The following is a 144,179-nucleotide window of genomic DNA, read 5'->3' as shown; positions in this document are numbered from 1 at the left end:
GGTTATTTCTATTACTTCATGTATCAATTATGCCTTTTCTATTTTCTTTAAACATTGAATATCTATACAGTACACGGTTTTTAAGATGTATGTTGCTAATATTTGAGGGTATGTTTATGCTTCCATTGCGAGGACAGAATCAGCGATTTCAAACATCGATTCAAAACGCTGATCGTAAACGTAGTTCTGGGAGTGCTGTTTATGCTTAACTTTTCAGAGCAAATCATGATCTCCAGCTGGCTTCGCATCGTAAAGCGAGGTCAAATTGGGCGCCCCTTTTTTCGAAAGTTTTTTTCCGATTGTTGTTATTACATGGAGATAACATGGAGCAATACGATTGTACATGTATTTGCCCGCAGATTTTCATCTCAACGGAAGCATGTAGCAAATGACGTCATTTAAACACGTTTAGGATCGTGGTTCTGTTTATACTTCCCCAGAAAGCCTGATTCTGGTCAAACGACGTTTACAAACGCACCTTTTTGTGAGTTTACGATCGGCGTTTTGAAACAGCGTTTAAATGAAAGAAAGCATTGACGCAACCGTGTTTTGGACTAATCACGTTTGGAAACGCTGATTCTGGCCTGAAAAGTGGAAGCATAAACACGGCCTGAGATAACTCAAGAGATTTAGAAAAATGTTACTTGTCAAAAAGAAGAGAGTAAGATGAAACACTAATCCAATACTGCCCATCATCTTGTTTTGTGAAGTTTGTGAAACCCATTTAAACATGCACAAATGTGTTGGTGTTTTTTCTTATGAATACTTTATATTTTTCATTTGAAATAATTGTGATACAGATGGCATTATGATATTAAAGAACATATTTTATATAAAGTATATGAATCATACTTTTCTCCTATTTTGGGGAAAATTTTGTTTGAAATTTTTTTCTGAATTTTTAAACCAAGACCAGTTGAAGACCTTCTTTTGAAAAGGACTTGAAAATGAACAATGATTGTCTTCATAGATCTCAAACAGTCACTTCCCTTTTAAAATATCATAGTTCATTTTAATATCATAACTAGGGGAAGTCCAGTGTAATATATTGGGGGTATTCATAAAAGAACAGGAAATAGTTGTGCAAAATTTCCAAGCGAATCGATAGAAAGTTGTAAGATTCAATAACTTGGTGCCATGGGAGCTTAAAGGTCAAGTCCACCTCAGAAAAATGTTTGTTTTAATCAATGAAAAAAAAGGGGGGGGGGATCAAACTAGCATAATGCTGAAAATTTCATCAAAATTGGATGTAAAATAAGAAAGTTATGACATTTTAAAGTTTCGCTTATTTTTCACAAAACGGTGAAATCCACTACTCAGTGACATCCAAAGGAGACAGTCGATGTCATTCACTCACTATTTCTTTTGTTTTTTATTGTTTGAATTATACAATGCTACATTTTTTACAGATTTGACAATGGACTAACTTGACTGAACTATTTAGTATTAAACAATGCTTATTCCACATGTTCAGGGAGGAATTAATCAATTTTTCACTTGACAATGAAGAGAAAATTTGAATATTTCATGTAATAAAATACAAAAGAAATAGTGAGTAGATGATGTCATCAGTCTCCTCATTTGCATACCGACCAAGATGTGCACATACTTTTTTTTTTAATTCAGCAAAACTTTAGAATGTCATAAATTTTAAATTTTACATCCAATTTTGATGAAATTTTCAGTGTTATGGTTGTTGGATATTTCTCTATTTATTTAAATCAACTTTTTGTTGGAGTGGACTTGTCCGTTCAAATTTCATGGAGATAATTAGGTTGAGCTGCTCCAGTGTCAATCTGCCAAAATTGACATAAGTTCTGACAGTGAGCCAGGAGATTGCCCTATTCCTTCAACGTTTTACTAATGAACAGAACCTTGCATAAAGCTCCGATTGGCCAAGCTGGCCGAGTCTAATTTCTTTTTCAATGTAACCCGAGATTTTATGTGAATATATCCTGATTAATATGGACAACATCCAGACTAATTAATTTAATTCACATCGGAATAGAAAGTGATACGAATTAATAGCGACACTTTGGCTTAAAATAAACCCGGATCAAACCATGAGGAAGGATGCTATTGCTTTAATGAAGACCATCCAAATTATCTCCAAGTTTATTGACAATAAGGATATGCAATGTTTGGCATTATTTTGATAAAAGAAATGGAATTCATGTTGCGCTTTATGTCATCATTTAGTATCATAATGCATCGTATTGCATTGCATTGCATACATATATAGGGCCATGACTAGTCTATGAGCACAGACTCAGTTTTGATATTTGACCAATTATGACATATCTGGAGAGTGACTCTTGACTATCTGCCTATGGTAGAGGTCTCTAGCCACAGTACAAAGTGAATCTAGTCTTACTGATTCAGACTCTTCATTATTGCACTTTGCGAATTGTGAAAACCTTGGGTCTGTGCCTGCAGACTATGCCATGCCTACATCATGCAATCGCGCATACATGGATACAATGAAATACAGCGTGATATTATACAGATATTGCCTACCTAGAGTTTGAATATAACATTTCCTCTCCCCGACGGAGTTATATTTTTCCCAAGGGATTATATTTTTCCTGAAGCGCGCAGCGCTGAGGGAAAATATCCGGAGGGAAAAATATAGCTTCGGAGGGGAGTTGAAATGTTATTTATTAAAACGATAGACCAGGCAATATATGTTATATTATATAGTATATGTGGATTCGCCATCAGAAATTGCATTCATCATCTGGCTCAAAACCGAAATTCTTGCTACAGCTCTGAACCATCTACGTCATAACAGATTTTTATTTTAAATACATCAAGCGCGTTCTTCATGCAATCGATGCGGTAACATTAACGCGTACATTACTAACTTGTTACGCAACTTGTATGCAGCGAGTGACGTCGCCTTAATGAATATAACGCCGCAAATGAAATTACAACGCAGTATATTTCCGATCCTCGCAGCTATAGTCACGTGATGGCGTATTGACCTATCACTGATTCGCATCTACATAACCTATGTAATATAGCAAAGTAACTAAGTTTTATACATGGAGAATTTGGAAGATTTTTAGGGGCTACTTTCCACAACTGGCTTGCTTTCCAAATCTGTAACATTGAGTAAGCTATTTACACATTGAATAGAGATTTTCCTGTTCTCTTTTTTTATTTTCTACTTCCAGGGCTCGTTTGTAGCATATTGGGGGCAAAATCACCAGAACCCCCAGAAAATGTTACCCTCATTCAGACCAAAAAATGCAATGTTAAACACCCTGCATACTTAAAAATAACTCGAATTGCTGGAGGTTATACATGCTGCACACTGAAATGCATTTATGGGACTACATGCAAACATTTGACCCAATCACTTCAGCTGATTTTTAAAGTGCTTTCAATATCGGGGAGTCTGAAAAAGAAATGTTTTACAGTGAACTTTTTGTTTCTGTAATATCCTTTGTAAATGATGTGAAAAAAATTCACGATAAATTCTTCTTGCCTTTCACATAATGGGACTCCCCATTCACTTAATTGTCTCTTTTCAGTTTCGATACTGTTGACATCGCTGGAATGGCAGCTGGAAACTCAGTCGTCATGTGTGCAATGGTACCACAGCCTGCATTTTAGAAAATGACAGAATAAAACAATGGCTCAGGTAAAACCAGATTCTTGTTTAACTTATTTATATATTATTATTTCCTATCGGTCAGTCCCAAATAGGAGTATTTTATGAAAGAACTTGACATATCTTTGATCTGACAAAGTCTTTTTTTTTATCTTGAATTTACCAAATTGATTGTCATATGGACATTTTTGCTTCTTTAACGTACAAAATCGAGGATAACTGTCAGATCTGAGCCCCTTCAACATAATGAAAAAATATCGGTGAAGCAATTGAGCGATTTATCAAGGGGATCGTTAATATGATTTATTCCAATGATGGTCTTGATCAATCGTAACATCAGCCCCAATTAAACGCTGAGATTGCATCAAGAGGGGTTCTTGCTTGTTCCATTCTGTCAGACACAGACAAGACGAGCGCCTTCAAAATCGCCAGCTCAGATAGCTATTATCATGAATAAGAGCTTCATAGCACACAAGCTCAACTTGTGATTAGCCTCCAAAAACCATCAATAAGTCGCCAGGGAATGTTCTCTATGAATAGCCAAAATAGTGATTCGGTCTCCAAAAAGCAAGTTAAAAAATTTGCTTCTCTGAAAGAAAAGTTTATTTTTGTACTGTCAAAATTTGAAGTTGCAATGTTGAATAAAGGACAAGAAACGAGGAGTTAGGTTGACACCATTTTTTTTATTGCTTAGGTTACACAATGTGCACATCTCGCGATTGAGTGAATCCTGTTTACTAATTTTTTTTTATTAAGCTCAAGTTTTATTTCTTCTGCATTCAATCAAGTATTACTTTGAGAACTTACTCCGGAAATGCCTGGTTCCGGTTGATATGAAATAATGCAGAAAACAATTATTGAGTACATTGGTGCCAGAACAAATCCTTGTAAATTGACAAGTATTTTGGTGATCAGAATTTTGGTCTGAGAACACCTACACATTCCATATATAATTAGAGGCACAATACTTTGACACCGCGGTTGGACATGGAATATTTGCTCTCGATTATTGCTAGTACAATTGCAAGAATAATGTAAAAAGTTAAGGATAAGAAAAGGATAGATAACAAATCAGCCAGCAGACATTGATGAATGTGTAAGAATTTATATTAAAGCTGGGTTCTTAGTGAGCATTACAAAGTCATTATTATAACGGATTATAAGATATAACCAAGAAGAGGCCAATTTTGATAGGGGGAATTGCCTGAATTGACCAGGCAGTGTTTCCTGAAAGAAATAGTTACTGTTATTTTTCACTGAAATTTTTTAAAAGCTACTGAAATGATCCTTCCATCCGATTGGCTCGGAACAAATTGGTCAGTGAAATCGGCAATGTCATGAATGTCTGACTCTTCATTAACTAGGTTATTACCGAACTTTGCCAACAGCCGTGTAAAACCTCCTCAGTCGCAATTATTGATATCTGTTTTTCTTCTTAGTCTTCAACCCCTGTCATCAAATTATAAACATTTACACAATTTTTGTTTTCCGAAAGGTGGCCATTGTGTTTGAGAATTATGTTCAAGAAATTGTGTTTTTTAGTTTTAACAATGCAGTGTGTGTACAGTGTATGGTTTCACAAACTCTTTCAACTCGATGATAAATCCCAGTGAACACTTGGATGAAAGTCAAGTTGTGTTAGATTTTTTTAGGTAGTAACTCTTTGTGCAACAGACCCCAGCAAGAAAAAAAAAGAAAATCTACCCTCAATACAGCCTTAGTCAAACTTATTAAATAGTAAAGGTGAGAAAATTCAGTTGTCAAATGTACAATACCAGGCAGTCAGCCCCTCAAGTCATGTGGTTAGGTCATGTGATATCCTTCATGTCAGGTGACCTATGTGGCATTGAGACACAACCCACATGGTAATCATGTGATTATATTTTCAAAAAGAAAAATGTCATCACATCACTCCTACCTGCGGAAGCTTTTAAGCGCATGAACTTGTCAAGATGGCGATGCGTCTACAGTTGTGAGCCTGGGACGTGACCCTCACTACAAATTATGCACATTCGTCTTGCCTTGCGACACAAGTCCTCATAAATTACCTGAGCCACACTTTGCCCCTGTGAAATCAACTAATTTACCAACCTTTTTACCTGGGAATATCCAAGTTTATACTTTGCTCTCACAAAGGTTACATGGCTGGTATTGCTCAGTGGGGGTAGTTTCATAAAGCTGTTCTTAAAGGTAAATGCCAGTTGTGGTAACGATATCAAAATGAGTTCGTACAGAATCCATTGAAATGACCACCAAAGTGTCTGTTTGTATAAATAAAACATTTAAGTGCCAAAGGATTCTGGAAGAAATTGTGTAATTGCTGAGAAATCAGCAGATAAGCACAGGATTCGGGTCAAGCGTCGGGCCGGACATTCAGAGCAATAATAATACACTGTCCCACGTGCGCTTATCTGTGTTGGTGATCTTCAGCGTGAACATTTTTCAGCGTAGATTTCAAGATTTCACAAAGTTCAGTTTATATAACTGTACCAGATTCTCTATGATACACTGACAATTAAGCCTGGTTTTACAGACTTTCTCATGAAATCAGTGTTTACTGCAACTACTGGCATTTCTCTTTATAAAGTTACCAATGACTTTACGCACAACTGGGCAGCGTTTCATCAATATTTTCATCCGACAAGTTGTCAGATCTGACATATTTCCTTTATTCTGATTGGCTGAGAGGCACTGTTCCTATGGTAACTGTCGGATAAACTGGTACATGTCGGATAAAATGTCCGGCAAGTCCTTTCATGAAACGCCCCCCTGGTGACCCTTTCTTGGTGGAACGTGATACATACCTACGTATTTGTAGCTGATTTGGTTCCATGATATTTGCTCCAGCGACAGTTGCTCTGCTCTTAATTCCACACATTAATGGAATGACCACCTTCAATCCTGGATTTAACACTACCTAAACCTAACATAAAACCATATTACAACCCTAACCCTATATCTTAGATGAAATTTAGCGCGGAGCAATTGTTGCAGGAGCAAATGTTGTGTCACCGTTGTCTTAACACCTAAGACAGGGCTCGACATTAGCAGTGGCCCGGGGCAACCAAAAATGAGTCGGGCCACCAAAATTTTGTAAAAGCCAACACTTGGTGGCCCGATTGGGCTACCAAAGTTTTGATAAATTGTAATGTTTTCTATTGTTTTAGGGCCACCAAAAATATGAAATTGATGATTTTGGTAGATTGTTTGGGCCACCAAGAAAAAAAGTTAGTGTGGAGCCTTGCCTAAGAACACGTTCCAGTCGTGTGTAAAGCCGTTTGTTACTTTAGAGCAGCTTTATGATATACCAAACTGATCAAGAATGCAACGATACCCAAGTATTTTTTTTATCCACAAGGTTCAAAATCCTGGATTTTCGCAAGGGCGGTGCAAGGAAGAATTTTCCTGGTAAAAATAACGTATTGCGCATTGTTTTATGACTGCTACATAACATTTCCTTTGTATGGCTTTTTTTTTACATAAAGCTTAACAGAATATCTAGTCGAAAGTTTTTTAATGTGATACATTTTGAAGTCATTGACTTTGGCTAAGATTGTCTGAGATACATGTACTTAACAATCTCTCTGATAACAGCATCTTGCACAAAAATTTAAAGCATAATTTACTACACTGCGCTATACTTACCTATACCATCTCATCAAATTGCTATTCGTTACCCTGACTCGAATAGCCACCGGTAAAAAACTCCCCGAAAGAGGCTAACTGCAATCAGATAGCCTGGGAAACCCGTCACGGGACGAGACCCATAAAACCCCCTCGCCACATATAAGCCTCCTCTTTCGTTACCGCGACGTCGTTGAGTACACTAGAAACGTTTAGCCACCGCGCAATTATTTTTTTATGAATCACGATGTCTGAAGAAATAACTGAAATAAACATTATTTTCCAACCCTAAGATCTCAATAAATAGGGGAGATCAACTCGGTCAAGATAAAGCCGAGGGCCATTATCTCGGTCAAGACAAAGCCGAGAAATAATAACAGCACGATGATAAGGCGGCCAAGATAAAGCCGAAGAATAAGAAGTCTAACACTTGTAACCCGGCCAAGACAACGCCGGCTAATGACACTACACAATCAGACACCCAGCCCCTTAGGCGGGAAGTAGACAAGGGTACGGATAAATCGGAAGAAGCTGTTTACACTCCTTCCGATCGGGGTAACTAAAACTTCTCATCAAAGAGTATAGGGCGGGCAAGAAGAAGCCTCGCGATGACCACTCGTGTTCTAATGACAATCAGGCTCGAGTTAACGACCCACTACAACCCCTATATTTTATAAGAAGCTTCGACTGGCCCGGGATTGTGACCGGTCAGTCCATTCATTGCCAGACCCCGCCGAGACGGGTCATCATCAGTTATCATTACAGTCCACCAGGTTGGTGTATCATCGTACTTGTAGAATTGTGCAGGAGTTCATTCAGTGCTGTGGAATTAAGATCTATTCTACGTACATGCGGTTTAAAATAATAATTAAGAGAAATTATTAACAATTGTAGTAGTTGGATCTTGGAAGCCTTGCAGGCGATCCTCCCCCATCGGGTGCTGCAATCGACCCATCCCGACCCCTAGCCGCCCGAGACAATGAGCTAATGAAAACTCGACTCATTCTAGACCATAATTCAATGCTCTAGACGTAGAGAGAAAGAGGCCTAGATCGCCTCATACAGATCGCGGAGTTGGGGCTAATGATAACTCGCCTCGTACTAGCCGTAGATAATAGTTTTCCATCGTGGGAGAATCTGATTCGGAATTCGATTACCACCGACCCAATTCATTAGAAGAGATTGGGGGCGATTTCCCCCAATCAAATCCTTATACACTGTAAAAAAAAAAAAAAAAAAACACCGTGATTTTACAGAAAATAAACAGAAGATTATGCAGAAAGCAATAACAGAATCATTCTGTAAATTCATTAAACAGGAACTTTTCTGCAATTCTACAGAACAGGTCTGTTTAAAAAGGGGAAAAAGGGTGTTTTATTCAAGGAAATATGTAAGTCTCCATACACCAAATACCAATTTCCTGTAAGATTACGCAATTCGCTAAGATTACAGGTGTTCTCGAGACTCTGCTGCAGGAACTTCTTTTATTTTAAGGATAAATTTTCTAACAGTGTAGCAGCTCCTTGCATTCCCTGAAAGCTGCCCAGCAAATGGGATTCGATCGAGAGATTCACCATTAGGGGTACGAGAGAGTTCTGGCTTACTCAAACGTGATACTCCGACTAGTGGGAACATGCCTTTTAAATACTGCCCTCATCTTCGGGCCGAAAACAGTATACCAGTAGCGTATACGTAGCTAGCGAATAATGAGCGAGAGAGAAGTCAATCTTCCGCCTGAACTCGTCCGTCTGCGATCAAGATGGACGTTCCGTATATAGATCCTGCTTTCGGGACGTCCGCTCCCAGATAAGCAACACTCTCGGCCTATACCCATCAGTAAAGAAGTCTCGAACTTTATCGGTTTACCGCTCAAGACTTTGAGGATTTTTTGTGCATCCCTTCGGCCCCGGACGTTGCTTTCCGTGTCGGGGATGCGGGAGCGAGGAAGACTAGATCGGGCCGTAACCCTCGCCGCGGCACTGGTTACCACTCAGCCGACTATCAGCTTACAGTTGCAGCGCTGGACGGGGCCGCCCGGAGCGGTATGGTTTTCGCGATGTACTACTAGGGGTATCTGATATCCGCTCGTAGTGAAGCTGAGCGGCTTGGACTGAGTCTCTACCAATGACAAGAACTTATTGCTAGAGTCACAAAATCGCTGATCTCCAGTATGAGCAAGCAGCAATCAACACTGCTATGCACAAGGGCAAGGAGGGCTAAAGACTAGATGCTCTCAAGATGATTGAGAAAGGGGCAGCTACTGAGCTGGACTTCTCATTCTCAATAAGCTTCCTTGCGAAGGTAAGGACTTGTTTATGGACACTTTCATGAAGTATTGCACAATTCTTTTTCAGCCAACACCACAGCTGACAAGACTTGTTATTAGCTCTCCTCGAGTAGACCTACACATGTAGTCCGCCAGGCCCTAGTCCAGGGCCAGGCCCAGACCAGAGACCTCCATACGCTAGCTCTAGCTCCATACCCTAGACCTATAATGAACTTAAAAGGTCATCCCCCTCTTCCCTTGCTCTGGTAGCGACGCCAGGAATGAAAGGGGCCGCTGGGAAAGTCATAGGAATCCTCATGGTGGGGAACGGGGCCGCCAGGCGTTCTTTCAATGCACCATATTTCAGGGCCCCCACTCATAACCGGGACTTATGACAATCTAACACTAACCCTTCCCCACAAGCAGTAGGGAGAAGACTATTTCTTTGCCTTTACTTTTCATTATTTGAAATCTGTTCCAAGTCCTCAGCAATATGTAATATTGAGGTGTTCATGTGCCAAAAAAAAAAAAAAAAAAATACCCTTTCATATCAGAAGAATGTAGAAAGGAGGAAATAGTGGTGATGGATGAGGTTGTCAAAATCATACCAGGCAAATCATACAGGCATAATGGTAAAACTTGCCAAACTTGGGTTACTTACAAAGTTGCGTTCACTTGTATAGAATGTAGACCTAGTAATATTCTTGATAATTTTGTGGCATCTGAGGTGTATATCTACACTATTTTTGGCTTACAAAGCAATGACAGAAGTAACTTGTAGATGTGGTTTATGGAGTGGTCTTTGGATGCTCAGACAGTCTTGAGATCTCAAACCAAGGCCTGAGGGTAGTGAACCCTTAAGAATTGCTGCTATTGTCCATCAGTTTCTACCACACTTGCCACAATGATATCAGCTTCTCCTTGGAAATATTTATGACATAAATCTACTGTGTGTTCCAATGATAAAGATTCCCATACAATCCCAGAGTTTTCAATCAGGGATTGTGATTAAGATAATATTTTAATGTTCGTAATAGAAATCTGAGTTAAGAAATATTCCATAATTCTCTTTACCCAATTTATTGTGAGCCCGGCAGCCACTGTGCAGCTCCAGACCGATGAGGCTCTGTACTCTAAATGTTGAACGCCGAACAGGGTGGTAGCAAATACCCCCCACACCTGTTTGTGAGAAGTACATTCTACCAACTGATCCAACTAACTGGTTCTGGAAGTGTACAAGGGGTGGTCAATTTTTTGCCTACATCAAATTGAAGGCCAATATGGTATCTCATATATTTTGCCTGCAACTTTCATCAGGAATTGGTTAATGATAATAAATCAGTTCTTGTTTAGCACATATCACATTATGTCCAATGACCTGGATATTATTACCCTGGGTTTTCGAGGAATAAAGTCCTGCCAGGTACCCATTCATCTCTCTTGGATTGAGTGCTGCGCAATGTGGATAAAAAAAAAGAAAAAAAGTTGGAAGACTAATCCACAGGGCCACAACGCTCCACATCATCTGTACGATATTCATTAATATGCAAATGTCATTGGTTTGATCATGAAATTGAAATCCATCAGTGTCGTAAATTTTTTTTCTACAGGAAATTTGCATGTCATTTGTAAACAAGAGAAGCTCATTGAAAATTTAAGGAAACAATGAATGCATGAATATACATCTTAATTAGAACACTCATGATTCTAGACTCCAGAGATACTTCAGATGGTGTGGCAGTTTACAAATTGATCCAATTTCTGCCTCGTCAGATAGCAGATTTATTTCCTTTATTATTTGATGAAGGTTTATCAGTCTCTTTTATAAGGGGTTACTGGTCAACCATAGCAGCCATTCATTCAGGCTTCTATAATAGGGAAACTACCTCAACTCAGCTGTCCTTACCAGACTAACAAGACCCTTCTTAACAGATTCCTCCCAGCCGAAGACTCTTCCCCAATTGGAACCTGCCAAGAGTCCTTCGGTGCCCTAGCCAAATTCCCCTTTAAACCCATAATTGCTCCCTTGATCTTTCCATTAAGACAGCCTTCTTGTTGACTATAGCTTCAAGTCTAAGACGTAGTTTGCTTCATACACCACGGTGAGACCGGGTCATATTCGTTGGGAGAAGGACAGAGTCCGCTTGATCCCTAGACCTGATTTCCTAGCTAAGAAATAGAAACCCCTAAATCCTGTGATGTTCTTCCAAGGGGGATATCATGGCTGAATGGATAACGCACTTGACTAGCGTCCTTGGAGTCCCAGGTTCAAGTCCTGGGGTGAACAATGTGATTTTACAGTCTCTCGTCAGTTTCCGAAGATAGGTTATTGATTGATTGATTGATTGGCCGATATGGGTCGATTGGGCGATATGGCCTTTGTTATGTTGTCCCGTACGTGCCTTAAAGTGGTACATTGATTAAAGTACATTCGCACTTCCCACCAACTGTTCATTAGTTCAATAGAACCTCACAGCCCTGTTAATCCAATTACAATTTCTCGAAGGTTAGTGCAGGGGATCAGGTCAGATGGAGAAAATGCCATTTTATCAGGATCCTTTAGAGCCCACGATTCACGGGGCATAGCAGCATCTTGGGCACTTTTCAGGGTACCTCTTTGGAGGAGATCCTCCAGGCATCCTATTGGACCTATTCAATATCTTGTATCTTATTACTTATTTGATGTAATAGCCAAGACACAGGTTTTGCCTTGGCGGTTCTTGTCTTGTCCTAATTTTTCCAAGACTATTTCCAGTTGATATATTTCATTAACGTGGTTGATGATTCTTATCCCTTTATTACAAGAGTAGCTTCTCCAGTTGGGAGACTACTCAATTTTATAGTAAATCAGTTTCTTTATCATTGTTTTGCCTACTTGTCTGGAAAGGGTCTCGTTTCTGCCCCTCCTCCAGTTTTTCCGTGCTATTCTAGCAATTTGATGAGATGGTATAGGTAAGTATAGCGCAGTGTAGTAAATCAGAATGCTCAGTAGTGAGCATATTATTTACTAACAAGCTATACTTACCTATAGCTCCCCTCCCGTCCTCCCCAGCAGACCTCGCCCCTCCTTGGCAACGAAAGAGGAGGCTTATATGTGGCGAGGGGGTTTTATGGGTCTCGTCCCGTGACGGGTTTCCCAGGCTATCTGATTGCAGTTAGCCTCTTTCGGGGAGTTTTTTACCGGTGGCTATTCGAGTCAGGGTAACGAATAGCAATTTGATGAGATGGTATAGGTAAGTATAGCTTGTTAGTAAATAATATGCTCACTACTGAGCATTCTGGTTAAATATGTTATTTTTTATACCCAAACGTTTCTTGATTATAAACAGGTTTGTTAAAGGGATGGTCCAGGCTGAAAATATTTATATCTTAATACATAGAGTGGAATTCACTGAGCTAAAATGCCAAAAATTTCATCAAAATCGGATAACAAATAATAAAGTTATTGAAGTTTAAAGTTTAGCAATATTTTGTTAAAACATTTGTCATGAATATTCATTAGGTGGGCTGATGATGTTACATCTCCACTTTCCGTTCTCTTTTTACATAAAATCATAATTTTTTCATTATTTCATACTTGTGTGAATAATATGTCTCCCTTATAATAATGAAATAAGTTACAGCAATAAATATCTAATGCACTAAATCAGTTCTCGATCCAATTTTTCTAGTTCTTGGAGGAAAAAATTTGAATAAACCTAATTTCAAATAATAAAATACAAAAGAACAAGTGAAGATGTGACATCATCAGCCCACCTAATGAATATTCATGACCACTGTTTTCACAAAATATTGCTAAATTTTAAAATTCAATAACTTTGTTATTTGTTATCCAATTTTGATGAAATTTTCGGCATTTTGCTCAGTGAATTCTACTCTATTTTTAATAAGCTGTACATACTTTCAGCCCGGACCATCTCTTTAAGGAATTGGTAATAATGAGCAATATTCATGTGCATATAAATTACGATTTAAATCCATGTTGTATTATCTTCCTCAGTCGACATGACTGTCGGGTCATCTGTTCTAGGTCAGAATTTTCAGAGCATTTCATGATAGGTGGTTTCAAACCGCCTCGATCATTAGAATCCCCGTTAAATTACAAGAACTTTTTTAGGCTAAAAAAAATACCCATTAATTATTCCTGCATTCACACCGCCCCACAACCTACCCTCAGGGATAAATTCCTGAAGTCAGGAGCATGCACAGTATGGTCTGATAAGCAGGCAAGGCGCGAGATTCAAAACCACTAGCTCAGCAGCCACCCACGGCGCCCGCGCCCAACTACACGCTGGGCTAAAAGTTCCCTTAATTTGCTTTCACATCGCCAAAAAACCTGCGACCTTGGAAAAATCCCCGCGAAAGTTCTTGTAATTTTGCCAAGGACCTACTATATAGTGGGTATTTTCTTTCGGGGATATTACACGTAATTTGCTTTCACATTGCCAATATTACCTGGTATTTTCTGATCGGGGTAAATTTCCCGATCAGAAAATACCTGGAACTGACAAACTTTGAGGCGGTCTGAAACCACCTACTGTATGATAAAGCAGTGACAATTAATGACAATATATTATGATATGAATCACAGAAATCACTCATTCTGTATTATTTTGTATTTCTCCTTGTTTACATTTTTTTTCCTTTTCATTTTGTCTCTTTCTGCAGGATGCCGATGCCAGCGTGTCAACTTGTGGACGTCTATCAGATTTGTATCAAAACTCCTTTTTAATTCCTATTTTGGTTCCTTATAATGGGAGATACTTGCGCTGCATTTTAGCAACCAAATAGATTTCATGATTCCCAGCCCCCCCATGTTTTTTTTTTTCCAGGGGCTATTTGTAACAACTTACTGCCTACATGTGCATCATTGGTAAGCTTTAAAGATCAAGTCCACCTCAGAAAAATATTAATTTGAATCAATAGAGAAAAATCAGACAAGCAAAATGCTGAAAATTTCATCAAACTCGGATGTAAAATAAGAAAGTTATGACATTTCAAAGTTTCGCTTATTTTTAACAAAATAGTTATCTGGACGAGCCAGTTACATCCAAATTAGAGAGTCGATGATGTCACTCACTCACTATTTCTTTTGTTTTTTATTGTTTGAATTATACAATATTTCAATTTTTACGAATTTGACGATTAGGACCTCCTTGCCTGAAGCACAAAATGTTGAAATAATGGAATTCCACCTGTTCAGGGAGGAATGAAACTTTATTTCACATGACAATGACGAGAAATTCAAAATAGTGAGTGACATCATCGACTCTCATTTGGATGTCACTGGCTCGTTCATATAACTATTTTGTTAAAAATAAGCGAAACTTTGAAATGTCATAACTTTCTTATTTTACATCCGATTTTGATGAAATTTTCAGTGTTATGCTTGTTGAATTTTTCTCTTTTTATTCAAATCAAGTTTTTCTCAGGGTGGACTTGTCCTTTAAGATTGCAATGAATGGAGAGTTTCCATGGCTCCTGTTTTGAGTTTCCACTGCTCTTGGGCATTTCAAGGGCCAAATCGTCCCGAGCCCCCATGTCATTTTTTCCCCCTGCCACCCCTACCTCCCCTCCACACTACGAGTTTTCCTCAAACTTTCTCTCTCTTTCCACTCAACTCTTCTGTCTTGTCCTTTCTTCACATCCATCTTTGACCTGCCATCCCAAGACCAACGATTAGTTGACCCAAATGAGTTTTGGGATGTTCATTGTGCTTGACAATTCATTTCCTAAGCTTTAAAGTTATATAAGATACGTTAAAATTGACCGACAATCAATAACCGTTACTAGTACTTGATTGAATGCAGAGGAAATTCAGCTAGAGCTTAAAAAATAAAGAGAAAACAACGTTTGAAGTTTGGGGTTCACTGAAGCATGAGATGTGCATACTATATTGCTTCTTCCCTCCCCTTCTTTCCCTCCCCTTCTTTCTCTCCCCTTGACTATCTCATCTGTACTTTCCCAGTAACCTAAAGGACAAGTCCACCCCAACCAAAAGTTGATTTGAATAAAAAGAGAAAAATCCAACAAACATCACAACACTGAAAGTTTCATCAAAATCGGATGTAAAATAAGAAAGTTATGATATTTTAAATTTTTGCTTAATTTCACAAAACAGTTACACGCACTTCCTGATCGGTATGCAAATGAGGAGACTGATGACTTCATCCACTCTATTTCTTTTGTTTTTTAATATGTGAAATATGAAATATTATTTTCTCATTGTCAAGTGAAACAACAATTAATTCCGCCCTGAACATGTGGGATTAACATTGTATGATACTATATGGTTCAGTCAAGTTGGTCCTTATTGTCGAATCTGTAAAAAATGAAATATTGTATAATTCAAACAATAAAAAACAAAAGAAATAGTGAGTAATGGACATTGACTGTCTCATTTGCATGCAACTGAGTTGTGCATATCACTGTTTTATGAAAAATAAGTGGAACTTAAAAATGTCATAACTTTCTTATTTTACATCCGATTTTGATGAAATCTTCAGCTTTATGCTAGTTAGATTTTTCTCTATTCAAATCAACATTTTTCTGGGGTGGACTTGACCTTTAAAATAGAAAACTCCAACCAAATAAGTATAATGGAAGAGTGAAGTTGCCTGAACCCGGGCATAACTTTGCCTACTTTTCTCTCCAATATTATCATGAACTTTGGATGCCCCCAGTCTCTTTCCTCCAGATCTTCCTCCTCTGCGGCTATCAGCGCTTGTGTTTTCGTCATTCCTACACACGTGCATCGGACGCGGCCCGACTCCCCGCGTCACAGACCGGGCAAGAAAACAAGAGTTACCGTGGCAACACAATTTAATCACAATCGGCTCACCTCACATAGCCTGCCCCCTTCCTTCCTCAAATTTGTCTGATTGCTTGCCAATATTTCCTGCTAGCTCTCCCTCACTTCCTCATCTTTTATCTCTTTATCTTTCTCCTTCCATCTTATTTTTCTTTTTATTTTCTTTCTTTGGCAACAGAATATCTCCCCTTTCTAGGCATCATCGCTTCTCTTAATTTCATTCTGTTTTTCTAGAATTATATTTTATTTTCCATTCTCTGTTTACTTCCTCCTGTTCCCTTTTTCAAATGATTTTATAAATTCTTATCTTTGTATTCGATACCCCCTCAATCCTTTTTTTCTTGGGGGTGGGTGGAAAATAGGGATGGCCAGTATTCTTGTCTGCCCCCCCCCCATCTGCATTTTTCAGTCTATATTTTTCTTATCTCCCTTCTTGCTCTCCCCCCCCCCCTCCCCTTTCCTTCCCCTCTCCTTCCCCTCTTCCACTCCCCTCTCCTGCTCCCCCTCACTCAATTTTCCACCTTGAATCTTCATGGGCATTCCAAGTCAGACACCTGCAAACCAATACGCAAAGCAGTACTTAACTTTTTGAAACATGATCTTAATGAAATAAACCTATATATTTGATGTTCTTAAATTGCATTATTTGCACCATAACTTGATTTGTAAGATGCATTAATATACCTTCACAATTTTTGTGAGATTGTGACCAATTCCGTTTTGCTATCCTGCCTCGATGATGTAATCAAGGGGCAAGGTTGTGACCAGGGAACTCTTTCAGTATGGCAATTTTTTTTTATTAATTTCCATTGTCACATGCAAAAACGGCCGATCCCTTTGAGGCAGGTGCTAGAGCCTTCCTGTCTCGCTGAAATTAATTGTAGACGGCCTCACCTCTCTCTCAGTGGGGCAAATGACGGAAAGAGAGAAATCAAGATATGAACGTCTCTGCTTCCTCTCGCACCTGTCTCTCGGGGGACAACAAGGGGGCCCTTGACCTTGAGCCAACCACTTTCGGTCTCGCTTGTTTGCGAATCCGATAACAAGGGCTGCGATTCCGATCAGACATCCGGGATAGATGTAATCGGCGTTGCGTTAATTAAAACCATGACCATGTCTATTCCCCCGACCAGTTTTGTGATTCATGTAACTCCTGCCTTGGAGAGAGGCCTGTCAAACCCATTGTCTGAAGAAGCAGTCGCCTCTCCCTCCAGCAACTTTGTATTAAAAAATGCTTGTTGTTTTTATGGATTTCCCCCCTTTCTGCCCCGTTGAACAATTGAACTTTTAGGCCATCCCTCCACAGTTAAAATGCTATTTCATAGTACCTCCCACCTTTTCACACATTTTGTATTTAATTGAAAATATTTTTAAGATTATACCTAACTTGTTGTGTTAATAGACAAGTCTTGATTTTCTCTCATTTGTTTATTTCAGTATTCAATTTTTATTTATTTTTATTTTATATTGTTATTTTATTATTATATTTGCATTTTTTTCGGGGGGGGGGGAGGGGTGCATGCTTATTTTGGTCTATTATGTATTTGGTAGTCTATTTTATAAAATTGTATTTGATTTGATTTGATTTGAGCTTGGTAAAATTTACACATATAAAAATCGTGCAAAGAAACTTTCAAAAGAAAATAAGAAAAACATCTAATTTTACGTAGGCTATAAGAGCCCAATTATTGATATGAATATTTTTTAGGGCTCAACATGGAAAATTATTAACCATAATTTGTCAAGAATATCACCTCATTATTTTTTTATGTTTCTTAAATATTATCTGTAAGGGGCCCACTATATTTCTATATATATGTATCCCTCTATTTCGTATTTATGATTATTAATGTAATTGATTTGTAACTTTGTGTTTCACTGTATTTGTCCATTAAAATGTTTTTTGGGTAAAATTGAGAATGATCCTTTATGTGTTGATTTTGATCAATAAATTTTGAAACTTGTTTTTGTTTTTTCTTCCCCAGGATCATCATATTCACATCACCATAATCTGATGAGATTGGTATATCATCTTAGCTCATCTCACCAGTTACTACAACTCTGACTGTATTGTGTCTACATTCTGGAAGAAGTGATCAAGACTGGTATCTGGTAACAGTGACTGGTGATCCCATCTCTACACCTGAACCTGTTAGTGGTTCCATGCGGACTGGTGAATTATGTGATCAGTTCATACTCTCTTGCTGATCAGGTGGTAGGTTATATGAAGAGTCTTGTTCGGACTAGTGGCAACAAAGTTTAGCAACGTTTTAATCCTGTTCACATGTGCCAAGAAAAATCTACTGACGTCTGTTGACATTGGCATTTCTACATCAATTACCTTATGAAAATAAATGTGCAAACTAACTCACGATGCTGTAATTACTTATGTTTTGTTATGATCTTGTGAGTTGTGTTTTTTAGATTCATCTTTTGAGAATGATTATCGGCTATGTAAAATTTGATTGGTCTAAAGAAATTTGCAGCCAGGCAACCCAAAAATTAAGAGGGCCTCCTGCCTTTCAGCATCTTTTGACCCCTCACACCACATTGACTTTGTATACTAAATGTTGCTAAGCTTTTGCTGTTACTGTCTGAACAAGTCTTGATGAAAATAAAAGATATCCACAACTGCACCTGCTACCAAATGATAGTCATTCTTGTGGCTAGTCCATGGGTGACTAGGAAAAGACTAGTTTAACTGAATGGTCCTTACGTGAGGTAGTAGGTTATATAGTTTTGGAGATACACTCAATGGCGATAGCTATACAGCCTGCTAGCTTTCCTTGGGCCATTCACTAATCTTCAGAGCGGCAAAAGTGTCTTTGACGCTTTCAGGTTGAACTGTGATCATTCACAAGTCCTTTGTGCCTTGAGCAACACATCCCCTCTCTCTTTCGTTCATTCGTTGGTTCTTTTTTTCTCTCTCCCCCTCTTCCCCTCTCTTTCTCTCTTCATTCACTCTTTCTACTTTCTGATCTTCATCAATTCCTCTCCTACTCTGTAACTTATTCTATAATCTAATATTCTCTGTTTTTAAAGGCTTGATCCACTAGTTTATCCATCTCCGGAAATTTTTTCTTGATTTCATGAGCTCTATCCTCCTTAGATCTTCCCCTATCCTGTACATCTATTGAATTTCATCCCCCACCTCTTTTATATTGGACCCCTTCCCCAGTGAAATGAGTCCAAAACCATGATAATTTGTTCCTGCTTTTTTATTGCGGTCCGTTTTGTAGATTTTTGAGGTTCTCAAAATTCTGTACCTGCTCTGGTCCCCTGCTCTACTCTCTCTTTCCAGAAAGAAATAACCCTTCATTGTATAGGTCCATCTCTCGTAAATACTCCCTCAGAGCTGCCAAGTAGTACTGATTTTCAGTATTTAGTACTGATAAATGAGAAGAATACTGATAGTTTCATGTAAAATACTGATTTCTTAAGTTTCAGCTTTACATATGGTCCTATGGTATTCTTTGGAAATACTGATTTCCTCACCAAAATACTGATTTTCAGCTTTAAAATACTGAAATGTTCTTTTTCTGGTTGGCAGCTCTGCTCCCTTTTTGTAGAAGTTCCATGGCTCATTTATTCTTTGCACTGGAAACCTTTGAAAGTTAAACACTCCTAAGTTTCTGAATCTTTTCCTTTCTTTCTACAGCTTTTCTCATCTTATTCTATCCTATATCTCTATCCCCTTCCAGATCCGCCCCACCCCCCCCCCCCTTTCGAAAAGAAAGAATAATTCTTCAAAGCACTGTATGTCTTCCCATCTTAATAAATACTCCCATTTTCTTAAATTTCTTCCTCCATTCCCCCTTCTTTCCTGTATATATCTTCATATCTCATCTTTTTTCATACCCTTCATATCCACTTCTATCCCCCTACTTGCCCCCGATACGCCCCCCTCTTTTTTCAGAAATAAATTGGACATCCACCCGAATCCCTGAGACCCTAACTTGTGATGTGCTTCTCAAATCACACAGGTTAGTTTCTCAGGAATTTGGTAGGCGTGTCAAATCAACGATATTAGTTATTTACGTAACATAATAATGTAAGTACATATTAATGAATACAAATTTTGGGGGCTTTGGGTTTGCTTGTTTTGGCATAGGTAAGACATTTTTATAAAAAGTAATGACAAAGAAATTTCAAATAAATGAAAACCTTATTCAGCAATGCGCATAAATTGTCTGTTATTCCTTGGATGTTGTATTCATGAATAATCACTGAATGACTAGAATGATATTGCTGGGCTGTTAAAATCCCATATCTTTTAATGTTAACGATTTTAGGACGACCCTGTAAAAAGCATGATTTTAGAGTTGTGACATGTGGTAGCCTTTTTTTTTGCCTGGAAAGAGTTTCTACAGGAATTCGCCCATTTTCAGACCACTTAAGGTTGCCACCAATGTCATGTTTCTATAAAAAAAACAGCTTTTTCTGAGCTGCCTCACATTTATTGAATTTGAGAAAGGAGGTTTTACCCCTCCAGTGGCCTGTCGCAGATAGAGTTGTGTTTGATCACAACTCAAAAATAAAAAGTCGCAAGTCCATAATACATGCTTTTGATTGGTTGAAAGTTGCGTTTAATTGTAATTATTTCTGTAGGAGACCCTAGTGGTGATGATTGGGTTTGAATATAAATATAGCATATTTTTGTGTCGGTGCAAGAACGCCCTTAACACCACATTTGTGCACATAGCATGCGCAAAACACTCCCTTTAGCAGCACGCATACCGGGTAAGTGAATTGCGTAGCACAAGCTTCTATTAAAGGGCGTTTCTGCACCAATGCAGTGCACAAAAAATGACTAGCTTAGCGGGCTCTTTCATCGACACAGCAACATGTGCAAATCACTTCTTAAACAAACCTGAATGTGTCTCTTACGCTTCTACATGTTCATTTCATGAGGAAATTTATCATTAATTATTACTTGTGTAGTAAATTTTTATTGAGGTGTTCCTCGAATCTCCATTTGTTTCAGTTTCAAGTATAGTGTTGTATTCATTAACTAGCTGAGGAATTTATGTTTTATTAATTGGTTTACTTGATGACAATGTCTAGCCTATGCCGATGACGTGACTTTCCCCACACACAGCTGCGAGGGCTGAAGGGTTAAGCTCATCTTCTATCGCCAGTAGCTTAGCTCCTGACTTCGAGGTAGTCTTAATTCTGGTAAAGATGTTAGAGGTTCGAAATTGGGTGTTTGCCAAGTCTCCAAATTGAAGCAAAATTCTGAAGAAAATATGAAATTTATGAGATATGAAACCCAACAATTAACCAGACTGTGGTCATAGAATAAAAACTACATTTTTTTCATGTGTCTGATCTTATGCAATGATTCTTTATCATTCAAATTAACAGTGTAATCAATGGTCGTTTTCTTTTTACTGAAGGGATCTTGTGAAATATATAACTCGAAAGAACCAGCAGAGATTATTCAAATTTTGAAAAGAAAGAAATGATGTAGAATAAACCTTACAATGTCAATGAATTCTGGATTTCAAGGAATGTTTTACACAGAAAATGAATTGAAAAAGGAAATCTATATATAAAGGATCTTCTAAAACGATATAAATGTGGGTTTCTGTCACCCTTAACTATAATTTTTTCACTGCTATTATGGCAGTTTAATTGTAAGCACTCCCTTTTTCACTCAAATAATTTGGAGAACGTTTGTTGAGAAATCTATCAGAATTGAAAGACTAGCTTGAAATGTGTGAACCTCCTGTTGCTAGCAGTGTGTGTGGATTGCCACGGTCATCTTGGCTACAGCAGAATGTGCGGGTAGACTTCGTCTTCATTTAGGCCGTATCATACAGGCAACATTGTACCACTTATTTTGGAAGCCATTTGCTAAACATTTTGAAAATGTTGTTAATGTGCATTTTATCTATTGTTGTTTGTCAGATAATTGTAAACTGTTTTTTAGGCCAAGCAACACTTTTGCTGTTTTACTGATGCCTTTATATGGAAATTATTTACTTTTTACTTGTTTTTTTTTCTGGAATGAATAAATCTGCCTGTTACATTTATAATTTCTGAGTGAAAAATTCCTTTTTTGTCATCATTGAACAAAGAAAGAACATGAAATGGAGACAGATTGTGATGGGGGAGAGAAAAAGATAGATAGGTGTGGTAGAGAAAGAGAAGGTAGAATGGGAGAATGAGAGTGACTTGAGAAAGTGAGATTAAAATATAGGGGAGAGGGGGGAGTCAGTTGAGAGATTGAGATAAAGAAAGGGGGAGAATTGAGAGAGAGATGACAAAAAATATATATGGGGAGAGAGAGAAAGGGCAGGGGAGTCAATTGAGAGAGTGAAATAAAATTATATTAGGAAGAGAGGAAGAAAAAGGAGAGGGGGAGGTGAAACACGGGGGGGGGGGGTAAGAAAGGGGGAATTAAGAGAGTGGGGGGAGGGAATTGAAAGAGAGAGAGAGAGATGTATATAGTAGGGAGAGGGGAGAGGATTAAGAGAAATTTATATAGCAGGGAGAGAGATGAAAACAATATTGGGGAAAGGGGAGTCGATTGAGAGAGTGGGATGTTAATGTAGTCCGATGAGGGGGAAAAGAAGAGGGGAGAGGGAGATGAACCATAGGAAGGGGGGGTAAGAGAAAGATAAAAATATAGTAGGGAGAAAGGGGGAAAAGAAAAAGGGGAGAGAATTAAAAGAGTGATAAAAAATATAGGGGGAGAAAAGAAAGGGAATAGAGAGATAAAAGAGGGAGAGGAGTGGTGGAATATGGGAGAGAGAAGGCTGTGATGAACATAGGGAAAGAAGGAGGAAAGAGAGGCTAATATTTAAGGACAAGTCCACCCCAACAAAAACTTGATTTGAATAAAAAGAGAAAAATTCAACAAGCATAACACTGAGAATTTCATCAAAATCGGATGTAAAATAAGAAAATTATGGCATTTTAAATTTCGCTTCATTTCACAAAACAGTTATATGCACATCTCGGTCGGTATGCAAATGAGGAACTGATGACATCACTCACTATTTCTTTCGTATTTTATTATATGAAATATTTTTATTTTCTCGTCATTGTCATGTTAAATTAAGTTTCATTCCTCCCTGAACACGTGGAATTCCATCATTTCAACATTTTGTGCTTCGGGCAAGGAGGTCCTAATCGTCAAATTTGTAAAAATTGAAATATTGTATAATTCAAACAATAAAAAACAAAAGAAATAGTGAGTTCACGAGTGACGTCATCGACTCTCTAATTTGGATGTAACTGGCTCGTTCAGATAACTATTTTGTTAAAAATAAGCAAAATTTTGAAATGTCATAACTTTCTTATTTTACATCCGAGTTTGATGAAATTTTCAGCATTGTGCTTGTCTGATTTTTCTCTATTGATTCAAATCAAAAATTTTCTGAGGTGGACTTGACCTTTAAAGACGTTAAGGAGCTTGCGTTGTCCCCTCACCCACCCATCATTATACACTGTTGAACCCCGAAAAAGGGATAATCGAATGCAAAAGAAAGTTCTGAGAGGAACCGTAGAAAATACTAATATACTAATTTATATAGCGCAGAAACTATGAATATATTCTACTGCGCTGCAATTTAGAGCTGGTGAAATGCTTGAAAAACAGAATTAGAAAAAGGGGGGTAAAAGAAATGTATGGGAGTTATTTGAACAGATAGGTTTTCAATATGTGTACTGAAATTGACCAATTGTGTGCAAAAAAGAGACTCGAGCAGATCCGAAAAAGCTCTTGCCTCTGCCTTGACGGTATCCACATGGATAATAAAATCCCCAACAATTAGGAATGGGAGATTAGACAAAAAATGACATTGGATGTAATCATTAAACTCAGATATGAATGATGAAACAGTACGGCCACCGATAGAAATATATTCTAATTTGGTGCTATTAGATATTCCTCTATGTGGACCACAAGGAGTGCAAATATATATCGACGTATCACCCCTCCCCCGAAAAAACTGGATTTTATATAGAGGAAGGGCAAAATGAAGCACCCTCACGAAAATGTCCATCATGTGCATAAACACAAGATGGCGCTAAAGCACTTCTATCACAGACCGCAAAACTCGTGTTTTCAACACGCTCTAGTGTACCGAATTTGTATATTACTTTTATTTTCCTGGTTTTTATATTTTAAGTTTGAATTTTTCATAATGACACGGTCATCCCCCTCTCTTTCTTTCTCTCTCCTTCCTTTGCTCCTCCGCCTTCCTTTTTCTTCTTCTCTTTCTTCTTCTCATTCTCCTTCTTCCTCTTCTCCTTCTTCTCCCTATCCTCCTCCGTCTTTTTATTTGCATTTATTACTCATGATAATTATTAGCACTTTAATGACTATTACAGCACATCTCTGTCCGATACAGTATTTCGGCTATAACCTCTTCCTTTTCTTTATTTATTCATGTTATTCTATTTAAAGCAACATCTTTTCATTAGTTTCTCCATTCCCCATCTAGGTTTTCCCACTTTCCATGCTTTCGCTTCGGGATTCTGTCACGTTCAATCTTTCTTCGTCTTCTCATTCTCACTCGTCTCTTTCTATGCGAATGACCTGTGAAACTCAATAATGTATTTAGTCTGGGACGCGCCAGTCATATAAACAAATTTAGAAAAGAGTAATGGAGATTTATCATCATGTTCTCTCCAATCAGAGAGAGAGATTTTAAAGAAAGGACCTCCCCCCCCCCTCCGTGATTGACACGATGACTTTCAATGTCATCAGATTTGTTTATACCAAACAATATAGGTGTCCCTGTTATACATAATTATTTAGTACGAGAAGACTGATTTTGAAAAATCATCTGATTATGAAGCAAACTCGTTATCGTTTGTCATCATGATAATAGACATTAATGCGGAAAGGTGCTCGAATACTATTGGTGTATATGTCTTTATAATCTCTATTCTGCGTTCCCGCAACAAACAGCAATGATTTCATATGAATTAGATCTCATAAACAGAAAGATCATTATTAAAATCAAATCATCTTATTGTTGCTGGGTTTTTGTTTTACTTCACATAACAACGTAATTAGGAAACATTAAATAGGGTATACTTTTCATTGATATAAATTAAATATTGGAGCGCGGTTGTCATTTTTAGGGGGCTTTGCAAATATTTTTAATTTCGATAGTAAATCACAAAATCGTGCTAAAAATAAAGGGAGGAAGAGGGGGAGAAGAAAAGACAAACAAGAGAGAGTAAGAGGGGGAAAGTAAGAGAAGAAAAAAAGGGAAGGGAAAGAAAGGAAAGGGGAACAAGAAGGGGAAGAAAAAAAATGAAAAAGAGGGGAAAACGGGGAGAAAGGGAAAAAGGAAAGAGGAAGAGAGAGAGAGAGAGAGGGAAAATAATGAATAAATGATCGCCCATTTTATGTTCGAATTAGGGGGCGCCAAATTGATGATCGAACTGGGGGGGGGGGGGGTGCCAATTGATGTCCGAACTATGGGGTGCCGAGGTGATGTTCGAACTAGGGGCGCAAAATTGATGTTCGAACTAGGGGGCGCTAAATGATGCTCAAGCTAGGGAGTGCCCAGTTGATGTTCGAACTAGAGGAGGGAGGGGGGCGCCAAATTGATGTTTGAACGAGGGGGTGCCAAAATGATGTTCGAACTAGGGGGTGCCGAAATGATGTTCGAACTAGGCGGCGCTAAATTGATGTTTGAACTAGGGGACGCCAAAATGATATTCGAACTAGGGGGAGTCGAATTGATGTTCGAACTAGAGGGCGCCAAATTGATGTTCAAGCTAGGGGGTGCTCAGTTGATGTTCGAATGGGGGGGGGGGGGTTGATGTTCGAACTAGGGACCGCCGAGTTGATGTTCGAACTAGGGGGCGCTAAATTTATGTTCGAACTAGGGGGGATGGCCTCAAAATGATGTTCGACCTATGAGTTGGGTTCCAAATTGACCTTGAATTCGGGGGAGGGAGGTGGGTGACCTTTAAAAAAATCGCCCGCTCTTTCTTCGCTCTCACCTCATTTATTTAGTGAAGATACCTATCCTTTCCATTGTTAGAAAAAGTACATAGAATATCCAATTTCGGGGTCAAAATCTGAAAGAAAACCTCAAATTTAGCTAGCGCTTCGCGTTCGGACATTTTGTTATTTAGGTATCAATCCTGTCATAAGTGGTCAGGATGTCCGCTTGTCAGGTTGTAATATGAAACAAAAATCTGGAGTTCTGGCTTTCTAAAGTCTGGCGTTTCACTCAATGTCTGGCAGTGTGGGTTTGTTTCTACTTCGCCTCATCTCTGATTTTCTCAACAGCCTGTGCCACTTTGAAGACGGTGACCTCATCGTAGTGTTGTCCTACGATCATTAGCCCGACCGGTAAGCCCCCGAGGTAGCCCGCATTGACGCTAATGGCCGGGTGACCAGTCAGATTGAAGGCCATTGTGTTGTCCAACGTTTCATAGCACTTCCTGAAGTATTCTGAAATAAAGAGAGACAATGTCAATGTATATGAAACGAAGAGTTAGTTGTGCTGAACATGCACGAGAAACATACGAATAAAAGGATAAGAAGCCTTTAAGGAAGAACCGGGATTAGAACAGTGTCCATGCTCCAAATAAGTAAATTGGCCTTTAAACCGATTGTCAACGATATGATATAAATAAACAAAATAATAATAGGGAATAAAATAGTCACCAATGAGAACATTTTACAACACAAACGATGGTGTCTGAAAATGATTGACCCCCCCCCCCCCAATCATGCCAATCGTGTGTGCCATTGTGCAATTAAAGTCATGATCCATTAACCCTAAAAAATAGATGAAATTAATTATTATATTTAACCAGTGGCGGTGAATATGTGGACTAATATTCTGGTATATTTAAGTGAACAGGCTCCTAAATTGATCAATCATTGATGTTGCCGTCACATTTCTCCCACGATGTCCGCACGGTGGGTGGAAAACAGTCGTTATACGGATACAGGAAGCTGATACAAAAATCATATTACATCTGTTTTCGACTCGTCGTAAGGTCATCGTAGGTGAAATGTGACTGCGCCGAATAAACCATACATAGTTGTTAGATAGTTTTGACAAAATACATTTGAAAGTGGTCAGTGATGCGGCCGCGGTCACATCGCGAAAAGGGAACCACCTCCAGAGCGACCGAATTTATCTCCATATGCCATCGACGCCATCGGTCAGTTTATAGTCGTATGTGTTGCTGAGCATTAACATGTAATATTCGAACTAAACATACCAGACAATAGGTCATCCTTGAAGATGAGCTTAGAAGCTGTGAATGGTATGGTCGGCATGGCGAGGACGTCCACCTTCTCGAAGATCTTGTCATAGGCCTGACGGAGCGTCAACACCAAGTTACGACCTCGACAGTAGACCTGCCCTCTGTAGTACTTCTTGAGGTATTCACCTTGGAGCATGTAGACCTGTGTGACGGAATTTTATACGATCCAGAATCTTGCTCAACGATTGGTCAAAAGTTAATCACGTGATGAAATCTTGGTAACGATTGGCCAAAAGTTAATCACGTGATGAAATCCTGGTCAACGACAGATCAAAAGTTAATTCACGTGATGAAATCTTGTTAACGATTGGTCAAAAGTTAATCACGTGGTTAAATTTTGATAAACGATTTGTCAAAAGTTAATCACGTGATAAAATCTTGGTAAACGATTGGCCAAAATTTGATACACGTGATGAAGTCTTGTTAACGATTGTTCAAACGTTAATTCACGTGATGAAATCTTGGTAACAACTGGGCGTTGTGGCGTGCGCCTGTAATCCAAGCTGTGGGGAAGTTACAAATTGATGCAGAGGTTCGAGGTTCGAGCCCTGGTCACGTCTTTCGGATGGTGACGTTAAAGGTCGGACCCAGACGTAAATAATCATATCTGATTGATACATGTCTGACAAAACTCAAATACATACATACATCAAAAGTTAATCATGCGATGAAATCTTGGTAAACAATATTAGGTCAAGATGTAATCACGTGATGAAATCTTAGTTTAAATGATTGGTCAAATTCTAATGACACAATAGAAGCAATTTGGTCCATTACGTTGCCATGGTAGAGTTTACATTTCAAAGACCCTTCCCCTAGTTCAACTTTTTTTTAGGACGAGAAGATGGAAGGGGTGGGGGGGGGGTCCGAAATAAAAGTAAGTATGAAATCTAATTTCACCTTGTATCATGGGCATGGATCTGTTTTTTTTTTACTGATGACATAAAACAAGGAACGAAGCAAATAATAATTAATTGAATAAAAGATTGAGCGATAGATAAAGTGGAAGTTCATCCTGAAGAAAAGATTGTTGTGCAAATAGCAAAAAAAAATATTGGTGAAGGTTTGAGGAAAATTCATTTAAGATTAAGAAAGTTATTAAAACTTTTAAGTTCTGGATTTGTGACGTCATAGGCGAGCAGCTGCCCCATATGTTATGTAATATAAAATTGAAAAAATCAAATTTTTAAAGGTTCGTGATGACTTTTTTTTATTTTCTTTTTAGGAACGGGTGTGAAATAATTGAGATACTGAAGGTACAATAAAAACCATTTGAAACTTTCTGAGAAAATGAAATTTATTTGACTTTTTACCGTACGATATGTAGGAAAGCTGCTCGTATATGACGTCATAAATCAAGTAATTAAGATTTTGATAACTTCCTTATTCTTTAATGGATTATTTTTCAAAATCGGCATTATTTTCTATTATTTCTTCAGCTAGTTTTACAATAACCATTTTGTCAGAGGGAACTTCCCCTTTAAACAAAAACAACGAACAAATAATTGAATCGACATAAAATGAATAAATAAGTGAAAATAAGTAAATAAGTGAAAATAAGTAAATAAGAAAATAAGAAAATAAGTGATTAAGTAAATAAATGAACAAATAATCAACAACTATACAGCAACATATAGATCAATGATCAGATAAAGCAAATAAATTTTGCAATGTTACCTTCATTGAGTTAGAAAGGTCATCTACCCTTGAAGAAAACATTTTTCCCGATGCTATTGCGAAGCTGGTCGGATAATAACCAACGTGGCCTATGCCACAGCCTATTTTGAAGTGAAATAGAATTAAAAGTCGAAAATGGAAAATTATCTTGCATTAGAATGGATAAAATAGTAGTTGTCTATCTGGATATCATTTTTTAAGTTTGATACTTCTAGCGGGAGGGACGGTTTTTAAGAATCTAATATATCGATTAAACGACAAGTCCGCCCCCAACAAACGGTATATCTGAATAAATAGAGAAAAAATCCAAAAAGCATAACACTGAAAATTTCATCAAAATCGGATGTAAAATGAGAAAGTTGTGACATTTTATAATTTGGCTTAATTTCACAAAACAGTTATATGCACATCCTGGTAAGTATGCTAATGAGGAGACTGATGACGTCATCCACTCACTATTCCTTTTAAATTATATTATATGACATATGAAATATTCAAATAATCTCCTCACTCTCAAGTGAAACAACGATTAATTCCACCCTGAATATGTGGAATTAGCATTGTTTAATACCATATAGCTCAGTCAAGGTGGTCCTTGTGGGGTGGGGGGGGGGGGGGGGGTCTCGCCCTCACCCAACCCAAACCCATCGGATCCTGGCCATGCCACCAATGTCCGTGATCTAGGCATCTGATAATCAACATTCATTATTTTGTTCTTTTATCCTACATTCAAATAGATATAAATGCTATGTGCATTCTTTGTAATTATGTGAAGCTTGTTTACCCCCCCTCCCCCAAAAAAATATTGAGAAGGGAGCGACTTAGTACGTTTGAAAGGCCTGTTTGTTTAATTGAAATTCTATGGTTCTAAGGGCATAAATGTCAAATATAGTGAAAGAGAGTGTAGTGGCCGAGTAAAAAAATATATCAAGTGCTTCTCATATTGGCTTATGAATAATAAATAATAACATAGAATTTGTATAGCGCACGTATCCACCTTGCTAGGTGTCCAAGGCGCTCCTATATCAATCCTTATCAATCCTTACTATGTAACAAAAAAGGACAAATACAGTAAACCAAGTATGAAAGCGGGATGAGTAATTGTAATGATGTGGTAGGTGAAAGGATGTTGTGTTACTTACTTCCTAGTCGGCACATATGTTCATAAGCCCCTTCTGCGATTGCTCCCCAAATATTGCTGGCTGTAAGAGATATATAAAAAAAAGAGTTTCAGAATGGTTCATTTTTATGTTAATTCTGAGTTACAAAACTATCTAAGGCGAAGGGTGAAAAAAATATCTTAAGTTTCTTTAAATACTGACAACCAAAGACAGACAGTGAAAGAGAAAGAGAAAGAGAGAGAGAGAGGGGGTGGGGGTGGGAAGGGGAGGGGAAGGGGGAGGGGAGGGGGGGGGGCTGCAAAAAGAACCATATTTTATACATTTCCCGTCAAAATTCCTTTTGACAAACACAGAAAAAAAGGTCATCACTCCATTGCCCCTTCACCCCCACGGCGTCACGGGGGGGGGGGGGGGGGTGGCATAAAGAATAACTTATCTTCTCTGTTCGTTCGTGTTTTTGAAAAAAAATGTAGTATTCTTCACTGAATTTGGGCACATTCGTTTTCAAAGATATTGAAAATGATAACAAAAAATCTGGACTAATATATCAATTAATTGAACTAACTTAAAGGAAAAGTCCACCCCAACAAAAACTTGATTTGAATAAAAAGAGAAAAATTCAACAAGCACAACACTGAAAATTTCATCAAAATCGGATGTAAAATAAGAAAGTTATGGCATTTTAAAGTTTCACTTATTTTCAACAAAATAGTTATATGAACGAGCCAGTTACATCCAAATGAGAGAGTTGATGACATCACTCACTCACTATTTCTTTTGTATTTTATTATATGAAATATGAAATATTTTGATTTTCTCGTCATTGTCATGTAAAATGAAGTTTCATTCCTCCCTGAACACGTGGAATTCCATTATTTCAACATTTTGTGCTTCAGGCAAGGAGGTCCTAATCGTCAAATTCGTAAAAATTGAAATATTGTATAATTCAAACAATAAAAAACAAAAGAAATAGTGAGTGAGTGACATCATCGACTCTCTCATTTGGATGTAACTAGCTCGTTCATATAACTATTTTGTTGAAAATAAGCGAAACTTTGAAATGTCATAACTTTCTTATTTTACATCCGATTTTGATGAAATTTTCAGCATTGTGCTTGTCTGATTTTTCTCTATTGATTCAAATCAACATTTTTCTGAGGTGGACTTGACCTTTAAAACCACTAAACAAATGAGCAACTATTGAAAATAGCTTGCAATCTCTCACTTGAATTGTCAAATTACATTTTGTATGCAAAGGAACAGATACATCTTTTACAACAGCTCCCTCTGCGGTTAGTTTGTTAAGGGTTTCCTTCACTAATTTGTTGACGGCTTCATCTGCTCCTTTCATAGAAAATCCCTCAGATAGGAGTCCTACTTTAAGTCCCTCGATGCTGGCGTTTTCCATCTTAAAAAGAGGGAAAGAAAAAAAACCTTGTACATTAAACTAAAGATAGAATGGGCAAACCAAAACTTAAGAAGGAAAACAATCTTATTGGAAAGAATTAAATTAGAGGAACAATTAAAAAAAAGATTCATCAAAATCGGTTGTGAAATAAGCAAGTAATGGATGTTTAAAAGGTCTTGTTGTCCGGGGGGGGGGGGGGCACTTACATTGACGAGTGGATACTATGCGCGACCCCCCACCAAAAAAAAAAAAAACACGTAAAAATATGTCTTTTTTCAAGATAGGGCACGTTACGTACGTAATGTGATAAGGGTGTCAAAAACACAAAAATAAAAAAAGGTAACTATTTCGCTAGGAAAGATATGTGTTTAGGGTCAGATTTGCGGGGATGATAAAACAAAATTAAAATGTTTTATAAAGGATGTCCTTTTTGCCCCAACACTACGTGTTTAGAGTCCGATAAGGTGGGGGCGTACTAAACCAAAATAATGATGTGTTAAAGGTAAAACCGACGACCGACCGTGACATAACAATAAAATATCGCTGTACTTGTTTAGGGGTTCATTTCAGGAAATATTTGCCAAGAGTATCGTTTTGTTTCCAATACTTGTTAAGGGTAGGGTTTCACACGCCAATACTTGTTAAGGTGTGCATTTTCAGAATATGGGAAATACGTGTTTAGGGTGCTTCTCGAGACCCCATGGTCGCGCATGGTATCCACTCGTCAATGGAAGTGCCCCCCCCCCGGGCTTGTTGTACTTTCTATTGGGATCCTCAAATTGGAAAACATTATTCAAAATGGCTTATTTTGTTGACAACTCTCCATTTGTTTTGTACCCAATTTTTCAGATTTTCCCCCGTTATTTTCGTCATTCAAATTGAATCTTGCCGCCTTCTGGGCATAACATATGTCTTTGAAAAAAAACACAATAATTCACACCACATAGGTCAAGAGGAAATGATGTGAAATATGTAAAATAAAGGGGAAAATCTGAAAAAATCTAGGACGAAAATCGGGTCTATGATGATAATGGGGGTTTGTTTGCGATTCGTCTAATATGCCAATTCGTCCAGTTGCCAACTCGTCTACTATCATTTGGTCTACCATCATTTCGTCCACTGTCCACATGGTCTAAGTGCCAATTCGTCCACTCACCATTTTCTCTAATAACCAGTTGCTCCATATACCACTTGGTCTAATTGGTTAATTGTGCAAAATGAATGAAAACGAAATGGATATTAGACCAACATGGTTACGGGACGAAATGGGGGGGGGGGTGCTCCCTTTTACCTCTTTTGTGTATTCAGGTACTGTTAAATGAGGGTGCTGTCTTGCGTCAAGACCACCATCATAACCTGCAATCACCTGAAACAAAATAATGAATCGTTTTAGAAAAAAATGCGACTTGACCATTTGGCTGATATTTTCGAGAGGTTTTTACCCGATTAAAAATATATGGTTCTTCACCCCCTATGGCAGGTACAGATGGGGGGGGGAAGGGGTCATTGCCTCCCCCAATTTTCATCACAAACAGAGAAAACAAAATTGAATGAAAGGAAAAAGGGTAAAACATGATATCATTTTGTTAAACTTTGTCAGAATTTATCACAAAATTAGATTTTGGTCTTTAGAAAGGTGTTTTTTCGCTTGATTTGTCCGCTAGCAGCTTTTTAGGACTATCACCCCATGTGCAGACACCTTCAATAACGTAGATAGTCTTTTTGTTCAACCCCTTCAATGAAAAAAAAACAGCCTTTGACGAAAATAGGTGATTCAAAACAGCAGTGTCGTCCTGGACTCTGGACAACCGGCATAATATTTGCATTTTTTCTCCTGTCCGAATCTTCGGACGATCTGCTGTCTTGGCACACTAACTTTCGACAAATACCTCTCAGCTCTCCATAGTGATTTGACTTTCCTTTTTAAAGGAATTGGTACGTGGCCCCAATAACACAGAACCTGAGGGGAGACTATTGAAAGACCTTTCAAAGACCAAAAATTAGCAAGGTCTTACAGAAGTCTCTTGGATCACTAAAATTTGTCATCTGTGCGGAATGGCTCAAAAAGACCCCTAAAAAAACTAATAAAAAGTGGTACTTCTTGTCTTATTTGGCTTACACTAGTCCTATGGAGAACTTTCGATAGTCTTTCAGAGATCCTTTATGCAACAAGTTATCTTGCAGAATTCTTCCCATGGACTTTGCCTGGTCTTTCAGTGATCTTTCAATGATCTCTCGTGGGTATTACAGTGATCTCCGCCAAAATCTTGAGAGACTGCCGAAAGATCATAGAAAGACTTATAAGATCTTTGAAAGTTCATTGAGAGACCACTATAACAGAATTATGAAAGACCATCAAAAGATAATTTTCCCGTAAGACCGCTTAAAGACTGCTTTGAACCGTTTCAAAAATGTTTTGTAGATCATGGAGAACACGAAGTCCACTAAAAGAGCCATCAGGAATCGTGAAAGACCTCTGAGATCTTTGAAAGAAGGAGCTTGAAAGATCAAGCAAGTTACATGGTCTTACAGCAGTCTTTCAGAGGTCTTGCTCTCTGTGGAATGGGGGGGTTGTAGTGACTGCGAAATCACCCTATATACACTACCTCAAGGAGCAGAGCACAACCGTAAACCGTCCTTGACATAGGTCCAAGGTGATCCACGGACATCTCCATACCCATCGCTCCAGTATACGGGACCAGACCGTACGTGGGCTTGAGACCGACAACCCCAGTCCATGCCGCCGGTAGACGGATCGAACCTCCTTGGTCTCCACCGATTGACATGTCAGCTTCTCCAGTCTGGACCTGTCGATGTGTGTGTGTGGGTGTGTGTGTGTGTGCGAGCGTGGGGGTGTGTGTGGGGGGGGGGGGGGGGGGGGGTGATTGAGTTTTTTTAAAAAAAGGTGTGTCAATCAGATATGAATATTTAGGTCAGGACCGAACTTGGAAACACTCTCAAATTTATATTCTCTATTGTCCCACACTATTTTTTCCTGGGTATATAACGGCACATGCTCTGTATTTCATTGCGCACGCGGAGTTCTACCAGGGAAAAATAGTGTAATTAAAATTATCTTTATCAGCAATATTATCATTCAGTTTATCGTCAATTGACCAACATTTTGTCATTTTTGTCACTTGAACCGTTCAATGCTTTGAAAAGAAAATAGCGGGGACGAAAAGGGGTACTTACAAAAATATATCAGTGTTTTACTGCTTTGTTTTTGTTGAAGGACTGTACATTCTTATTAACAATATTCTTATGCCTTTATATGACAATAATTTTAACGACCCTAATTGATGCACCGGAGTTTATTATTACCATTCAACACGGTTGGACCATATTGCCCAAGGGGGGGGTTCAACCATATTTTCCTCAATCGGAGAGCCAAAAGCCGATTTTTTTTTTTTTTGGGGGGGGGGTGTATTCCTCTAAAATTACTTTTAGTTTTGTATTTACGAAGAAGATTAGATATCTGATGAATAGATAATGCGAGCGTGAAGCTATTTCTTTTATTGATATAGTAAACTTACAACAACAGCGCTTCCTGAACTTGACCCTGCTGTGCTTCGGGTAGGATCGTGTGGGTTTTTGACGGGTCCTTTGGCTGCAGTAGAGCTACACCCAGTAAAACAGAGATCCTCGCATGTCGCCTTCCCGACAATAGTGCCCCCTGAAAAGGGCATATGAATATTTTATTCATAAATAATCATCAAACAACAGCAATGATGGCAATCGTAATCTTTAGCCTCCTCATCATGATCATCATCATCATCATAGTCATCCTCCTCCTCATCATAATCACCACCACTACCACCATCCCCACCACCACCATCATTATCATCACCGTCATCATCATTATCTCTGTCTTCATCACCATCACCATCATCCATCGATCATCATCATCTATCTGCTACACTGCAAAAACTCCGGTGTTAATTCAACACCAGCCCGGAAGCTATATGTCCTCACCAGAGAAGAATTGAAACAACACCAGTTTGGAATCAAACCGACGCTGTTTAGGACTAATTTGTGTTGTATAGACAACTATCTGGTGTTAGACCGAAACCAAGCCGGTGTTAACACTTATCTGGTGTGGACATAGATAGAATCCATGCTGGTGCTTAACGCCGGCGTTTGCAGTGCAGAAGCTAATTTTGCTGCGCATGTTATTGTATCGAGATTTGTTTTTTGGGTCCTAACCTGCATCAAGTATCCTAGTCACGACCGTTGCATCAAAGTCTGGTGTAAAACCTTCTAGGGCGTGACATCCATTCATCATGGGAATCCCTGCTACAGCGACGGTATCCTTGACAGCCACTCGTTTTCCCGCCAATTTACCATCACTGGCGCCCTTTATTTCACATTTCCAGTACCTTATGTCATGAAAAGTACGAGGCCCCAACGGTGACATGGCATGTTTTCTCCCTTAACTCGTTCCATCGACTTATAAATAACTATAAGTCAAGGGAAAGATGAGTAATTCTATAGGGACATATTGGAAAAATAATGTCATGTCGCCTATGGTGCTCTGTAGAAAAGATACATTTATGGCGATGAAATGAAAATCCATAATTCATTGTTCGAAATAGACAAGAAATGAAATACTCCGAAAATTTGCTTTGCCCAATTAATCGTGGGCCCGGCAGCCGCTGTGCAGCGCCAGATCGACGAAGCTCTATCCCTTTAATCGTTGAACGCCAAACAGGGTAGCAGCAACTCACATCTTTAAACGTCTTTTGGTCTGACGCGGCCGAGGTTTGAACCCCCGACCTTCCGATTGTGTGACGGACGCTCTACCAACTGAGCCAACACACCGGTCTCTGTGATACCATTTAATCCATGTGACATTTGACAAATATGAATAACGATTGAAAGTATCTGAAAATACCCTTTAATTAAAATACACTCAACTAAAAATCAGCTTAAGTTAAAAATATATTACAGGGTTATCATCATTATCATCACCACCACACCCACCATCATCATTATCAACACCACCACCACCACCATCATCATCATCGTCATCATCATCATCACCTCCACCACCACTACCATCATCATCGTCGTCGTCATCATGGGTTAATTTCGCCTACACTGTTAGAAAATTTATCCCTAAAATAAAAGAAGTTCCTGCAGCAGAGTCTCGAGAACACCAGTAATCTTACCAGATTGCGTAATCTTACAGGAAATTGGTATTTGGTGTATGGAATCTAACAAATTTCTTTTAATAAAACACTCTTTTCCCTTTTTAAACAGACCTGTTCTGTTAAATTGCAGAAAAATCCTGTTTTATGAATTTACAGAATGATTCTGTTATTGCTTTTTGCAAAATCTTCTTTCATTTTCTGTAAAATCAGGTTTTTTTTTAACAGTGTATTTTGGGTTTTAACGGGGTGCCATTTTCGCCTTTTTATCAAACATAAGTTGTGTTCTTATAAGCCTTCAGAAATCTGCAATCATGTTGTACATTGCCACCACCACAACCACCACAATCATCATCATAAACGTCATCATCATCATCATCCTAATCATCGTCAACACCACCACCACCACCATTATCATCATCATCATTATCATCATCACCATTATTTTCATCATCATCATCATCATTATCATCATCATTATTATCATCATCATCATCATTATTATCATCATCACCATCATCATCAGCACCCCCACCACCATCATCATCATAAACGTCGTCATCATCATCATCATCATCATCATCATCACCACCATCTCCATCATTATCATAAACATCATTATCATCATCGTTATCATCATCATCATCCTCCTCCTCATCATCATCAACACCATCACCCCCACCACCACCACCATCATCATTACCATCCATCATTCCGTTGTCACTTTTACCATTCATTATATGGGTTCTCCTCTTTCCCTGGTCTGTACCCTGGAAGTCTGGGGTACTTAGTTGGCAACCTCGGCTCCAGGATATCTTCTGTCTCGTTGATTTTCTCAATGTTTCCTTCTATCTCTGCATGAAAGTGCTACAATAATGTCATAAATCAGCACTTGTAAAGTATCATATATGATATGGACCCTGTAGACACATAACCACCCTGTCAGACAAGCCTCCCAGCCCAAATAATAATAATAATTATGATGATGATAATAATAATAATATGATAATAATAATAATGATAATTATAATAATAATAATGATAATGATAATAATAATCGTTATTATTATTACCAATAACCTGCTTGCCGATTCTCTGGAAGTTACTGACTGGCATAATATCAGAAGAAATATATCAACACCTGGACGATGAACATGATCAAGACATACTACCATGGGAACAGAAGAGATGTAGAAAAGGAAGTAGAGGAACAAAAGAACAACTATGCATTGACAAAGGAATTATGAAAGACAGCAAAAAAAGAAAAACGAACCTCCCAATGGCATGGATTGACTACAAGAAAGCATACGACATGGTTCCGCACTCTTGGATCATCGAGTCTATGGAAATGTTGGGGGTAGCAGACAATATCAGAAGGTTCCTCATTACAAGTATGGCGAGATGGAGAACTAAGTTGGAAAGTAATGGTGAAGTGCTTGGAGAGGTTGGTATCAAGAGAGGAATCTTTCAGGGAGATAGTCTATCTCCATTGCTGTTTGTGATGGCAATGACAAAATAACTAAGGTGCTCAGAAGATCCAGGCTAGGATATGAGTTCAAGAGCAAGACAAAAATCAACCATCTATTATACATGGACGATTTGAAGCTGTTTGGTAAGACACAAAGTGACTTGGAGTCTCTCATCAACACTGTGCGGATCTTCAGCGAAGACATCAGTATGCAGTTTGGGTTGGATAAATGTGCAATGATTACTCTCAAGAGAGGTTAGCCAGCCAATGACAACAGCTTCCAAATGCCGAACGGAGAAGAGATCAGATCAATCGAAGACGGTGGTAGCTATAAATATCTCGGAATACTAGAGGCAGATCAGTTGAAACATCAAGAAATGAAAAAGAAGATTGAGGCAGAGTATATAAGGAGAATTCGGAAGGTGTTCAAATCCAAACTAAATGCTGGAAGGCTGTTAACACTTGGGCAGTAGCCCTAGTGAGATATGCTGCTGGCATAGTTGAATGGAACAAGCTTGAACTCGAACACTTGGACAGGAAGACAAGGAAGTTGCTAACTATGCATGGGATGTTTCACCCAAAGTCTGATGTAGATAGACTTTATGTGTCAAGAGAGAAGGGAGGACGTGGTCTGGCTGGAATAGAGGAGACTGTAAGATATGAGGAACAAAGCCTATACTGCTATATTGAAGGCTAGATGGATACTATCATGACGGCAGCCAAAGAGTCAATGAGGAAAGGAAAGGATATGACAGCGAAACAGATGAAGGCTGATCAAAGGAAAATGAGACTGGAAGGATGGAAAGAGAAGGTGATGCACGGACAGCATTTAAGACAGACAGAGGAGTTTGCTGGACCATGGCAGTGGCTGAAACGAAATTCACAATGAGGAAGTTTAAAGAAGGAGACGGAAAGTATGCTAGTTGCTGCTCAGGACCATCCAATAAATTACCGAAGAGCCAAAGTTGAAAAGGAGCATACATCTCCCTCATGTAGAATGTGTCATGACAAAGACGAAACGGTGTCTCATCTGGTGAGTGAATGCAGCAAAATGGCACAGACTGAGTACAAAGGAAGGCACGACAGAGTAGCAGCTGCAGTTCATTGGGGTCTGGCCAAGAAGTACCATTTACCCCATGCAGAAAAATGGTACGAACATCGGGCAGAGCCTGTAGTAGAGAACGACGATGTAAAACTTTTATGGGATTTTAATATCCAGACAGACAAGGTCATTGAAGCTAGACGACCAGACATCGTTCTCTTAAAGAAGAAGGATAAGGAATGTCTCATCATAGATATTGCGATTCCGGGAGACTGCAGAGCTTGGCGTAAAGAGGAGGAAAAGATCCAGAAGTATAACGATCTGGATATGGAAGGTGAAGACGAAGGTGGTACCAATAGTCATCGGAGCCCTAGGAACAGTGACAACAAGACACAGAAGCTTTCTGGCTGTTCTAGGAGTCGAGGTGTCCTTTGAAACGATACAGAAGGCAAGCTTGCTTGGAACAGCTCATATCCTACGGAAGGTCTTGAATTAGAAAGAGAAGTGAACAATGAGAAGAGGACCCATTTGATATAGAACAATAACCCTAGATTTCTGGAAGAAGTCCGGTTGCTGTTTGATATACCAACAGAACATCAAGTTGTGGACAATGGAAATAGTAATAATGATAATAATAATAATATTATTAATAATAATGATAAAGGATACATTATGAATAGAGTAAATAACAGAAAGTGGTGGGATTAACAATAGGCCTCAAGACCTTTCAAAGGTCAATCCTATAACAAAAATTATCTACCAAAACGAAACCAAGGGAATGGGGAGGAAGGAACGGACAAGGCAAATTAATATGAGTTCAGAAGAAAATTTCTGAATGTTCGTTTAAAAGTCGAAAGACTTTGGCAAGTCTCTTGTTCATATGAATAATACAGCTGTATAATATCATCAAGGTTATATTCCTGCATGTTGCTATCAGACTCGTTCAAATCAAATCAAATAAAATAAGATCCTGATGAATGTTAATGTTATGTTGGGATCGGTAATTATTGAAGGGAAGCGTAATAAGGAAACTTTGGAGAAAGTTATACAGTTCAAATCACAAAGTATTTAATCATCAATATTCAGCTACAGTTCGAAGTACATGAAGATTCAGAGTATATCAGGAGACGATGAATATAAAATAATTTAGAAGTATCAGATTGAGATTCGAAGTGAAGTTAAATTAATACTGGATGGACGTCTAAGTCTTGAAGTCAGTCAGTCAGGATCAGTGTGGGTCTAGTATTCTATCGTTGGTATACTCTATTCTCTAATAATCAAGAAGTCTTATTTTCGTTATTTATATCATTTGTTTTGGGGGTGTAACTATTTAAGGTGGGAGTGATCTAAACTTGATCTGATTGGTCTACAGGTAACTGTCTATCAAACTTTCTCTGGTATAAGGGGTGTGGTGATGCTCTGTGCAAGTGACTGGGGCTGGAGGTGTGAGTCATACTTCTTCCATGAAGTTAGCTGACGTCACTGAGGGTTGGTCATTTTATGGTCAAGGCTTAGCAGTTAAATGGTATTGGGGGTTTAGGAATTCTTAGATGACATTATTACTGGGAGAGTTTGTAAACAAGTGAGGGTGAATGACTGAAAGGATAACAGGAAGTTGAATACATATACATAACATACTACATAACATTAGATCAAGTTTTGTCTATTTCTCCTAATTAATTAAAATATATTTTTTTCAAATGATTTGAATACAAACTGAGATATGAATATTCAGCCAAATACATTGTTCTGTATACACCCTGTAATTATTGACTAAACTTGCAATGAAGTCAATATTCCATAGTTTGAATATTTACCTAAGTCAAACCATTATTAGACCAGATTTTGCAAAACATGTATTTCATATTTCTTCTAAAATTCCTCTCAAATCTTAACCCTATCTAGGCCGGGGGGGGGGGCCTCGGAGGCCCCCCCCCTCAACAAATCGCGCGATATTTTCGCCGTGCGAAATTTTTTGACCGCGCCGCTCGCTGAGTTTTTACTTTCAAGTCTTGCGGAACTTTTGAGACCAATTTTGCGTCACCCGGGTACGTAGTTCCGAAATTACGCAACATTATGTAAGTGCATGTCAGACCGAAAATTGCTCAAAAACGTGATTTCGTGTACAAAGTCAATGCAAATTGTGTTTTCAACCAAAATTCATAAATGTATGATTATTTTTAGTTTTGCTGGTCTAAATGTATTCATTTTATGATTTTTATGATCACAGAAGAGTCCTCAACAAATTTCATTGAAAAAACAATGAAAAACAAAAGGTCAAAAAAAACAAAGAAATATATAAGAAATTGCAAAAAACAATATAATACATAAGAAAATGATTTGATATCACAATTTTTTTCATGTACTCTTGCTAAGGACACCACCAAGAGTTTCTATACCAAAAATTAGTACATTTGGAGCTTTATTTAGGGAGTTAGAGGAAAAAGTATGATTTCGCATACTAATTACGCATAAATTAGCATAATCACTTAATAGCGATTCGCATGAAATAAATTACTACACAATCTTGTAGATTATGTCCCAGACAACCCGCGCGCCAATTTTCGGCGCGATCGCGCGGTCGACGGCCGAGATCTTGGGGGGGGGGGGCTGGGAGGCCCCCCCCCCCGGCCATAGGAACTCCCAAAATACTCCGGCCTAGATAGGGTTAAACTGTATTGTGGTCCCAACTACGAGATTCGAATTTGGTAAATTTCCTATTTAATCCTGCAAAAACTAATAGATACAATTAAATAAATGAATAATATAGGATTCGTATAGCGCACGTATCCACCTTGCTAGGTGATCAAGGCGCTCCTATATTACCCCGGCTGAGCTGGTCTACCGATTCTGGTGTGCACAGCTTTTTGAAGAATTACTTCCTGTCGGTACCCATTTCCTCACCTGGGTTGAGTGCAGCACAATATGAGTAAATTTCTTGCTGAAGGAAAACACGCCATGGCTTGGAATCGAACCCAACGTCCTTCAGATTTAAAGACAAGAGCGTTGTGGCCCAGTGGATTAGTCTTCGGACTTTGAAACAGAGGGTCGTGGGTTCGAATCCCAGCCATGGCGTAATTTCCTTCAGCAAGAAACTGATCCACAATGTGCTGCTCTCAACCCAGGTGAGGTAAATGGGTACCGGTAGGAATTAATTCCTTAAGAAGCTGTGTGCGCTATGAACGCCTAGCTTAGCCGGGTAATATAGGAGCGCCTTGAGCACCTAACAAGGTGGATATGTGCGCAATATAAATATCCTATATTATTATTATTATTAATCACTAGAACACGACGCCCCCAATTAATACCTTAGTCGTCAAGCTATGACGCAATTGTTGTTCCATTCCACAGTGCTCTCATCTACCAATGGCGGTAAAAACAATTACTTACCTTAAGTTCATCATCTTCCAGATGAAGGCCCATATCTCGAGCAATATCGGATAGTTGAACACGGGTTGGGCATCTTACCATAGGACTAGAATATAATTCTGTTTGTGAGGTTACACATAGATAAAGAAACGGGGGGGGGGGGGGGATACATAATTAGTGAAGACGGAATCGCACGCATGGTTGGTATTTTCATGAATAAAATGTAACAATTGTGCCTATAAAAACATTGCACAACTGATGATAACTACACAAATAATAAAAAATAAATATATATTTTTTTAAATTAGTATTAGGTGAGGATGTTTGAAATCGCAATTTTGTTTTCAAACTAAAAAAGAAGATACAAATGACCACGGGTCCGTGACGAAGAGCGGTGTTGATTGTCGCCTTCATTATGAGGTTGAGAAAAATGAATTGCCCAGCCGGGGGTAAAAATTATTTCTATCATGATATATCGATCATTATATTCTAGTCACATATGACTCCAACACATAGTCATTATTGACTAGACACTAAATTATTACGAGACATATCAGTTGCAACCTGAGCCCGGTGACTAAGTTAATCAAGCCATTAAATAAAGTTGTTTATTAGGACTATATTGAGGAGGCGGATGAATCGGGGGGGGGGGGGGGGGGGGGGGGGGCTGTTCCAAGCCTTCGTAGTGTACGTGTCCCAATATTCATTTAGGTACATGTATGTTATCGGGGCTATAACTTACTGTTCGTGCCCATATGTATTTATAGTTATAATCTAGTTAATAAGATAGATATAATAGCTCAGGTAGCTTACTCTTTGAATCTGGTATATGACTGTACCTCTCTGCTCCCGTACTATCTGCCATGATTGTAGATATATTATATATATATAATTCTTGCTAACGGGTTGTTGTTTTCTTGTTGGTGCTGCTAGCTGTTAGAAGCTTTCAAATGATTCCTAGATCGTGTAGCTTTCAAGAATCCTGAATATCATTGGCAATGAACGTCATGCTGTGCTTTATCTATTATAAATGTTTGATGTTACAAGGGACAACGTTCTTCTGCCTTGAACTTTTACCCTTTTACATTATTAATGACAATCATGGACTTTGATCCTCTTTGGACATGCATGCTCAGGATTTATTTCATATTGTGTTTGCACATTGAGTATTGTGAGCTAGAGTAACATTCCGGATACCCAGGGGAGTTGATCCTTGATTCGGATGGGGGGGGGGGGGTGTCAAAAGGGAGAAAAAAATATCAAAAACTTTCGCCCTGCTCACCAAAGTTTCATACAGAATTTTGCGAAGTTGCGCGCGAAGGAAAATGAACATTTTTTCATATCTATGCATGTTAAATGACATCTTAAGCTTTCACATGCCTTTTAAAACATATATTCCTGTTTGCATTGCTATTATCATAAAGCTTTAAGTTGTCAAAATATTACGTGGGGGCGGGGGACGGGGAGCAAATGGATGTTTGCCCCGATATTTTTATGGGGGTGATCGTCCTCACCCCCCCCCCCCCAGAATTGACACCTGAGCCTCCAATGAAACGAATAAACAGAATAAAAGGAAAGAGGAATAAAAGAGAGGGCGTGCATATAACCTTTAATATGACTAATCTTTCAATTCAATAATTTAGTTATTTGTTAGTAGATTTTGATGAAATTTGCAGAATTTTACTCTGTAAATGTTAATCTATGTATTAAGAATAACTTTCAGCCCGGAGTACCCCTTTAATAGAAATGAGGATGAAAGTAATTTATTTGTTTTAAGTCCATATATAGGGCATACCGTCTTTATCAAGGGAATGAAGATTTTTATGAAATTTTCAGTGTTATGCTTATGATTTTCTTATTTTATTCAAATCAACCGTTTTGGGGTTGACTTTTCCTTTAATAAGCCATTTCACAATTGTAATTGCGCATGAGCGGTAAAAAGTCATTTGATAAAACCATCAAGGTGGTTTTCAAATATATACAGTGCGTCCCAGAAAAACAGAAACCGAGATTTAGCGATGATTTGTATAACTTAATCACAAATACAGTAGACAAATGACCTACCAATGTAAAGCTTAGAATCTCTTCTTTCATCATATATTACTTAAATTATTCTTCATTCACGCATGAATGGGCAAAAACAATTTGAAAGAAGGATACCAAAAAATAAATTTGGCGGGGGGTATCTGAATTTTAAAAAGAAAATCACATGCCTAAAAAGTTCAATATCTGCTCTTTTATTTGATACCTGAATCACAAAAATGGTCAAGAAGTAAAAAAGTTATGTTCACTCGAAACAATGCTTGTATTTCCATAATTTCATTAAATAAATGTGTTTTCACCGGTTTCTCACAGAAGCTATCTCATGGTTAACAAAATACTTAATGCATGGCTGATCGTCAACAAAGTGGAGTGTCAAGTGAGTTTGAACGCTAGCCTGTAGAACCTCTTCATTTCATAAAATTATTGAAGTTTAAGCCTTATTTCAAATAACCAGAACTTTATTTCTTGACAATTTTCTGTAATTGAGGTAACAAATATCAAGCAGATATTGATCTTTTTAGAAATGTGGTTTTCTTTTTGAAACGCAGATACAGCCCGCCAAATGACTTTTTGGTATCCCTCTTTAAATTGTTTTTGCTCACTCATGCGTGAATGAGAAATGATCAAAGTAATTTCAGATGAAAGAGGAGATTCTAAGCTTTACAATGGTAGGTCATTTGTCTATTGTATTTGTGATTAAGTTATGATAAATCATTGGTAAATCTCGATTTCGTTTTTTGTGGGACGCACTGTATATTAGATTCCTTTCGAATCATCCACCAAACAAAGGGGGAATCATATAATCCAACTCATTATGTTGATTTCATTCTTTGTATTTCACAACATCAACTAACAAAGTACAAAAGAGCAGCCCATTTTATTGTTTTCATAATATATATATATTTCAAGAAAGTTTGAAACTGCATCAAACAATTGCAAAGGAATTAACAATAAATATTTTATCATTTTGAGCATTCAAATTACCATGACATTTCTAAGAAATCAAAAACACTTATTGAGATAGGTCAATGCAAGCTAGGTGGCAGATATAAAAAATTTACGATCCACAGAACAATTATTTCCAAGGCAATTACGATTATACAGAGGTCACATGTTGGTTCAATTTACTTAAAAAAAAAATCTTTATTGTCTCAATTGGAGAGATTCGGTCATCAATTTTAGATTTCTAGAAAAGATTAATATGATCAAAATAACTGAAAAAAACTCCAAGAAAAATTAAATCACAGGAAAAACGCCAGCACAATGAATTGCACCATGTTTAGATAGAACAAAATAATTTTATTCTCCATAAATTTTTTCCTCACATTTTTTGTGCTTTGGTGGCCCTTGGGGTCCAAGGCTAACATACCTCCCCCCTACACTGTTAAAGATAAATACTAGTTGTGATAATGATCTCAAAATGAGTTCGAACAAAATCCAATGGAATTACCACCAAAGTGTTTATATGTATAAATAGAAAATATGTGCCAAATTGCTGTTAAAGAAAATGCGTAATTGCTGAGAAATTGGCAAAATAAGCAAGGAATTCCCAGGGAATTCCATCAAATGTCAGGTATTTTTCAAATATTAATACACTGTCCAACATATGCTTTTCTGTGTTAGTGATCATCAGAATTATCGATTTTGAGCGAAGTTTTCATGATTTCTACAAAGATAAGTTCACATTAATGTTCCAGATCTAGATGTATGCTAATATTTTGACATTAACCTTGATTTAAAAGACTTTCTCATGAAATAATTGTTTGCTGCAACTACTTTCTTTTGCCTTTAAATACTTCAAAGGAAAAAAAAAATTATATTAGAGTCACTATGCATCTTTCAAAAATATTTAATGTGAAACAAAGAGAGGATTTTTCACTGATTACCTTCCTCTCAGCCAATCAGATCCAAGGATTTTCAGTAGCATATAACAATAATCAGAGACTATTGGACACCGTTCTCATTATACTTTCTAAAAGTGGTTTACTGCAAACCGGTTCAGGAAACCAGTTTGTAAGATCACTTTGCTAGCGGTCCCATTTTGAAACCACTTCACGTAAAGCAGTCTTGTTGCTATGGGAACACTCTCAGTGGAGGGTGACATGTTACGTGCGAAATTTGAAACCACAACGTAGGCATTCTACATAGTAGAAGCGCTCGAAATGTGCGAAGATCGCTTTAAGAAGAACGATTGTGTTCTCACTTGCACTAAAACCAGTTTATTGAGGCAAAGCGATCTTGAAAATTACATCACAAGGTGGTTTTTTGAACCGGTTTGGAAGATCGCTTCCAACACCGCTTCGACCATTCTCATTGCACATTAAACTGTTTCCACTAAACTAGTTTTCAGGGCAGTAATGAGAATGGTGTCTTGTTATCATGCAATGCTCCTTAGATCAAAATGGAATTCAACTATAACTTCTCAAAGAAATATTGCCAATTTATAATACATATTTACACATTCTACTTAACCAAAGTTAAGTATACATATACAGTTGTCTATGCATTTACATGTATTGTGCTTATAAATTAAAAATACAAAGCAACACTATGGCCCATATTCTGAAGGCGGGTTTAATTCAAACTCTGGTTTAAAATTAAATGCTAGTTTTGGTAACGATATCAAAATGAGTTCGTACAGAATCCGATGAAATGACCACCAAAGTGTCTGTTTGTATAAATAAAACGTATGTGCCAAAGGATTCTAGAAGAAATTGTGTAATTGCTGAGAAATCAGCAAATAAGTACAGGATTCGGGTAGAGCGTCGGGCCCTACATTCAAAGCAATAATTATACACTGTCCCACGTGCGCTTATCTGTGTTGGGGATCTTCGGTGTGAACATTTTTCAGCGTAGATTTCAAGATTTCACAAAGTTCAGTTTATGTAACTGTACCAGATCTAGATCCTCGATGATATACTGACATTTAAGCCTTGTTTTACAGACTTTCTCATGAATTCAGTGTTTACTGCAACGACTGGAATTTCTCTTTAAAGTTGTGGTTTTACCAGTGATGGCCAATTTGCATATAAATCCCTAACAGTAGAGGTTCAAGGTATCAGTTCATTGACACCAAGATCATTCTTAAGTGACTAAGAAAGAAAAATGAGATAGTTGTCTTCACAATTGAAGAATTAGGAAAGAGAACAGTGAAATTGGTAAACTAGCTTAGCCGGAGTAGTATAGGAATGCCTTGAGCACCTACCAAGGTGGATACGTGTGCTATACAAATCCTATATCATTTATATATTATTACAATGTAAACAAAATTTTGACATATTTAGCTTAGTATAATTTTAGCACAGAGTTGACCATAATCTAAGTTAAGCCTGACTTCAGAATATTGGCCAGAGAGTTTACCAAGGTTTGAAATATTATTCTTGCCATAACTTAAGCATAGACTTAACTCTAAAAAGACTGGGCTATTTCAACACCTAAGAAGACTGGGGGGGGGGGGTCTGATTCAGCCCCTGTATGATCTCAGACGTCAATTGTGACGAAAATTGGTACGCGTGTTGCCAATGGCATAATCTACAAAAATCTAATCTCTAATTAATTATGCTAACTTTGCGTAAAATCAAAAGTTTGCTATAATGAACTAAATGAGACCCCTAAAATGCTATTTTTTTTGTTCACAGACTCTTTATAGGATTCTGATCAATTGTACTTAAAAAACACCCTCAAAATCATGATTCTTTTTTCATATTTATTGTATTCATTATGTATTTCTTTGTTTTGTTACTGTTTTTTTAAAATGGAAATCGTCTGGGACTTTCTTCTGACCATTAAAAAGATAAAATTAATTAAGTTCAATCAGCAAAAGGAGAAATAATAATAAATTTATGAATTTTTGCTAAAAATAGTAATTGGATTTGTACACAAATTCATATTTTTGAGCAATTTTTGGTCTGCATGCACTTACAAAATGTTGCATAATTTCGGGACCGTGTATCCGGGGGTCGCAATTGTGGTCTCAATAGTTGCGTGAGAGATATGCGATAAGTGACACAGTAAAAAAAAATCTGCACGGGGGATTCAACGCAAAAAAAATGTTGGGGGGGGGGGGCTGAATCAGCCTCCCAGTCTTATTAGAATTAAAAAGACCATGGCTTCCAGTAAAACCAGAGTGGTTTGTATCCATTTGGTCTATTAGCAGCTAGTCTAATTTTCAGATTGTCTTACAACAACACGGCTAAACCCACTTGGTCTACTAGCAGATGGTCTAATTATCAGATCATCTAACACCATCATGACTAAACCCACTTGGTCTACTAGCAGTTGGTCCACCAATTCTCAGTCTAACAGCATCATGGGTAATCCCCCTCAGTCTACTATTTGGTCTAATTACTTCTTGGTCAAACCACCACTCGGTCTATCTGCCACTTAGACTACTAATCATTTTGCACTTTGACACATTGGTTCATCTTATCCTATAGACCTGGACAGAAACAGAGATGCCAAGTTCAAAGACCAGCTATGCGTGAGATTTTCTGTGAATCTGAGTGAGATCACAGACATTGTGTACAATGTATATGGGGATAGGCTGTGATAGTTGCGTGAGACAGAGATTTGAGGGGATGAACAAGAGTCCAAAATGCTTGAGACTCACGCATAATGCGTGAGACTTGGAAGCTCTGCAGAAATTGGACAAAAACATTAATAGGCCGAATGGCAATCAGACCAAATGTTTAGTAGACAAACTGGTGGTAAACAAACAATAGACCATGTAGGAGGATTAGGCCAAATGAATGTAGATGTAGGGTGTAGACCAAATGAATATTTAACATGTAAGTCCCAACTTTATAAAAAACAAGGTCCTACAAGTAGTTAAACCCAAACAACCGCTTTGGCAAAACAGGCTAGGCCAGGAAGAGGTCCACATCATCTAGATCACTCCTATCGTGAGGGCATCATTGTTTATCGTCATGTTCCTCCGACGCTCTTCTCCGGCGCTTGTTTGTGAGCGAGGTAGAGGAAGGCAATACTAGAGAGGGCGCTAATCAAGAACATGTTGTCGAACCAGCGATGGTAGAAGTTGAATTGGAGGTCACCGAGGACTTCTGTGATGATCATTCGGTACTGGGGTGGCACGTTCATACGCATCAACAGAACTGATGATACAAAGTACATACCCTGAAAAGGAAAAAGGATATATATAAAAAAAGAAGTTAATAATAATAATACTATCATATTGTATACAGAGCTGCCAACCTGAACAAGAACATTTCAGTATTTTCAAGGCTGAAAATCAGTTTTTTGGTGAGGAAATTAGTATTTTCACAGGAATACCATAGGACAACACATAAACTGAAACTTAAGAAATCGGTATTTTGCATGAAACCATCAGTATTCTTCTCTATTTTCAGTACAAATCAGTACTACTTGGCAGCTCGGTTATATAGCACAGGTATGATAATCGCATACACTCTACTGTGCTTGACACTTGGCATCATATCATTAACCCGGCTGTAGCTGAACCGCTGTAGTATAGGCGGCAAAGCGTTCAAGGAATAAATCCTACCGGGTACCCACTCACCTAACCCGGGTCGAGTGCTGCACTATGTGGGTAAATTTTGGGGTTGGGATTTGAATCCACGCCCCTCTGACTGAATGATGTATGCATTTTGAATCAATCATTACTTCAAACAAAATTCATCAGCATACATGTACTGCCTGTGTTATGAAACTAAAGCAAAATTAGCAAATTTCCATAACATTTTGATTTCCACATCTGATTTTAATGAAAGTTTCAGCGTTACGCTTGTGAGATTTTGTCCATTCTTTTCTTCAAAAGCATGAACTTGAGGGGAAGGGTGTGGCATTCAATTTTAAGTAAAGACACAAGTTAATCGTTCTCACCATAATCTGTGCAAGCCCGAGGACAATGATGTTGGAAGATTTGCTACTAGCCATTGTGTAGAAAAACTGAAGAAAAAGAAATACAATAATGAATAATTAATACATATGACAAAGCATATAAGAAAATAATTATCTCTCTTTCTCCATCTATTGCTTTTCCCCTTCTCTCCCTCTTATCCTATTCTTCCTTGTTTTCTTCTTCTCTTGTTCACCCTTTCCAATTGTATTTATTCTTTTTCTCCATCTTCCCTCATTCTTTCATCCTTTTTTTTGTTCCTGTTAATCTTTATTCTCATCTTAATCTTCCAGGGGGCCGTTCCATAAAGCTGTTCGTAAGTTAAAGAGCGACATTAAGAACGACTGGTGATCCTTTCTTACACGCTAAACCATCGCTAATGAATATACCATTTGCCTTAAGAAAGGATCATCAGTCGTTCTTAAAGTCGCTCTTAACTTACGAGAAGCTTTATGAAACATCCACCAGGAAGTATAAGCTATTGGGCCATTGAATATAAGAGCAGGAGCAAGAACACACGCGTACAGGAGGAGGAAGAAAGGTGGAGGAAAAAGAGCAGGAGGCAGAAGCGAAAAGGAAGAAGTCATCCTCCTCTAATATTCAATGCACCAATCAATATTCATTAATTGCTCCTTAAGGATATCCTTGACAAACATATATAGCCATGATGATAAAAGTAAGAATATATTACCTTTGTAAGTTTTATAAGTAAGCCTCTTATTTGAGTGACAATGATGATTCCAACAACAATGAATGAGATCTGTTGTGACCAGAACTTCACCTTCACGATAAAAAGGAAGAAGAGGAAAGAAGCAACAATGGAATCAGTATTGGAACATCATAATGTTGTTCTTACCTTCAATAACTGTAATTCATCATTCATATTCATTTTCAACTTTTGTTTTTACTTACATATCATATTTATCTTTCTGTATGTCTGTCTGTCTATTCATCAATCTTTCTTATAAATTTACACGAGCACAAATTCATTTCATTGTTTTGTCTCTACTTTACTATAACCTGTTTGCCTATGGAGGATCTCTGTAAAAGGCCTATGGAAATTACCAAATTCAGTATTCAGCAGTATAACAACATTTCTATTCAGCTAATAACATCAATATCACACACATATTTTAACCCATGGCATCATATAGAAAGTTTTTGTCATTGAAAACAAGAAAAAGATGTCGGTTGTCAATGAAATCACAAACAATATAGGAAATTAAAATAAATTCAAAGGAATTGAACTTAATGAAATATCAATTTCTCCAAATTTATTAAAAGTTTTTCTTTGCATTGGAATATTTACATAGCAAAATCAGGCCATTTTCTGCACATTCTTCCATAAAAAAAAACTATGTGACGCATCAAAAAAAAAAGGCCCAGCTTTCTAACTTACTTGAACAAACGTAAATTACTTTATGGTTCAGGTACCCCAAACAGAAAAATATGCAATAATTTTTTGAGATCGGGCCAGAACCTGAGTCTCAAGAGATCAGGACCATGCATTTAATACTTCTGGCACCCGTTTCATAAAGGACTTGCAACTTTGGTAACTTAGTCATAGTGGCAACTACCATGGTTACAGGGCTCAGCAGCCAATCAGAATCAAGGTCTCCATGGTAGTTGGCATAATGGCAAAGTTACCACAGTTGCAAGTCCTTTATGAAACGGGCCCCCCGTTCATGTTATTTTGTTTTAGTTTCGATGAGGCACAGTTCTTTCGAAGAAGGGCTCTTCCTGGATCCACTTACATCAAAGTCAAATCCCAACCAATTGATGCATATTTCAAAGAACTTTGAGATGGGATCCGTCTTGCCGACCCTGTCGAAGATGATGTTGATGGTACAGATGGTGATCTTCCAGAGACAATAGAGGGAGAAGAAATACCCTGAGAGATTGAAGAATTGACCCTTCAGTGTCTTCGTGTATTCAATCCTTTCCTGTAAGAAATATTCCAAAAATATTGATAACATTAAAGGTCAAGTCCAAACCAGATAAATGTTGGTTTTGATAAATAGAGAAAAATCAAATGAATATAATGCTGAAAATTTGATCAAAATCGGATATAAAATAAGAAATATATGAAATTTTAAAGTTTCGCTTATTTTTCACATAATAGTTATATGCACAACTCAGTGACATGCAAATGAGAGCGTCGATGATGGCTATCACTCACTTTTTTCTTTTGTTTCTTATTGTTTGAATTATACAATATTTCATTTTTTACCAATTTGACATTAATGACCAACTTAACTGAACCATATTATGTTATAATAATGGTAATGCCACATGTTTAGGAGGAATAAAACTTTATTTCCCTGGACAATGTGGAGAAAATTAGAATATTTCATATTTCATATATCAAAATACAAAAGAAATAGTGAGTGATTCCGTCTTGGATGTGCATGCAACTTTTTTTTTAATTAAGCGAAACTTAAAAATGTCATAACTTTCTTATTTTACATCTGATTTTGATGAAATTGTCAGCGTTGTGCTTGTTAGATATTTCTCTTTTTATTAAAATCAACTTTTTCTTGGGGTGGACTTGTCCTATAATGATAAATAACCAAGCATGTTATCATCTCCTACCATACATGTAAGTGTATTTAGGTGAATCTATCTGCTTTATGGCATTCTAAATATACATTGTGTCCCACAAAAAAGAAAATCAAGATTTGCAGTTATTTTCAACTTAGCCAAACATTTTATGGTCTTTTCTTTACAACACCATAAAATTAAACTTTTCTGCTTCATTTTATTACCAAATCCAATATGAATACATGTAGTTTACACATAGATGAGCAAGAATAATTCAAAAATGTAAAAAAAAAACAAAACAAGTTGCATACAAAAATAGGTAGAGATTCATTCTTACTTGGGAAAGTGATGGCTCATTAGCATACCTTTTGTTTTCTTTGTTGAACTTCTTTCGCTATTTGCTAAATGAGAGTGGGTGCAGCTTCACAAGTAAGAGTCAGCCCAAACCGTTTCTTGCATGCCTTATAAATTATTTTACTCGACAATGTGTGAACAAGTCAGTAAGAATTTGGTCTCGAATCCAAGAAGAGATTCAATCCTTACTTGTTAGTTTTATGATCGAAACATGTTTAATTAGTGACTTATCTTTCTCGACAGACAGGTTTTCTTTTTTGTGGGACACAGTGTAGAGAAGGGGTGTGCATCCCTTGCACACATGTCTTTATCTGCAAGTGCTTTATGACATCACAATTTGCTGGGATAAATCTTAAAAGTTGAAAACTCACCATGGTACTGTTGAGGTCAACAAGCTCGATGTACAGTTGCCGTGACAACTCTTCATAACCTTTGATTTCCTGCTGAAGCTGACTAACATCTGATCATACCACGTCAAGGAAAACAAGTTATTTTATCAGTAGATTGTTGACTGGTCAACAACTGCTTCATCTACTTTCCTTTAGGCCACATCCCAATGGTTGCATTCTACAAACAGTTAGTGTACTAAGCAGTTAGAGTATTTACCATTTGTGTAATTTCAATTGTCATAGCTGTTTGTTAACCTCCGGGGGGGGGGGGGGGGCGAGGCAGGGTCACTGCCACTGAAGAGTGGACAACATCCGCAACAACAAAATACCCCAAAACGCGGAAATAGGGGTGTTTTTCACAGGTAGACGGTGAACATGAGAACTGCGAATAGAGGGTCTAAATTGCCAAAAAAAGTATCTAAAATCACGATGGCCTAGAAAACGAATAGAGAATGCAATCTGCACCTATTGCCAGCGGGCAAGCCAATCTACAGATTCGAATACCCAATACAATCTGTACCATACATGAGACAAAATCAAAACAAAGCGCATGTACACTGTATGTACACTTTTCTTTCCAGCAGTTGCCCCAGTTGCCTCTCCCAAGTCCAGATATTGAATGAGAGTGAGACCTCTGTGCACACATGAAAATGTTCATTAAGAGTATTATAAAGCCTGAGTGCTCGCATGAACATTCTGAACCTGCGTGGACTGTGCTTTTGGCAGGTACTCTGGTGTGGAACGCATAGAGAGTGAAAAAAAAAATGGCAACATCAATGAAATCCTTGTTTAGAGAGCACAAATCTGGGACATATGCACAACATCCAGGTTTAGAGAGTCCAAGAGGTCTGCCCTTGAACCATCGTTTAAGGTGCTTCCCCCTCCCCCCTCCCAGGTTGTTAATCCAAGACTTTTGTTGGTAAATTGCCAATTCCTCTACTGCCAACTCATCCACTCATCTAATGCCATTTCGTCCATCAACATTTCATCTAACAACCATTTGGTCTAATCATCACTTCGTCTAATCACCATTTCGTCTACGACCATTTCGTCTCATAACCAGTTGGTCTAATATCCATTTAATTTTCCTTCATTTTGCACAATCTAACACTTAGTCCAATTAGACCAAATGGAATATGGACTAAATGGCTATTGGACCAACTGGTTATTAGATATAATGGCATTAGACTAAATGAGAGTAGACCATTTGGTGAGTGGACGTACTGATGGTAGACCAAATGATAGTAGATGAGTTGGCAACTGGACAAATTGGCATAACACATAATTGGAAATAAACCTGTTTGTTACAAACCCCATACTTTAACTTTTCGATTCTCATGGGCAAACGTTCAACGTACATTACAAGGCACTTTTTTGATATCTTATCCACCAATCTTTGGCATTGCCCATCCACTTTATGAATCTTTCCTTATCAATGACAAGATTTTTTTCTTTATGACATCTATAAAAAGCTTAAAGGATACTGGCATTGTTGGAAGTATTAGTGACACTCTTGAGCATGCCCCAGATCCCACTAGGTCTCGGAGCTGTCGACGCCCTCTGTAGTTGGTCTCTCTCAGCCATTGCTAATCTAACATCATGCAAGAAAACAAAGAGAACATGGTTGAAATTATTGAAAAATAAATGCTCATTCAGGGGTAATTTCCACTCCTCTCTCATATTTTGCTCCTGCTTCCTAAATCTTTAAAAAACTCCTAACTTCCCTCTTTTCTTTCTGCATTTGAATTAAACTGTTACTTATCTGCTTCATGGACTTATTCCACTCTATATAATGCTTAACCCTAAATCTCCCGGTATATTTGTATGCACTTTCTCCACCTCCTGAGGAGAATTTCCACAAGAGTTCCAAGACAATTGCTAGGCATACTATACGTCTAGGCTTTTGAATCCTACCAGGTACCCATTTAACACCAGGGTGAAGAAGAGCACCCCTTTTATTTTAAAACCCTATTCACCTTTTTTTCTTTGTTAGAATCATATCCATAACTTGCATGAACTTCCTTTCATGAGTGTGAACATCTGCTTCAGTTACAGGCCTGGAAGATGGGAAGATTGAAAGAAAATACATGTTAGTCACATCTTTATCTTCCAGATAAGAAACTGTGAAAGTAGCAACGTGCAGTCTTACGGGCCGCTGCAAGAACTTCGATTGCAAATCGAGCTTTAAAATCTAGGGTAATCTCTGTGATTAAACAGAAATTTATAGTTGATCTGAGTTTGAGTGCAACTCCAATTTCTTGCAACACTCCTTCATGCTTGATGTGCGATTAAAGCAATTACCTACAAGTACCTTACAGAAGACATTATGTTTTCTCCATTATTACCAACACACTGATCATCACTTTCAATATCCCTTTCCTACTCATTATCATTGTTATTATAATCACCATGTCAATCATCATTATCACAACGATCAACATCATCATCATCATCATCATCCTCATCATCATCATCATCATCATCATCATCATCATCATCATCATCATCATCATCATCATCATCATCATCATCATCATCATCATCATCATCATCATCATCATCTTCATCATCATCATCGATCATCATCATCGATCATCATCATCATCATTAACCACTATCATCGTCACCAGGATCATCATCCAACCTACCTGGTAAAGTAAGCCATATAAGTATAGGGACAGTTGACGGCTCCAAATCCAGATAGTATAGCCGCTAGGGTCACCCCGATCACTCCAACTCGGCTTATGACTTGTTCAATAGACAGAATACCTACAAAGTAAACAAGTAATTTACAGAGTAAATGTTAAAGTTAGGTGAGTGTCATGGGGGAGTGGATTATTATTTGCTAATCCTAGACTTTGCGAAAAAGCCTTGGAAATATGTGTAACAGAGACATCTTTAAGGGTAAGCAAAGTATATGGTGTACCAGCAAGAAATTCTTTGGCCAAGCCCAATAATCATCAAGCAACTGTCAGGCCAGGGAAAGAGAGAAAACGTCTGCTAGTCATAAATCTCGTTCTAGCATGTGTGATATTTAACCGAATGGTGTTGAAATCCAACTGAAAACATTTGACCTCTTTTAATAGATGCTAGAGAAATGTAGGAAAGTTTAAATCCCATCTAAAAAGCTTTGGTATTGGACAATGATGAGAACTATTCTAAAGTATTATCAGAGCTGCCAACCTGAAAAAGAACATTTCAGTATTTTCAAAGCTGAAAATAAGTATTTTGATGATGACATCAGTATTTTAAATGAAATACCATAAGACAACACATAAAACGGAAACTTCAGAAATCAGTATTTTGCATGAAACCATCAGTATTCTTCTTGTTTTTCAGTACTAAATACTGAAAACCAGTACTACTTGGTAGCTCTGTATTATCTACCATGTTAATCTTACAAGAATGTCACATATTTTCTTATTTCAACCATTTTTGGGCTAAACTTCCAGCAGAAGCATTGGAAAGCTAAGTTCAATAATTCTTGATTATTTTCATCATATTTTACAAAGTAGGAATATTTTGTATCATTTGAAAGGGTAATTAATTTAGTATACCTTTGTGACAACATATCATTCAGTGAGCTACTGTAAAAAGCTGTTGGATTTTGAAAAGTAAGCACAGTTCAGGTTTTGATAGGATTTTGAACCAGGAAACCTCTTGGTACCGAGAGAGTTAATAACCTACCATGTTTTGGACTGAGAATAGGAAAAGGATCTCCAAGCTTCCAAAAGAAATAGATGAAGATAAGCCAAGCCCCTGCCGTCAAGATTATGGTCATGTGACGCTGAACAACTGCGAAAGAAAAAAAGTGAGCGAAGCATTGTTGATCATTTTCTGATATTTTGAAAGTAAGAAGGTACAAAGCGATCTTAGCTCTCTCATGTATATTATGCCTTCGAACATACCACAACAATCTTTGTTCAAATAAAAAATGCTCAAATTTAATGAATTGTAAGCATTATAACAACAATGACCATCGCACCGGCAACAATGCATCATTCAGCTGTGTTAATGTGCATGTCATGGGCGCTGTAGATGTACACTCAACTGAGTCAGCTCACTTATTATGTGCGTCTACTGGTAAGTCATGTAAGTAGGTCAACCTTGTTTTGCGATATATTCCTACAATCAAGGAATCTTGATTGTGCGAGCCATTTGATCATTTACTCAGGTGAATTGAATGGTAAATAGGGTATTCATCCCACACGTACTTAAACCCAATATAAAAACACTTTTATCAAAAAAGGAAAACAAAAATGAATGTACCTACCAAAAGGAACATTGCTGACAAGGAAGTATGCTATATAGAAAGGAAGGACAACGATGAGGATGAAAAGGATGGCGTACAAGTCTATTCGCCAGTGGAAGAACCTTGAACTGTAAGTAATTGAAAAGAAAGTATTGGAGAGAGTTTGATTAAACCAATCATGTTAGCATTCTGAATAGTTCCTTTTTGATGTTCTCTCCCCTAATACAGCCCTGTCACATTCATTTCATGCAAGCAAGGCGTGCGACTAGCGGCCTACTATTTTTGATACTTGCAGGTCCCCTGCATTGAAAGTACCTCGCACATACTGTATCTCTAACGCACTTTGTAAAATAATAATATGTCCATTTATATAGCGCAGTTACTATGTGCACATATTCAACTGCGCTTTGATACTTGGTATCATATTATTACCCTGGCTGTAGCTAAGCCGCCATATCAATAGGCGCTAAAGCGTTCAAGGAATAAATCCTACCGGGTACCCATTCACCTCACCTGGGTCGAGTGCAGCACAATGTGGATAAATTTCTTGCTGAAGGAAATTACGCCATGGCTGGGATTCGAACCCACGACCCTCTGTTTCAAAGTCAGAAGACTAATCCACTGGGCCACAAGGAGCACAGTCAGCACACACAAGTCTGATTTGCCCACAGAAAAACTTGTCTGTGAGTGAGTTTTGGGTGATTGCCCTCAACTCACCCATGAGGATTGCATGGAACGATGTGACTGGGCACTTAATATCATTACATTTCCATTTAGCCTATAACATTTATCTATACATCAAGTACCTACATGTTACACAGAAGGATACGGATCGTATTGAGGCTTTTGATCAACAAGTTTTCTTGAAAGAATATAAAATGCAAACTTGATCTGAAGCTGGTTGGTCAACTATGTGCAACTTACAGGGAGCGTTGTGGCCCCAGTGGATTAGTCTTCGGACTTTGAAACAGAGGGTCGTGGGTTCAAATCCCAGCCATGGCGTAATTTCCTTCAGCAAGAAACTGATCCACAATGTGCTGCACTCAACCCAGGTGAGGTAAATGGGTACCGATAGGAAGTAATTCCTTAAGAAGCTGTGTGCGCTATGAACGCACCTAGCTTAGCCGGGTAGCCTTGAGCACCTAACAAGGTGGATATGTGTGCAATATAAATATCCTATATTATTGTTATTATTATTACATAGATGGGCTATCCTCACTCACTCAAACCTACTCCTTTCAGGCCAAGTTTCAATTGGTCTATCTGACCCTTGGTCTAACTCTTTTGTTAAAGCATTGCACTGCTTACCTGTCGACAAAAGAATATCTTAAAAAGTTACACCGTTAGTTTTTAAGTGTATGCATAAAATGGCACCCGAATACCTCTATAGTTTACATAGATCCCCCCACCGGCCACATTATAGACAGCGTTCTAGTGAAGACACTACAATTTTACACATTCCTAGAGTTGTTTCAAAGGGGGGAAGCTAGTTTTTACTTTTGCGGTCCGAAATTATGGAATAGTGTACCAATTCACCTTCGATCATTTACTTCTGTTGAATCTTTTAAAAGAAATTTGAAAACATATTTATTTTTGTTTAGTGTGACTGTAATATTGGAAAGCAATTGGTACAAAGCGCATAGAGCAATTTCAATTGATTATGCGCTATATAGGTACCAATTTATTATTATTATTAATATGTGTCATGACCGTGTGGGTTAATCATCCATTCCTTGGTGTAAAATCTCTTTGGGCTAATTAGCATCCGTCAGTGAGCATAAAAAGTACATTACACCAAATGTCCATGGGATTAACAAAATAAAATTAGATGAAGTAGTTCAGGCCAAAAAATTAATTTGAAATTTTTTGGGGCTACTTTTCACATCTTACTTCTTACTGCCTAAATCTTCAACATTGGATAAGCTTTGATATTACAACGAATGGAGATTTCCCCTGGGGCCGATTGCACGAAAGGGTCTTTGCAAGGACCGTCTTTCGTATCGCCCATCTTTTATGATGCGTCATGAGAAACGCATTTTAAATACATCATCTGCAAACATATTTCATTCGTCCATTAAAATAAACAAAATATTTCTTTATAAAATGATATGATATATCATGAAATTGTATAAAATTTGATTTAAAAGCAAGCTAACAAATCTGATTATTTATCATAAATTTCAGAAACAGCCCGCTTATAGCGTATCATAATAGATGGGCGACACGAAAGACGGTCCTTGGAAAGACCCTTTCGTGCAATTGGCCCCAGGGCTCAATTTTTTTATAGTTTTCCCGGCTGTGTGCGGATTTCGGTGGCTACATGTATATTGTCCCCAGCCCCTGTATATTTTTTTCCCCTGAACGGGTTATTTGCTAAAGTTTAAACAATTCAAGATGGTCAGTTGAAAAAGTTACTCGCAGAAAAAAATTAGAAATAAGCCTTACAGTAGATAAGCCCTAGTGGTTCTGCCAAAGGAGTGTACCAAAAACAATATACTCACTCTGAGTGCAGCACGCCAAGAATCTCAAAGATGATGAGTTCAAATAATGTACATGAAAGGGCAAAGGTCACAGAAAAGGTCAACTGAACACTCCCATGATGCACCTTGCAAGTACATGTAAGAATTAAAAAAAATGTAGGTCTGAGTTGGAATAATTAGAGTTAATAAGCAAGGAGACACTGTAATGATAATGCTGAAGTAAAAACCAAAAGATCTGTGAGAGAATCCTGAAAGGTCAAGTCCACCTCAGAAAAATGTTGATTTAAATCAATAGAGAAAAATCAGACAAACACAATGCTGAAAATGTCATCAACATCGGATGTAAAATAAGAAAGTTATGACATTTCAAAGTTTCGCTTATTTTCAACAAAATAGTTATATGAACGAGTCAGTTACATCCAAATGAGAGAGTCGATGATGTCACTCACTCACTCACTATTTCTTTTGTTTTTTATTTTTTGAATTATCCAATATTTCAATTTTTACGAATTTGACAATATTAGGACTTCCTTGCCTGCAGCACAAAATGTTAAAATAATGGAATTCCACGTGTTTAGGGAGGAATGAAACTTCATTTTACATGACAATGACGAAAAAATCAAAATATTTTGTATTTCATGTAATAAAATACAAAAGAAATTGTGAGTGAGTGATGTCATCAACTCTCTCATTTGGATGTAACTGGCTCGTTCATATAACTATTTTGTTGAAAATAAGCGAAACTTTAAAATGCCATAACTTTCTTATTTTACATCCGATTTTGATGAAATTTTCAGTGTTGTGCTTGTTGAAATTTTCTCTTTTTATTCAAATCAAGTTTTTGCTGGGGTGGACTTGTCCTTTAATTATTATTCCATACTTGATGTCAAGGAGTGTGATGTTGGCTTTATACAGAGCAAATAAATAGATTTGGCTTCATAAATTATACTGCAGCTGATTGGTCAGTGCTTTAGTTTACCTGTCAAGTTAGACTGAATCATCAAGAGAAATGGCAGCTGACATCGAGGCACAAACTGGACCCTCAAAAAAAGGAAAAGTTCTGTCTCATTTGTTCTCCTTCTTTCAAAATTGAAAACAAAATGGCCGATCGATAGATATCGAGAACGAACGCAAGAGGTCTAACTTTTCCTTTTTTTGAGTGTCCAGTTTGTGCCTCGATGTCAGGATTCTGTGTCACGATAGACCTTCATCCATATACTCGAGGTAGGTGCATAATTTATTTTTTCCCCTTTTATTTGGAGTGCTATTACGACCCCATTCTACCCCATTATGGAGAGTACCCATGTCTGCCTAATATTACACGGACTAGTCCTGGGCTCCGGCCTGCTTTGCGACTGGAGGTCTCTGGGTTAAAGGAAGCCAAAACCCAAGCAGAGAAGCAATCTTATTTGAAAGAGTAAAATGAGAGGGACAATTTAAAAAAAGTTTCATCAAAATCGGTTATGAAATAAGCAAGTTATGGATGTTTAAAAAGTCTTGTTAGTACTTTCCATGAAGATCCTCAAATTGGCAAACGTGCTTCAAAATGGCTGATTTTGTGGACAACTCTCCATTTGTTTTGTACACAAATTTTCAGATTTTCCCCTTTATTTTACATATTTCACATTATCTTCTCCTGACCTTGACATATGTGGTGTGGATTATATTTTCCCATGACATATGTTGTGCTCAGAAGGAGGCAAGATGCATTTTGAAAGATAATGAGGAAAATCTGAAAATTTGTGTACAAAACAAATGGAGAGTTGTCCACAAAATCAGCCATTTTGAAGCACGTTTGCCAATTTGAGGATCTCCATGGAAAGTACAAGACGACTTTTCAAACTCCCATAACTTGCTTATTTCATAACCGATTTTGATGAAACTTTACTAAATTGTTCCTTTCATTTTACTCTTTCCAACAAGATTGCTTCTCTTCTTGGGTTTAGGTTTCCTTTAAGCTATGAGATGCATATAGAGGGAGACAGCCCTCTAAATGTGTCTTGGGTTGGTAATTAGACCAATTGAAAATAAACTTGTAGAGATTCCCTTACCTCATAGTTTTTAAACAGCTTTCTCATGAAGAAAATCCAACCTCCCAAGAAAAACAATATCTGCATTATAAAAAAAACAAGAAAATTATCAGCATGTCATATAAATCAATTCGAAATAAATAATTCATGTTTTGTTAGTGAGATATAGATCTATAGGAGTGGAAACTTGCTTATGTTTACTTGGCAATCTTGTTCTCTTTGTATTTTAGTAGCTAAGGCTAAGCAACGAGATGCATATAGAGGGCGACAGATTTCTGCTGCGCTCTCTCTCGTAGCTTAGCTACTAACGAAGAGAACAACTTCAACAAGATGGTCACGCGAACATCAGTAAGTTTTTTCCCGTCTTCTCTTAATATATTTTTGCTGGGTTTTTTTAAACTAAAGAATATTTGTTTAAAAAATGAAATTGATATTGTATAAACAGTAGAGGTGCATAGCCAATATGGGAGACTCTCTCCACTATGGGAGACAATCCCCCATTTATTGGAGACTTGCTTTGCAAAAGATCAAAAGAAACATCACCAACAAAAACATATTTTTTTTCATGAGGAATCTGATTATCATATTTTTATTTGCTGCCAAGCTAATCCTTTTTGCAGCAAATGTAAACAAAGGAAATTGGTCTCCCAAACTGGAGACTGTCTCATAGTTATATTCATAAATTGGATACCAATATTCTTTCCAAAACTCAAAGTTAAAAGTCTCTGAATATTGGAGATAATCTCTCTCAAACAACATGTCAAAAGACAGTCTCCAATAATATTGGCCGTGCGCCTCTACTGATGAATCAAATGTCAGAACTGAAGTTCTAATGTTAGCCAATTTCCTACATGATTTTGGGCCACTCAAGCAAGGCTTCATTGCATGCCGCTGCGTAGACCAAAAGCTTCAGTCTCTGTATTTTGGTTGTTCCGCTGAACTACGTTGGCTCCACTCACCAATACATCAGACTGAAGAGCTTGGAGGCCCGTACGTACAGCCAACATATCAGTGAACTAAAGTTTTATAGGTCGCGATTAAAACCTGTTTTTTTAAGCGAAATATACAGTTTCATGGTTTCCATTATCAGGAAAATATAAGTACCTTGGACCGGAGTTATTGATAAAAATCCTCTGGATGATCAAGAAATCTTTCATCTAAGACATTTTCACCTGAGCTGAAGTTTTTTCTTGCAAGTTGCCATCTTGAATGACGTCATTATCATTATTAACCTTTTAATGTCTCGGTATATCGAATGTCGTCTGCTACCTGTGATCGTAGCGGTTTAGCTCGCATGTGGAGCAGATCGCATAATAATTAATATCAAAAGCAATATCGATATCACATTCGTAAATTGTTGATGCACTCTCTGTTCGTTTGTAATTTTGGCTGCTATTTTGGGAGTGATTCTGGTGTCCAAGTCGCAAGTAAACATCGGTAAAGTACAATTTTCATACCTTTTGATTAATTTTTTTTAACATTTATTCATTGATTATAAATTTTAAATTGATATCTTGTAGTTGATAAATCCTTAGAGTGTAAAAAGAAGAAAGAAATCCGCTCCAAAGCTTCGCATATTTTTCGATACACCGTTCTGGTCGCATTGATCTGCTTCAATTTTGGTGAAAAGCGGCCGCCGAGCGCTGTCCGACCATCGTCTCTGGGCGAGCGCACCAGGCAGAGGCCGCGCTACATGTAGCTGCATCATGCACGCATACCGTTCCATAGCCATAGGGGTGCATACGCACGTACTCACACGCTGGCGATCCGTTCCAAGGACCTCCCTTTTTCACAAAATTGTAGTTCCGAAGACCGTTCCGAGGACCCTCCTTTTTACAGTAAGCCCGCACCAATGCCCCCGTTTTTTGTCTCGCCCGCGGCACACCCCTACTACTTTTTTGGTCGAGTGCCGCCCCCCCCCGGGAATGTATCAACCATCATCTATGCGTCGCCGTCGCGAGCTCAGTCAGTCACACTAACATAACACTACATCACACTACAGCGGCGTCGGTGAATGGGGATGATTGATAGTAAAATGTCAGAAATTGTTAAATAAATCCTCAGAAACGACGGTTATTCCTGTCTAGCCGCTGCGCACATATATAATTCAAGCCAAGGCAAGAGAGTTGTGTGTCGTGGACGCCACGACACACTATCGCAGGGGCGCGGGCCGAGGCAGGATGGGGCCCGCGCCCGATCGCATGATCGAGCGGCCGCGGCAATTGTCGGATACCGTCACCGACCACGTCACACGCAATATATTTCACAATTCTAACTTACTTACTGGCACTTACTCATATTACATGGATACGAAATAACAGTATGATTACCTGAGTACTGAACATGACAAAGGAATCAAGAAAAAAAGCCATTTTCACAGATCTTAGACAGGTCCAGACAACGATTGAAATTTACAAATTTGCACAGGGCGCTGACATCTTGTTTCGACTAGCCTATCACAACAGCATTTGCTTTTGGAAACTGACATCATGACTAAAATTTGTAAGATCATTTGGAATTATCAATCGTGGGATCGAAATATTGAATTTAATTTGAAAATGAATGCAGAAAATTTCTTAAATATTCATCAAAAACTCTGAAAATAAATCCTAAATCTAAACTTTATTCACTTTATCGAAGACTATTGGTAATAATGCCCGCTGTTCTTATTTGTGGTAGCTCCCAAAATGGGCTTAAAATTAGGAAGAAATATATACATATTTTTAACAATATCATGGTAAACCATGAGCAATTGACACTTTAAAATGTATGAAAATCAATTTCGACGAGTTTTATTTCCTTTGAGAATGACACCAAATGTATTATAGGGTAAATATCACTTCTTATTTCTTCTCTTGAAAAGGGGGTGTGTTTCATACCAGACATGGTATTTCAGAAATTTCGCCTTTACATGTGTAGGAATGCAAATTTGTTGTCGTTGGTTTTCCTAATTTCAGGGGAATTTTCCCTTCATTTTTGACGCGTGAAACTGAATGGGACACGAGGCAAGATGACCATCGAACAAAATGCAATTCGAAATCAGCAACTTATAAAGGTAAGATACTTACTTTAAGTCCTACATGACAAATTCTAGGCCCTATTTCATTTGCATGCAGTAAGTGCAGTCCCATATATTGGTATTCATGTCACTTTTGTTTGTTCATTTCAGCAGTTCAGCCTCAAACGTGTGAGAAAGAAGAAAATGAAAATGTTATTGTCAATGTTGATGTGCTAAGGAAAAAAAAAGATTGGAAAGAGCAGCATGATGAAAGAAAAGGAGAAAGACATAATTCACAGGTGAATTGGTGAAAATAAAAAGCAATGGGCTGAGACTGAGTCTCGTCTGAGTGAGTGAGAGAGAGGAAGATCAAATAAATAAAAAAAGGAGTAAAAACAGAAGAATAGAGCCTGATGAAAGGATCAAAAGAGTTAAGACAAGGACACTCATTCAATGAACAAGGTTATGAGATCAGACAGAAGAGTGTAATGAAATCACAAAAAATAAGATGAAATGAAGGATAGAAGTTAGAACAAGATCTGAGGCTGAGCGAGTCTTTGTGAATGAGAAAAAAAACAGAAATAGGGAAATGAGAACTGTCTAAAGAGGCATATAAAAAAGGAAATACATGTAGTTATTATGGGGGAGGATGAAAAGAAAAGAAGGAGAAGGAATCATACCTAGAAGGATACACTCATTCAATGAACAAGGTTATGATATAACCCACTCACACAACATGCGAGGTTAGTAATACTAACCTCGCACAACGCATGTGGTTTCATAGTGGACTTTGACGTTTTCATTCATCACACGAATGTGAGGGAATAAAAAACGCCAAACGTTTCAGTATTTCTCCACTAATGATTTCTTTTTAATAGTTTTAGTTTTTAAAAAAAAAATGAATTGGAAATTATTTATAAAACTGTTTTTATCGCTTACCTCCAAGTCTCAACCAGGATACTCCGTTCGATCCGTCCTTAATACTGCGGTGGAAAGTACGCAAACAACAATCGAAAAGCAATTTTTCGTATCGAACATTCTCAATTCAAGTCGTCAGCGCGTAATAGGAAATTGTACCAAAAATCAACAGGTTGCATCTCATGTATATACTTATTGGTAAAGTACGCCATCTTTTGACAAGATGATGATGAAAGTGGATTGAACGAGCAAGAAAATAATGCTGATCGCCTAGAATGCAGCTAGCTTGCAACACCGTAAACAAAGGTACGGTAGGCACTTAAGAACCAAGTTTGAAAGGACACTCGTAAAATTATGTCACTCTCGCGATGAATATTCATTAGATCCTGGTCGTGCGTGTTCAATACAAACTCTCTGCAGCTGTATGCATGCACTCGGTGTGTATTGAACACGCACGACCACGATCTAATGAATATTCATCGGCGAGAGTGACATAATTTTACGAGTATCCTTTCAAACTTGGTTCTTAAGTGCCTACCGGCTTGGTGAATAATATCGCGCGCCCTCTTTAGGCAAAAGTTGATATCAACGCTGATCAAGAGGCATCTACGTGAAGATCACGAAAAATGCTCTTATTTTATTAAAACAAACAACAAAGAGAATTCAACAAACGATCCATATGGTTTGGTAAGTGTTATAGAAAAATTATAATTCATAGCTATGATGTAAAGTCATAGTTATTTTAGTAAAAATGGTGTGAAAGATTCGCGTGCACCAGGTGCATATGAATCCTTCACACACGAGACGATTTGAAACCATGAGTGGATATAACCTTGCATTGCATAAGAATGCATTTGAGTATTTTTTTTTTGTAATATATTAAGTATACTTTTCATATTTCACGACATTTATTTATGCTTACCTATAATAATTTGTATTGTATGATAATTGTTTGTTTTGTATAATATTATTGTTGACGGGCAAGTCCAAGAAAAGGTCACCCTGGAAGGCAAAATTTCATCTTTAATTTAAGAAGTTATCTTTGGTGGGGTAAGAAAGCCCAAATGTTGAATTTTAAAATTTCATTAAAATTTTTTTGATAATATGCATATTTATGCTAATTTGGGGCACCTAATTTGCATAATCAGTAAAATGGGCGTTACGTATGGGACAATTATAAAAACTCATAGAAAATGAAAACAAAACTTCTGAGATTTAGTCATAGGTGGGACATGGACCCCCTAACATGTTATTACTTTTGGCAGAAAAAAGTGGTGTCATCTAATTAATTATGCAAATTAGGTCTTGTCCAAGGATGGAATGTCCCATACGTAACATTTTGAGGATGTTTTTTTAAGTTATTTCTCATAATACAATACTTGTATTGTTGCATCTCTGGGAAGTTCTAATTTATTAAGTATGAAAATGTTATACCACAAAAAGTTTCAAAAATGGAGTTTACTTTTTAATTAAAAGTTAATTAAAAAATTGTTACGTATGGGACAACATGTTACGTATGGGACATTTACACACAATGTCAATGGGGAGATTTGTGTACAAAGTGAATGGAGAAAAACAAATTTCAAGAGTGCTCTAAGAAGTAGTTATTTACCTATTCTTTAGTTTTTAAACACTGATTTGTTATGAATACTGATTAATGAATACAATCAAAGCAAAAAAAATGTGAACATGGAAAAATATAAAAAAATAAAAACAATAGAAATACATAAGAAATTCATAAAACCATGAAAAACAAGGAATAAAAAGGTTGAAATGGTTAATTTCCCCTTCAGTCATATCAAATATGTCTCAGTAGAACATTTAAAAAGAAAGAAACTCTTTTGTTATTTCCATATTTTAATTTATTTCAATTTTTTGAATTATGGGGAAAATTGTGTACGTTCTCTATGGGGACAAAATGTCCCATACGTAACTGTCCCATACGTAACATGTCATTAATTTGTTTAATTAGAGTCTGTAATTAGAGGGATTTGGCTTATGACATGAAATTTGCCATGAATATATAATAGTATTTAGACTTCTATCACACTAAGTTTCAAGTTGTCAAGTGAAATACTTTCAGAGAATTCTCAACTTGAAAAAAATGTATTAAAAATTGTCTTTTCTCTGCGTCCCATACGTAACAGCGCATCTTTTCACTCTAAAAGGTCAAGATCAAGGTCATATGTCACAACTTTTTGCATGATTATTCTTCTCCTAGATGTCTACCATCTTGAGGGTATTCAATCTAATCAAAGTCATTTAACACTATTTTTCAGGTCATTAAAGCCTCTGAAATGTCCCATACGTAACGCGCGCGAATTCTTGGACTTGCCCTGACACTGTTGAAAGTGTGGTATGCTTGATATGAATAAAAACCTTGAACCTTGAACCTTGTTCTCACTTATATCTCCATGTGTGGCAAAATAAGGGTGGCAATGTTTGGCTTATTTTCTCTTTTTGTTTGGGGCAAATGCCTGATTTTTTTTACACTGACGGCTTCCAGTACACCTATTATTCATACAACTTGACTCTTATTTAAATTTGATTCTTTAAATCATTTTTTTCTTAATTAAAAATAGAGATAAAAAAATGAAAATTTTCTTGCCATATTACTTTCCACCAATAGAGGGCGTACACAAATATATGCCCAAAATTCAAGTTTTTGATCGCTCTGGTGAATGAAAAAATTATTCCCAACTTACTAATGAAAAATATATTGCAACTGTATGGAAATTAGTAATTTTGGTCACAAAAGTGATATTTTAACGATTTTTTAAAGTGTGTGCTCTGTACAACATTGGCATACCATAGTCCTACCTAAAGATTCCCCACAGGCAGGGTGGTAGCAGTGAACAAGTGGAAGGATATAGCACTTAGACAAGATCCTGTGTCTGTTCTGATTTTTATATCAAACTTTGGCCTATGCACCTACTGACTGAAAAAAAGTGACTATTAAAGGTCAGATGAATGCGAGGATTGGGAGCTAGTCACATGGCCTTTACCACTCATTCAATGAACAAGGTTATGATATAACCTTGTTCTCACTTATATCTCCATGTGTGTCAAAATAAGGGTGGCAATGTTTGGCTTATTTTCTCTTTTTCTTTAGGACAAATGCTTGATTTTTTACACTGACAGTTCCATTGCACCTTTTCATCATACAACTTGGCTCTTAAGTAAATTTGATTCTTTATTTTATTTTTTTCTTTGTTAAAAATAGAGATCAAAAAATGAAAATTTTCTTGACATATTACTTTCCACCAATAGAGGGCGTACACAAAAATATGCCCAAAATTCAAGTTTTTGAGTGCTCTGTGAATACAATAATTTTTCCCAAGTTACTAATGAAAAATAAATTGCAACTGTATGGAAATAAGTAATTTTGGTCACAAAAGTGATATTTTAATGATTTTTTAAAGTATGTGCTCAATACAGCATTGGCATGCCAGGCATAGTCCTACCTGTAGTTTCTCCACAGGCAGAATTGTAGCAGTGAACAAGTGGGCCTATGCGCCTACTGACTGAAAAAAAGTGACTATTAAAGGTCAGATGAATGCGAGGATTGGGAGCTAGTCACGTGGCCTTTACCACTCATTCAATGAACAAGGTTATGATATAACCTTGTTCTCAGTTATATCTCCATGTGTGGCAAAATAAGGGTGGCAATGTTTGGCTTATTTTCTCTTTTTCTTTAGGACAAATGCTTGATTTTTTTTACACTGACAGTTTCCATTACACCTTTTCATCATACAACTTGGCTCTTAAGTAAATTTTATTCTTTATTTCATTTTTTTCTTAGTTAAAAATAGAGATCAAAAAATGAAAATTTTCTTGCCATATTACTTTCCACCAATAGAGGGCGTACACAAAAATATGCCCAAAATTCAAGTTTTTGAGCGCTCTGTGAATACAATAATTTTTCCCAAGTTACTAATGAAAAATAAATTGCAACTGTATGGAAATAAGTAATTTTGGTCACAAAAGTGATATTTTATTAATGATTTTTTAAAGTGTGTATGTGCTCAATACAGCATTGGCATGCCATAGTCCTACCTGTAGTTTCTCCACAGGCAGAATTGTAGCAGTGAACAAGTGGGCCTATGCGCCTACTGACTGAAAAAAAGTGACTATTAAAGGTCAGATGAATGCGAGGATTGGGAGCTAGTCACGTGGCCTTTACCACTCATTCAATGAACAAGGTTATGATATAACCTTGTTCTCAGTTATATCTCCATGTGTGGCAAAATAAGGGTGGCAATGTTTGGCTTATTTTCTCTTTTTCTTTAGGACAAATGCTTGATTTTTTTTACACTGACAGTTCCATTACACCTTTTCATCATACAACTTGGCTCTTAAGTAAATTTGATTCTTTATTTCATTTTTTTCTTAATTAAAAATAGAGATCAAAAAATGAAAATTTTCTTGCCATATTACTTTCCACCAATAGAGGGCGTACACAAAAATATGCCCAAAATTCAAGTTTTTGAGCGCTCTGTGAATACAATAATTTTTCCCAAGTTACTAATGAAAAATAAATTGCAACTGTATGGAAATAAGTAATTTTGGTCACAAAAGTGATATTTTATTAATGATTTTTTAAAGTGTGTATGTGCTCAATACAGCATTGGCATGCCATAGTCCTACCTGTAGTTTCTCCACAGGCAGAATTGTAGCAGTGAACAAGTGGGCCTATGCGCCTACTGACTGAAAAAAGGTGACTATTAAAGGTCAGATGAATGCGAGGATTGGGAGCTAGTCACATGGCCTTACGGAACCTAATCATTGTTTCCGACACTACATGTACCTCAACCTGAGACCGAGAGGAACATTGTAGCATCCAATCAGGGAGCATATGTATCTCAATCCCCTTCTGACCCCCTACCACATACGCGAATTGCGAACATACTTGGTCACATGACGTCATCTGCATACATGGTACGGATAGATGCATGAGCATGCTCATGAATGATTCATAGCTATCAGTGGATGCTGGATTCTTAGCCTAGCAACTGATTCTTCCATGATCCCATTTACAAGGTCTTGCCAACTCTTCGTCGACTGCTAGTCTCGTCTCGGCCACTAACTGATGAGGAATGTATAGTCACAAGACCTTGTCAAAAGGCTAGAGATGGAATGGAACCCAAAAATAAGAAGAAAGAAAAATAAGGGAGAAATGAAGAAAAAAAATATGAAAGAAACTAAAGATATTAAAAATAAAATCTTTGGGGCAATTCCATAAAATATGTACATCCAACCCCCTATAAGTGGGACCTTCATGAAATTTTCTGTCTCTGATTTTTTGAAAATTCTTTAACGATCTGTAATGTTCTCAAAAGATCATTCATGACTTGGTCAGTTTATGAAGTGAAGTATTTGAGAAAAATGGGGGTCGGACGTACAAAAAGGTTGATCAATTTATAGAATTGCCTTTTGGCAAAATTAGACACTCTGACTGGTTGCCACTATAAAGTGGAAGTACATGTAAGAAGAAGAAAAAGTACACTATGCCTACCAGTCTCTACACCCGGGTATTGAATATGTAGGAAAAGAAGTAGAGAAGGAACTAAGAGGAAGACAAAGGGATGGGGGGGGGGCGGGTGAGACTAGGGAGGGATTGAGGGAGAAAAAAAAGGAATTGAATAAGAATTAAGGTCAAGGATGATGAAGGAGATGATAAGAAAAATAAAGAAGGGGAAGAAGAGGAGAAGGAGGAGAAAAGTTGTCTTTTATTTCTTCCTTGAATTGTAATTTGCTGTCAGATTTAATATTGTGGCAATTCATTGTAATTGTCAATTGTTTTCACAAATGTCCTTTTTTTATTAAACATATTTGCATGTGGCTATTGAACTGAATTGAATGAATCAAATTATGTTTTATAATGCATGCAGGTGTTTGCTTCAATTTAAAGGTCAAATCCACCTGGGAAAAATGTTGATTATCAATAGAGAAAAATCAAACAAACATAATGCTGAAAATTTTATCAAAATCGGATGGAAAATTCAAGAAAGTTATGACATTTAAAGTTTCGCTTATTTTTCACAAAACAATTTGGTCACATGCAAATGAGAGAATCCATGATGTCCCTCACTCTATTTCTTTTGTCTTTTTATCATTTGAATTATACAATATTTCATTTTTTTCAGATTTGACAATAAGGACCATTTGGACTGAACCATAAAATATTACACAATGGTAATTCCACATGTTCAGGGAGAAATATAACTTTGTTTCACATGACGATGAGGATAAAATTATAATATTTTATATTTCATGTAATAAAATACAAAAGAAGTAGTGAGTGATGTCATCAGTTCCCTCATTTGCATACCGACCGGAACGTGCATATAACTGTTTTGTGAAATTAATCAAAGTTAAAAAATGTCATAACTTTCTTATTTTGCATCCAATTTTGATAAAATTTTCAGTTTTATGCCTGTTGGATTTTTCTCTTTTTATTCAAATCAACTTTTTGTTGGGATGGACTTGTTCGTTGACATATAAAGAATCCCATTTTATGTATTAGTTTAATATTGAATTTCATATTGGTATGAAAATGTACATGTATACAAGAAAGAAAAAAAATTGCAGTGAATAATTACATGTATATGGGGCTGATTTGAACACTTTCATGATAATTCTCATTAGATACTGAGTAAAATTGATTTGAAATATAATTTTGTGATTCCAAAGCCCAGACTCACAACATTATGATTATTTTTCAGTCACTTTTTAAAGAGACCATTCAGTGCTCTCAGAATTAAATTTTCTGGATAAAATCATGACTTCATGTGACCATTAAAATATAAAGATGAAATAAGAAGAAAATGCAAAGAAGCAGGAAAATATGTATGAACAAAATTCAACAGACTATGAGGTAGTTATGAATTTTAAAAAAGCTTGTAGACTTCCTATTTTATATCCATTTTGATGACTTCAAATTGGCCACAAATATGTCATTGTGAATGTGATGTAGGGTATTTAACAACGCTCAACTTGCTTCAGTTGAGTAGTGTATGTATTTGATTTTTTTCCAAAACTCATGCTAAAAAAAAATGTATTAATTTTTTCATTACGACATACGTACAACAGTATGTTGTACATGTACAGTATGTCATAAATAAAAAGAGGAAGGGGCTTCCACTTGCCAAAATCTACATGTAAACTCCAAATTGCCAATTGGAAATTCATGGGGATATAGTTATTCAAATAAACATTAATTTTTTATTCCTTCAAGTACATTTTCTATGAAAAAATTATCTTTTCCTTATTCTATTTCTGGCTTCCAAAGTTTCCAAACATTACCCTTGGAAGCTGTGAATTTGAATACATGTATTAGTGAGAAAACTGTCTAAATGGATCAGGGGCTGCGGAACTGTTTAAGTTGGGGAGGGGGGCTGACCATGCAAAAAATTACAATCAGACGGTAATTTTTACGCTTTTGTACACAGTTTTTGAAAAGAAGGGGGGGGGGCTGAAGCTCACCCCCCCCTTTCTGGGGCCCCTGTAGATTGAGAAATGCTCTTCACAAGAGGAGCTGTGTTTGCTGCTAATTATGATGTTTCCAGCACTATGGGTTCATTATGCAGGGTAGCCATTCACTTCACCTGGGTTGAGTGCAGCAAAATGTTGATGAATTTCTGACTGAAGTTATTATTATTGTTTATTAATAATGTTATTAGTATTATCATTATTAAATTGTTATTGTTATTTTAATACTAATCCACTCTCAAATCCTGTTTTTTTATAACTTTATTTCATTGTCTATTGTTGTTTGTATTGTCATACTATTATTTATCATTTATTATTTTTATTATTATTGTTATTATCATTTATAAAATTATTTTTATTGTTATTGTTATCTTTAATACCAGTCCACGCTCAAATCCTGTGTATTTTACATTACTTTAAATTGTAATTATCTTTTATGGTCATTCCTTTTTGCTAAAACTGAATTTCTCCATGACTCTGTGTATGTATGTTATTTTTATTGAGTGAAATGAATGAATCGAATTGAATCATTATTATCATACCTTATGTTAAATGTTAAGGGGAAATCTGTGTTCTTCTCAGCTTGTTTAAAGATAAATGAAAGTGGTTGCAGTAAATATTGATTTCACGAGAAAGTCAGTAAAACCAGGCTTAATTGTCACAATATCATTGAGGATCTAGATCTGGTACAGTTACATAAACTGACCTTTGAGAAATCTTGAAATCTACGCTGAAAAATGTTCACACTGAAGATCACCAACATAGATAAGCCCACGTGGGCCAGTGTATTATTATTGCTTTGAATATCTGCACGACGCTTGACCCAAATCTCGTGCTTATTTGCTAATTTCTCAGCAATTACACAATTTCTTCCAGAATCCTTTGGCACATATTTCTTATTTACACAAAAAGACACTTTGGTGGTCATTTCATTGGATTCTGTACGAACTCATTTTGAAATCGTCATCACATCTGGCATTTATCTTTAAGGTCCCCTCCCAACACTGGTTTGGTTCCCCTGTACCTGGCCCATTGTTGATGATGTACATGTACATGTAGTTATTCCAAGGGTTATCCTTGATATTGATTCCATGTGTTACTACATGCAGCTTTAATGCTGATTATTGTAATTGATGATGATAATAATTTAGTAATGATAGACATTTATATAGCGCCATCTATAAATATTATATTCCGCGGCGCGTTATTATTATTACCCCGGTTTTAGCTCGAGCTGCCTTTCAGCGCTCATACATTCAAATCCTGCTGGGTACCCATTCACCTCACCTGGGTTGAGTGCAGCACAATGTGGATATATTTCTTGCTGAAGGAAATTACGCCATGGCTGGGATTCGAACCCATGACCCTCTTCCAAAGTCATAAGATTAATCCACTGGGCCACAACGCTTCACATAATAAATAAAATTGCCTATTGCACATTCATGGAAACTCAAATTATTAGTTTTTGCAATGAAGGGGACTGGTAAGGAATCAAACCAACAAGTTAGAAGAATCTCTCAATTTTCATTTTGGAGAGTCAAAAGGGGCCTAAGCTTTCGATCCTTGTGTAGTCCAGTCAATCTAGCCAGAATAGGGGGGTGACCCGCCACTAATTGCAACACTTGATTTTCCACTGCAATGCTTTCCAGGAAGGTCCCCTTAACAACATACTAAAAGTCCCAAAAAATCCAAGCAGTGGAAATTTATGAAATTTGCATATTATGCAAATTAGCCATAAAAAGTTAGAAAAATAAGGAAAACAGTCCAAAAATTACAAATTAAGTGTTCAAAACAATTTAATTTGAGCGAAAAGTAATGATAAATAACTGTATTCAATGTTTTTATTCAAAAGCGCCAGCGAATCTACCTAATTTGCATAATATGCAAATAAGCATCCTTATATGGAAAAAATGTCAAGATATTGTGATTATTCTCATATAGACTGCTTGAAAACATTTCATTTATGTAGACATTTTTGGTACTATCACTAAGCATGAGAATTCATCACAATGCCTGAAAATTAATTTGCATATTATGCAAATTAGCCATTAAAAATAGAAAATAAGGAAAATAACCCAAAGATTATGAATTAAATGTCAAAAGCAAGTAATTTGAACAAAATTTCATGATGAATAAATAAGTACAATGTTTTTATTTTAAAAAGCTAGCCAATCTGGCTCATTTGCATATTATGCAAATAATTATCCATATATGGAAAATGTCAAGAAATTTTGATTTTCTCACATTGACTGATGTTAAAATCAATATGCTGCTATCACTAAGCATGTATATTTATCCTAATATAATTTGTATTTAAGGTAAAATACTGGAAATGTGTTCTTCACGTTCTTAAGTCATGTTACTCTGACAAGATGATGGGATTGGCAAGAACAAAGTACAGTATTTCAAATTGGTGAGTAGTTTGTTAGAACTGACATCCCTTTCTTATATGGATGGGAACGACGGAAGGAAGGCCAAGAAAAGCAAACTTATGGCAGGTGAGATCTGACGAGTAGTCTCATTAAGAAGTGTAGCAGAGATTCCATCTGGCCTAGTAGCTTCATGCAGGTTGTTTTCTTTAACAATTTCTTCAGTAGTTTGGCTACACCCGCTTGACTAAAAAATATGTTTTCTGGCCATGTCTGGGTCAAAACAGGGTTCCATAACTTGCAGAGCAGCGTCATCATCACCATGATCAGTGGTAAATACTAAGACTAAAAATCAGTTGTCTTCCAATGTAGTCATAGCGCATGATATTAAGGGCTTCCAACATGCTAGTTGTTACAGCCTGGATCATTGCCAATCCGGTCAACAAATTGTATATTATAGGCTTGTCTACAAACCATTCTATGGTCCTAGTGTAGCAAATCTGAGCTTCAGCTAACTGATGCTTTAGGAGCTCAACATGCGCAAGCCTTCCTATAGAACTTTTCTTCCAACACAACTTATGTCAAGTGTCTAATAATATTGAGGCATCTTGTGTCGGAGGAAGACATGGGTAATGGTTTGTTTCTTGTCAAAGTACTGTTGATTGACATTCAATCTCCTATGCTCGACTTGTCGGATTTCAGTACAGGGAGTTGTATGATTATCCAAAGTACATCTGCATAACACTATGAATGTCAGCGTTCCTCCAGACTAACATCCTTAGTCGTACCATAATTTTCTGAAAGGTTTATTCCTCTGAATACCCTCACAGTATACCAATGAGTAACACAAAGTGGCAAACAAATCCTGGAATGGGTACACACTGTTTAATCAATGTTGGATGGTATTTGATGGTGATGTTAAAGGTGTTCCTTTATGTTGTGTCCTCTTGTTGGAAAGGCAATAATCTCGCTTAGTCCTTCATCTGTTAACGTCTACTAGGTTCATTGTCTCACTGAGGAATTTCCATTTGCCATAGGTATCAGGAAATTGATATTATTTGCATATGATTTGCTTAGAAACTATAGCTACAATATTTGGAGATAGTTGCCATCCTTAGGAGATTCATCAAAGAGGAAAGAACAGAAAATGGATGCTTCATCCTGAAGCAGCAACTGGATTCAGCAAGAACGTCTAATCATGATTCCTGTATCTGGGAAAGATGTCTATATACACATTAAGCCTTTATAATGACTTTATGAATGGCTTTCATGTCGCTCGTATGGGCAAATGCCTTAGCAAATGCTTATTGGTACTCTTATAAACCATGCCCAGAGATCTCGTGATTTAAGCAAGTACTCATATTCACCACCAAGACAAGTGGTGTGCTACAAGGACCAAATATTCGAAGCTAACGAGCTTTTATTTGTACTGGGTGTGACATCTTGTGCTGATCACTTGACAAGCGTGGACTATACTAGCAAGAAACGCAAAGAACTCTGAAAGACACCTATCCTATAGAGATCTTTCAATGATCTTTCAAAGATGTTTATGCAACAAGTGATCTTTCAAAATTCTTTCCATAGACTTTGCCTGGTCTATCAATCATTTGATGATCTTTCAATGATCTCTCATGAGTCTTACAGTAATCTCCGAAAAATCTTGAGAGACTGCCGAAAGATCATAGAAAGTTCATTGAAAGACCACTGAAAAATCATCAAAAAACAATTTTCCTGTAAGACCACTAAAAGACTGTTTTGAACCATTTCAAAAAGTTTTGGGACTCACGCTGAACATGAAGACCATTAAAAGATCCATCAGGAATCGTAAAAGACATCGGAGATCTTTGAAAGTTCGTTGAAAGACCCTTGAAAGATCAAGCAAGTTTTATGGTCTTACAGCAGTCTTTCAGAGGTCTTGCTCTCTGTTGAATGGGGGTTTAACTGTTTGTGTGAGAAAAATCAAAATTTCTGGGGGTTTTTTCATACAAGGATGCTCATAATTATATATGCAAATGATGTAGATTTACTTACAATTTTTTTATTTGAAGAATTATCAAATTTGTAAAGATTACCATGAGCTTCCGTTCAGTTTATATTGTTTTCCGCACTTGATTTCCAAATTTTTGATTATTTTCCTCATTTGTAAATTATTATGGCTAATTTGCATAAAATGCAAATTTTGTGATTTTCCTATGCTTGTCTGTTTAATGACTATTAATATGGTGTTATCTTCCTGTAAGGCATTGCCATATTCCAATTTCAATAGATAATCTACTTGCAATTTTTGAGGAATGTATCACCAGTGTGTTTTCTTGAATATTTATTACATGTTGGATACTTATTTGCATAATATGCAAATGACACTACAGACATAAAGCTTAATATAAATGTATTCAACGTCCTTAGTGATAGCAGCATAGTAATTTCAACATTATTGAAATTTTCAAGCAGTCAATGAGAGAAAAATCACAATATCTTGACATTTTTTTCCATATAAGGATGCTTATTTGCATATTATGCAAATGAGGTAGATTTGTTTGCATTTTTATTAAAAACATTGATTAAAGTTATTTATCATGAATTTTCGCTCAAGTATAATTGTTTTGGACACTTAATTTGTAATTTTTGGACTATTTTCCTTATTTTTCTTAATTTTTATGGCTAATGTGCATAATATGCAAATTTCATAAATTTCCACAGCTTGGATTTTTTGGGACTTTTAGTATGTTGTTCAGGGGACCTTCCTTGAAAGCATTGCAGTGTAATATCTTGTGTTGCAATTAGTGGCAGGTCAAACCCTATATTGACTGGACTAGTAGCAGAATCTTCGTTGGAGGCAAAATGATAAACATATAAAGTGAAAATTTTCATTTTCTGCGATTGTTTCTCGTCATCTGCTAGCTAAATTATTCTCAAGAATGTGCATAAATCATGGTCCAGGTTCAGCACCAATATGTGTTGTACAACAAAACTCTGAGATCTATATTTTTTGTCTCACAAGGGCCGTCTGCTCCATCCAGAGTTTTCAAATTAGAGCGCTATTTTCTGATCCGGGAAGTTATCCCGATCTGTACAATCTCAAGATTATTTGCAATGGAGACCCAATTATCGGGCTAGTTCGTAGGAATCGCCCGGGGGGGCCACTTACATTGACGAGTGGATACCATGCGCGACCAAAAAAACACGTAAAAAGGATGTCTTTTTCACGATAGGGCACGTTACGTACGTAACGTGATAAGGGTGTCAAAAACACAAAAATAATGAAAAAAGGGTATTTATTTCGCTAAGAAAATTACGTGTTTAGGGTCGAATTTGCGGGGACGATAAAACAAAATTAAAATGTTTTATAAAGGATGTCCTTTTTGCCCCAACACTTCGTGTTTAGAGTCCGATTTGCGCGAGGTGTAGAGGGGGGGGGGGGGGTCGTACCAAAAAAGGGTAAAGCCGACGACCGAAAGGACCAACAATAACACATTCCTGTACTTGTTTAGGGGTTCATTTCAAGGAATATTTTCCAAGAGTATCGTTTTGTTTCCAATACTTGTTAAGGGTAGGGTTTCACACGCCAATACTTGTTAAGGGGTGCATTTTCAGAATATGGAAATTACGTAATTAGGGTGCTTTTCGAGACCCCATGGTCGCGCATGGTATCCACTTGTGAATGGAAGTGGCCCCCCCGGGAGGAATCGCTCTTCTTGCGATGGTGGAGACGGGGGTTTCTTGAATCTCGAGATTAGTCGCGAAGAGGGCTGATCGGGCTAAAATCTCGAAATTAGGCAAACTCGGGATGATGCAGCACCGCTTACAGAGTCACATTAAAGATTGCTAGTCTTATCTACAGTGTAAAGTATCTATTTAAAGATATCATTCTTTGAGAGTGATCTGCCATGATCATTCAGAACATCAGATGTGATGTCTAGTCTGATATTCTAGACCCTAGTTTATAAAGCCTTCCTGAAACAATGCACTTTGAATATAGTTCAGGGCCTTCTCCCATTTAAATACTCATCTGGTCATCATGAATCTCTCCTTAAACGTTCTTTCTTTCTTTGTTTCTTGTTCCCTGTATATCTTTCTCCTTGTCTTATAAATTATCTTTTCCTTCATTTGCATTCCTCTTCTTATTTTCATGGTATGTCTTTTTAATAACAGGGTAGATGTACATGTATGTACATGTAGATACAATTCTTTTTTCATGCCTGACTTCAATACATGTTATTTTCTCCCATTCTCTCTCTGTAGTACATATCTTTTCCTATTTTCTTTGAACTTGAGAGTCAGTGTGAATACAGATCTACAAGTATATACCCAGCTTTTTTTAATCCATCCTAACGCAGTGTGTAGACTAATTGTTTGCTCGCATCAGAAGATCAGAGGGGCTGCACCCTGAGACTACACCTTGCCCTGTGAGATCTGTACATGTGTTGGCCTATTGAGATTCCTGAAATATTTCACTCCATACATCTCTGTGCTATCATCTCTTCTCCTGCAGCAAATGCTCCAGAGAGGGATGTGACATGTCGCTTAAAATACTGTCCTCCAGTTTCTCAAACAATTTTTGTGACTTTTGATACCGGTAATAATTAACGTTTCACATTTTTAATTGACATGACTTGCCCCTACATGTATAAGTACACTGTATGACTGATTGGAAGTGAATTGAAACGGTACCTAGGTAATTCAGTCTTTTTTTTTACGTGGGTAAATTACATGACTGACCCATAAAAAAAGGCATTCACAGTTTTCATCATTCAAATATGCATGCAATAATGCATCCTTCCTTCAACGTAATGGAAAGTGGAAACGAATCCTGCATTAATAGGCATATACTTGTTGATCAATGTCATGCTATGGATAATTAACTGCAGCACTATGAAAGACTTTAAAATATAGGTGAGGATATATTCTCAATGTTTGTTTCAATTTGGAATACACTGTGCTTGCCATTTCACGGAGGACACATTTTCCTCGTGGACTGCAATCCCTGTGACTCCACCACTGTATAATCTTGCTCTCACATCCCAATGAGATACATATACAGCTCTTCATCCATTACTCATTGGATCTAAACCCCTTCTACATACAAACAGGATGATAGCAAGCGTTTCCACGTGGGAGGGAGGAGATGACTTCTGACCGCATCCTTTAAGACCGGTCCTGCCCCGCCTCTTTGGTTTTAAGAAAGAACTTTGCACTGGTGCCAGAGATCAAGTTCCTTTTCAATTGGAGAGACAGGCCTTCATGTATTTTGGATTCATGATTATTTAATTTGTTAAAATTTTATCCAGGATGTTATTGGTGTAGAATGGGATGATGGCAAGATGGAATAATGACTGCATCATTTGAGGCTGGTCCTGCTCCAACTCTTTTAGTTTGAAGATGGAATTGTCTATTATTTCACAGAGCAAGTTTTTTTTTGAAGAGATGAATATGTGGATTGATGATATGTATTTTGTTGTGGAAGTTATCCATGATGATATTGTTTTTGGTAATTGCAAGAGATTAATATGGATTCATGACCTCTTTTTATTTTTATGGAGAGCAACTAGAATTATATTGCTTTAATATGGGATGATTACGAGATGGGATTACGACTTCATCATTTAGACCAGTCCTGGCCTACTTCTTTTATTTGAAGATAGAAACAACCTAGGAATCATAATTATGATTCCAAGGTTTTTTTGTTTTTGTTTTTCAAGGCTTACCAGGATATTTTAATCTGAGATGATCGCAAAACATAATTTTTGACTGCATCATTCTATAGCGGACCTGCTCCATCTCATTGAACAATTGTTTTATGGCACACTTTTTTATAGCTTGCTTGGATCTTCTATGGCTTCTCTCTCCAAGATGATCTTTTCTTGTAAAATGCAATGTTGTATGAACACCTACATGTAGAAGCTTCAGTCTCTCTTTTGCTGTCTTTTTTTCTGAGTTGGTAAAGAATGAAAAGTTTTGTACATGTACTGAGGGTATTAGCCCAAGTTTTTTGAGGAATTTTTTTGGGGAAAGTCTTTTAAAATCTCCAGTTCTGTAATAATTCAGACTGTCAACACCTACCCAGCTACTTCCCAGTAATACAAAACTATATGTCTTTGTTATGGGTGTGTAGAGTCTACAGTATATTGTTATTTCAAATTCCTAATTTATGAGATTATTGAAGGAATTAATGGTCTATTTCTTTTGATGAATCATTTTCTAAGAATGCTTCTTGAATCTTAAGGTTGGGTACTTAATGAATCAAACTGTATTCTACATTATAATACAGAGACATGGTTACCTTGCCTCCAGCCGTTCTGTACTCCAATAAAGATCAATTTCTGAAGGAATTGTTTAGTTTCATGAACAAATAGATTTATTTGATGCAGTGGATTGATTTTCTATTGTACTTCAAGGTAAGGTTTTTACTATTTTTCTGCTTCTTGCTGAGTTTTCTAAAGTGGCTCACTGTATTGGCCTTCCTTATTATTTCTAAACTATCTGTTTGAATGTTCGGTGCACAGATTGTTGATACTTGGTGATAGACGTAAGCTACATGTACATTGGTACAAGTCCATTTTTTATTGCATGCCTTTTTTCATGAAATCTGCTATCAGTGTACATATACAGTACCTCATCTCGTTTGTTCTTTCTTCTTTGTCCTTAGTTTGTTGATTATCATTGTGTTCATCAGGAGAATGAAAGGGATTAACTTCAAGCCAATAGAAGCCATACATGTACAGTCAATTTTGAACTAGTTTCTATAAAGAAGTTGTAGTCCTTTGATGGCTTCATTTATTTGCCACTCTTCAAGGAATCAGAAAAGTTTTATTCCATGATGGAGTCGAATTGGAAAAGTTAAAGATTTTTCTCTTTGCTTTTCGGGAATGTTCATCTGTTAACATCAATGGTTTAAAGCTGCTTGTTTCTTCGAGAAGAAAAATCAAGGAGGATTATCTGTGACATGTTTTTTTAGTTTCATAGACTGACTTCAACATTATGGAAGTGGGACAATTTTCCCCTCACTGAGTACATACAAGTGTAGGATGTTCAGTCTTTATGAGCATACATACATGCACACGTAAGTTTCTGATTCACTTGGATTTTGCTTCTTTCAAGGAGAAACTGTTAGTTTTCTTTTGATTGCTCTGAATTTGGCATCAAGTATTTGGCAAGATTTCCCAGTCATCGAGCGGGATGTCGGCCATTCCATTGGAAAACCTACTCTCTCAAATCCTTCAGGCAGACAGCCCAGAAGACCAGGGGGAGCATTTCATGAAACATATAGTCCATGATTTCACTGAACTTTGTTATAAGCTACTAAAATCCTTGCATCTGATTGGCTCAGAGCATATTCGTCAGTGAAAATCAATGATTGCTTGTTTCATGAAAAAACTTCCCAGTCAGATGTCTACAGTATATTATTTATTGTGAAGCTGTATGTACATGCACTTGTTGCTCACTTCCTGTGTGGTATTAAGATGTCAAGATTATAAACATTACTGATGACATTTGTAGAAGAGCAGTTTTATTTTAATTGCAATATTTTTATTTTCAAACATTCTTGAACCCCCAGAGTTTTAGTGCTATAGCAATAAGGATTTACACATCATCTACATTGGACAGTAAACATTCAGCTGTCAATGTTCAACATCAAAGTGAACATTTTCTTTATTGCCACTGGCATCTTTTGAAAAGTTGTTCAGGTTTTAAGACATGAATATATCATCATCTACATGTATGCCATACAGTGATAGGCTCTTGAATGTACATTTTACTGGATCACTTGCTGTGACCTGCGACCTATAAACTGTTGAACTCATTGGATATTGAACTATTGGATCACTTGCTGTGACCTTTGACCTATGACCTGTTGAACTCATTGGATATTGAACTATTGGATCACTTGCTGTGACCTGTGACCTATGAACTGTTGAACTCATCGGATATTGAACTATTGGATCACTTGCTGTGACCTGTGACCTATGACCTGTTGAACTCATTGGATATTGAACTATTGGATCACTTGCTGTGACCTGCGACCTATGACCTGTTGAGCTCTTTGGATATTGAACTATTTGATCACTTGCTGTGACCTGCGACCTATGACCTGTTGAACTCAACGGATATTGAACTACATGTATTGGATCACTTTGACCTGCGACCTATGACCTGTTGAAATCATTGGATATTTAACTATTAGATCACTTAATACTGTAACCTATGACATATGACCTTTTGAAGGATCTTGAACTACATGTACAGTATTGAATCAGTTGCTGTTAGGACTTGCTGTGACCTACATGTACGACCTATGACCCGTTGAAATCATTTTGAAATCAACATGACTGTTCGTGAGCTCCTCCTTGATAAAAATGGAGGTGCTGCAGGAGATGAGCACTCGAGCCTTGCTCTAAGGAGAAAGTTTCGCTCAATGCATGTGGTACGTAACACGCATCCACACAAAGCCAAGATAATTCCTTCTCGCCTAATGAAAAAGAAAAAATATGTACCCATAAGGATTTTCTGTTCATTAATTGATTGATCATTTACTCTATTCTCACGAGAAATATTTATACAATTATTTCAGCAGATAATCCTTGTGTGTATACCCTCTTTGTTTTCTCTAGAACTAAGAGACTGTCAGAGTGTCCTCAACCAATTAGAAAAAGATCACAGGAGTCCATGATTAGGCAGTTGTCATGGAATGCTCTCCTTGTGGGTTAAAATTTGGGTCTGGTAGGGCAGGAGAAGTGCCTTGAATGCTTGTGGACGTTAGTGCAGTCTTGGTTTACACCAGGTTCATGATCATTGCGTGATATTCCTCAATTTTTTTTTCTCCAGAACCAAGAGACTGCCCTCAACCAACTGAAAGAGATAACAGGAGTCCATGACCCAGCGGCTCTGAGGCATGCCTATGAAGCCAGCGATGGGGACATCACCCAGGCCATCACCTTCTTGACTGAAGGCCATGACAACACTGCTGCAGGTGGCTCAGCAGGAACGGCAACAGCAGCAGCTCCAGGTCACCAGGGGAATCCCAGGCATCAAGTTGCCCATCAGCCAGTGGCTGTTGCAACTGCTGCAGCCACAGCAGCAGCACCGGTGACTCAGCCAGCCAATGCTCCTGCCAATGTGTATGGCCCTAGGAACAGGCCCCAAGGTATGGGAATCAATGCGAGACTGTGACCTTGACAAAGAAATGAGAGGCCATTGGTCATTGTAATTCAGCATGGTACTAATTTTGCACTTACTGCATTATTGCTTCTTGCCACATGGTACTTGGTAGTGTTTCAGAAATTTTCTCGTCACTGATTTGTCCAACGATAATAAGCTTCTGAAATCCTTATATCTAAATTGGGTGATGCAAGACTGTATTAGAAATTCACCAAGATGCTTCATGACTGCCTACTATGACTTTTCAAGTAATGACAAAAAAAGAGGAAAAAATGAATTAAAGAAAATTATAACAAAGAGTGGCCATATACTATTATTGTGTATTAACTTGAAGACTGAATAGATTGAGAAAAAAAATTGTCATCTCATAATTGGATCATGGTGCCCCCTTCCTCTATCACAAACTTTGTGGCTACGCCCCCATCAATGGTTATGTATTCCGTGGCTTAAAGTGTGCATCTACTGTCATTATCAATTTTTAGATTTTTCATTCCATACTTCTTACAATCTGTAATAGATTATTGGCAAAAAATAAATTTCTTTAATTTCATGTCTTCAACTTCATCAGGCCCCCGTCTTACAAAGAGTTACGATTGATCCGATCAACCTCAGTTGTATGGAAATCCATCAGTGTCATAATTTTTCTACAGGATATTTGCACTTGCCCTTTGTAAACAAGGAGAAGCATACTAAATTTTCAAGAAAATAATGAATATACAGCATATCTAGAAAATATTTTGAACAAACATGCATTTTAGATGTTGAAGTTGCTGGCCTTCTATAGTTGTAGTTGATCCGATCAATTGCAACTCTTTGTAAGATGGGACCCGGGGTTAAAGTGATTGGTTAACATTGGTTTGACTTTTGAAAAATCTGAGCTAGAAGGTCACACTTGTCACCTGTGTCTGTGATATGTTACAAAAATGAAGCCCAGAAAAAATTGCGTTCGAAAATAATTATTTAGTGCTTCAAAAATTGAAATATAAAGTGACCGGAAACACCATCTTAATTTCATCCCATACACTTATGTGTACTATTTAGGTGTCTGTAAGACGCCTATTTACAAAATCAGGGTTTGCCTTGTAGTTTTAGCTTTTCATTCTCAATAATTGTTGTTTTCAGGGTTTATTAGTTCTAATACATGCACTTGTACACATGTTTCATCTTGGTTTGAGAATTTCTTAAATCGGCTGCTCACAAAGTTAAACAATACCTTTAATGCTTTTCATTGATTTCCTTTTTATCAGGAGAGGGTGGTAAGTCATCTGATGTGATTGATCTCACCCAGGATAGAGACGAGAAGGAAGATCTTCAAAGAGCCATTGCTCTCAGTCTACAGGAAACAACTCAATCAAGCATCGGTGTGTCCGCAGAAGAACAAGATATCAGCAGGTAATAAACTTGTAGAGTGTTTCCAACAACTTCAACTCGAAGAAGCACTCGAAGAAGTCAGGGATGCCACGTTGCAGGTCCAAGTCCGAATTCAGGTCCAGGAAACTCATTTTCTTGTGTACAGAATTCTTATTCTAGATGAATTTCAGGGTTCCATTTAAGTGTATTTGGCATCTCTAGTTGATACTGGAGATAGTGGCTGATCTCTGGTGTTGTAGCTGTACAGACCTGTGTTGTGGCTCAGTGGATAAGTCTTCCGATGTTGAACCACAAGGTCCGGGGTTCAAATCCCACTGCAGCACTCATGTCCTTTGGCAAGGCATTTATCTGCATGTGCCGCTCTCCACCCAGGTGTAGTAAATGGGTACCCTGAAGGAATTCCTTGAATGCTTGATTCGTCCGATCAGGGTAGCCGTGGTAAAGCCTGGGTAAATAAATGCAGCGCTTAAAAACATATGTATAATGCGCTATATAAATGTTGCTTATTAAAGATGACTGAATCAGAGAGGAATGTGCTGTTTTCCGACACTGCGGGTGCAAGAGGTACATTAATGTGCTGACGGTTTAGTCACATCTTTGGTGGACTTCTAAGTTTAAGTTTTGCAAAAGATAGCTGGAGAGAGAGGGTGAAAGAGAGAATGAATCTAGATATATATAGAGAATAGAGAACTGGTGTGTTGGCTGTACCACTAGCAACGATTGATGCATACAAATTTTCATATCATACCCGTACCATTCGTATCTGGAACCGCCTACCGGCTAAAGCAGTTACTGCCCCATCAGTTGCTGTCTTCCGAGGGGGGCTGCCCTTCCTGTCATCAGAGGGTTAAAGCCTCCTGTAGGTTCCAGAATGCTGTAAGCACTAGGAGCATTATTTTTACTTGCACTTCACCAATTTTATTGTAAATAGAATTCCAACAAAATTGTCTACACCATCACCTTCTGTCACAGCACATCCCATCCCAGTTTAGCTTGGAAGAGCTGCTTAAGGGATTATTCCTTCAAGGTTCAAGGTTCAAGGTTCAAGGCTCAGTTGGTAGAGCATCCATCTCACGATAATGGGAGGGCGGGAGTTCGAACCCCGGCCGCATCAGACAAAAAACCCCGTTAAAGAGTGGTTGATGCTGCTACCCTGTTTGGCGTTCAACAATTCAAAGGCTAGAGCTATTGTACATTGATCTGGCACTGCACAATGGCTGCTGGGCCACGATTAATTTTCAGAGTATTTCTACCTCAGATTTCATTTCGAAGAATAAAATATTGATAGATGGATGGGTGGGACATGTGTTGCATGATTCATCAGGGTGCTACATAACTTTTAAAAAGCATTTGCCTGGTCGGGCAAGTAAATTTTTAAAAAGTGGAAATATACTTACCCCAAAATCTATTTCACTTGCCCCCAAAATCCTTGAAAAAATAGTTATATCTCTTTAAGTTTTGCAGTTTTATAAACCATTGATATTTTCTCTCTTTTTCCAAAGTGACTTTATCTTTCCTGCCATGATCAAAATTAGGGTCAATATCATATCGACCCTAATTTTTGTCATTCTACTGTGAGAATTTTGCTTGCCCAATTCGGGCAAGTAGTTTTTGTCTTTACTTGAAAACACTTGCCCGACTCTAACTTTTACTTGCCCCGGGCAATCGGGCAAGTGCTTATGTTGCACCGTGATTCATGAAACTGGTGGAACATTGGCTTAGAAGGATACCCCGGAAAAAAAATTTGGCAAGGAGTGTTGTCTGGCTCCACTGTTCTGAATGGTAGTCTACATGGTTGGTGTAGGGTAACAAAGGAATCCTGACTTGTTGACCTCAAGTAGTCCGCCTAAAGTCAGATCGTTTCCAGTTTGTCTCGCTTCCAGACACAGTCTCTCTTTCAATTTTTATTTGGGATACACTGTATACAAGGGTGCTAGTCCTGAGGCTTTTGCATGATTTCAAACCCTGGCACACCTTCCCATATCAGGCCTTTTCAGGCTTGATATTGTGCATCACATACAGGATCTCTGTTTGTTCTGGCTTCATTTCAGTCCTAGTGAGTTTTGAAAACTGACAGGCATCCCTGTGGATGTTGTCTGGCACATAAAATTAATGTACGTAATAATGTCCAAACTTTATCCTTTTTTTACCGAAAGAGAGTTGTCTTTGTTGTCCATGGATCTTTATATGATATTCTGTGAAATTCATGGGAAATCATTTTGGTATGTGGGAGAAGAATATCTTTGTGCCTTTGAGGAAGACTATGTAGGTTCTAAGGTGTCTTTTGAAAAATGTTGGTTAGTTCGTGACCAGGTTAAGGTATGCCTTTGGTGAAAGTCGTTGTCGTCGCCCCTGTAGTCCTTGTCTGTTGTGACCTATGGATCTCCATGAGTTGAAATGCTGCATTCAATTGGTCCGCTTGTACTAGAGGGAGAGAGCCGTCATTATGCAATCTTGTGTTGTGAAATGTAGGATGGCAGTAGCAGTGTATTACAGTGCTCTAGTATTTATTCCTAGTACATGTATCTGCGAAACATGACGCAAATTGATGAAGCCGACCAGCAAACAGCGGAGAGGTATTTATCGTAAAATATATGAAATATGATTATCAGAATTTCATTTGAAGTATTTGCACTTAGATCTATTTCCTTCATTCCTGATGTTTTCCTTCTATAATAATCAAGATTGACCAAAGCATTTTAAGACCCCCCCCGAGTTACACACAATAATCAACTGCTTATTCTTGTGTTTTATAGCGTCTTTGATTGCTCTTGAGTATTTTTTTTTATTATCTGAGATCATGAATTGTGAACAGAAAATGAAATTATTTTATTGTTTCATTTGTGATTCTTCCCTTTGCAGAGCATCTTTCATACAGATTAGGACAGAAATAGTATTTCATGACAGTCTTAGACCAGATTTTCACTTTAACGTAATACAACAGAGGAATTGAATAAAAAACTGGAAATATTCAACTCACCAATGCAGCGTTTCGCAAAATCTTCGGCATCTTCGGCTTCTTCAGGCGAATGATGATCTTGGCGAAGGGAATGCCCGTATAATGTAGGAGATTCGAAGATTTTAAGCTGTCTTTCGTGTGCTGGACATAGAATCTGCACAATCTCACACATTAAAGGACCTCCCCTTTATAGCGATCATCATTCACCCGTAGGAGCCAAATGGTAATTGGCAAAATTTTGCAACAGTGAGTTGTTATTTACAATTTTTTTTATGTCATGTTTTACAGGACTGGATGAATGAGAAGAATTTACATCAGTCTATCGTATTAACGTTTCATTCATTGTTTATTCTTCTGCCACTGGTAGAATCCTCGAACAGAGCATGTCATAAATAATACACTCTTAGACCACGTTATCATTTCATTCATCATACGAAGCGTTGTGGCCCATTGGATTAGTCTCCAGACCTTCAAACAGAGGGTTGTGGATTCAAATCCCAGCGATGGTGTAATTTCCTTCAGCAAGAAATTGATCCACACTGTGCTGCACTCAACCCAGGTGAGCGGAATCGGTACCTGGTAGGCTTGATTCCTTGCATAGACTGAGCACTGCTGATTAAGTGGTAGCTGGAGGTAAAGTTGAGGAATAATAGTTACGCTCTGCAAAAAATGCATAAATTCAGCTATTATTATCATCATTATGTTACAATGTTTAATTCATTGTTTTCTTTCCCCACTTGTAGAGTTCTTGAACAGAGCATACGTGATGCAGGTCAAGGTAGAAGCAATACATGGTTCGTCGACCCTCTCAATCCTCATGATAGGCAGAGGGAAAGCGGCTGGCCGGTAGGACTAAAGAATGTAGGCAACACATGCTGGTTCTCTGCTGTTATACAGGTAAAAATAAATATTGGTCCCATGCCATCTTATCTGTGTCGGTTAAAGAACAATAGAATAACACCATTACAAACATCATCTAAGCGTAAAAGATGCATTTGCCTATTCCTGTGGCAATTTTAATTCAGTTAATCAAGAACCATTACCTTGTTATGCTATCCAAGACATTTCAATATTTCATTTTTGGGCCAAATTATCAAATCAAATCAAAACAATTGTTTGTAGATGTTTGTTAGAAATGTCAGAATTAATATTTAAAAAGTTGGCATTCTACTAGTTTAATATCTAAAGTGAATGAAATGTAAATAAAAAAAAAAAAAACACACACACATTTTCTCTTCTATTAACGTTTGTTGGATACATGTACATTTATTTCATTAAGTAGTCCTAGGGCTTTGCTTTAGAAGTCAATTTTAAGTATGGACATGCAAAAGATAATTGATATGGCAGGGATTTAATGTAGTTTCAGGTTATACTTGGATATAAAGATGTCCATGTCTGACAGAAAAGGTGACATTTTGGTATACATAGCCACTCTGTGTAATGTTTCCTCCCTTTCATTATTTTTTTGTCTCACCTGAACAAAGTTCAGCAGAGACCTAGTGATCACTTTTCCTGTTGGTCTGTTGTTCTGTTACAAAAATGGTTAAAGTTTCTGTTCAACTTGCTCTCATTTCTTCATTTCTTGATCAATTATGTTCATACTTGGTACAAATGATTCTTGGGTAGTACCACATGTGAGGTTATGAGAAAGGTGAGGTCAAAGATCATCAAGGAGTCGAAAGGCTGAATTATATGAGGTCATGTCCATCCTATGTTCATTCATATTGCATAGTTTAGTGATCGTGAAATCAAGCAAATCAAGACTTGTAATTCGGGAACTAATTTGTCTTCATTGCTGTTTTTTTCTTTCTCAATCCCTTCAGTCACTATTTCATCTTCCTGCCTTCCGTCAACTGGTGCTCAACTTCAGCCCTCAACCTGCCAAAAACACAGGGACGGGAGATGCCAACAGTCATGTAAGTAGATTTTTTTCTTCTATTTATCCTCATTTGAGGTACTTTATTGTCCATAAAAATATCAAAAGATACAAGTCTTTACATAAACAAAATTCATATCATATTACACAACAATATTTTACAAAAAATACAACAAATGCAATAAAATATGCTTCTTACACTAACAGTCACAATTCCTCGGCCCGCTGTCATCCGTCGAGAACCAGAGAACAATAGATTCAGTGGACTGAATCCATTGCTCTCCGGCTCCAACAGGCCAGCCAACAGTAGACCCAAAAACCGTGACTGGTAGTGTATTCACTCAAAGTAAAAAAATGCATCTTCTGCAACTCAGTTTCATTAAATCTTTTCTGATTGTACTTCAAACTTATGTGAAATTTTATTTATGCTTTCAAATATTTCAATAGATAGTTTCCATGTAACACGTGTGTCTTTTTTTCATTACATTCTTTGACATATGGTGGCATCGTGGTCTAGTGGTTTTGACTCTTGTCTTTCAATCAGAGGGACGTGGGTCCGAATCCCAGTCATGGCGTGTTTTCCTTGTGCTGCACTCAACCCAGGTTAGGTGAATGGATATACCTGCTAGGATTAACTCCTTGAATGACCTTGAAAGGCAGCTCGAGCTGAAGCTGGGGAAATAATAGAAATAACAGCGTGTCTCGGAATAGATTATATCTATGTGTATGGTAACTGGTAGTGATTATTTACCTGATTGGTAAAGCATGAATGCTTGTAAGCAAGCAACCAACCAGAGGATCGACAGCGTAATGTCTTCTCCGAGGGACCTGGTAATGAGAATTTAAATGCCTTACCAAAGGCACTAGCGCACCAAGTGGGTATGGAACCCAAGTCACAGGAATACGAAACCTTTTGTGCCTCCTAAATGGCACCAAATAAATGCCTATTTTTTATGTTATTATTAGATGAACATTAGTACTTCACTACACTTGAGCTGTATACATTATACTGTAGGGCTGGATTTACTTATTCAGAAATGTAACAATTCTTTATGGAAACTAATATAAAATGTGGCATCTCATCTGAATATGATGTTCGATCATGGCCAGCAGTGAAAACCATGATACGTTGACGTATATCAGCCTCAAAAACAATTATCAAGTTTTGTCAAGGAATATATTCCACTGTCTTGTTCATTTTTTTTTCATGATTGAGAAATGATCACATATTGACAAGCCACAGCCCAGCCAATGCACTGATTAGTCCATCTTACCCACGTAATATGATTTTGATTTATACAGAATCACAGAAATCTTTTATTCATGTCGGAGCTCAGATCTCTGTTTGCCCTGATGCTTGGTACCAATAGAAAGTATGTGGACCCTTCCAAGTCTGTCCAGATCCTCAAAGCAGCTTTCAGTGGTGGAGGTGCAGATAACCAACAGGTAGGCCATCATTGGTGTCAATATAGGGGTTCTACTTGGAGGGGGGATGGGGAGGGGGGGAACCACTGTGATCCTCAAAGCAGCTTTCAGTGGTGGAGGTGCAGACAACCAACAGGTAGGCCATCAATGGTGTCAATATAGGGGGTTCTACTTGGAGGGGGGATGGATAGGGGGGGAACCACTTTGATCCTCAAAGCAGCTTTCAGTGGTGGAGGTGCAGACAACCAACAGGTAGGCCATCATTGGTGTCAATATAGGGGGTTCTACTTGGAGGGGGATGGGGAGGGGGGAACCACTGTAATCCTCAAAGTAGCTTTCGGTTGTGGAGGTACAGATAACCAACAGGTAGGCCATCAGTTGTGTCAGTTATCAATAGAACTACACGTTCAGAAGGGGTAGGGGGAGACGGCCGGGGGGTGGGGGGGGACAACCACTGTAATCCTCAACTTAGCTTTCGGTTGTGGAGGTACAGATAACTAACATGTGAGCCGTTAGTGGTTTCAGTTATCAATAAAACTATAGGAAAGGGTAGGGGGATCCACTTGGAGGGAGAGGAACCACTTTGATCCTTAAAGTAGCTTTCAGTGATGGAGGTGCTGATAATTAAAAGGTAAGCTCTTATTGATGTCAGTTATAATAAACAACAAAAAGGTAAATGACTGTGTCTAAAGCACAAATAATCAGAATTTTAGAGGAAAATATTACTTAATTTATGATGATTAACCTGAAGTTGTGACATAAATTTTATGAAAAACAATTGTGACTAAAATATTAAAAAATGGTTTTGTACTTTTAGTAACTGATGTTAACTTTGAGCTAGTATTATATATCCCTTTGAGTGTTCTTATACAAGTAGCCTATACTTATAAATGCTGATTAAAACTATCAATTCATAGCTCATTGTCATCAAAGATATTGATTACTTTAATCTTTTAAAAATGCTATGTCATGTTTTTTTTCTATAGGATGTTAGTGAGTTTACTCATAAACTCTTGGAATGGTTAGAAGAGGCCTTCAAATTAGACACATCAGGACATCCCTCACAGAATGAAGGGTAAGTCACCCCCATTCTCCTGAATGGTATGTTCCTCTTCCATTTTATTAACCCACATGTGCAACCCCAATCAGTTGCATGTACATTGCGAGGCAAGGGTCCTGGTGGGTGTTACATATAGCTGTTCGTAAGTTTAACTTTAAGAACGACTGGTGATCCTTTCTTGTGGTAAATGATGTTCACCCTTACATGTTGGTGATTATTTAGCGCGTAAGAAAGGATCACCAGTCATTCTTAAAGTTGCTCTTAACTTACGAACAGCTTTAGGGTGTTTCATAAAGCTGTTCGTAAGATACGAATGACTTTACGCACGACTGGTGATCCTTTCTTGTGCTATGTGATATCCCTATGTAATTGAGTTATGACCGAAGAAAATGTTCCCATCATCCGTAAAGTCGTTCGTAAGTTAAGTGCGACTTTAAGGACGACTGGTGATCCTTTCTTCTGGTAAATGGTATATTCATTGGAGATGGTTTAGCGCGTAAGAAACGTTCTGAAAGCCGCTCTTGACTTACGAACAGCTTTATAAAACGGCCCCCTGGTGTTTTTTTGCCTCAAAGGTACAGTTTTGATGCCAAACAAATAATGATAATGAGAATAATGATTACAATGAAGATGGTGATGGTAATGGTGATGCTGCTGAATGGTAATGATGATGATGATAATCATAATAATCCTGTTGCAGAGCTGAAGGAGGTGAGAGTACCAACAAGAACCCTATGCTAGACCTCTTCTACGGTCAGTACAAGGCCGAAGGTATCAACGAGGGCAAGGTCTTCAGTAACCTTGAGACTTTCGGACAGTGCCCTCTACAGATCAACGGTTATAATGACCTTCACCAGAGCCTGGAGGCATCCATGTCCAAGGCGGAAATCGAAACGGTCAATGGAGATGCAACCTACAGATCAGCACAGGAGGTAAGAAGCCGAGTTGATTTGGTGAAATGTGGGCACTGTTTAAAGAGAAATTCCAGTAGTTGCAGTAAACACTGATTTCATGAGAAAGTCTGTAAAACAAGGCTTAATTGCCAGTATATCATCGAGGATCTAGATCTGGTACAGTTACATAAACTGAACTTCGTGAAATCTTGAAATCTACGCTGAAAAATGTTCAGACTAAAGATTTCCAACACAGATAAGCACACGTGGGACAGTGTATAATTGTTGCTTTGAATGTCGGGCCCGACGCTCTACCTGAATCTTGTGCTTATTTGCTGATTTCTCACAATTTCTTCCAGAATCATTTGGCACATATGTTATATTTATACAAACAGACACTTTGGTGGTCATTTCATTGGATTCTGTACGAACTCATTTTGATATCGTTACCAAAACTAGCATTTACCTTTAAGTAAAGACACCATTATGGTAACTTTGCTATGCAATGGTAACTTCCATGGAATCATTGATTTTGATTGGATGGTGAGCATCGTTGCCATGGTAGTTACCATTGGATGGCAAAGTTACTATAATAGTAACTTTTGTGCAGTGGGGCCCTGGTAATGGAATTAATTCAGTGAATTCTTGAAGATCCTGAATTTTGTGAGTCCCCTTGTGATTCCCAGGTGATCATAACAGTCTAAGCAGAAAGAACTTACCGATTGGCATAAGAGGTTTTGCGCAGAGATAATTCAGGGATTTCTGGAAAGTCATGAAAATTGTGAAAACCCTTCTGTTTCTCAGAAGATAGCAATAGTCTGCCTACAGAGAGGTTAGAAGATCAGTTAAATTAGAGAGCTTGTTTGGTCCAGGGAATTATTGTAGTGTGGGCTTTTGTAAATACCACTCTTTTAAGAGCTTGAATTCAGGGAAAGTGAGCTAATGTATAAATAACCCCCATATTTTTTTAATAATGAGCAATATTCTTATTTCATATATGTGTTTTGCTACACCTAGATTGATTTTGATAGGAGGTGCTATAGCTCAGTCGGTAGAGTGGGGGTTCGGGATTCTGATGACCCGGGTTCGCTTCCCACTTGGTGTGCTAGTGACCTTTGGTAAGGCATTAATCCGCATTACCAGGTCTCTCAGAGAGGATCTTAAGCTGTCCATCCACTGGTTGCTTGCTTACGAGCATTCATGCATTCTTAGCAATCAGGTAGAAAAAAATCACCACCCTTTATCATATGATATTTTCCTTGACTATTATTTTTGTCTATTTTGTTCTTTTTTTTTATTCTAGCACTGGTTCACAAGGTTACCCCATGTTTTAATCTTCGAGCTTTCAAGATTTCAATTCAACCAAGAGCTTGGCCGGCCAGAGAAAATACACAACCAATTTAAATTCCCTTCACTACTTTACATGGATAGGTATGGTCATATTATTTTTTCCCCATAGTCCCACATGTGAATATATGTGTTTCATAATAATGTAAAAAGCGTGTTCAGAACAATATACAGAGCTGTTAAATGTTACTTTTTTGTGCTGAAAAATGAGAAGAATACTGATGTTTTCATGCAAAATAATGATGTCTATATTTGCAGTGTTTATGCATTATCCTATGGTGTTTCTTTGAAAATGCTGATTTCCATACCAAAATACTGATTTTTCAGTTTTTAAAATACTGAAATGTCGGTGGTCAGGTTGGCAAATCTGAATATATGTTCCGTTGGAGGATAAAAAAGATCCAGTTTGGGGTAAATCTAAAACAATCATGAGTTCTTAATTTTGATTTGTTCCGGTAGGATTGCTTGTGACATCACATGGGAACACTATTATTATTGTTTCAAGTGATAATAGGATTGGCGAAAAGTTGATGTAGGTAGGTTCACCTCACAAAGTGTGATTACATCATTTTGCTATTTTCGTGTAACTCGTCATTGTTATGTTACGTCGAAGTTGAATGAATTATTCTATACTTTTCAACAATTACTTAAAGGACAAGTCCACCCCAACAAAAACTTGATTTGAATAAAAAGAGAAAAATTCAACAAGCATAACACTAAAAATTTCATCAAAATCGGATGTAAAATAAGAAAGTTATAACATTTTAAAGTTTCGCTTATTTTCAACAAAATAGTTATATGAACGAGCCAGTTACATCCAAATGAGAGAGTTGATGACATCACTCACTCACTATTTCTTTTGTATTTTAATATATGAAATATTTTTATTTTCTCGTCATTGTCATGTGAAATGAAGTTTCATTCCTCCCTGAGCACGTGGAATTCCATTATTTTAACATTTTGTGCTTAAGGCAATGAGGTCCTAATCATCAAATTCGTTAAAATTGAAATATTGTATAATTCAAACAATAAAAAACAAAAGAAATAGTGAGTGAGTGACGTCATCGACTCTCTCATTTGGATGTAACTGGCTCGTTCATATAACTATTTTGTTGAAAATAAGCGAAACTTTGAAATGTCTTAACTTTCTTATTTTACATCCGATTTTGATGAAATTTTCAGCATTGTGCTTCTCTGATTTTTCTCTATTGATTTAAATCAACATTTTTCTGAGGTGGACTTGACCTTTAATATCTTTTTGGTTGTATGCAGATATATGGATGCTAACAGGGAAGTTGTTAGAAAAAAGCGGGAAGAAGTTGCCATCCTTCGCCTACAGTATAGTGAACTGCAGTCTAGATTAGAAAGGTAGGAACTGATCGATGCATTGGTGAAATGATAATGAAGATATATGAGATGCATAATTTGATTTGATTCGATTTTATTGTTTACTTCTGCAATTACATCATTCGTATATAATACATTTTCCATAACATAACAAACATAGTATATTGAGAACTTTTTTGGCATGAATCATAACTAAATGTACTAAAATTATCATTACTGAAAACAAAACTGATCTCATACCAAATTAGTTAACATTTACAATTTGCAGGAGAAGGATTGTCATCATAAGCAGATTGCTTGAAAAAATGACAACCCCAGGTTAAAACTCATTGATTAATATAATACATTAATACAGCAGAATCGATATACAGTACATTTCATGAAAAACAGCAGTAATGTAATTTGAGCAATGAAGATGGAGATGATAAGGATGAAGATGATGGTGAAATGGTGAAGATGAAGGCGATGGAGAGGATGATTATGCACACATATCCACCTTGTCATGTACTAAAGGTCAGGGTTCCCAGCCCATCAGGGAAAATTATTTTACTTTTTTCCAGTCAGGGAAAATATCAGGGAATTTGATAAGAATTACCTCAAATCAGGGAAAAATGCCTGAAATGAGGGAAAAAACTGGGGAATTTTGATCGGCCCAAAAGTCGAAAGCACGGTAGTCAGTCACACTCTGGTATATTTTGTTGCATTTCAAAACAACATCCATTGAATGACTGGTTATGGTGGTTTTTTAGGTTTTTTTTTAAATGTAATTCACGTCAACAAATTTGAAAACATGTGAAACTAAGAATGGGTTTAAATAATTATCAGGGAATTTTAAATTTCATAGGGGGAAAAATCAGGGAATTTAGCTTTCTTGAAAAGCTGGGAACCCTGAAGGGCTCCTATGTATTCCAGCCTAAGCTGAGCTATCAATGTCAGTTGTCACATCAGATCTTTTTGAGATATTCCTTCCTGCTTGTACCCGTTTACATCACCTGGGTCAAGTGCAGGGTGATGTAAATGAATATCTTGCTGAAGGAAATTACACCTTGACTGGGAATTGAACCCAAGTTGAAATAAATGCATGCTTTGTTTGTTTTCAATCTCTGCCACTACTTTCTTCATCTTTCCGGCCCAATCCTCTCTCCGTACTTTCTACCTAAATCTCCTTTTAATGAACTTTTCCACTTACCCACCTTTCTCTGTCTGTCTCCCTATGCCGTCTTGATCCTTTCCCATCTTTTCTTTTCTAAGTACCTTTCCTTCATGCATGTACAATGTGCCTCATTGTGGTGGTTATAATTTGCGTATTTAATATTTATAATGTTCAATACAATGTATGATTTTATTTACTTTCAACAATTTATTTCCTTGTATTATAATAAGAACTACAAGTGATTTTATTTAATTTTTCATGTCATGTTTGTACTTGAGTATTATTTTGTTATTGTAAAATTGTACATATGTTTGTATTCAGCCTTTGGCTGCAACGCATGTTTTTGATAAACCTTTATTGAACTGAATTGAAAAAGACTCTCTGATTGCAAGGCGAGAGTAAGAACCAGTATATTGCTATGCTTCCGTAAGGTTTCTGCCTATATGAAATGTAGAATGAAATACATGTAGAGAATGAATATACAGAATTGTTTAGTTGTAGAAAAAAAAATGTGTTCTGTGCATGTTTGCTTGGTTAAAGCCAGGGTAATATCTGTATTATGCCTTGAGACATTAGACTTTGATGTGATATGCACTATAAAACTATGGGATATTGTTATCTACCATCATTATTATTATAGGTGAAAATAAAACAGAATTCAAGTAGCTCCTCGTTCTCCTTCTGATATCCTGTCATCCTACCAAATTACTTTTTCTGGTTATTTGCTCTGAAATAGATTTTTATGCTATGGAAGCGGTGCTAAGCGAATGCCTTTATACGATGTCCTTCAATACACGTTAGAATATGCAAACAGCGGATGCCCGGAACAACGGCATCTGGATGGGATGGGAAGCCCTCGGACTAGCTGCAATAATAACTCTGCCAATGAAGATGTGGAGATGGCCTCGCCATGTGGGTCAGCAAAGAATAGCCCAAGACCAGGGTAAGAGGGATAGATGGGTGGGTAGATGGATGGATGGTTGGATAGATTGATGGATGGATAGGTGGATGGATGGATGGATGGGTGGGTGGATGGATGGATGGGTGGATGGATGGATAGATGGAAGGATGGGTGGATAGATGGATGGATGGAGGGAGGGATGGGTTGATGGATGGGAGATTGATGGGTAGATGGATGGATTGATGGATGGATGGGTGGATGGATGGAGGGATGGTTGGTTGGATGGATGGATGGGTGGATGGGTTGATGGATGGATGGTTGGATAGATTGATGGATGGATAGGTGGATGGATAGATGGATGGATGGATGTGTGGGTGGATGGATGGGTGGATGGATGGAGGGATGGTTGGGTTGATGGATGTGTGGGTGGATGGATGGATGGGTGGATGGATGGAGGGATGGTTGGGTTGATGGATGGATGGAGGGAGGGAGGGGCGGATGGATAGATGGGTGGATGGATGGATGAATGGATGGGTGGATAGATGGATGGAGGGAGGGATGGGTTGATGGATGGGAGATGGATGGTTGGATGGATGGATTGATGGATGGATGGGTGGATGGATGAATGGATGGATGGATGGAGGGAGGGAGGGAGGGGTGGATGGATGGATGGAGGGAGGGAGGGAGGGGTGGATGAATGGATGGGTGGATAGATGGATGGATAGATGGAGGGAGGGAGGGGTGGATGGATGGATGGATGAAAGGAAGGATGGATGGATGGAAGGAAGGATGGATAGATGGATGGATAGATGGGTGGGTGGATGGATGGATAGATTGGTGGAGGGAGAGAGGGGGAGGGAGGGAGGAGGGAGGGAGGGGCTGGCGGGCGGATGCATGGAAAAATGGATGGAGGGAGGGATTTATTGGAAATTTTACCTTTTTATTTTTAAAAAATTATTCAAGGTAGAGCCACCCACAAAATTTGATTGAAAATAATAAAGGATAATAGAAAATTCTCTCTAATCAATCTATCCCTCTGTATTTTTTCCTCTCTGTCATCTCTCGCTCTCTTCTCTGTCTGTATGTATCTATTTCAGATCCTCACCAAACCTTCAGCCCATGCAGCTTCCCTTCTCCCCACCCAGCCCCACCTCTCTCTCCAGCTCACCAACAGTGTCTTCCAAAGTCCCAAGGTACCAGAAGCCACCACCGTTGAACCTTCTAGACAAGCCCTCATTACACCACTCCACCGCTGGTTCCCCCGGCCACACCTCTGGGGGCCCCAGCGGTACCAGCCCAGGACCGTCAATGAAGCATGAGCTGCCTTCGCCTAAGCCTGGCCACATTACCGATTCTGAGCTAGATATCTTACAAGGGTGCCTGAAGAGATGGAGAACGGAGGTCATGAGTGAGGTCAAAGGTCAGTTCTCATTTCTTGTCTGTTCCAATAAAACCTTTTAAAGTAATTTTAGTTCATACTGGGTCCTGTTGTACAATGAGTTACAATTGATCCGATCAATCGCAACTATGGACGGCCAGCAACGTCAACATCTATTATGCATGTTTGTTCAAAATATTTTCTCGATGTGATGTATATTCATGTATTCATTGTTTTCTTGAAAATTCATTGCACTTCTCTTTGCATAAAAAGGACATTGTGCAAATTTTTGGAAGAAAAAATTGTGACACTGATGGATTTCCATAGTTACTTGATCGGATCAATTGTAAGTCTTTGTACAACATGGTCCTGGAGACCTATTGACCAAGGTCCCATTACAAAAAACTTGGGGGGGGGGGGTTGTTTCACAAAATTGGCATGAAAAGACTAGTGATGCCCTTTATACGGCATGCCACTGGCATTGAGTGCGACTCTAAGTCACACTTTACATGTACATCTTTGTGAAACACCCCCTCTTATGATACACAAATTCTATAACAAATCTACTATCATCCAAGCAAATCAAATGATTTCAGGATACCTGAACTGCTATTTCAAATTTGTTATTATATAACAGTTATAATAAAAACAAGTCCTAGATATATCTCATCCTGTTAATGATTCAACTACAATACTTGGAATGCAGTTTGTATATATTTCTTGTTGCTGTGACTGACAAGCCTCTGTAATTTTTACAATTAAAATCAGCATTTGTAATGATGAATTTTTGCAATAGAAAAGATAACCAATTGCTATAATGCTATAATTACCAGTATTGATGGGGCAATAAGAAAAGAAAAATTCAGAGAAAATATCAAAAGAAAGTCGACACTAGTTGTTGTCTCTCTGAGCTTTTAGCCCCATTTAGTCCTATTTGAACTGGGCTATTTCAGACCAAGATATACAGGGGGGGGGTTCAATTTGAACCCCCCCCCCTCAGATCTTGTTGATTGCACGATCACAACACGGAATCTTATTTTTGAGCAATTTTAGGACTGACAGGCACTTATAAAATGGCATGTAAATTTGAAACTGCGTATCCGAGCGTCGCAAGTTTTGCCTCAAAAGATGCGTAAGACTTGAAAGTAAAAAGTGAGTGAGCAGCGCAGTTAAAATAATCTGCGCAGTGGCGTAGTGACAAAAAATTTGTCGAGGGGGGTCCCCCCAGTTTAATAAGGGTTAAAGGTGCCATGAGGTAGTATTCGGTCCTTGATAACTACTTTGATCCGTGCTTAACACAAGTCAGTTTCCAATATTCCTTATTTTTCACCATTTTTCTTGATATCCAGACTTGCACCATGAGATTGCCAAAGTGGAAGAGAAGATTCATACAACATATGAGGAAGCTGAGCTCAAATATGTGAGTTTCCTTATCTTAAATCTAAAAGGGATCAGGGTTCTGTAACACAAAGGTTAGCGATTGATCGTATGCTTAATTTTTTATGATTGATTGTACATTGTAGTCTATGGAATCGATTGTAGAAAAATGTTCTACGATCATGGGTGAGTTTTGTGTTACGGGACCCGGGTGGGTGTTTCATGAAAGTTGTCAGCACTGACTAAATTGTCGGTGCTGACAATTTCAGTGAAATCTTTGTATTTGTATTCAGCGCTATGTAAATGTTACATATTATTATTAGGTCATATCCATCCTTTAAAAAAATTTATTCAACTTGCTCTCATTTCTTTATTTCTTCATAAATATTTGTCACACTTGGCTCAAATGATTCTTATTACTTCTTTTCTTTCTTTATTCAGAGGGCCTCTTTTGAAAGCTTGGATTATTTTTAACATTATGGGGCATTTCGCCCTTCACAATATTTTCTTAGAAGTTACATTGCTCATATCATTAACATCTTTATTATCCTCGTTATCCATCGTAGCAAAAGTACCGCCTCCATGCTGTCCTAGTTCACGAAGGTCAAGCCCTAGCCGGTCACTACTGGGCCTACATTCTAAACCACAAAAGGAACGTGTGGATCAAATTCAATGACATCGCCGTTACCGAGGTAACATGGGAGGAGCTAGAGAGGGTGTCATTAGGAGGAGACGGTAACGCTAGTGCCTATTGTGTCATGTATGTTGAGTCTGGTAACCGAGCGCTATTTGAAGGTAAGCTACATGTAAGATCTCATTTTGCGGGGATGTGTTATGTTCTGTATGTGGTTTTCTTATAGGTTTTTGCAGATCTGTATCATATCAATTTGAATGCTTTGATAATCCTGGCTCATCCATTCAGGATTTTGATTAAGGACATTATATGCTTTACTTTTACATAAGATTCATGATATATAATATAATAATAATATTCCGCATTTATATAGCGCTTAATACATCGGAACGACGTCTCTAAGCGCTTTACAGACATATTATTATTATTGATCGTCTTGACTAATGTTGGAACATGTTTCGACAAATGAAATTAAAGTGAAGCATTTTCTCCATCAAATTTGTACAGGGGTTTGGGATGTTCACAAGATTCAGTATTCAATTTCAAATATTGAGAATTATGTATCAAATAAAAGGATATAATTAGATCATTCAGAAATTGGACTTGTCAAGTCATGACCCCCAAATATTTACAGATTTTGCTTCAGTGATCACAAAAAGGTAGGAAGGTATGTTCTATCAGCAATGTCTGTTCAGCAGTTTACTTTTTCTCTGAAATTCACAAAGCTAATGCAAAATTTCAAGACCATTTTTTGATGACTTCTTGCACAATGGAGACATGATGCTGTACTTTAATACTAGTCTGCAGGCGCAGACCCTGATTGGAACTTTGATCAACGAGTGTGCCTCCACGCAAAGACTAGCACATACAAAACTTGCTGTTCCAATACGGCCTTCAGTACACAAGGCATGAGTAGGCTGCACATTCAGACCCTTAACTCGATTGAAGGGTTTGCCCAGCAGACTACTTCAATACCTTCACTAAGTCCAGCCCTTTTATGGTTCAATTTTATTGTTTCTTTACAGAGGTCCATGCAGAAACTGGTCTGATCAACTTGGATGACCTGGCCAACGACCTCCGACAACTCATCGTCGACGACAACCAGAAATTTGAAGAGGAGCTGAAGCAGTGGGACGAGCAAGTGCAGCTACGCCGACAACAACAGTTGCAGCTTCAGCTTCAACAGGTAATGATGATGGTGGTGGTGATGATGATGATGATAATGATGATGATGATGATGTTAATGATGGTGAAGATGTTGCTATTGGTGATGATGATGATGATTATGATGATAATGATGGTGAAGATGTTGCTATTGGTGATGATGGTGAAGACGATGATGATGATGATGGTGAAGATGTTGCTGTTGATGATGATGAAATTGGGGCTGTTGCTGGGGATGTTACCGATGATTGCGATAATAATGATAGTTGTGATTGCGATGGTGGTTATGGTGATGATACATTGATGTTGGTGCCAAAGGATTCTGGAAAAATTGGTGTACTTGCTGAGAAATAAGCACGGCGTTCCAGCCGAATGTCTAATTTTTTTTTTCCAAGTATTATCTGTGTCGTTGATATACTGCAATCGTAAGTCAGCTTAGATTTCAGAATTTTAAAAATATCAGCTAATATACCACTACCAGATCTAGATCTACATGTACAATGATATAGTGACATTTATTAACCTTGGTTTTGCAGACTTTCTCTTGAAATCAGTGTTTACTGCTACTTTTTTCATTTACCTAAAAAACCATTCTCTTAGCAGGGAGAGAGAGGACAAGCCGACGGTGGGACCAGGGAGAAGATTACATCAAGAGGAGCAAACACTACTAACAATGATGTTGTCCCTCTTGATGATGTCCCTATGAGGGACGAGGATGATGCCATGTCACCGAGGAGAGGACCGCCCCTTACCAATCAGGACAGCATGGAGACAAGTCGTAAGTTATATTTGTTACCCCAATAATAAGTCACAAGGCAAGGAGGCTATTTGGTAATAGTCAATAAAATAATTTAGTTCTCCAAAAGTAGACTTTAAAAAGTTGGCTTATCCTGGGATCTTAGTGTGGAGCGTTGTGGCCCAGTGGATTAGTCTTTTGACTTCGAAACAGAGGGTCGTGGGTTCGAATCCCAACCATGGCGTAATTTCCTTCAGCAAGAAATTTATCCACATTTTACTGCACTCGACCTACATGTAGGTTAGGTAAATGGGTACCTGGCAGGAATTTATTCCTTGATATGCTACTGCGCTTTACATTAAATGGCTGTGGGGCAAATGCCAGGGTAATAATATCCAATTAAAGGAGAATGAAACCATTGAAACAAGATAGCTTTTGTGAAAACAGAAAAATCAAAGAAACAGATCAACAAAAGTTTGAGAAAAATCGGACAAATAATGAGAAAGTTATGAGCATTTGAATATTGTGATCACTAATGCTATGGAGATAGCAAATTGGCAATGCGACAAAGATGTGTGATGTCACTTGTGAACAACTCTCCCATTACTTTAGTATATATTTCACTTGAATTGCCTCTTTTATCACATCTATCCATAGATCATGTGTTCTTTCTACATGAGGGCATGTAATACATATTTTTTAAGAATACATCATGGATAAAGAGTTTGTATCATCATAAGAAAAAGCAAAAAGAGACATTTTGAGGGTATTTTATAGTCCACCAAAGGGAAAGTTGTTCATCACTGACATCACACATCCTTGTCGCATTGCCAATGGGAGGATCTCCATAGCATTAGTGATTGCAATATTCAAATGCTCATAACTTTCTAATTTGTCTGATTTTTCTCAAACTTTCTTTATTCTTATTCTTAGATTTTCTGTTTCTACACAGCCTATTTGTTCCAAAGGTTTCATTTCCCTTTAAGCGCAAAGGGATGCATTTGGCAGTGATATGCACTATACATGTATAAGCATGATGGTATTATTATTTAGTCTTTCTTGGTCACCATTTCTTTTTCCTATCAGCTTAGTACTTTCACTGAGATTGCACAGTGTGCGCGTCTCATATTTGTGTGAATCTTTACAGTGCAGTTCCTCCTGAAAGACGAAGCTTAGACTCTTAGGCCCGTATTCTGAAATCGTATTAAACTCAAACTCAGGTTTTTGTGGTTTAAGTATGGATAGCCAATTGTTACATAAGTCACTAACAGTAGAGATATCATATTTCAGCTCATTTGGCCCTCAAATCATTCATAATTGTTAAGGAAGTATAAATATATGATTGTCTTCACCATTGAAGAATCAGGAAAGAGTACAGTAAATGTAAAAAAACATATGACTTATGAAAAATGTTGACACTTTTGGCTTCCCATAATTTTAGACCATGTTCTAAATTTTAGACCAAGTTAAACCTGACTTCAGAATACAGGCCTTAATGTATTTTGTTCACCTTACCTGATTAAAGTTCTATGTAGATTGCGATAACTGTGGAGCATTTCCATCTACTCTATTCCTATTCAGATCCAGAGACCAGGCCCAAGACCCCTAAGAGTCCTAGAACACCAAAGAGTCCTGTCACCACTGCTCCTTTCTTTGGAGAAGGTGGCCCAGAGGCAGCAGTGCAGCAGGTTAGTGTACAATTTTGCACCCAACAGAGACAAATTTATTTTTTTATATTTTATTTTCTTTCTCTTTAAAAATCAATAAGTTTACAATCACAATTCATATAAATCAAGATTTTATACATGTATACGATGCAAATAAGTATATCAGTATCAATGAGATTACAAGTTTTAAGAATTATTACAATGAAGTTAACTGCCCAATAATATATCTCTTCCATAACAATGTGAATACAGAGGGGAAAAAAACATATCAATCGACAAATGTGTAAAAGATGACTTTTTCCCTGAACAGGATAGAAATAATCTCTTTTGCACATAATTGTACAAGAAAAAAAAAAGATAAAAGATTTTAAAGGTTAAAGCTAAATTCCAGTTGTAACAATTTCAAAATGAGTTCGTACAGAATCCAATGAAATGACCACCAAAGTGTCTTTGTATAAATGAAAAATATGTGCCAAAGGATTCTGGAAGAAATTATGTGATTGCTGAGAAATTAGCAAATAAGCACGGGATTTGGCTCAAGTGTCGGGCCGACATTCAAAGCAATAATAATACACTGTCCCACGTGTGCTTATCTGTGTTGGTGATCTTCAGTGTGAACATTTTTCAGCACAAAGTTCAGTTTATGTAACTGTACCAGATCTAGATCCTCAATGATATACTGACAATTAAGCTTGGTTTCACACACTTTCTCGTGTAATCAGTGTTTACTGCAACTACTTTCATTTATCTTTGACTAGAGGATGGTATTTATGCTAATTCAATGCTGCCCTCTGTGAGCACATAATGTACATTCTTCTTGTGTCTTCATGGAGTTGATAAAAAGTAGTTAAATTTTGAAGAAATGACAATGTTTGCATTAATAGATGCATACAGGTAACTCTCACAATGTCAGTGCTATCATTATAATATAGTATTGTGATACAGCACAGAGTAAGCTCGTTCCACACCTGTCTCAGTCATGCCATTATTTTTCACAGCATATACAGTTGTCCTCAAAATTATTCATACCCCATTGAAAATAACAGTCTTTGTTAGATTCTTCCTTTGTAAAAGCTATGATGTTGGTACTTCCTGTGTATCTTTTGTCTACTTGTTGCTATGCACAAATCCACATATGAGTTGGCTAAACTTCATTTGCATAATAATAGATAAGTCCAAAAGTTATTTTTCCCTCATGTTCAGAATTATTCATACCCCTGACAATACCTCAACAAAAATGTTCTTTCTTCATAGTATCCATTGTTTTCCTTTCCTGAGAATGTGTTAATCTTTGTCCTATAGTTATTTCAAGATGTTCCAATGGATTAAATACTTTTTTTGTTGACCAAATGTTAAACTATTGTCAAACACATAGCATCTTTCCATAAGACTATAAATAGAGGAAACGTGTTCTGGTCATTCTCAGTTTCTGATCATCATGGCCAAGAAGAAGGAGCTCAGTGAGGACCTACGGCAACGTCTTGTGCGTGCCCACATTGAAGGAAAGGGTTATAAGGCCATTTCGAAGCAATATGATGTCCCTGTGGCAACCGTGCAGAGCATTATCAACAAGCACAAGAAGTTCAATACTGTTAAAAACCTCTGTGGGCGTGGCAGGAAGAGAAAGGTGTCCCCCAAACTTGCCAGGAAAATCTGCCGAGAGGTCAACAACAACCCCCGGACCACAACCAAGGCCCTACTTTGAACGCTTGACCAGGCAGGGACGAAGGTGTCACGGTCCACTATTGAGCGAGTCTTGCACAGAGGAGGTCTCCATGGACGTAGGCCTCGGAAGACCCCGCTGCTCAGGAAGAAGCATCTGGAGGCTCGCCTAGCCTTTGCTAAAGGTCATCTAAAGCAAGATTCCAGCTTTTGGTCAACCATCCTGTGGTCTGATGAGACAAAGTTGGAGTTATTTGGCCATATGGATGTTGAATACGTCTGGAGGAAAAAAGGAGAAGCATACACTCCAAAGAACACTGTGCCCACCGTCAAGCATGGTGGTGGAAACATAATGCTATGGGGATGCTTCTCTTCCAGTGGCACAGGCAACCTTGTCAAGGTCCAAGGAATCATGAGAAAGGAGGATTACATCACGATCCTTGATGAAAACGTGAAGGAATCCGCTGAGAAACTCCAGCTTGGCCCTAATTGGAAGTACCAGCAGGACAATGATCCAAAACATACCGCCAAGGTAGTGAAGAAATGGTTCAAGGACAATGATGTCAACGTCCTCGAATGGCCAAGTCAGAGTCCTGACCTGAATCCAATTGAGAACTTGTGGCGAGACTTGAAGACCAGAGTGTTGGCTAGGAAACCGACCAACCTGTCCCAGCTTGAGGCTTTTGCCAAGGAAGAGTGGGCCAACATCCCCCAGAAGACATGCAGGAAGCTTGTGGACACGTACAAGAACCGTCTAGAAGCAGTCATAAGAAACAAAGGCTATGCTATTGACTATTAAAGAAAGACATTGGACTCAGTAAACCTAGGGTATGAATAATTTTGAACATGGCATTTTTTGAAAATCCATGAATAAAATACCCCTGAAATGATGAATTTCTTGAATTGTGTATTGTTGTTATTCTTTCACATGTTGGTCACATATAACTGATATACACACTTGACAAAATGCATTCATTTCATCACAAAAATAAAAAATCATAAAAATTAACAAGGGTATGAATAATTTTGAGGACAACTGTAGCTGTATTCTTCATCAGCATCTTTTGCTATGACATGTAATCCCTGTAGACAAAACAAAACTGAATCGAATGATGTTTGAAGGCTAGTATGGTGGTATGAACAATCGCGGAAGTAGTTTGATTTGGTGTTGATTTTTTACCTGATTGCTAAGAAAGCATGAATGCTTGTAAGCAAGCAACCAGAGGACTGACGGCTTAAGGTCCTCTCCGGAGGACCTGGTACTGAGGATTAATGCCTTACCAAAGGGCACTAGCGCACCAAGTGGGAATCGAACCCGGGTCACCGGAATACGAATCCCCCTCTCTACCGACTGAGCTATCGCGTCTCCCCGGGCAGATTAATAGTCATGTGTAGACTCATGCATAAGCTTTGAATAGCTTTATCAAACAGCCTCCGATAAAGCCTCTATAGATTGCATCATTTGTGGGTGTGTCTTGGTCTAGTGGTTAAGAGTTATCTTTCAATCTGAAGGACGTGGGTTCGAATCCCAGCCATGGCGTGATTTCCTTCAACAAGAAATTTACCCACATTCTGCTGCACTCAATCCAGGTGAGGGAAATGGGTACTGGCAGGAAGCAATTCCTCAAAAAGCTGTGAGCACCGGAATCGGTGGACTAGCTTAGCCGGGGTGATATAGGAGTGCCTAGAGCACCTAACTTAGTGGATACGTGCACTATACAAATCCTATATCATTATTTTGTCATGCAGCATGCTGATGTCCTCATTTAAATGCCATGTTAAATTTACCATTGGTCTTTTAGATGTATGCACGTGAACTGAAGAGATGTCAGGAGCTTGCCTTGTCTGAGGACCCCCCTGATTCTGATGCAAGGTTAGAATCGTTTGCTGTCTATCTCCTGAGAAACAACGCTGCTAATGGCCTCATGCAACAGAGTATACTAATACAACTCAAAGACTTAGGATTAGCGTCAGATGATCTGAGGTAAGTTAGTTATTGGATTCGTGTAAAATGGTCCAGAATTTGTTTTTGCAGGCTATTAATCCCAGTGGGTGCACTTTCCTTGAAAAGCACGATGCCCTATTCTGAAGTCTAGATCAACTGTATCTTCGGGTTATAACTATGGGAAGCCAAACATTTCAAAATTGCATCTACTTATATTTCCCTTATTTACTTGGTTATTCTGTCTTCCTTCTCTCTTATTCTCATTCAGGTACTTAAAAAACATAGGTCAACATTGATTTGACTTTGACAAATCTGAGCTGCAAGGTCCTACTTGTGACCTGTGTCTGTGATGTGTTATAAAAATGAAGCGCAGGAAAAGATTGTGCCTGAAAAATAATAAGTTGTTTTTAAAAAATGTGAAATATGCAGTGACCTGACACACTATCTTATACCCCTTTCATAAACCCAATTATGCGGATAATAGCAGCATAATTTGGTCGTAAAATCGGAGGAGGACCAGAGTTATCCGCATTATTTTGAAGCTGCAATTATCCGCATAATAGCAGGTTCGGGACCAATGTCACCCTTTTGCAACGCAACCCCATCGGAGGGGGCGTGTGCAGTTGCCATGACAATTATCCGCCTTTTTCAGGTCGGGCGCTCGTAAAAAATTAGTGCGGATTATTTTCAGAGTTTGTGAATGCAATTTTCATTGAAATTATCCGCATTACTCTTAGGCGGTTAATTGGAGGATGGGTTTATGAAAGGGGTATAAATTTCATCCCATCCACCAGCATGTGTTATATCAGTCTCCTCAGGAGATGTAGTAAATGATAATGTTTTCAGTGAAAGTGAAATTTTTTCTGTGAAAGTTCACTGAATGAGTCTGCATGAATTAGATCGTGTTTTCCTGGATGCGTTTTCAACCATATGAACAACACTCAGGGAATAATTTTCCTGGTATCGCATCGCACTTTGCTCCACATTTTTGAAAGACTGCTATGCATAAAGTCTTTTGTATAGCATATTTTTACACAGGACTGTACATTACTTAATTGAGAACTTTCCTCTCATGACCAAAAATGCTATTCATATTTGCAAAGCAAAATTGTTCCCTGACACTAAGTACAACATGAATCAAAAGTTCAGTATTTCTTTTTTGATAAAAGACCTTTGCAATGCTAGCCTATGCCTTTAAGTTTTTTTCTTCTTTCTCCACCTCATTCTTCAGGAGTCAAGCGATAGGTAAGATTGCCCAGCGTAAGCTTGAGAGTGACCAAGACTACCGGAATGTCCACTCTCAGTTGAAGCAATGGCAGTCAGATTACAGCACCTTCGTCAGGACGGCTTCATTCTTCAATCACGGCATCTCGTTGTGCCTCAGACAAGGAATGTAAGTAATGCCACATGATGACGATGATAGTGGTGGTGGTGATGATGATGATAGCGATGATGATGATTATGGTGATGATTAATGGTGATAATGATTATGATGTGATGATTATAATTATGATAATGATGATTATAATGATGATAGCGATGATGGTGATAGTGATGATGATGATTATGGTGATGATTTTGGTGATGGTGATGATGATAGTGATGATGCTGATGATGATAATGATGATGATGATTGATGAGGATGATGACTATGATGATGATGATGATTATGGTGATGATGATAATGATGATGATTACAATGATGATGATGATGATGATGATGATATTGATTATTATGATTATGGTGGTGATTGATGATGATAGTGATGATGATGATAATGATGAAAGTGATGATGATTGATGGTGATGATTATGATGATGATGATGATGATAATGATGATGATTATAATGATGATTATGATGATGATAATGATGATTATGATGATTATGGTGATGATTGTGGTGGTGGTGATGATGATGACGATGATAATGATGATGATTATGGTGATGATTCACGGTGATGATGATGGTGATATTGGTGATGATGATGATGATTATGGTGATGATTGACAGTGATGATGATGATGATCGTGATGATGATAATGGTGATGATATTGGTGATGATGATGATGATTATGGTGATGATGATGATGATGGTGGTGGTAATAATAGTAATAATAATAGCGGTATATTTGCCCAGGGTAGCCACTTCAGTTCTGAAAACTGTTCTCCCAGCGGGCCCTGCTATTATTACCCCGGCTTTAGCTGGGCTGCCTAGGTGCTCAAGCATTTAAGGACTTAATCCTACCGGGTACCCATTCACCTCAACTGGGTTGAGTGCAGCACATTGTGGATAAATTTCTTGCTGAAGGAAAACACGCCATGGCTAGAATTCGAACCCACGACACTATGTTTGAAATGCAAGAGTCAGAACCACTAGACCATGACGCGCCCATGCGGTGGTGATGATGATTGATGATGATAGTGATGATGATGATAATGATGATTATGATGGTGATGATGATGATGATGATGATTATAATGATGATTATAATGATGATGATAATGATGGTGATAATGATGATAATGATGATTATAATGATGATTATAATGATGATTATAATGATGATGATGATGATAATGATTATTATAATGATGATTATAATGATGATGATGATAATGATTATTATAATGATGATTATAATGATGATTATAATGATGATGATGATGATAATGATTATTATAATGATTATTATAATGATGATTATAATGATGATTATGATGATGATTATAATGATAATGATTATTATAATGATGATTATAATGATGATTATAATGATGATGATGATGATGGTGATGATGATGATGACAACAATGTCAAGCACTGTCATCTCATTTAAATAATGAAAATCCATTCCGCCAGGGAGTGTAGCAAAGGAGCAAGATTGCGTTAATTTCTTGAATTCAAATGTTCATGCACAATACGCTAGCCCGTCTTTACAGAGATTTCTGTTAAAAAAATGACAATACTCATCCTTTTTTAATGTCACTGTAGCATCACTTTAAGCATCATTCTAATTTCTAAAGTCATTGCCTCTTAGTGTTTTTGAGTAATCATGCTACATGTAGGCGGGGTAAGTTGAGCATAGGGGCAAGTTGAGCCACCAGCCCCAGGCCAATAATGAATGAGTCAGACATTGTGGTGATGCCATGTATTGATGACCCATAGCATAACCCCTAACCCCACCTCATTGTTTCCAACTTTGAAACAAAAAGTAGTTTTTTAGAGGGAAAAATATGAATTTCAGCCAAAAAGTAAAAAAGAGTGTGAAATAGATAAGTGCTTTATAAACACACACGTCTTTAAATATAATAAAGACATGATAACAACATTATTAGTCCAGGTATGGATCTTCATTCTTGTCATAGTCTTTTATATGATGGATGCATAATAAATGTGTGGATACAAAATTATCGCACTAAGTTGGGACTGGGGTAAGTTGAGCCAAACAGCATGGGGCAAGTTGAGCCATGGTAATTCCTATGGTAATGTATCTTAAAAAACAAACCATAAAAATCGATTGAAATGCAGGCTGAAAGGAGCAAATTTACATGACTGCTCTTTTCCTTTTACAGGATGTTAGTATTTATAGAGAATTAGCAAATGAAAAGACTTTAAACAAAAAATTGACATGCTGGTTCTCCCCCATACATTTTGTACATAGTTTTTGTGGCTCAACTTACCCCATATATGGGGCAAGTTGAGCCATTTGACATCATTTTTTTCAAAGGTCACGATGAATTTCAGTGTGGGGATAGAAAGTTATATATAGGTGGAAAATATTTCAGAAGAATTAAATTTCAAGGCAAGGTACTTATTTCGACAAGATTATTAATCATATCAATTCTAACATGCAAAAAGTAAAAACTGTCACAACTTACCCCGCCTTCCCCTATGTGTATTTCATCTTGACTTTGAGATTTTATCACATTATATGCTGTTTATGTTTCCCTCGATATTTTTTTTTGTCATTGTAGGTATCAAGATGCAATGCCATATTTTATACATGCCTGTAAACTCAACGAAACCTTCGATCCATCCCAAACAAACAAGAGAATGGATAACAAACTACTAGAATACTACAGGAGACATTGTTTGATAGTAAGTCAGGGCTTAAATTCCGTTCTGTTTCTTTTTCTGTTCATGGTAACTCCCGTAGGAACTCGACAGGACAGCTTTTGCTGGTAAACCCCAAGCTGGTATATAACCAGTTACCGAGGAAACATTTTACATCTAGGTTCAGTCATAGTGGCTGACGTTATAGACGACAGATATCACTCTCTGGTCTTTTTTCTATCAAAGTGGAGACAATCGCAGAGTGGGGATTCAAACTCACAACCTTGCGGTTATGAGTCCAATGCTCTAACCACTGGACCACACGACCCGTGTTCCAGCTGGTTCATGTTCTATTCACTGGCTGAACCCCATTCTCATTGGACCCTCTATGGATTTTTTTCCTCTTTTTGTAGGAAATAGGCTTTTAAGATCAACTTTTACAATAATAACAATAACCCGCTTTTATTTAACAGAATTACATGGGGTGTATGGGACTTCAATCTTAGTCCCATCTTGTAAAGATCTTGGGTGTGAAAATCAAATCAGTGGAAACTTTGCACAGAAATGAAGATGCATTTTGTCTCTTGACAGATTTTATTGAACTTACTATCGAAAGATATTTCAAGATTTGAATAAAAATGGTGTGTTTTGTGACATTGGGCTGCTATATTGGGCAATCATTAGTTTTATGCAGGCCTTGGGGTTGGGGGATTGCAAGGGAGGGGAATGGGTGAATTTACCCCCCCCCCACCAGTGCCGGCTGCACATAAATGTTGTTAGCCTAACAGAGAGCTTACAGTAAGCCCAGTCACATCTTTCGGATGGTGAAATGAAAACATTTATTTCAATTCGTAAGTAATGCATTATTGTAACATTAGGCATCGCTGCCACATTACCGGTTGTAACAGGGCCTCTGTTAGCGCATTGTTAGCGGTAACGTTTCTGTGCGGTCATTACAGGTGGTTTAGAAGATGACATACTAATAATTGCAGAGTACTTGTAAATATCTGTGGTCTTGTAAAGCTTTTCACAGAACTTCGCCAGTTATTATGCACTTGATGACTTTCCTCTATCATTACAGTCAACTTTGCATAAGTTCTCGTTTTCAAAGTTGAACATTACGCGAGTTGAAGCAATTTTTTGAGAGCAGTTTACGCAGGATGTAGCAATCATCATCTGTAAGTCAGATTTTTCAGCAGACCAACAGGGATCCGTGGTCTCCAGAGATTCAACCAAGGCAGAGTTACATGGATTATTATCTTGCCTTATGTTCTCTGAAAACTCGCTTGATTATTCAACTCACTTCAATCAAACCTTATGATCCATTTCAGCAACTCAACGAGCAGTGTGCCACGACTTTTGATGCGGGAGAAGAGGCGGATGCCAGCGCAAGTCTGCAGATCATGAGTGAGCTGGTCGTGCCTTGTACAAGCCTTCTTAGTTCCAACCCAGGAGAAGATGCGCAGGCCGTGGAAGAGATCAGGTCTAGGTGGTGCTCCTATCTTGGGCATGACCTCCCAGGTGAGTGTATCGAGCATGGGTTTATACTTGACCAGATGGAAGAGTGAAGGCCAGAGAAGGGAAGGGAAGGGCGTGGTTCTTTTGAACACTGGGTAGTTGTTGCATGATGATTGCGGTCACAACAGAAGGGTACTCTGGTGTGGGGGTTGCTGTGTGGAGGAGCCAGTCGTACGTCTTTGACACCTGTTTGCCTGTTTTGGCCAGAGAGCATTAGATAATGTATCGTTCCCTGGTAGGATGTGTACACGGGTGTTAGAGATGTGTGACTGGTAATGTGCAAGTAGGTTGCACAATTGCACTGTCCTATTTCTCTCTGACTTCTCTTCTTTTCTTAACTTCTATTTTTTGTCATCTGTCCTCTATGATCTCATTCTCCCCCTTTCCTTCTCTCTCTTTTCTTCTCGTTCAGTTGTGCAATACAAATTTTATCAGTCATGATTATTTGTCAAATGTATTGTTTATACAATTGTTTATTGTATTCATGTTTGTAACTTTATGCCCAAAAGCAAATTTTGTGTATTCTTATGCATGACAATCAATTATCTTGAATCTTGAGCTGGAGGGCTGGATGGGGGGGGGGTACTTTCTTCTCATCCAAGTTCAGGCTAGGAAAGGGATCCATTCATGATGGTGCTACTATCTTGGACATGATCTCACTTGTATTTTTTTTTTTGCATTTGAAGAAAAGGGATAATGAATTGGGGTGGGGTAGAACTGGGGGGCCATTTCATAAAGCTGTTCGTAAGTTAAGAGCGACTGGTGATTCTTTCTTACGCGCAAAACCATCGCTAATGAATATACCATTTGCCATAAGAAAGGATCACCAGTCGTTCTGAAAGTCGCTCTTAACTTACAAACAGCTTTATGAAACACCCACCTGGACCAAGCAAAGGGGAGAGGTGGGGTTGGGGGATGCTTGCTTATCTAATCCATGTTGAGGCTTTAAAAGAGATCGATCTCAGTGGTCTTCTACTCAGACCTGATGTTACTGGTGTGTTGAAAATGGTGTAACTTAATGAGATAAAAGCAAGGAAAGGTGGTAGACCTGGGGGAGGGAATGGGTTCCAAAAGAAACTTATCAATCTTTACAGAGGTAAGATTTTGACAAGGATATAGACTGAATTTTTGATTGAGATATTCAAAGTGTAATTTAATTCACTTGTTTTCATTTTCATTCAGTTAGTAATTCATTGAATGACAGATACTGTAAGGTGAACAAGACCATGTTCTCACAAGTATTATTATGAAGGTTTTTTTTTTCTTTCTCTGTGTTCCAGGTAAACTGCAGGACAAACTGCAAGATCTCTTATCCCGGCTCCTTGATGGCGGATCTGACGGTCAGACCGTCAAGACCCCTCGTCCCGTCCGCTCCCAACGGTCAGTCAACCACGGCCAGCAGTTCAGGTCGACCATGCAACTCATCAGAGAATTTGAACATGCAAATCGGGAAGAGGATTCTTCATCATAGCACTGAGCCATCAAGTTCAGGAGTCTGCCAAGGAATCCTTGATAAAGCTGTTGATTCATGCAGAACTCTTTGTTTAACCAAAGGCACAAGAATTCGGACCTACTGCCTTTTTGCCAGGTGCTCAGAATTTTAAATGGAGAATGGTGATGGCATTTGTTATGCCGGGCTCTTTGGGGATCAGTTCATAAGAGCTGGCATGGCTACCCGGGGTAAACGAGACATTTTTATAACTATTCTTTTTATTATTTATAGTGTTTTACATTGTAGGAGATACCACAACAGTAAACCCACTGAGGATATGTTGATGGACTTGTTGATCGCTTTTGATGAATAGTTAGGATGTCGGAAATTTCAACATGCCGACTGGGAAGAGCATCATTCATCATAGCATAGAGCCAACAAATCTATGTCAGGAATCTGACAAGGAAATCTTAACCCCAGGTTATCTTTCAAGCCTCGAGGTTGTTATTAACAGATTGTTTTATTTTAGAAGGAATAAAAATTGGTATTCATAATTTGTTACTGAAATGAATTTAAAACAGAGTTTAAATTTGTTTCTAGATTGTTATTCTGATATTGTTATTTGCGCCAAGAGTGCAGTTACTCTTCCTACAAAACCTGGTTATAGATTCTTATCCTTAGTCCCATATTGTCCTAGAGATATTGAATAGTAGCAACAGTACTGCAGTAACTATCCATTCAAAACCTAGTTATCATTAGTTTCTAGAATTTTGTTCTGAGATTGTTGTATTCCAGAGAAATATATATTTGCATCAACATCGCAGTTGCGAGGGATACCATTAATTTTTAAATTTGTTATTTTTATGGGATGTTGCAAGAAAATATTTATGGCCTCTTGCATAAAATATGTTCGACACATTGTAAAGAAAAAGTTGCATGAAATCATGCTTGATTTCAAGCTGTTGGACGGATCATTGAAAAACAAGCATTTCCAAATAAGCGGCAGACAGTGGGCTACTATTTTGAAAATAAAGAATCCTGAAGAAAAAATGGGCTACTGGTTTATGCATGGTGAGTGTGATTGGCTTGAATGTTATGTTTGAATTCTTTTTGTAAAACTTGTAAACAAGATTATATGAAATGATAAGACAGGGCAGGGGTGAGGTAACATTGAATGGGGGAGGGGTGACCTGCTTCAAGAAAAACAAGAAAATGGCTTGCTCTCCTTCAATTGTAGAAAGTGATGTCCCCCTTTTCTGCTGCGCCCCGTCCCCTTCAAACATATTCTCCACCCCTGTGAAATGTAGCGACGATTAAAATGACTGAGAGACATTTGATATAAAACTCATCAACATTATTAATATTGTAATATTGAAATCTCAAAGCCATAGACTCCAGTCATCAACATAAAGGGTTTCCTTCCCTGGGCTGAACAGCGTTCGCTGTTCGTGCTGTTAACCTACTGTGAACCTATCTGCTGCTTTGTTAGAGAAAACGATGCTTGTTTTTCAGCGATCCGTCGAATAGGTAGAAATCAAGAATGTTTTCATGCAACTTAGTCTCGACCATGCTCCATTCCTATTCTACGCATAAGGTCTCATATGAACGAAGAAAAGATTGATATTCAAAAGCCAGCAAAACTCACTCAAAATCATAATTTGCTCGTGCAAATGAAAATTTGGTACCTCCACTTTTCATTGTTAGAACTCAGTTGTGTGTGCATTATGAACGTTGAGATGGGTCTCAAATGAAAGAAGAGAAGTATATCTTTTAATTCATGTGCAAATTTATGGTCATGATAGGAAACATTTACTCTGAATAATGGTTTCCTTTTTACTGGGAAGCACTGTATAAGAACTACCTAAAAGGGTCAAGGTACTGATCCATAAAACTTGTAATAACACATTTATACAATAACAGTATTTCCTGGCAGCTTATATCGAGAGATGGTGTTGAAGTATTACAGCTTGTGTTGATGATCTATGGGTAATTTCCCTAATCACCAACAGCAACCCCCAGGGACTGGGAAAAATCATGATTTCCTGTTCGCTGTTGGTGTCGGCGGTCCCAAGCTCACAAACGGGATGAACATCATCGTAAAATTTGCCTTTTACAGAGTATAAATCTTTAGAGCTTGATACATTTTTATGAGCAATAATGTTTACTATTTCAGATCTTTGAAGTGATTTTAGGCTTTGCAATCTGTATGATGACATTTTACTGCGACGTCTCCCTGATCTAACTTTCATCGTCAAGATTTCTCTCAAAGTTCAGACGATTGGCATCCTAGCAGCAGAGGCATGACATGACTTTTTACACTCAACACCAACACCCGACTTGAAATCACCCAATGGGAAAATAATCTATGTGTCCAATTTGAAGTTTCCATAGGTACAGTGATTATTGTTTTTTTATTACTTTAAAGGAAAAGTCCACCCCAACAAAAAGTTGATTTGTATAAAAAGAGAAAAATCTAATGAGCAAAACACTGAAAATTTCATCAAAATCGGATGTAAAATAAGAAAGTTATGACTTTCTAAATTTTCACTTAATTTCCCTTAACAGTTATATGCACATCCTGGTTGATATGCAAATGAGGGGACTGATGATGTCACCCACTCACTATTTCTTTTGTATTTTATTATATGAAATATGAAATATTCTGATATTCTCCCCCTTTTCATGTGAAGTTGAGTTTTATTCCTTCCCGAACATGTGTAATTAACATTGTTGAACATTATGTGGTTCAGTTAATTTGGTCCTAAATGTTAAATTGGTAAAAATTGAAATATTGTATAATTTAAACAATAAAAACAAAAGAAATAGTAAGTGATGGACATCATCGACTCTCTCATTTGCATGTTACTGAGTTGTGCATATAACTGTTTTGTGAAAACTAAGTGAAACTTAAAAATGTCATCGCTTTAATATTGAACACCCGATTTTGATGAGGTTTTCAGCATTGTGCTTGTTGGATTTTTCTTTATTGATTCAAATCAACATTTCTATGGGGTGGACTTGACCTTTAACGACTCAAAATTTGTTACTGATCGTCCAATTTTGTTCAATTTAACCTGCCTGCTTTTCAGAGTTATTTATTTTATATTTTTCACTCGGATTTGGATTCTCCTTTAATGGGGTGAAGTCTGGGTATAATAAATTTCTTAAACTGATTTGTCATAATATGAGGCAGTTGTGTTGTCTTTGATATTGAAACGCCCTTGATTTATTGTAAGAGGTAATGTATTGTATACCTAATGTTATTTATTGAGAGGATTTTTACCATCATGATATAATGCAGCAGGCTACTTTAGAATTTCATGAAGGGTACTCAGCACAAAGTTAGAAACTATATTAGCAAGGTAAAATCAAATGAACAAAACACTGAAGATTTCATCAAAAATTGGACAGGGAATAATAAAGCTATGACGTGTTAAAGTGTAACATTATTTGGGTCAAATATTCTAGCATGCCTTCATGAATACATAATGAGCAAGCCGATGATGGTATCTCCTAATTTGTTCTTTTATATGACATTCTATTCATTCCATTGTTGTCCTCCGGCATGTAGAAATAGTTTTGCTTTGACGCATAAATAATTATCGCTGAAACTTATTTTATTACAAGGGAGACACATATGCAAGGATGTGTAGATAGTCATGATTTCTTACATCAAAATGAGAAAAGATTAAAGTGAACACCAAGTCAGAAGCTCATCTGATGAATATTTATGATGGCATGCATACTTAAACAAAAATATAGCTATACATTTAAATTCAATAACTTTGCTATTTTTTATCAGATTTTGATGGACTTTTCAGTGTTTTGCCCATTTGATTTTACTCTATTTATTCAGATGATATTATTCTCAAACAGGAGTACCGTTAACGTTAAATGAAAGAACGAATGTGCTTTTCTCGACTGGACAGTTTTGTACTTAACCACATGGTGAACAAAGAGGCTTATTATATTTGATGCTTTTATACAGACAGTGTAGATACGTAAAACAAGTACATGTATTCTTATTTCATGAAATTGGCACCCTACATGTGGATATTTTGTCTGTAAAGAATAAAATTCAAACAGATGTATGAATGCATTTAATTTTTGGAAGATAGTGGAGGATATGTCCTTCTTGTTTCTTTTTTTTGGAATAAAAGAAATATCAATTTTATTTCTAAGTCTGACATTTTTATTCAATAATTTGTGTGAGTGGTCAAGTTAAAGGAGAATGAAACCTTTGGAACAAGATAGCTTGTGTGAAAACAGAAAAATCAAAGAAACAGATCAACAAAAGTTTGACAAAAATCGGACAAATAATGAGAAAGTTATGAGCATTTGAATATTGCGATCTCTAATGCTATGGAGATAGCGAATTGGCAATGCGACAAATATGTGTGATGTCACTTGTGAACAACTCTCCCCATTACTTTAGTATATATTTCTCTAGAATTGCCTCTTTTATCACATCTATCCATAAATCATGTGTTCTGTCTACATGAGGGCACGTAATACATATTTTTTAAGAATAAATCATGGATAAAGAGTTTGTATCAACATAACAAAAAGCAAAAAGAGACATTTTGAGGGTATTTTATAGTCCACCAAAGGGAAAGTTGTTCATCAGTGACATCACACATCCTTGTCGCATTGCCAATGTGAGGATCTCCATCGCATTAGTGATTGCAATATTCAAATGCTAATAACTTTTTATTTGTCCGATTTTTCTCAACCTTTCTTCATTATTCTTTGATTTTTCTGTTTCTACACAAGCCTATTTGTTACAAAGGTTTCATTCCCCTTTAACGAGTTGTTTGAGTCATTGAGAAGATCAGTGATATGATGGTCTTAATCAGTCTGAAATAGGATGATTTATTCCAGGGGCTACGGTTGTAAAAAAAAGAAGTAATATTAAAGAGAAATGCCAGTAGTTGCAGTAAACACTGATTTCATGAGAAAGTCTGTAAACCAAGGCTTAATTGTCAGTATATCATCGAGGATCTAGATCTGGTACAGTTGCATAAACTGAACTTTGTGAAATCTTGAAATATCCGCTGAAAAATGTTCACACCAAAGATCACCAACACGGATAAGCGCACGTCGTGGAACAGTGTATAATCCAGGCCCCCGAAGCTACCGCCATTTTGTTTAATCCATTAGAAACTAAAATAAGCCCCATTAATATTAATTTCGTACGATGCTCCCTCGTCAACTGTGGTTTTGTACGTGTATTAGACAATACGCACATCAGCGCAATGACAAAGGTCAACTTGGAAAATTCATTAATGTATTCATTTTGTTACGCGCTCGTGACGCGAAGGATTCAGCGAATCAAGCAAGCGCAAATCTGAGACGATACGTTGCGCTTTATAAAGTATCGATATCACAAGCGATATCACTTAAAAACAAAACAATGTTTTTATTGCGTCTTATAGGCCTATGATAATTCTAAAAGGGAAGATGAAAAGAGTAGATCAAGTCGCGATTAGGTAAAAAGGTGGGGGTGGGGGCAAATAATGGTTATTACAATGATTGTATTCATTATCACTGGTTGAGTATGAATACTGAAAAAAAATAACTTTTACCACTAAAAGAGCCATTTCTTGTTACAATTTTCGAGAAGTGAAAAAAAAATCTTCATGGATCCCCGTGCCTGCTTTCTTCTGGCGTCCGTTTCATAATGAATTACACTGAGCTATTTAAACATCGCTATTATTGTGATAACCGTGGGAACCTTGATTATGATTGGTATTCGTAGTTACCATACTTGTAACTCATGATGAAACGGGCCCCAGTTTATCATGTTCAATATGTTTCCTGTCTCCTTTATTCTCCAGCATTTCTTACTCTGTTTTTTTTTTTCATTAAATCATTTTAACATGTTGTTTTGTGCCGCCTTTCTCCTACATATGAAGAGCTTACTTTTAAAAGGGGTTAGGTCCATTATTAATCAAATTTGATTTTTATGTCTTAATTGATTTTAGTAGCTCTATAAGATGATACCATAGAAAAGTTGAAATTCCCATAAAAAAGTGAACTAAAAAAAAGAAAATTCACTTTTTTCAAAAGGGGTTAGGTCCATTCATAATTTTTCTGGAAAATAATATCTTTAAAAAATATGAAGATAAGTAGATTTCTTTTATACCCAATTTTGAATTTCTAATGGTAGGGTATCATGAAAATTCATTTTCGCATAAGAATATTGCAATATGGGAGAATAAAAAAAATGATTTTCTTGGAGTGGCCCTAGCCCCTTTTGCAACTTAACTTTTCATATATTTCCTTCTTATTTTCCCACTTGTTATCTGTCTCCTGGTTTCCAAAAATCTCGTCTTATTTCTCTTCCACCCCTTTTGTTCCTACTTCCAACACCAGCTCTCTCACCACCCCCTCTAAATTATCTCTTCATAATTATGTGCCCCTCCATTTCTTTCTCATCTCTTTTCAACCCACTTCTCATCACTCTTTCCCTCTCTCGATCTCCGTCTCACTTTGAATTTTGCCAATTCCAAATCCCTTTCATTTTAGCTCGGTACAAATACTATATGAACACAAATGAAAGACATGAAGGAATTTTCTGGTTAGTGGTGAATTTTATTAATTATCCAGAAAAAAAAATCACATTATCAGAGGATTAAGCTTTACCTTTTTCTTAAGCGTATGTTAATAGTTTGAACCAAAATAAATATGTTTTTGTATGCTGGGGGGGGGCACAATTCCCCCTACTTTTTGAAGCACTGAAAAGTGCCTTTTTATGCAAGAAAATGCCCCCTCACGAACGTGTACTGTGTCCCTTTCACCTGATGAGAACCTGTTTTAGGTAATACCAATTAGTGCTCTTCCTTATATGCAATTTTTCACCCAAAAATGCCCCCCACGTGTTGTGTCCTTCCATCTGAGAGCCCGTTTCATGTAATACAAAGTGCCCCTCGCCTTCTTGAAAGTGCCCTTTCTTGAATCACTGCCCCCTTTTACCCAAGGAGAGCGCTTCTAAAGAATTTGTTCTGTGCCCCTTTCACTTGCGAAGGATCTGTTTTATGGTCACCATGACGAGTGCCCTTTGAAACAAGAAAACAATATTTTCATTTCTATAATATACCTCTGAAGGAAATCCTGTGTGCATTAAGTTTAATAATTCATGTGAGTGGGGTATATAAGCAGGTTCGTACAGATGGAGGGGGGGGGGGGCTTGAAGGACTCTTGCCCATAGGCGGTGGGGGACCTGTCCCCCCTAAATTTGAGGTGGGGGACAGTCCCCCCTCCTAAATTTTTTGAGAATCTTTTTTTTTGCTCGTCAATTTTTTTTCCTGCGTCCCCCCTAAATTCAGGTAGACCCCCCCCTTAAAATTGTTGTGCCCCCCAACCTTTTTTTTTGCTGGAAATTTTTGTGGTCCCTTCTAAGATTTAGGTGGATAAATTCAGGTGGACCCCCCTAAATTTTTTGCCTTCCGCCAAAAAATTTTGATATTTGTTTTTAAAATGTCAACATTTTGCTTGCTCGCAACTTTTTAAAAATTTCACATAAAACAGCATTTTCCCTGTGCCCCCCACTTTCAAGCAACTTCAATCCGCTGCTCCTATTTGTATGTTTATAGCTTCTCTTTTTGCAACCAATTTTAATACGTCATGAATTTGGGTTGTGATAATAATTTTTTTTTTTTCAATTGGACTTGGAAAAAAAAACCTTTTCCATCTTCATCACGTGGTTCTTAAGTCTTCAATGTTGAATAGTTGGATTTCTTGAATGAAAACATCTGTTACACCAGTCCTGCAGATTGAAAAAAATAGAGAAAGAAAATCATTTAAATTGTCATGATTTATAAAACAAATGTTTTAAGAAAAGTGAGACTATGCATAGGTATATATATGTTTCTTCAACACATACCATAGGAAATCTTACTTCTAATTATAAAGTTGTACTTCTATAAAGCATATCACTTAAACATGTTCTCTGCAGTTTACATACCACTCTCCATTCTAACTACATGTACTCTTCGAAAAAATGACAGAGATTTCTTGTAAATAACATATGTAAATTATATGAATAGTCAGAATTAAAGTTGATATGTTTTGTTGCACAGAATATTTTGATCTGTAATTAAAAACGACACTAACTATAATCTAGAAACAAAATTGAAATGGGTTTTTCAAAGGCAGGTCTATTTGTTGCCAAAAAAATGTGAACAACCTCCATTATCAAAAATAATCACCAACTAACTCACTCACTCATATAACTGCTGTAGTTTGTATTTCTCTCTGTGGTCCAGGCACTGTTCTATTAGGCCTACTTCACCAATTATTTATCATCAATCACCTCCATGGAAATTGTCAAATTGCATCATCCTATTAGACAAAATGTAAAACCAAAAAAAAATCGTAAATTTACAAATATGAAATATGAATATCACACTAAAGAATGAATAAAATGAATTTTATAAAATATAACTCATGAAAAATAAATATTGCTTTGTTTATAAACAAATAGGAAATAAAAAGGCAATTTAATTACTAGTAGATCAAGGACATGTCATAATTTTATAAATTTGCCCAAAGTACATAACTTTTGACATTGGTTCTATTTTAGACTCGAGAGCCTGTATATTTAAGAAGTGTATGTTCCGTACAGATCCTACCTCTTTGTGGCTCAGGTTATTTTTATTTAATGTAAACATGGTTAACATTCAATGCATGTAATGTATCTGTAATTTTGAATGGGTTAGTTTAACTTTTATACCTGGATGAGAATCTGCAAAATGATGCATGCACTTATGATCATCATCTTGAACCATATAGGTAGACCTCTATACTGTTTTTCTTGTCCTTCAAACTCAACCTGTTTTTCTTTTTCTTCAAACTCAACCTGTTTGTGAAAGAAAAGAGAGTACAAAAATAAGAAGTGATATTTTTCATGGCCGTATGTATAGGGGAGGGATTTGGGTAAGAGATGAAATGTGAAAGCCTTCATCAAAAAAAGAATTGCATGACATCCTTCAATTTTATTTTAGAAAATGCACAAAACGGCCATAGGTAATATTGGTTACTTCTGGCCCTCGCTTTCTGAATTTTACATGTAGGTTTCTCTAAATTTTTTCAAATGTCTGCCCTCCCCCCAAAAAGAAACATCTGCATCTTTTTATTTCCGAATCTTATTTTATTTGACTTTAACATAATTTCATCTCATGCACTAGGTCTAGATCTATTTGTAAGAAAGTATAGATCTAGTCCAAGACTCAGAGCTGTGCAACAGCATTCGCGTATCTAAATTACTCGTAGGTCTAGATCTAGATAGAACCGATGGACTCTCGATCTATCTAGACCTAGAAAGTAAAGCTTTGGTTCTAAACTGAGATCTAGGCCTATATGGATTTGATGTCTTTTATTCCTGGCTAAAAGTTTAAACTTCATTGCCATTATTGACCAAGATTAGATCTAGTCCTTGGTCCTGTAGTAGCGACGTATTTCCCTACCCCACCCCCAATCTATAATTGTGACGTCACCTGCCATGCTGCGGCGGATTTGACTGATATGGCTGACTGGCAGAACTTGAACTAGGACAACGCTCCTCAGATGTCATATTTTGCCTGGTGAGTTTGTCGATCCCACCCCCATTTTTATTAATTATTATAATCATCGAGCAGTGGTGTTCATTTACTGACCCCAGCTGCTTTATTGGCGTCATGGACAATTCGTAATTTTTGCAATTATTTTCGGGGACCCACATTGGGTTTTGAGTGCTTCACTGCATCACCGCAAGTAGGCCGGAGACAGGGAGGATTGCGCCGTGCGGTAGGGATCCGCGCGGGCCGTTCAACCGAGGGCATCCGGACTTGCCGGCATTGGAGACCTCTCGGGGCGGTGTTTAGAGTAAGTTTTGAAGTTTTTATTTTTAGATTCTTTTCTGGTGATTTCGATTATTGTTTTTATAATTTTACAGTTTAGAATTTAGATTTCACAGAGCCTTTGTTTTTAGTGCAATCTGATTGAGGATTGAAGTGATTTTGGTGGATTTTGTGGTGATTGTTTTGTGAGTGGGTGTGATTGTTTTTGACTGCGGATTATCTCCTGTCAATTTAGGAGAGGGGAGGGGGTGACTATCGTCATCAACTTAAACATTTTGAAATATAATTTTGGAAATTAATACAGCTTTTTAGAATTTTAGGTCATATTGCGGTGTCTCGAATTCACTTGGGTTAGACCGATATCGGAATCGGTGACCAAGATTTTCGGGCTTAGTCTTCACCGCAGACCTTGATCAATTATTAATTGGGATTCAAATATTAAATTCTGGTACTTTTTAGGGGTTTTACAGACTATTATTGGGTAACTTAAATTAATCGAAGTGTGTTTGCGGAGTGATTGGACTAGTGCATTTGTGTAGTCTTGGTTTTAGACTTTATTAATCATTTAATACAATTTAGGTTATTTAGATTTAGATCTGGTTAAACCGGGGAATTATTTATAGAATATTGACATTGCCTTTTTCGGAAGGAATTATCGGTGTTTTTTGCATGACTGTGTAGCCTGGCAGTGGTTTGAATTACTTCCGATGGGTTGGGACCCAGAAGTAGTTTAGACTGGACTGAGGCCAGCATAGTTATCGTTGTTTCACTGATTATTTGTCGGTGGCTAAAGTTTTAGGTTGTGTTCCCGTCGGACGGTGTGGCCAGGAGCAACCTACTGCTGAAGCGGTTAAACTTTGTCGATATTTTGACAATTGTTCTTTGGAATAATTAGATCTGGGCCTAGTTAATTTCTAATTTAGGGTGTTAGTTTTATTTATAGGCTTTTCTATTATTTTGCGGTGTGTTTTATTAAAGGTGATTGTGTGTATGCTTGGGTGAAACTAACTCGCGGAAGTTGCGCGTCGGCTTTGTGCAAAGCTGCGCCGTGCAATCGTCGCAAATAATAGTCTGATCAGAATAATCACGTTAATACCTACGTGTTTAACAGCATTTAAATCAACTGGCAAGCTGACATTAAATCAGGCCAGTGTTAGCCTTGATAAAGGCTTGATGATTTATTAACAATTGTTTTATTGATTGAATTATTACTAATAGTGTTCAACCAACACATAGCAACATTGTTGCAATTAACTGGCAAACCAAACGGTATAATCAGGCCAGTGTTAGCCTTGATTTAGGCTTGGGGATTTATAATCGGGACAATTATCAATCCGGTTTAAAATAATTATTGTTTTATCAATTATCGATTGGGATATTACTTTAATTACTTGTACAAAATATTTACAGGGCTGAACTAGTGCCTTTTGGGTATTAATATTTCACATTACAATTTGCTAGTTTAGGCCCAAGACTTTTGGAATATTTACTGGACATTTTTTGAGTAATAATTTTGGGAATTCAATTATAAGTTTTTTGTATAACAGAGGGATAACTCAATCACGGTTTGAGCCCTCAGTTTACAGCCGGACAATCGGTAATTTATTGTCGGGTATTCGAACCCGAATAACTTGCCTAAGTTTGGAATTTTATAGATAGCAAATTTAAACCTGCATAATTATCTCATTGTTTTAATAAATGAATGATAATCTTAACCAACAGTTTCTGATTGAAGTACAGGGCAGGTTAAGGATATTAAGGATTCTGTTACGAGCATACCGTGCTAGAGTTCTTAATAGGCAGGAGGTAATTCAAGCATTGGTGTACCTTCTACTCCAACAATAGTGGTTGCTGTTAATTGATTTTCTTTGGGTAAATTCGGTTGAGTTTGCAGTGATCACTGTTAATTGATTTTCTTTGGGTAAATTCGGTGGGCTTTGCAGTAGCCCACAACATGGCTGAATCGGACCATATACCGATTAATTCGTGCTCTCTTTTGGAGATAGCGACCGTGCCCGGTATGACTACAGCGGGTCTCGCGGTCATTGCGGAAACCCGGACGCATGATGGGGTAATTACCCCAGATCTATTTGCGTCTGTGCCAAGCCTGGGAAGTGTCCAGGTGGAAAGGTTTGATTTTTCCATTCCGGCTGTGCCGACCACAGCTACAAGCGGAGACACTCCGCCTCAACCAGCTGAAAGTTCAGCAGGGTTTCTAACTATCCCGGAACCTAATCCGGTGGTAGCTAATACTCCTAGTGGATCCTCCAATCAGCATGCACTTCCACTTGACTTACACTCACCTCCTGAACATACCAGAGGTGGTAGGTTATCAAGTTTCAACAGTGCCATAGCTGCTGATGTATTACAGGCCAGCGTTAGGCAGAGCTCCTTCCTGAGACGGGACAATCCCTTTTCAGGTGACAACTTCGGATCCATGCAGAGTTCGTCAGTACCTCAGAATGAGAGGCCTGATCTTCCTCCGGTGGAAGATTTCCCCCACTATGCTAATTCGGGGCATTCACCGCCTTATCTGGATGTTCAAGCGGTGCCTTCAAGTGCCCCAGTCTTCGGGCGTATGCCCCAACCAGCAAGTGCTAGACTTCGCTCACGGGCAGGCATATTCTTTCAAGAATTGCCAAAAGGCCTTTCTTTTGACGGCAATACAAAATGGGACCCATTCTTTCGGAAGTTCACACTTCTAGCAGCAGATCAAGAATGGGATGGCCAGGAAAGCTTGGCCTATCTCTGTTGGTGCCTTGAGGGCAAAGCTCTTGCTTACTATGATAGATTGGCCGCACAGAATCCAGCTATGGATTTCACTGTTGCCATCCGGAAGATGGCTGCTCGGTTCAACTTTTCAGAACTACCTGAGTCCTCCCAATTAAAATTTATGGCTGCCAAACAGGAGGCCAGTGAGTCTTTGGAGGAGTGGGTGGATCGCCTTCAAGATCTTGCAGTTCGCGCATTCCCGGGTAGTCCGGAGAGTTTTCTCCAGCAGCAGCTTGTACTTCGCATGTGCCAAGGTGCATATGATCATAATGCGGGGTACCAAGCCCTGAATCACCGACCCAAGTCGGTGGAGTCGGCAGCTGAGGCAATCCGTTGGGCCCAGCATTCTCATAACGCTGTGTTTGGCCGATCAAAGCCTGCAAGAGTGGCCGCAACTCGTGCAGGTAATCCCTGTAAGCGGATGGTAAATCAGGTCCATCCAATTCCTAGCTATCCGCAGAGCAATACAGGGAATGCCCTTCCAAAATCTACATGTACTGGTACAAGAACTAACCAGTTCAACCCCATTGGCATGGGGAATCTGGTCGAACGACTGGATGGGTATGAAGGCCGACTGGATGTGATCTCCAGTAGTGTGGCCAAGCTCTGCGAATCCATCAAGGCAATGAAGACGTGTCTTTCCGGAGACCATTCACTGAGGAATAAAACGCCCTCGGTTTCTTTCCTTGACCTTGAGGGAAACGATGTGGGGTCGGGAATGATGGCCGAATCTCGACCCAGGAACAGATCGGCCAATCTGGGTCAAGAATAGATCCGGCTACACCAGCAAGCGACGAACAGGGTATTGATGCTGTGGCTGAAGTATCACTATGGTGCACAAGCCCCGGCAATCCTGAAGAACATACGCTTGCCGGCGACTTAATTGATCTCGAGACAGATCTGGGAGATCCCATAGACTTTGAGACAGATCCTGGAGACCTCATAGATCTCCAAACAGATCTGAACGATCTCATAGATCTCAATACAGATCTTGGTGATCTAATAGATCTCTCAACAGTTCTCGAATCAGTCCCACTGGTTACTCTGAACCAGAGTATACAAGCCGGTGAATCTTCGGCGAATCCGTCAGAGAATGAACTGGAGGCGGATCCAGAGGACGTAATTGTCTGCCGCCTTAGTACCAGTTCCATGGCCTCTATACCTATGTCATCAGGAGGCCATTCCGGAGACTCCGGAAGTGAAGACTTGGAGGAATTTCCTCTAAGCCTGCCTAATATTGTAGGGCAGGAACAAAGCTGTATGCTTAGCCCAGAAACTCCTGGGTCCGCCCCACAAAACCTGGATGCGGTTTCCCAGGATAGGCCGCTCATTAAGCATAAGAACATGGCTTTGGAGCTGTTAGGTCAAGCTGACCCATTGATACAGCTAGTATTCTGTAATCCAGGATCAGCCCATACTGCTATAGCCAATATGCATTCGTCCTGCATTTCAGCAGGAGTCCCTTCTTGGAAGGGGCAGCCAGAGGCACTGCCTGACACCCGGCAGAGGAGGCTATGGGATCCTGGAATTAGCAGATTTCCCGAGACGAAATCCTTGGGAAACCCTGACATGGATCGGGGATTGCTTCGGAGATAGATTATCTCTGAGGAAAATACCCGGAGATTGTCCGGGAGACTCGGAGCAACGCTATCGGGCGTTGTGATCTGGTCATTAGGGCAACCGCCTAGATAAAGTTAGGTTTTTGGTTTTTGGCGGTCGATTAAATATTGCCCATTAGAGAATTCTCCCTTCTTTGAAGGAATGTTTAGGCGAAAATAATATTCATTCGCCAAATTCCCAATGTGTTTTGGCCATTTTTGGATACTAAATTGGTGTTGTTTTGGTGTTCAAATTTAATGTTATATGGCCTATTGGATCGTTTTGATCCACATTTGTTTTAAGTTTTTGGACCCTGTGTTCTTGGGGAAGGTTTTTTTTTAAAAAAAAAAATTTTTTTTTTAGTGCTCTCCAGTGGAAATTAATGGAGGGTACAACGGGAAATAGTCGCTCCAAATTGGGTTTGAATTTTGTCCACATTTTTAATTATTTGGAAAATATGACCAAAATTTTTCAAAACGGGGGGGGGGCCTGTAGTAGCGACGTATTTCCCTACCCCACCCCCAATCTATAATTGTGACGTCACCTGCCATGCTGCGGCGGATTTGACTGATATGGCTGACTGGCAGAACTTGAACTAGGACAACGCTCCTCAGATGTCATATTTTGCCTGGTGAGTTTGTCGATCCCACCCCCATTTTTATTAATTATTATAATCATCGAGCAGTGGTGTTCATTTACTGACCCCAGCTGCTTTAGTCCACTGACACTGACAGGCATACTCGTACATGTAAATGGAGTCGTTTAGGCCCAGACCTAGAGGCCTAAATTACAGACCTAGATCATAAGCCCTGGGCCTGGGGTAAGTGTCGCGGGTTGGGAAAGTATAATTTAGATGACTCGATTTGAATTAGGTTGGCCTAGAATTAGAAACCATCGATGAATAAAAGTGAAGTACCGCAGGCCTAGATCTAAGTCTAAAATAATATTAATAAGAAGCAACAGTAACACTAGGCCTAGATCCTCTGTTAACCAAGTTAGAAATTAGATCTAACGTTAGGCCTATCTAGATCTAGCCTATTGATAATAAGACAAACATGCATGCAGAGCAGCATATTATTTCGTATACAGGAATAACCGTCGTTTCTGGGGATTTATTCAACAATTTCTGACATTTTTTTTACTATTCGTGAGTGAGCCAACGGCCAACACAGTTCAGCGGAACAACCAAAATAGAGAGACTGAAGCTTTTGGTCTAGGAGTCTAACTATAGACCCTATTTATAAATAACAATAAGTTAAAATGGGTGGGGGCTAAATGAAGAAGCCTGAAGTTATGCAAAATAAATTTGATATCTGAAACTGAAAGTGAGGATTGACACAATGACAGGCAATATATCTTCATCCACACTCCACTTCACAGTTTATTCCTGACTGGGTTTCGATCTACTGAAGATAGATGCAGATCTCCCTCTAGATCTAACGTTACAGTGTACAAAAAGAAGCTTCATTCTTCTTGCTTTAATCAATCGTGGGTTGGTCCTTGTTAATTGGTGAAAAGGTGAACCAAACCGGCCCGAAATTCTCTCGATGCCCAATCGGCTAGGAGCCCGTACAAAATACATGTGGTTAACACAGCGGCATAACCGCAACACTGCAAGCAACATACAGGCTGCACTGGGCGACGATGACAATCTAACTTCAATTTCAAAGACCAAATTCTGCTTTCCTTTAACAGAAGAATGATAGTAAACTCTATAATTTGGTAGAGTAATAACCTAAGATCACAAAATACAGTGTGAAATTTGTAAATAGTCCACTGAATTCATGTGGTTATATCAATTTATACGTACTCACCGGAGTGTTCGTAGGTCCATTTTTGTGTGGAAAGAAAAGTTTCAGAATGAATAAATTAGATGACGTAATGAGGTCAAATGAATAATTACTTCTGTAACACGATACCACTAGTATCGATGACAAAGAATCGGGGAAATCGCGTATTAATGACGCTCTTAGCCAATGACAAGGCCGGAATATGAATATATTTACGCTCATGAATGTCAATGGGGGCTTATTTTTGTCTTCAAATGATCGCGGTAGGCGGAGTCTAATCTGATTTGTTTTGTGCTGAACGCGCGCGCAGCTTTCGGTCTAGTAATATATTATAAGGTCTTTGGTATAATCATTGCTTTGTATGTCGGGCCCGACGCTTGACCCGAATCCTGTGCTTATTTCTCAGCAATTACACAATTTCTTCTAGAATCCTTTGGCAGTTTTTATTGGCACATATGTTTTATTTATACAAACAGACACTTTGGTAGTCATCTCATTTTGATATCGTTACTAAAACTGGCATTTACCTTTAACATAACATCTTATTTCATTTTGTATACAATTTATGGGAAAAGGTTGTTTGAGTCGTTACCATGGTGTTTTATTGTCCACTCTGCAGATAGTCTATATGGCCACAAAGAAAGGGGCATTTTCTTTTTTTTTCTTCATAAATTCGGTTGTGATACTTAGAAAGCCATTGGATAATTAGCAAAGTTTTCTCTGGAGTGAAGTTGGTTTCACCACGGTGGAAAACAAAATGAACATACTGGTAAGCATTTGGCAATAATCCAGTCAACATATTTTACAATTTTGGTTTTGTGGTGTCATTCAAACAGTTCCACGATTGGTCATGTGATATGAATTTAATAAGAATTCATTTTCTCAGAAAGATGACATTGAATTTACTTGTGCATTCATTATACAGTGCGTCCCACAAAAAACGAAACCAAGATTTATCGATGATTCATCATAACCTAATCACAAATACAATAGACAAATGACCTACCATTGTAAAGCTTAGAATCTCCTCTTTCGTCTGAAATTACGTAGATTATTTTTCATTCACGCATGAGTGAGCAAAGACGATTTGAAGAGGGGATACCAAAAACTCATTTGGCGGGCTCTATCTGGGTTTCAAAAAGAAAACCACATTTTTAAAAATTTCAATATCAGCTCTTTAATATGACACCTCAATTACAGAAAATGGTCAAGAAATAACAGAGTTATGGTTATTTGAAATAAGGCTTGAATTTCAATAATTTTATAAAATTAACAGGTTCTACAGGCTAGCGTTCAAACTCACTTGACACTCCGTTTTGTTGACGATCAGCCACGCATATAGTCTTTTGTTAACCATGCGATAGCTTCTGTGGGAAACCGATGAAAACACGTTTATTTAATGAAATTATGGAAATACAAGCGTTGTTTCGAGGGAACATAACTTTTTTACTTCTTGACCATTCTTTGTGATTAAGGTATCAAATAAAAGAGCAGATATTGAACTTTTTAGGCATGTGATTATTTTTTTGAAATTCAGATACCCCCCGTCAATTGAGTATTTGGTATCCTTTCTTCAAATTATTTTTGCTCACTCATGCGTGAATGAGGAATAATCTAAGTAATACTAGATGAAAGAGGAGATGTGGAGCGTTGAGGCCCAGTGGATTAGTCTTCTGACTTTGAAACAGAGGGTCATGAGTTCGAATCCCAGCCATGGCGTAATTCCCTTCAGCAAGAAATTTATCCACATTGTGCTTCACTCAACCCAGGTGAGGTGAATGGGTACCCGGCAGGATTAATTCCTTGAATGCATGAGCGCTGAAAGGCAGCTCGAGCTAAAGCCGGGGTAATGATGATATGATAACATCGCGCCTCGGAATAGAATATTTCTAGATAGATGTCGCTATATAAATGCCTATTATTATTTTTATTCTAAGCTTTACATTGGTAGGCCTAGGTCATTTATCTGTTGTATTTGTGATTTATTTATGATAAATCATCGCTTAATCTTGGTTTTGTTTTTTTGGGACGCACTGTATTATAAGACACATCAAATTCGTGCCTGCTTCTATATGAAATATGTTCAGTTATGAACCAATAAAATGACCAATACCTTCTAGCCATTTTATGGTTAAGAGAGAACAATAAAAAAAAGGAAAATGAAGAAGGGGGAAAAGGGAAGTCTGATTCTTGTAACTGTGTTACCGCTGTTATACAGTTGAGAATTAAGAAAAATTACGTCACAATTAGATTGTCTGATCTTGCCCCTTTATCCTTAAGCTTGCACCGTACCCCCTTTTAGAAAAAAAAACACACGCACCCCCCCCCCCACACACAAGGATAATTTACATGGGACCAAAGGCCACAGGACAATGTATCATAAAACCTTAGTGGCAAGTAATGATCTACTAACATTGAGAGTTTGATTTGTGTAATTTGTCTAGTATATCAGGGATTTGATTCTAAGCCAGTGAAATAGAAACCACTCTTCCTGTCATTACCACCATCATGTGCTCCAAGTAAGTCCTTGACTTTTTGAAGGCAAGTAAATATTTAATTTCGCTCCTTTCGATGGCGAATTATAATTGCTCTTTTGTTTCCTGTAATATTGCTGTTAAATTTTTATTATAAATACCCTGGCCTTGTTGTGAACATGACATTTTTTTTCAACTAGTGATACTTAAAGGATAAGTCCACCCCAACAAAAAATTGATTTGAATAAAAAGAGAAAAATGTAACAAGCATAACACTGAAAATTTCATCAAAATCGTATGAAAAATCAGAAAGTTAAACATTTTAAAGTTTTGCTTAATTTCACGAAACAGTTATATGCACATCCAGGTGGGTATGCAAATGAGTCTTCTGACGTCATCTTCCCACTGTTTCTTTTGTATTTTATTATATGAAATAGGGAATATTCTATTTTTTCTCCTCATTGTCAAGTGAAACTACGATTAATTCCTCCCTGAACATGTGTGATGAGCATTGTTAATACTTTGTGTGATTCAGTCAAGTTGGTCCTTAACTGTCAAATATATATTTAAAAAAAATGAAATATTGTATACTTAAAAAAACAACAAAACTAATAATGAGTGAGGGACATCAACTGTCTCATTTGAGTTACACATATAACTGTTTTGTGAAAAATAAACCAAACTTAAAAATGTCATAAATTTGTTATTTTACATCCGAATTTGACTTATTAGATTTTCAGCGTTATGCTAGTTTGATTTTTCTCTTTTTATTCAAATCAACATTTTTCTGAGGTGTATTAGACCTTTAAAATCGCATTTACATCGTATTCTGTCATGTCATACCCACACGAGTTGGTTTCTATTTTCTAATTGGAAATGATACTACTAATTCATATTGTGGCCATTTGTTTGTTTTCTGTTTTTCCCCTTTGGAAAGATATACATTCTGACATAATTATGTACACTCTAATAAATGAAATGTAAAAAATCAACAATAAAGTTGGAGGAGTGATAACCTTTTCTAAATCTTGCATTCGCCACTTCAAATGGTTCAACCCAACACTTACATTGTTGGATTCAAGCTTCATGCAAGGTTGAATATATCATTTGGAATAGGTTGTCACCTATCACTCTTCCAACCTTTCAATTGCTGATTCAACATTTCATTTTTTCCATGATGACATCGACTTGAAATACATAGTAAATGGTAACGTTAACTAGATATCTGAAACACTTTTGTATATTTCAAAACAAATTATGATGAATGTCTTCCAATGAATGACCAACAAAACAATAATCCTTGGATAACAAGGGAATATACACACACTTTACCTCACGTTGAGTAGCGTACTGTTCTTTTTGGGGACCATGCGCAAACCAAGACAGGTCAAAAGAGATTATTTTTTCTAATATGATTAATAATACCGTTCGAAATAACATATCGACATGCATGAATTAATTCTTGAATCCAAACAAATAACAGAATAAAGAAGATTCTCTCAAGTTCGGGATGAAATTAACAGAGCTTTGTCATTTCGTTAATGAATTTCTTTATTTTTATTAGGATAACATTGGTCTTTCAAAATATAAATTCTGCTAAAAAATATCTCCTTCAAGAGATATCGTGAAACGCATAATAATCAATCCATTTTCCATGCCTATAAAAAATTGTTGGATTATTTACACTATTTCCAGCATAAAATGGTATTGAAGTTGTAAAAAGCAAGTTAGGATATCAGTGGATTATCTTTGATTTTCAATTGTTGTATTAGTAGCCTAATTATGTCTTGGCCAACAAAAATGAAAGTTGCATATTTCACCTACTCATGAAAACAGGAAATAAAATCAACAATTCCCGGCCATTGACCGTATTGCCATTTCTATACTAAAAATCTATTAAAAACACATATAAATAGAGATGATTTTTTTAAAGAAACATTATATTTACTTGAAAATCATGTTGGATTTAGGCACGGTCACTCAATAGATGTATCAATGATTAATCTCATTCATAAAACTAATAAAGCCATAACAGTACTGCATTAACTATTAGACCTAACTAAAGCATTTGCTGTGAACGATTATTAAATTTCACTAAAATGATTGGACAATCATAAGACAAGTGGCACTCTTGAAACTCTTTACTAGCTATCTCACTATCTTAAATACTTCAATGTTTTTCATCACAAAACAGTGCGGCGTACCGCAAGGCTTCATTCTCGGCCATCTTCTCTTTTTATTATCAACGATTTACCACATCCATTCAAAGTTTACACAACATGTTATTCAATTATACACACGAAAATCAACTTGTGAATATTAGTAATTGGATAGAAGCGAATACGCTGTTCTAAACATAAACAAAGCATAATTACTTGGCACTCTATCCACCACCACCAATTATTCAAGTAGAGAATATAGGAATATAGAAATAGGAAAAAACTACTTTACCAATTTTTTTACGTATTTTCATAAATGACGAACTTTCCTGGAACAACCTATTTATATGTAAAACAGTGCCATAAATATTCACACTTAGTATTGATTTCAGTTTCTTCCCCCAAATCTTAAAACTGTTATACCATTCCTCGTATTATTTCCTGTCATCTATTCTGTCACTGTTTGCTATTTCACAGACATATATTGTATGGATTCCAGAAACGAGGTGTCCGGTTGAAAATTAAATATTGAAAGTTACTTTTTACAAATATTAAGCAACAGCTGTAAAGTTCATAGAGTAAACAGCGTTCTATAAAAAAAATCAAACAACGTTTGTCCATGTGTAGATGTCTGTCCATGTCTTATAACGTTGTAGCCCTTGTTATATGGGGATCTAATGAATATGATCAAAATGGCTATTTATCAAAATAGAACCGCTTTACACTGCCACTACTTCGCATACCATTCTGCGCTCAGTATTGTATTCCAATCACCGACATTTCATCATGTTCTTAGCCGCATTCCTTAAAGGCGCATTGGTGATGACGTAAACAATGATATTCCACCAACATGCGCATATATCTACTCCTAACGCGAAGGAATAAAATTCACGCGAGACGCGTGCAGACCCACCGGTAGATTGGAGGATAAAATAGGTAGTTATCGGCACCCAAGATGCGTAGAACGCTATTGTCATGGCAACAATCGTGCGTAAGGATTTAAGTTGAGCGGAATGGCGAGACAACATGGCTGCGAAATTGGTTTTAGCGTTGTCACGTTGTTGGACAGTAGTACTGCTGCCGGTTGTTGTGGCTGTATCGGAGCGACATCTATGAGGAGCATCAAGTCGTGCGGAGATCGTGGATATCCCGTCCGGAGTCTGCTGCGATGATCTGATATCAACAGTGACGTCAGAACGAGAACTCTGTAAGTTGCTTATGCCCAACGTTTTAGCATTGGTGTCAACCATGTCAACGGTCAGATGCGAAATCGGCATAGTATGTGTAATGCGAATAATAGAATCTTCCAACCTACTCCCCCATGGAGACCTTGCATCAGCGTGAGCTTCTGTCGTGTGTACTGCCGGATTTTCTTGCACTTCTCGATGAAACATCAGCCTGTTACATGATATGTTTAAACAAGAACTTCTTTGGTCAGACCGGCATGGACCCAATGTAGGGGCTTCCGCATGGGGGATTGAAGGAGTTTGAGGTGACCGGTCGAGGTTTAGATTACGGCTAGGCAAAATGTTTCCGGAGCAAGAGATGCCGATACTGCTTCCAAGTGTTGGACAATTCATCATGTCCACCGGTATCTCCAATCTTTCTAGATGTTGGCCAACAGACTCGACGTTGGCTTCCGGTAAATCAGGCCTCCGTTGAATGGGTCCGGGAGAATGTTGAATGCTGCTTTGGTAAGATGCTGTAGTATTTGAACGAGGACGGAATGGACTTGATGGAACTGCGTCACTTGCGCCATTGTGACTCTTGGGAATGACGCGGTGGCGTTGTCGGATGGCTGCGCGCATCATGCATACGTTTGCTGCCGTTGAAATCAGCAGAGGGACTGCTATGAAGACAAGTAAAACACCAACCCAGGCCAGGTCGGAGCCGTGGATCTGAAACGGATTCCCCGCGCACCTGGCGGTATTCGACTGGAAGAGGGGGAACCCTTCGATCGGTAAGATGGGTATCATTGGTAGGAAAGACAAGAAGAGCAACGAACCCAATCCGATCCTTGCTCTTCGAGGCGTCACAATGGTCGGGTATCGCAGAGGCCAATTGATCATAAGACATCGGTCTACGCTGATGCTGCAAAGAACCCAAGCTGACTGATAGAGGAATAGAAAGTGTCCGCGCAGGAGGAGAGCGCAGGAGATCTGATCAAGAGGCCACATATCCCTCGGGCCCATGATGATCCCGTAAACCGCACCACAAACCCCTGCACACATATTCACCAAAGCAAGAGCCTGGTAGAAGAACACGGTTGTGGTGTCGAACAGATCTTTGTTTCTCTTGAGCAGTATTAGAATGAAGGTATTACACGAGACAACAAGAATAGCCAAAATGGCATATGCCAAATATTGGACAACTTGGCGAGACAAGGACGCATTGGTTATAGGAACACCAGTCGGATCCAAAGTTAGCATGGTCATTGTTTCGTTGCCAAATTTATATTCTTCCATCATTGAATAGACCCACCTAACCTACCGTTCTTTCTGGTCTACAGATATCAATTTTAAGGATGTTAGATTTGCAGATTCCTCATGAGCTAAAAGTGGCCCGTGAAGTAGCCAAGGTTTAAAGTTCAAAACCATCCCGGGGATAGAAGACCATTTCAATTTTTCTACCGTAGTATCGCAGCGTTGAAATCCTTTTTGATGAAAGAGGAAATCAGTTATATTCCACGTTTAAAATAAAGTAATGCTAAAAAAACAGTCTTAGTAAAGGCACCCGTCCTATTGCCAACTTAGTTTCCAGACCCGTATATGTTCCGTGATATCCTCTGACCTGTAAAAAGTTAGACAATACTCCACAACTTGTAGCAAAGTTATCTCAGTCATTCAAAGCTAAGTTAACATTAATCATAAACAAAGTATGTGTTGCTAAGGGGACATTAATGCCTTATACTTCAGGTACTATTTCGTAGTAATAATCACGAATGGACTGTTCGACTTGCAGTATATAGTGTATAACACATGAAGTCTGAAGAAGTGAAGTATTGTAAAGCTCCACAGTTCTGAACTAAAAGGATTGTCCATGTTTAATGTCGAGAAGATCAACAATAACTAAAATTCATTTCCTCTCACATGTCTAAGATCAAATTCTCTAGAAGAAGGCACTGTTAATATCAGCCATACAAACTCTACGTATGAAGATGAAGTCGAATTCGTCCTTAATACCATGACAAAGATCACCAATGAAAACAGGGCTCATGTGTCTCATCTAAATTGCCTTGATTAAGATGCTGGTAGAAAACAAACAAAGCAATCTTCCATGCATTTGCTCTAGCTCTGGCATCACTAATCAATCCATTAACACCCAGCTGGCCTTGTAGGTTAACGCAAAGAAGGTAATCGATTGTACAAACTCTCCATCTTCATTATTGGTGATGACCGGTGACATTGATTTAGGCGAAGAAATTAAAATAAAGTCTTGACGGGACGCTTTATGTGCTAGCTGGAAAACATATATATGTTTGTTTACTGTCAGATGCGAGATCAAACACCGAATGCAGATTCGTTTTATTCTAGCTGATGATGTTATTTATCTTTATAATTGTCTTTGTAATTCTACCAATTGATTAAGACGACGAAATGGGAAAAAATGAGAGGGAGGGGACGTTTTACGTGGCTAGCTGGAAAACACCATCTTTATTGTCAGATGGAAGTATCATTGAAATCACAAAGCAATGACACGTAATACAGATTGACATTCGTATTGATTGTTAATATTGTCATCATTGATATTCCCTTCAAACTTCAAATTCAAATCTTTATTTCCAGTTTCAACCAGATATACATTTGGATTAAAAATAAAGATATTACAAGACTTAAACAATATTGACATTCTACATTAATGTAGAATGTAAATATCAATATATATATATATATATATATATATATATATATATATAGGTACATGTATACATGCGTGCAATACAAAGATGAACGAAGTATTTGAAAATAAAGAGCATAAAAACTGGAAAATTATTAGCAAGACTAAAGCCATCGTCATGTGAGTCTTGAGGGTTTCATGCCAACATTATCGTCACTATTATCATTATTATTACTATTATGATTATTATCATCATCATCATTATCATCATCATCATCATATTCATCATCATCATCACCACCATCATCATCATCATTATCATCATCATCATCATCACCACCATCATCATCATCATCATCATCATCATCATCATCATCATCATCATCACCATCATCATCATCACCACCACCATCATCATCATCATCATCACCATCATCATCATCATCATCATCATCATCATCATCACCACCATCATCATCATCATCATCATCACCACCACCACCACCATCATCATCATCACCACCACCACCACCACCATCATCATCATCATCATCACCACCACCATCATCATCATCATCATCATCATCATCAGCACCATCATCATCATCATCATAATCATCATCATCATCATCATTATTTGAATCACGATGCATTGATTGTTTTTATCATTATCCTATAGTTTACAGGTCGTGGTGTGTGTTACAAATCATTCATTACCTCAGATTATGATAGAGAAGATAAACATATATTTCGCGTCCAGTTTATTTTCTTTTACACATACTCTCAAATGGTCACGTTCGTCCTATATTTCCTCTCTATTTTCTTTACTTGAAATAAGTTGTTTTTGTTCAGTGCAGTTACATTCGAACGTGTCTAGGGAAGAAGACAATCTTGTTTTTAACCTGAGGAAGTTGGTAACTATATATACCATGTCTATGTATGCTGTCTGAACATGATTTGTCAAAATAACCAATCGGTTGTATGCATAGGCGGATCCATGGGGGGGGGGGCGAAGGCCCCCCCCCCTCTAAAAAGGGGGAAAGCAAGAATAAAAAATAAAAAGAAGGAAAAAAGAGAGAAGAAAAAAAGGGGAAACATAAGAGGAGGAAGACAAGTGAATAAAATAAGAAAATAAGATGAGGGGAAGACTTGGAAAATAAGATTTTTTTTTATATCGCTATATGAAATTTTCACTCGCGCTTCGCACTCGCAATGCCTTTAAGGTGATTTACATAATTAAAATATCAAATTTTGAAGTCAACATGCAAAACATATTTCAGCTCCGAATTCGAACTTTCATTATTTTGATGATTTTTAAAAAGTGCTCTGTAAAAATTTACGTTAAATGGTCTGAATATTAACTTTTTCTGCTCGCGCTGCGACCTCGCAAATGCTCGCAAAATTTAATTTGTCAAATCCCTATCATTTTCCTGTTTTCATGAAGTTCTCAAAATATCTCTATTCAGGTCAGATTGTCAAAATGTATCAGTTTGATCGGTAATTTATGTAGGCCTATATCTCAATATCAATTCTATAGCAAACTGCTCAAAGTCCCCATTTCATGACAGTTAATAAAAAAATTCGGCTCGCAATTTGCGCTCGTATTGATTGTTGAAAATATATTAACTCATGCATCTTATTCATAATTACGAAAGTGCTTTAAATGTCCAGTATTCAGGCCGTAGTATTAACAGATTTCACGCTCTCATTAGGCTTATTAGATTAATAGATCGGATATCAATTTTATAATCAGATTGGCCCTTTTTTCATAATGGAATATCGACAAGCGATATGGCAAGGAATATGATTTTCATATGATGACATATGTCCCGGTCCTATGTCAAAACTAAAAGCAATAATGAAACATATCAGCTCTTTTTTTAACTAAGATCCATTTACACCTTACAATTTTCCTACAAAGTGCTTGAAATACGGCTTAAATTGACCCTTGTACAGGTCGGAGTATAGAATATTTCAAGCTCGCGCTTCGCGCTCGCTTTATTGATTTTTGTAATAAAATAGGTATTTAGAATGCCAAGATTCTAAGTAGAAATGCGCGCGCGTGTTTATTCAGATATGCAGCTTGTACTCTATTTAAATCAT

The 144,179-nt window shown here is 37.6% G+C and overlaps 4 protein-coding genes across 6 annotated transcripts; 2 read left to right on the top strand and 2 right to left on the bottom strand.

The window, feature by feature from the left end:
- Positions 1-26,279: 26,279 nt before the first annotated feature.
- On the bottom strand, positions 26,280-42,922 carry LOC121420704 (amidase-like). The gene is made up of 11 exons (XM_041615363.1): positions 42,830-42,922; positions 37,660-37,796; positions 35,986-36,158; positions 35,316-35,455; positions 34,386-34,586; positions 33,071-33,145; positions 31,614-31,779; positions 30,393-30,452; positions 29,251-29,351; positions 27,529-27,715; positions 26,280-26,746 (listed from the first exon to the last, which is right to left on the bottom strand). The coding sequence occupies exons 1-11, from the start codon at positions 42,908-42,910 to the stop codon at positions 26,550-26,552; spliced, it is 1,518 nt and encodes a 505-aa protein (XP_041471297.1). The 5' UTR covers positions 42,911-42,922; the 3' UTR covers positions 26,280-26,549.
- A 6,525-nt stretch (positions 42,923-49,447) lies between these two features.
- Positions 49,448-65,311, bottom strand: LOC121419809 (Golgi pH regulator-like). The gene is made up of 13 exons (XM_041614272.1): positions 65,103-65,311; positions 62,794-62,853; positions 60,764-60,867; positions 58,284-58,390; positions 57,698-57,805; positions 56,659-56,779; positions 55,987-56,067; positions 55,495-55,601; positions 53,993-54,081; positions 52,481-52,669; positions 51,418-51,507; positions 50,711-50,776; positions 49,448-49,984 (listed from the first exon to the last, which is right to left on the bottom strand). The coding sequence occupies exons 1-13, from the start codon at positions 65,142-65,144 to the stop codon at positions 49,775-49,777; spliced, it is 1,374 nt and encodes a 457-aa protein (XP_041470206.1). The 5' UTR covers positions 65,145-65,311; the 3' UTR covers positions 49,448-49,774.
- Positions 65,312-65,456: 145 nt separating this feature from the next.
- On the top strand, positions 65,457-118,634 carry LOC121419808 (ubiquitin carboxyl-terminal hydrolase 25-like). Of its 3 annotated transcripts, none has more exons than XM_041614271.1 (22): positions 65,457-65,827; positions 85,372-85,690; positions 86,952-87,096; positions 90,778-90,931; positions 91,858-91,950; positions 93,213-93,356; positions 94,322-94,410; positions 95,096-95,327; positions 96,592-96,719; positions 97,908-98,003; positions 99,872-100,078; positions 101,134-101,456; positions 102,764-102,834; positions 103,358-103,586; positions 104,451-104,611; positions 105,190-105,367; positions 106,907-107,013; positions 110,457-110,638; positions 111,831-111,992; positions 114,578-114,701; positions 115,988-116,177; positions 117,455-118,634. In XM_041614271.1, the coding sequence occupies exons 1-22, from the start codon at positions 65,783-65,785 to the stop codon at positions 117,643-117,645; spliced, it is 3,570 nt and encodes a 1,189-aa protein (XP_041470205.1). In that variant the 5' UTR covers positions 65,457-65,782; the 3' UTR covers positions 117,646-118,634. The 3 variants fall into 3 exon arrangements, with proteins under 3 accessions (XP_041470205.1, XP_041470204.1, XP_041470202.1); XM_041614270.1 differs by lacking the exon at positions 65,457-65,827 and adding an exon at positions 83,839-84,970 and having other exon boundaries at positions 105,193-105,367; XM_041614268.1 differs by lacking the exon at positions 65,457-65,827 and adding an exon at positions 83,842-84,970.
- An 8,943-nt stretch (positions 118,635-127,577) lies between these two features.
- LOC121419807 lies at positions 127,578-130,991 on the top strand. The gene has a single exon (XM_041614267.1). The coding sequence runs from the start codon at positions 129,400-129,402 to the stop codon at positions 130,987-130,989; it is 1,590 nt and encodes a 529-aa protein (XP_041470201.1). The 5' UTR covers positions 127,578-129,399; the 3' UTR covers positions 130,990-130,991.
- Positions 130,992-144,179: the final 13,188 nt, after the last annotated feature.

The sequence above is a fragment of the Lytechinus variegatus genome, chromosome 8 (genome assembly GCF_018143015.1).
Source record: "Lytechinus variegatus isolate NC3 chromosome 8, Lvar_3.0, whole genome shotgun sequence".
Taxonomy (NCBI): Eukaryota; Metazoa; Echinodermata; class Echinoidea; order Temnopleuroida; family Toxopneustidae; genus Lytechinus; species Lytechinus variegatus.
This window is presented reverse-complemented; position numbering and strand designations above follow the sequence as displayed.

Bases quoted from the DNA above. Each gene is read 5' to 3' on its own strand.
- LOC121420704 (XM_041615363.1), bottom strand. From the start codon at position 42,910: ATGGTAAGATGCCCAACCCGTGTTCAACTATCCGATATTGCTCGAGAT. The intron at 31,780-33,070 runs GTAAAAGGGAGC...CCTCTTTTTAAG, and splicing joins TACCTGAATACACAAAAGAG to ATGGAAAACGCCAGCATCGA. The intron at 27,716-29,250 runs GTAACATTGCAA...TCCGTCACACAG, and splicing joins ACCTTTCTAACTCAATGAAG to GTCTACATGCTCCAAGGTGA.
- LOC121419809 (XM_041614272.1), bottom strand. From the start codon at position 65,144: ATGGCTTTTTTTCTTGATTCCTTTGTCATGTTCAGTACTCAG. The intron at 62,854-65,102 runs GTAATCATACTG...TTTATAATGCAG, and splicing joins TTGTCATGTTCAGTACTCAG to ATATTGTTTTTCTTGGGAGG. The intron at 50,777-51,417 runs GTAATATATTCT...CTTTTTCTTCAG, and splicing joins TACTTATAAAACTTACAAAG to TTTTTCTACACAATGGCTAG.
- LOC121419808 (XM_041614268.1), top strand. From the start codon at position 84,872: ATGACTGTTCGTGAGCTCCTCCTTGATAAAAATGGAGGTGCTGCAGGA. The intron at 100,079-101,133 runs GTAAGAGGGATA...TATCTATTTCAG, and splicing joins AAGAATAGCCCAAGACCAGG to ATCCTCACCAAACCTTCAGC. The intron at 103,587-104,450 runs GTAAGCTACATG...GTTTCTTTACAG, and splicing joins TAACCGAGCGCTATTTGAAG to AGGTCCATGCAGAAACTGGT.
- LOC121419807 (XM_041614267.1), top strand. From the start codon at position 129,400: ATGGCTGAATCGGACCATATACCGATTAATTCGTGCTCTCTTTTGGAG.